Source organism: Eulemur rufifrons, chromosome 13, assembly GCF_041146395.1.
Source record: "Eulemur rufifrons isolate Redbay chromosome 13, OSU_ERuf_1, whole genome shotgun sequence".
Classification (NCBI taxonomy): domain Eukaryota; kingdom Metazoa; phylum Chordata; class Mammalia; order Primates; family Lemuridae; genus Eulemur; species Eulemur rufifrons.
Genome location: NC_090995.1, coordinates 6,676,648 through 6,820,826, shown reverse-complemented (window position 1 = coordinate 6,820,826; position 144,179 = coordinate 6,676,648). Strand labels below are relative to the sequence as shown.

At 36.1% G+C, this 144,179-nt stretch overlaps 2 protein-coding genes across 10 annotated transcripts; one reads left to right on the top strand and one right to left on the bottom strand.

The window, feature by feature from the left end:
- Positions 1–59,863: 59,863 nt before the first annotated feature.
- SMARCAD1 (SNF2 related chromatin remodeling ATPase with DExD box 1) lies at positions 59,864–121,906 on the top strand. 9 transcript variants are annotated; one of them, XM_069485502.1, is made up of 24 exons: positions 59,864–59,991; positions 60,597–60,836; positions 73,753–73,930; positions 78,444–78,615; positions 80,461–80,527; positions 84,209–84,309; positions 86,971–87,072; positions 88,073–88,154; positions 90,002–90,393; positions 96,955–97,154; positions 102,596–102,686; positions 105,862–105,961; positions 106,640–106,699; positions 106,803–106,878; positions 108,648–108,762; positions 109,257–109,394; positions 110,623–110,718; positions 110,816–110,933; positions 111,140–111,261; positions 112,569–112,757; positions 113,480–113,598; positions 114,460–114,642; positions 115,569–115,678; positions 120,069–121,906. In XM_069485502.1, exons 2-24 carry the CDS (start codon positions 60,647–60,649, stop codon positions 120,128–120,130), a joined length of 3,063 nt encoding a protein of 1,020 aa, XP_069341603.1. In that variant the 5' UTR covers positions 59,864–59,991; positions 60,597–60,646; the 3' UTR covers positions 120,131–121,906. The 9 variants fall into 9 exon arrangements, with proteins under 9 accessions (XP_069341603.1, XP_069341600.1, XP_069341601.1 ...); XM_069485499.1 differs by having other exon boundaries at positions 108,627–108,762; XM_069485500.1 differs by lacking the exon at positions 59,864–59,991 and adding an exon at positions 60,122–60,220 and having other exon boundaries at positions 108,627–108,762.
- Positions 121,907–126,353: 4,447 nt separating this feature from the next.
- HPGDS (hematopoietic prostaglandin D synthase) lies at positions 126,354–141,609 on the bottom strand. Its single transcript, XM_069485589.1, has 5 exons — positions 141,477–141,609; positions 137,578–137,670; positions 134,464–134,573; positions 128,822–128,920; positions 126,354–126,518 (listed from the first exon to the last, which is right to left on the bottom strand). The coding sequence occupies exons 1-5, from the start codon at positions 141,607–141,609 to the stop codon at positions 126,354–126,356; spliced, it is 600 nt and encodes a 199-aa protein (XP_069341690.1).
- Positions 141,610–144,179: the final 2,570 nt, after the last annotated feature.

The window sequence follows — 144,179 nt, the reverse complement described above, 5'->3', positions numbered from 1 at the left end:
TGTGCACCCTGATCAGTGAACAATCACATCACTTCTTTCAAAGTCTGTTGGTGATCGATCACTGAGCATTTATTATTCAATTCACACACAGACAGTAAAGTATGTAGTCATGTTGTGTCCTTGTCTCCCAGTGACAAACTCAGGTGACATTTTGCAGAAATGAATCATCCAAAGAGGGGATTAGCCAACGAAGATGAAAGTGCAGCAAAGAAAAGAAAAATGATAATGCTGGAAGTGAAATTGGGATCAAACATAAATGGAGTTATAGAAGAAATAGTCAACCATGTGTAAATAATCGCCCTTACAGAGACTTTAGCAAGAGGAACTTAGTGAAGACAAACACAAATGTGAAAAATAGTTACAGTGAAAATGCCCATGGTCCCAGAGGAATTAACTCCAGCAAAAGCTCCACATAAAAGGAATTCTCAGCAATATTTTACAACATTGAAAGTGAATACAATAAAATATTGCAAGCTGATCCAAACTTAAAAAGGAGTATGATAATTTGCCAAGGCATAGAAAGGATATTTACTCCTTACCTATGAATTATGCAACAAGAAGACAAGCACTATTCAAACTATGCTTGATAGGTTTTTTTCAAATGTAACACATTCATTCGCAGTATTTTTAATGTTTTCAATTACAGTGTATTAAATAATAGTTTTATTCTTTTTCGTTTCTGTATACATGTATAACTATGTATATAAAAATGCATATATATAACGTCATACATAACCATATATATATACATGTATAATCAACAGTATGACAGTTTTTAATGTTTTGACAAAAATGTTTAAAGATGACAGAACGATCATTTTTTCCCATTATTAAGACAATTTTGCTAGTTATTTTTGCTGTTCCACACTTGTCTGCAAAGCAAGAACTACCTATATACAAAGCGAATGATCTGCTTGTGGAAAAACTGAGTAAGGAGTTTCCTCCCTTTTGAAAATATGTATTTGTTTCTGACTAGTGAGGCAAGTAACACAAATAGGACTGACTTATGTTTCTACACGGATCCTCAGTGCTGTCATTGAACAATCAAATCCCCTTGTTAATGGTGCTTCACATATTTTTAAGCAATAGAACCTTTGTAGTAAATGAAATCTGAAATGGAACAATTTACAAAACATAAAATAAATATTATCTTTAAATTTACTTTGTTTATAAAGCCAGTTAATGAGAATTTTGATGAATTGGTGACTACACATAAGAGCTGTAGTCATTTCAGCCTCAGCATCTAGGGTTTTTTCCTGCAGTTTATATTCATTATGTAGAGATATACACAAACAGCTGCAAATGCTACCAGTTGAAGTCATCCTTGAAATCCCTGAATACTCTTCAATTAAACTGAGATAGTTAGTCTTCTTATTGGAGCACATGTGTGAAACTTTTCATAATAATTAGAAAAAAAAAAAACCTTGTCTGGCAACTTTATTCCATAAAAGGCAAAAAAAGCTTTACCAAGCAGTCACACATTATAGCCACTAGTGTTTTAAAAAAAATTATAGTATATGTGAATTTGTGTTATTCTAGTGTTTATTTTTTTTCCTTTTGGTAGAGACAGGATCTCACTCTTGCTGAGGCTGGTCTCGAACTCCCGACCTCAAGCGATCCTCCTGCCTCAGCCTCCCAGAGTGTTAGGATTCCAGGCATGAGCCACTGCACCTCTCCTCTAGTGTTTAAATAATCTAAAAAGATTTTCCATTAAATTAAAAGAAAACAGTCTACAAAAAACTGAAGCATTGAAGAATTCCATGGAACAAAATTCAGAAATCACTATCCTTCCTTATGTGTAACTCTGGTAGATGCAGCTGGAACCAAACGTAAATTTTCCCATCATGGTTAAGAAATAGTCTTAATTTTTATTTCACTTGATCATTCTTTCACAAGCTTTAATCTCTGTCTTGCAATATTATTTATTCCTGATTAACTGTATACTATCTAGCCACTGAGAAAAAGTGGGTTTCATCTTGCTGTCAGAGAAATCACAAGTTGTTCTATTTTTTTAGAGGGGATCCACCTATAATTCATTATTAAACTCATTTTAAGTATATAATTTAGGATCCAATTATTGAAATTAATGAAAATGTTATAAAGAAGCTATGTTATGAAAAAAGTAAACTTGTATAACTCTTCCATAAGCAGTTTGACAACATCAATCAGATCTTTACAATCTTCAGTCCAATGGCCAAGAAGTTTTACTATGACGCATTTAACCTGAGGAAATAATCTGATCTATGTAAAGAGATGTACGTAAAAGATTCATTTTTATAGCATAATTTATAAAAATTAGGAACTACCTAAATTATTCAGTATTAAGGAACTGGTGGCCGGGCGCAGTGGCTCACAGCTGTAATCTTAACAGTCTGGGAGGCTGAGGCGGTAGGACTGCTCGAGGTCAGGAGTTCGAGACCAGCCTGAGCAAGAGCGAGACCCCATCTCTACTAAAAATAGAAAGAAATTATCTGACCAGCTAAAAAATACATATAGAAAAAATTAGCTGGGCATGGTGGCGCATGCCTGTAGTTTCAGCTACTCAGGAGGCTGAGGCAGGAGCATCGCTTGAGCCCAGGAGTTGGAGGTTGCTGTGAGCTAGGCTGACGCCATGGCACTCTAGCCTGGGCAACAGAGCGAGACTCTTCTGGCTGAGAACCACTGACATAGATACCTAATACATACATACATACATTTTTATATATGTGTTTATATCTATAACCACACCATTTCAAATGCTCATGACCTTTAATTTTAGTTATTCTAAAATTACTCAACTTTTTTCAAAATTAAAAAGGTAAAGAAAAGAAATAAAATGATAAGCAGAACTATAAATAAGAATTACTGAAGAAAGGAGTCACGGTGGTATTCTTTCTAATGACTAAATTGTTTTAGTGAAATTGACTTAGTATCCAAATTTAGATGAATGGTTATAGAAATTACAGCAAAGTCAGAGTGAAATATTAAGCATCCATGAAAAGATGTGTGTAGGAAAAGTTTTTAACAACCAGAGGGTGTGCATGTGATAGTTTACTTTAAGATATGTGTAATATAGCTATGTTTTAAAAATGCACCAATCCAAAACATGGAGGAACAGACAAGACAAGACAAAAAAAAAAAAAAAAAAAGAAAGAAAGGAAAAATAAATAAATGAAAATAAAAATGCACCAAAATACTGAATGACAATATAATAAAGTATGAACAGTTGTCTCTGGATAGTGAAATTGTGTTTGACTCATTGATGAACAGAAGGATCGATATTTGCCTCTTTGTGCTTTTCAACACTTTCCAAAATATAAATTACAATAAAAGTGTTTTGAAGTACTTTTCCAATAAAAATTTCAGATGACACATAAGTCTCTCCTTCTGAACTAGAAGCAGTTCTCAAAAGACCCATGTAGCTTGGACAACAAAGCAGGACTCTGCTTTGTGAGGAATTTTCCGATAAAGCTTATCGACATCATACTTAGGCTCATCCTCAGAAACCAAGCGCAATATGGAAAGACCTGAGCCCATTATCTCCCCCACCAAGGCAGCTGCCCGCAAATCCTGGGCTAACTCCATCACCTACTCCATCTCCTTGTACTCAAAATGGAGAATTTGCCAGAATGGAATTTGTCTGTGGCTCTTTTGATACTGTTTCGTAACAACTTAACATGATAGAAAAATACTAACCCATTCCTGCTAAATTTGGTTATATGTTATGTAAGATTTCTTTAGTAAAGTAGTATTATTTTCTAAGTAAGGAATCAGAAGAAATGATTGCTCTCTACAAAGAGAAAACTAAGTAAATACTCAAACCAAACCAAATGAAAAGAAATAAAATCAGAATGAACAGAAAGTTATCAAGTATTGGTTTACCTAAGTCATTCCATGGGGGTGGTGTATTTGAGTAATATTAGTATATCAATGAACCTATGTTTCTGTGTTTCTCCATTTTCTCTTTATTAATACATCGGTGGTCTATAAAAATAGCTCAGTTTTTTTCATGTTATTGTTTACCATAATAGAAACATATGCATATGATTTGTTTAAATAAATTCAAGTAGACTGAAGGCAGTAAAATAAAAATAAGTATCTCGCTCCATTCCAACTTCCAGTCTCGCTCTCTGAAGGGAAGATTAATAGTTTCTTGGGTCTCATTGCAGAAATTTTGGGGGCATATACATACACAGACAGACACACAAACATATCATACACTTATTGTTCTGCAACATCTTTTCTACCTTAGAAATATACATTGGAAAATCTTTCATGTTGGCACATAAAACTAAACTTCATCCTGTGAGACAGTAAAATGTTATTTCATGCATGGTTGTACCATAATTTACTTAACAATTCCCTAATGATATACATTTAAGTTGCTTTAAGTTTTTACGTTATAATCTGCTGAAATGAGCACCCATGTACATATATGTATTTCTAGTATTAATCCAAGTAGAATAAAGTTACAGCAATAGAATTACTAGGCCAAAGGTGTATGTATTTTAATTTTTGAGAGATAGTAACAAGTTACTCCCTATATAAGATTACACCAACTGATATTCCCAAAAACAGTATGTAGAAATAACTCTTTTCCCACAACCTCATCTTATAGGATATTCTACGGTGGTAAAGTATACACCCCGAAAGTAAGCACCATTTAATCCATCACACCAGAAGGTTTTTATCATGCATTTTTCCATGTTATTCTTACCATTGGAAGTGTTTGCTTTAGTATTGTTGATATTTAAATATCAAATATTTCCAGCATTATGCCTGGGCATTAAGGTATGGCTTGGGCATTTGCTATGAAATCTAGCAGAACTGGATTTTGTCATTCCCATTGTAATGGAGGTAATAATCATCCAATCTAATTTCTAGAATCTTAGGTGGTGTGTTAAAACTAGATTAGATGGTACATCCAAATGTAGTCATTAAAGAAATGCTTTCCAAAAATAAGAAAGTAGTCTTTCATTTTTAGTGGCATTCTTTGATTTTCATTTATATTCTTTTTTCTAAATATAATTTTTAAATCTTTTTAGCATTTCCTCATGCCTCTCAAAAATAATTTTGAGATGTTAATCAGAACTCCTACTAACAGTTCCTAAAATACATATTTTTCAAACCTTAGTAAGGAAAAATTAGTTGCCTAATTATTAGCAATACAGGAATAAATAATCTCTTACCTGAAATTCTTGGACTTCTCCAATACCTCTCTTTAAAACTCTACAAAGTAGAGCTGTGAAACGTATGCTACGTACAGGAAGGAAATCTTTAAATTTTGGACACAAGTACAAAGTCGTGGCTCTTTTAGAAGAGAATTTTCTCCACTGCCAACCAGCTGTAGGCATAGTCTAGTTATAGACTCAGAAAAGCTGTGCTGTGATATATTAATTTACACCTACTGTGCTATTAAATGAAAAGTCAAAGGCCACGTACTGGGCACATAACTTTTACCCTAACATAAAACAGATTTTACGTTTACTAGCAAAAATATTTAAGGTATGATGCCTGGGAATTTGCAGTGTGACAAAAAGAACCAGAGAATTTATTGTACGATTAGCTAACCCATTATGCCAGAATGCCTATAATAAATAGCGAGCGAAATGATCAACTAGACCTTGAAATTTTAACCAAATAACAGAACAGTTGTTAATTACTAAAATTGGGGCCACAAGTTAATGTTTTCAAACCAAATTATTTTTTTCTTTTTCTTTTCTTTTTTTTTTCTTTTCTTTTTTTGAGACAGTCTCACTCTGTCACCTGGGCTAGAGTACAATGGCATCATGATAGCTCACTGCAACCTCAAACTCTGGGGCTCAAGCAATCGTCTTGCCTCAGCCTACTAAGTAGCTGAGACCACAGGTGTGTACCACCATGCCTGGCTAGTTGTTTTTTTTGGGGGGGAGGGTACAGATAGGGTCTCTCTGTGTTGCCCAGGCTGGTCTTGAACTCCTGGGCTCAAGCAATCCTCCCACCTTGGCCTCCCAAAGGGCTGGGATTACAAGGGTAAGACACCACGCCCAGCCCACACCAAATTTGTGAAGTGTAGTTGACATCAACTAATCAGACTTTATGGCTAAAAAAACCACTACACAGTCTTGATTCTGTACATACTTTTTGAAAAGGTGGAGTCTCATATCTTAGGAGCAAAACAATGATAATTATAGCTTTTTTATTAGAAATATTCCATTTTAATTATGACAATTTTTCTATTTTTACTTGAGAAAACACACTTCCAAGGATAATACCATATTACTCAGACACTCCTGGTGCCACCCATATCCCTGACCACGTCACTTGCAGGTACACATGATGATAGTTTCCGGAATGCTGCCAACTCTGGGGGGTGGGGAGGAGAGATCCTCATCCAATGGGTAGGGGAGTCAGATGATAAATGTCACAGCATTACTTACTGCTGGGTGATTTTAAGGTGAGCTTCCTGGAGGGTCCCCAGTGGGATGTGACCATAGCAATGTACACATCATCGCATCCTTGCCTGTGCTTCCCAGGGTAACTTCCCAGATAAATTAGGCGTATACACGTGCTTGCCCCAGAGTATGTTTTGGGGATAACCCAAGTTGAGAAATGCAGCTTAAATGTGCTAGAAGTTTATTACTCTTTCTTGAAAAAGTTCAGAGGTACATACAGTCAAGGACTGAGAGGGAGGCTCTGCCATCCTCAACAAGTAGCTTTTTTTTTTTTTTTTTTTTGGAGACAGAGTCTCACTCTGTTGCCCAGGCTAGAGTGCCGTGGCGTCAGCCTAGCTCACAGCAACCTCAAACTCTTGGGCTCAAGCAATCCTTCTGCCTCAGCCTCCCGAGTAGCTGGGACTATAGGCATGTGCCGCCATGTCCGGCTAATTTTTTTTCTATAGATTTTTAGTTGTCTAATTAATTTCTTTCTATGTTTTAGTAGAGACGGGGTCTCGCTCTTGCTCAGGCTGGTCTCAAACTCCTGACCTCGAGCAATCCTCCCGCCTTGGCCTCCCAGAGTGCTAGGATTACAGGCATGAGCCACTGCGCCCAGCCAACAAGTAGCTTCTTTTTCCAGCTACAGGATTGTCCAAGTTGGCGACTCCACCTCTCAACATCTCCCAGCCTGTGTAAAAGGGGAAAAAGCAAAGAGTGCATAAGACACTCCTTGCGAGGACACATCCCAGAAGTGGTACCCAACAGTCCTGGATCTTTGGTCCGGACTTAGTCAGATGGCTACGCTTGGCTACAAGGGTAGCTGGGAAATGTAGTCTCTATTTGGCAATCGTGTACACAGGTAAAAAATTCAGGAGCTGTATTTTTTAAGAAAGGGTAAAAGAATATCAGTGACAAATCCCTGCACCTTTAAAATGTCCTATGTTACCTTAGGCCATATAATGTGATACCTTAGCCACTTAATGTGATTCATGGTAGGGTTAGGTTTAAATCTACCAACTCAATATTTGTTTTCTATTTATCCCATTTCTTCTCAGTTCTTTTTTTTTTTTTTCCTCTGATGTCTTTTTGATTCAATATTTTCTATGATTCCATTTTTTCTCTTTTGTGAGATTATTAGCTATACATCTTTATCTTGTTATTTTAGTAATAGTGGGTTTATAGGGCCTATAGTATTCATCTTTATCACTTTCTACCTTCAAGCAATATTATGCCACTTCACATATAGCACCAGAACCTTACAATAGTATGCTTCCATTTTTGTCATACATTTCAGTTCTATAAATGTATAGCACTATAATACATAATTATTTTTTAAGTCAATTAACTTTTTTGGCTAGAGTACAATGGCATCATCATGGCTCACTTCAATCTCAAACTCCTGGGCTCAAGAGATCCTCCTGCCTCAGCCTCCCAAGTAGCTTGGACTACCGTCACAAGCCACTACACCCAGTGAATTTTATCTATTTTTAGTAGAGATGGGGTCTTACTCTTGCTCAGGCTGGTCTTGAACTCCTGAGCTCAAGGGATCCTCCCACATTGGCCTCCCGGAGTAGTAGGTTACAGGTGTGAGCCACTGCGCCCAGCCGAGGATTTTTATATCTATGTTCATCAGGGATATTGTCCTGTATTTTTCTTTTTTTGTTCTTTCCCTGTCTGGTTTTGGTATCAAGGTGATGCTGTCCTCATAGAATGAATTTTGAGGAATTACTTCATCTTCAATTTTTGGAATAGTTCACAAAAGATTGGTATTAGTTTTTCATTAAGTGTTTGGTAGAATTCAGCAGTGAAGGCTTCTGGTCCTGGAGTTTTCTTTGGTGGGAGACTTTTTATTACTGATTCAATCTTGTTATTCATTATTGTTCTGTTCAGACTTTCTATTTCTTCATGATTCAGTTTTGGAAGGTTGTATGTTTCCAGGAATTTATCCATTACTTCTAGGTTTTCCAATTTGTTGGTTTTTAGTTGCTCAAAATAGTCTTTTATGGTCCTTTCTATTATCTGTTTTATCAGTTGTAATGTCTCCTTTTTCATCTCTGACTTTGTTTATTTGACTCTTCTCTCTTCTGAGTCTAGCTAAAGGTTTGTTTATTTTGTTTATCTTTTCAAAACACCAACTCTTCATTTTCTTGGTCTTTTGTATTGTTTATTTAGTCTCAATTTGATTTTTTTTTGCTCTGATCTTTATTGTTTCTTTCCTTTTACTACTTTTGGGTTAATTTGTTCTTGTTTTTCTAATTCCTTGAAGTGCAAGTTTAGGTTGCTTATTTGAGACCTTTCTACACTTTGATAGAGGCATTTATTTTTATAAACTTCCCTCACAGGACAGCTTTTGCTGTATAGGTTTAGGTATGTTGTGTTTCCATTTTCATTTGTCTCAAGAAATTTTTTTTAATGCCCTTTTTAACTTCTTCATTGGTACATTCATTGCTCAGGAGTATGTTGTTTAATTTCCATGTATCTGTATATTTCCAAAGTTATTCTTGTTATGGATTTCTAGTTTTATTCCATTTTGGTCAGAAAAGACACTTCATAGGATTTCTATTTTTGTAAATTTCTTGAGACTTGTGTTGTAGCCTAACATATGATCTATCCTGGAGAAAGTTCCAGGTGCTGAAGAGAAGAATATGTATTCATTCTTCAGCTGTTGGGTGGAATGTTCTGTAAATGTCTGTTAGGTCCATTTGATCTAGGGTGCAGTTGAAATCCGATGTTTCTTTGCTGATTTTCTGTCTAGATGGTCTGTCTATTGCTGAAAGTGGGGTGGTTAAGTCCCCTACTATTATTATATTGGATTCTTGTCTCCCTTTAGATCTAGTAACATTTGCTTTACATATTTGGGTGCTCCAGTATAGCTATATTGGCAATTGATATATCCTCTTTTTCAATTGATCTTTTTATTACTATACAATGACCATCTTTGTATCTTTTTACAGTTTTTAACTTAAAGTTTATTTTATTGGATATAAATATAGCTACTCCTCCTCTCCTTTGACTTTCATTTGCATGGAATACCGTTTTCCATCCCTTTACTTTCAGTCTCTGTCCTTACAGATGAAGTGAGTCTCTTGTAGGCAACATATAATTAGGTCTTGGTTTTTATCCATTCAGCCACTCTGTATCTTTTAATTGGAGAATGTAATCCATTTACATTCAAGGTTATTATTAGTAGGTAAGGATTCACTCCTGCCATTCTATTAATTGTTTTCTGGTTATTTTGTAGCTCTTTTGTTCTATTCTTCCTCTCTTGCTGCTTACCTTTAGGGTTTGGTGGTTTTCCATAGTGATGAGCTTTGATTTCTTTCTCTTTTATATGTGTGTATCTGCTATAATTTTTTTCTTAGTGGCTTCTCTGGGGTTTACCAAAAAAAATCTTATATTTATAAAAGACTATTTTAAACTAATAGCAAATATTCTAGAGACTTTCCTCTCTCCCACAACTTGTAATTTAGTTGCCTTAATTTATACTTTCAATATTGTGTATTCCTTAACAATTTATTGTAGCTATGGTTAACAATGACCATTTTGAATTTTAATCTTCATAGTAGAGATCTGAAAGATTATATGCCATCATTAAAGTAATGGATTATTCCAAATTTGATTATGAGCTTACCTATAAATATAAATGTAACAATGCCTTTTATATTTTCATATGATGTTATGGTAGTAATTAACATCTTTTCACTTCTGGTTGAAGTTATTCTGCAGTATCTATCTGCCATTGTTCCCTGAAGTATATTTTTTTTTTTTTTTTTGAGACAGAGTCTCACTCTGTTGCCCAGGCTAGAGTGAGTGCCGTGGCGTCAGCCTAGCTCACAGCAACCTCAAACTCCTGGGCTCAAGCGATCCTTCTGCCTCAGCCTCCCGAGTAGGTGGGACTACAGGCATGCACCACCATGCCCGGCTAATTTTTTCTATATATATTTTTAGCTGTCCATATAATTTCTTTCTATTTTTAGTAGAGATGGGGTCTCGCTCTTGCTCAGGCTGGTCTCGAACTCCTGAGCTCAAACGATCCGCCCACCTCGGCCTCCCAGAGTGCTAGGATTACAGGCGTGAGCCACCGCGCCCGGCCTGAAGTATATTTTTTATCTTAGATATTGTAGGTTTTTTCCTCGGATAAAAACCAAGACCTAATTTGTGTTTCTTAAATCAATTTTATGTCACAATACAGTCTATCTTTCCTTTATCTTTTTAAATTTATGGCATACATAAATAATAATTGTTTTAATGTCCTTGTCTGCTAATGATAACAGCTGTGTCAGTTCTGGGTTGGTTTTGATTGATTTCTCTTTATTTTTTTTTAATATACTTTTTTTAGAGATGGGATCTCACTATGTTGCCCAGGCTGGTATTGAACTTCAGGCCTCAAATGATCCTCCCATCTTGGCCTCCCAAAGTTCTGGGATTACAGAAATGAGCCACCATGTCCAGTTGATTCCTCTTCTTATTATGCATCATATTTTGCCGCTTCGTTGTGTACCTGGTAATTTTTTATTGTGCCCAGACATTATGAATTGTATATTATTGGGTACTGGATATTTTTGTATTCCTATAAACATTTTTTAGTTTTATTTAATTCTCTGGGTCTTGCTTTTAAGATTTGTTAGGAGAGACCAAAGCTGTAAATTATGAGCTCTTCTATTCTGGCTGAGGGGAGCAGGCCCTATTTTGACTCTATGTGAGCAGTGGTTACTGTTCCCTGTCTATTTGAGAGGTGCTTGCCCTGGCTTCAGGAAGTTTCCTCACATGCATGTGCTGATCAATACACAGCTGAGTATTCTAGAATGACCCTCTGCAGATCTCTATGTAGTTCTAACCTTCTCAGAGTACTGTTCTGTGCCTTTGGTCTCTCTGACATCTCAGTTTCATCTCCTTAATCCAGGGAACCTGCCAGGCTCCACCTGGGTTCTCCCTTCCTGTACTACAGCCTGAAAACTCTCTCAAAGCAGTGAGCTGAGGCAACCTTAGGGCTCATCTCTCTTTTTATATCCCTCAGGGATCATTGTCCTTTGTTGCCTGATGTCCAATATATTGAAGATCATTGTTTCATATATTTTTCCATTTGGTTTTTTATTTTATAATTTCAGGTAAAAGCATATATCCAGTCCTTGTTAGTACATCTTAATAAAAAGTTGAGGAGGAAACCTACACATTATCTTAAAACTCTATAATTTAACTGACACATACAGTATGTTTACATACAGTATGTAGTATGAAACACACTGTATGTTTCAGTTAAATTGTAGAGTTAAAATCACTAATGGGATCTTAAACATACGATTCATTACCCGTCAAAAAGGAAGGAGACTAATCTCTAGAAAGGAGCATCCTAAACCCTATATAGTCCTAAACTTATGAAAGGAAAGAAAAATGTCTATTTTAATTGCATGGAAAAGTAGTTACATTGTCTCAATCAAGTAGTATGCCCTGCTAGTGAGAGGAGGAATATATTGTTTGTCCTTAACATCTACACAAAAAAGATAGCAATGAATGCCTGTTTTTATGATAATGGTAGATAAGACCGAAGAGATTTCTTTTCAGTTATATAGTACTCTTGCCAAAAATGATTAAGCTGAAACTAATTATGAGAAAATAATCAGAAAAATCCAAATTGTGTAACATTACACAAGACAAGTGACTTGGACTCTTCAAAAATACAAAGGTCATGATGAAACAAAAAACAGTGGGAGCAGGAATATTCTAGACTGAAGAAGACTAAGTAGTCTCCTTCAATGATAACTATATGCAACACATAGTCCTTGGTTGGACGGTGGATTGAAAGGCAAGGAAGGAAAAAGAGAGAAGTAAGGAAGAGAGGAGAGGAAGGGAAAAAAGAAGAAGGGAAGAATGGAAATTTATAGCAATATAAAGGGCATTTTCGGGACAATTGAGGAAATTCGGATATGCACTATATTTTAGAAACTGTTATATTAATGTTAAGTTCTTGGAAAAATAGTATTCAGGTTTTCTAGGAGAGGATCCATGCTTTTAGAAGACACATGCCTAAACAGTTAAGAATAAAATATCATGATGTCCCCACTTAATTTCAAAGGGTTCGACAGCAACATCAACAACAACATGAGATTCTAATATAAGGCATTAATCACAATGCAATTTATAATAGAAAAATAATGATTACAGTCCAAATGTCCTTACTGGAAATGTCTACGTAATGAAATTGTAGGCACTAAAATATTCTTATGCTTTTGGTTATTTTTCCTCCGAGGAACATGTGTTATTTAAGGGGATCTTTCCCAGAAAGAAATAATTTTTAATATGATTTCTTTGAAATTAAGGAGTACCAAAGAATCACCAAACCTAATGCAAAGACCAGTACGTTTCAGAAGTAGCATTCCAATTTCTTATTGATCAACCTCTTCAGATTCAAGGATTCCATACAAAGAAACTCATTGGCAAGACTGAGACTAAGAAAAAAAAAAAAAACTTAGATGGTTTCTTCTAACTTTGGTTCCCATAGTCAACATAAGGACTTAGTAGGAAAGACAGAAATGAGAGAATAAACAGTTATGTACTGTTCCGTTTAAGAAGGCTGAAATAATAGATTCCAAGATACTTTCAGATATTTTGGGATAGGCCAGACGCTAAGCATTTACCAGCTAATGCCTTCCCCCAAAAGCAAGAAATATTCAAGAAGAGTAATCATTATAGAAGGAAAAACTAAGCGCTGAGGCACAAAAAGTAATAAAGACAAACTTTACCTGCCACTCTTTTTTCTAGGTTCAGTCTTGACACCCATATAAAACTTTCTCTGACTCCTTTCCATGGTGGACTAAACAATGATCTCATGTCATCTCTGGCATATGTGCATAGGTTACTGATTTGCTTTATCTCACTGTTGCCAAACAATAGGAAGAGGAGAGAGTTGAGTAGCAATGTCTTAGGTCTACAAATGGGACCATTTGGAAAGGCATTTTTCCTGTGGATCCTGTCTTCTCTGACTGAAACCTATTCAATAAGACTGTTCATTCCTGACCTCCTGGCCCCTTGACACTGATCTGTCCTAAAGAAGATGCCAATATATTGTCTGTCAAATTTATATGAGAAAGCCATAGCATAAGGTCCCTATTTCTATATTGCACACAATGCTTTATGTCAAAGTTTGATCAACATGAAATCACATTTTCAAAGGTTAAAAAACAAGTGTCAGTCAGTCAAAAGTAGTTGACCACTGTCAGCGTCTCACTGGCTGACCTTGAACTCCTCCATGACTCTGAGGTCAATGATATGTCATTAGAGGAGGAATTTCTTATAGATTTATGATAAGTTCATTTCTTTGACTATGATCTTGACATTAGAAATAATTTTAAGGTGTTCATCTTTAAACACCTACCTAGCAAATTAAAACATACAGCTATAAAAGGATCAATCTTCCTTTTCATCATGTAACAACCTAACAATTTTCATGCAATGAAGTTGATGTTAATAGGAGTTAAACATGCATATCTACTAGACAAAGAACACTAAGATTTCAATAGAGGGCTAAGATCCAATAAAAGAGACAGGAAGGTAGAAGAAAAACAAAGAAATGTGCAGTATTTACCATAGGTTCCATTTCTACCTCTATTTTATTTATATATAATAAAAGAAAATTAGCAGGTAGTATTATGCAAGCATCTTCAAAGGTCTGAAAGAATTTTGAAGTTTATCTTTTATAGTATTATGGCTGTTGCATACCATTTAAATATTGCTCTTAGGTTTATAATATGTCACACAAATATATTAATTAATGTTATTCAAAGATTGTCAGGGTCAGTTTTTAATACCAAACACTAGGAGATTAAATTTAACTCAAGCGAGCCCTATTCTGTTTAGATAGTAGAAAAGAGCACATAAAAATTCTTAATTACTTTCAAAATGCAATTCTTTCCCAGAAATAATGAATTTTGTTTGCTAGTTTTTGTTTGTTTGGTTGGTTGGTTTTGCCTACCTGAGAAAGAGAGATGGAAGAAATTAATTTGCATTTCCCTTTTTCAGTGTTTCCAAACATCAAAGTTATGAACAGAGCGATTTTAAACAAATGGCACAGATCTGTTACAGACATTCACAGATAATTATAGTGAACATCCTTTTGTTTTTTTTCATCTTTTGAAGGTTAAAAGTTAGCTTACCATCCTCCCAGGTAGGCACAATGGACATAAAATAAATCTTATAATTTCTCAGCCATGATTTAAAAGAAAGTGGCATCCACCTGAATATTTTGCAGACATATAAATTGCTGTACCTAAATATATTTAAGTATGATTTTCAAATGTTTTCACAGCCATGTGATATTCTGTACTGTGTCTTCCGCGTCAGAAGAAGGGAGACTGAAAATGCTAGGCAGCTTTATTATTATTTAGCAATCACAATTCTTTAACCCATTTGACTTTCTAACTCAGATGATGAAGTTCACTATACTTTAGTGTCTATGTACATTTTCTCACCGTCATTTGTTAAGACTTAAGTAAAGGCAGTAACTGAGGGAAACACAGCTCTTAAACCTTATACTTAATATCTTTAGACTCACATCCACTTGCAAGAGAAATACATGACAGATCTATTGTTCTGTATTAGCAGGACATTGTCCCAGTATATGAACACATGCAAACTACTCAGGAAGGCCTTTGAATATTTAAGGCAAGACACTAGTGGCTCATCCCAGTGGGAACCACAGAAAAGGGGAACCTGATTAAATTTAATGTCATTGTCACTTTTTTTTTTTCATTGCGAAGAATTATATAGGTAGCCATAGCTACCACCCTGTTCAGACAGCATGACCACAATATTCCCCCTCAGAGGTTGGCGTCAAGGACTGAATTATTCACTCCAAGAATGTGATTCATTGCTGGATGTGGTTCTTACAAGATTAAAAGAGTCATCGGTAAATAAAATGTACGCACAAACTCTAGAAGCAAAAGTAAGACACAGACCACTGCAATCTTTTGATCACTGATTGGGCATGGTAAGAATAATATGTTAAAAATTATAAAATTTCTTTAGTATAATTTAGACTGTGAGCCCAGGTTTCTCTTTTTTCCCCATTTAAAAATCAACTTAAAAAGTTTTAATATAAACTGCTGGAGTTTAGAGTAAGATCTTCTTCTTACCCTATTACCTTTAAATAGGAAGCCTTTGACTCAATGTTTAGTTATGCTCGTCTATGGTAGGCAGCAACTCTGTTTAAAACCTAATTCATAAAAGTTTGTTCAGCAACAGCGAATAAGCATTGTAATAACTTAAACTTAGTGTTTACCATATATGTTATCCTTTATTGAAATGCAATTTCTCTTTTGTCTCTAAATTTACAATTTATCTTTTCTTGGGTATTTCTAAGTGTGCAAAGCCATTTCTAAACAGGTATTTCACCTGGTTAAATCAAATAAATTTTTTTAAGTAAGATTGTTAAAAATTAAAATGTCAGGGGGTTTTCACTTGTTCATCTTATCTAATCAAATATCTCTTAAAGAAGAAAACATCTTTATTATTTATAGCCATCTATGTTAAATTTCTTAGGTGTTGTATCAGACTGATTATCTTTTTTATTTTTCCAAATATCAGACCCTGCTCTTTAAAAGGTGACATAAAAGTGAACGCTAGCTGCCACATAAGCCAGTCCACCAAAGAAGTCACTGGTGGCTTTAAATAAACTCCGGGGACTAGTAACAAGCTTCAAGTGCAGAATGGCAGTTCATTGGTTTAAACCCATGCTGGCCTGGCTGAAAGCTACACCATGTGAGTGTCACTCGCAGGAGTTTATAATCAGACTCAGGATTAATCGTGGACACAAGTCTACAACTCAGCACCCACCATCGTAACTGGTTCCCTCGTTTGAAGTCTCAGGAGACTGAATGGGCAATGGAATTTGAACTACCGACTCATTCTGGTCTCCCCAGGAATAGATGAAGGCTCCCCAGTCGGGGGTACTTGGAGAAGCTAGTAATGCTGCTATTGTCCCTTAAACCTGCCCTGTGGATAAACAGAAAACTTTCCTCTGTACAAGTATACATCAATGCACCTTTAAAACACCAAATAATTCACTCTGCATTCATAGGGTTAAAGCAATGTTCTTTTATGATTCCCTAAATAAAAATGTACCTGAGCTTCTTTATTTGTTCTTATCTGCTTGGCAATAATTTTTTAAGAATATTAAAGAACATATTCCTAAGAACTTTATGAAGAACTTAACTTGTACTCTGAAACCTAATCACGTTATCTTTTAGTAAAATTTTATTTATTGAGATTGAGATCTCATCTAGAATTTTCTTAAATTTTATTCCATATTATGAAAACATGCTAATGCCAAATTCAGAGATCATAATTGCTCTCCACTTTTAAAAAAAAATCTCTATGTAAATTCTATATATTGATTATTTAAATTAGACGCTTACAGAGACATCACCTTTTGGGTTGATTGGGTGGATTACCGTGGAATTTCTGAGAAGATGCAGCTTGGCCCCTGAAATACCAAGGGATATTTTCCTCGGTGAAATGTGAAACAATGTGCCTTCCACAATGAACTGACAATGCCTTTCCTGAGGCTTGTGGTGTGGTCACGGTGTTGATCTCGTCTTTTCTTCTGAATGTGCTCCCATACCAGAGACGTTACAATGGTCATTCACAAAAACTACAGTACGGGGAAGTTTAAGATGTGTTTTCTGTAATGTTTCTTTCTTCCATCTGCAGCTGGGGGGTTGCAGCTGGGGGTTTACATCTGGTGTCTTTTTTCCTTTTTTTTTTTTTTTTCTGGTTACCTGAATGGATTTCTGCTTCTTAACTGTACCAGCTTGCCATTCAGTATGGATATAGGTCCACTCAGAATATTTTAGTGTCTTTTGGCTTCTGAGTTACCTTTTACTCTCCAAACGATTTTCAGGCTAGTTTTGCTAATGCTAACTATTTTCTTCTTTAATGGCCTTAGTTATATTCCTTTAGAATTATCTGGAACTCATGTAACAAAATAACTAATAGTTGCAAACAAAAATGATTTAAAAAATTTTAACTAATGTCTATGGGTAAGGGATTTTTCTTTTCGAATTGGCTATCATCTAAAAAAAGGTTACTAAAAATGGAATTACTTAACCACAGAGAGTTTCCTGATATTACAGCTATAAATGTTTATGATATTTACAGAAATTAGAAAAAATGAGACATAAAATCACTAAAATTAGGCTCTCTGAGTCTTAATCTGTGTTCTGAGACTAGCAAAGGAAACAACTCAATCTAAGTCACTACTAGGATGTCCAAAACCAGGTATTGAGACACCATAAACTTGAGTGTTTTTAATGACTCTATGACCTGCATATTTATAGTAATAATAGCTACCATTTATGAAGTCCTTACTGTGTGCCAGGCATTGCATATATTATTATATAATAATAATTATTATCATATTAATACTAATTATCATATAATGCTAATTATTATATTAAATTAGTTCTCACATTTTGAAAACTATAAGGTATGTACAAATACACCCATTTCACAACTGAGGAAAGCAGTGATTAGGGGAGCTAGGTGAACTGCCTAAGGTCCCAGGTGATCAAGAAGAATTTTAACTCATGTCTGCCTGACTTCAAAAGCCTTGCTCCTACATGCTGCATTATACAGACTCGCCATATTTGTGTATATAACTGGATATTCATCAGTTGTAGATTTTTTATATATTATTATTCAAACATTATCCCTTGGAGGATATCCCCTAGCATTTTTTTTCCTTTTTTTGGGGGGGCGGGGACATGATCTCCCTCTGTTGCCCGGGCTAGAGTGCCCTGGCATCAGCCTAGCTCACAGCAACCTCCAACTCCTGGGTTCTAGCAACAAAAAGTTATTTCTCACAGTTCTAGAGGCTGGAAAATCCAAGATTATGGTGTCAGTATGGTCAGGTTCAGGGGAGGGTCCTCCACCTGGTTTGCAAATGGCCTTATTCTTGCGGAATCTTCACATGGTAGAGAACAGAGAGGGGGCAAGCATTCCTGTTGCTTCTTCTAAGGGCACTAATACCATTCATAAGGGCTCCATCCTCATGGTGTAATTACCTCCCAAAATGCCCCACCTCCTAATCCCATCACATTGGGGGAGAATCTCAACATATTTCAACAAATTAATCAAGGGGCGGGGGACACAATCATTTAGTCCATAACATAATCTATCTGTGGTTACACTGCCCTAAACAATAAGTAAACAATATGGGTAATTAACTTGTCCCAGGACCGCTTGTTCCACTTGATGAGTTTGCTTGGACCCCTTATGTGGGAACCAGACAAAGGTTAAATTTGCAATGATGATCTTCATGTAATGTTTCTTCTCTGGACTTTGGCTAAGTATGAAAAGATATTCGAACTGAGATCATGTGCACTGAGTAGCATTTTTATGTAGGTTCAGCTGTGCACTTAAAGGGGTCCCAAGAGGCTCAGTGATCCAAAACTGCCTAAACTGAGAGGAACCTAACAACAATTGCTTTCCAAATTAGAAAGTTCTTTGCAAAATAAAAGGAAAAAATAAGAAAAAGGGAGTTTTTCATAAAGCAAAATATGTTGGATTGTTTTTATAAATAATGTATACATATACAAATACCATATATCTACACATACGTAACTTATGTATATCGCATATACGACATATATCTTCTTATATCATACCTTATCTTATAATTTATCTTATTTGTAATAGTGCAGTCATACAGATAATACAAATGAGTGAAACGAGAAAAGTATCTTGGTATAATAAAAAAGAGTGCAAGGTTTCTCACTGGAGTTCAAAAAGGAAAAAAAAAAAAAAGAAAAAAGAATGCAAGGAAATATAGCAAAATGGAAGCAGAAGTTCCAGTTAGAGGAAGAAACTATTACTAAATTCTCAGTCTAGATGCTTGTTTTTCAGCTAGAATTAGGGCCCAATGTTCCTTTTCATTATAAAGAGAAGCCAACGTAAACAATTTCTCAATTTTAAAATATTGAAACTGAATTTTTAAAAAATGTTTTTAACAGCACAAGTTAAACAATACACATCCAGTACTGAACTCAGGCCATGGCCACTGGTTTTCAACTTCTATAACAACTGACTGTGAATTATTTCCTTACTTGTCAAAATATGAAGTTGGGATAAGTATTTGCGGGAGATTTACTGGTCTGTAAGTTTTCCAAACACGGTGCATTTGTTATTGATTGCTATATCATGTATTACTACAAATTTAGCAGCTTAAAACAACACCCATTTATTATTACCTGTAGTTTAGAAGTCCAGCATGGAGTGGCTGGTTCCCTGGTCAGGGTCTCACAAGGCTGAAATCAAGGCAATGGTGGGGCTACACGCTCATCTAAGTCTCAGGGTCCTTTTCTAGGCTCACTGGTTACTAGCAGAAGTGAGTTCCTTGCAGTTCCTTGCAGTTGTGGGACCGAGGTCCTACTTTCTTGCTGGCTGCAAAGGGTGGGTCATTCTCAGCCCTTAAAGGCATCCCACAGTTGCCTGCCACAACATGTGCCTCCACAAAACACGGCGGTTTGCTCCTGCAAATCCAGGACAATCTCTCCACCTGTTTAGGAGCTCACTTGATTGGGTCAGGCCTACCCCCAATCAACCAGGGACCCTGATTGCATCTGCAAAATCCCTTTTGCCATGTAACGGAACATAATCACAGGAGTGACACCCCGTCGTATCCGCAAGTGCCCATCACAGGCAAGGGAAGGGATTATTCAGAAGGCGTGCATCGGGGGGTGGGAATCTGGAGGGCCAGTTTCAGAATTGTGCCTACCAAATATGGGGAACAGTAGTTCAGAGAATTATAAAGGATTGCATAATTCTTTTGTATAAATAATTTCTATTCTTCCGGAGTGTCATTACCTTTTAGTGAAAAATGATGTAAGACACAGTCTTTCAAAAACTGTTGCTTTATGTTTTGTAGCAATAATAAAAAGATTATCCAGACTATCTATATTCGATAGTCCCTTTAAGGAGCTCTTTGTGAGAAATTTCTTTTGAAACTTACTAGGAGATATTTTGCTTTCCCTGAAAATGTAAGAATTTTTTTTTTTTTCCTCTTACATTAGAAATGCATAATGGACTTTCTCTCTCTTTTTCCTTTGGCTGTCATCAAGCTTAAAGCCAGATTTAAAGGTATCTTTACTGTCTGTATATGATGGATGAATATCCTTCCATTTTTAAATTCTTATTCAAATTTTTCCAGTGCTGGTTTTAATTCTTGATTTTATATATAAAATAAAATGTTGTCATGTTCACCTCTAATCCAAGAGAAGACATAAGAACAAATATTAATATATAGATTAGGTAGATGAGAGGGGGAAAGAGTAAAAATAGATTAAAGGTAAATAAAATAAATAAATAGTCATGAGAAAAAGAGACAAAGTAATGACTATGTATTCTTTCCATTTTATAGACTACCTATTCAATTCCATAAATATATATACCTGTACTTGGACCAATAACTCATCATTTTTATTTTAACAGCTTTATAAGACTTTATGGTCTAGCAGGGTCTTGTTTTCACATGGCAAATTTCTTTTGCAAAAAAATTCAGTGATAAAATCAATAATCAATAATTTTAATATTAATTTTAGCATTGAATATCTCCTAATAAGTTCCCTTTTTTTACTTTAAGCTCTCAATCAATTCTCTACTTTCTTTGTTTTGTTTTTGTTTGTTTGTTTAAGAGACAGAGTCTCACTAGCTTTATTGCCCAGGCTGGAATTCCTGGGCTCAAGCAATCCTTCCACCTCAGCCTCCCAAAGCACTGGGATTACAGGTGTGAGCCACTACACCTGGCCTTTTCTACTGTCTTTGAACACATTGGGTCTGATGCCTTACACATGTGACTTAACCAAAGTTCTAGAGAGATGGTCCCATTCTCACTACATTCATCTCTCTCTAGATGCATTAGATCAATTTTAAAGCCACAGAGCTTATATCTTTTATAGACTATTTCTACCTTGCATTTATATAAACATGTTCATTTGGCACTAGACTCCATCTTTTTATCATACATACACTATCCATCTCATACAAGGAATCAGAAGAAATTAAGTATTAGATCTGTGAGGGGAAGAGAACAGAAAGGACTTGAAAGAAATAATGGTGATTCCATAAGGAAAACGAGCATTTCATGCAAAATCTACGTTCATCTACACATTTCTTGGAGAAGCTGGCGAGAACACTGACTCGCAACAAGGAATTGTTTGGGATAAACAGGTTATAGTTCTGGGAGACAACTAAGCTACAACCTGTTTGCTGTCAGTTTAGTGATGGTCTTGGGAAGGAAGAGTAATTTTTCTTTTAGGGTAACTTTGAGAACCAGCCAAATCTTAAACTTAAGTAGTTACCTGCTGAAGATTTAACTTCTGTTTTATCTTTACAGGCAGTTGGTTGATTCTATAATATTGACTGGTGGGGGGCGAGGGCAGTGAAGCAGGGTCGTCGGGGAAGAGAGGATGCAGAGAAAGCTAAACCCTGACCCAGGGAAACCAAAAGGACACGTGAACACCCAAGATCTAGGCCCTTCCTGTCTCCAAGAAAGATATAAAGAACTTTATGGTATTCTATGGTACTCAAAGGCCTAAGAAGGCATGTGCATACGTAGTAAGAAGTTAATATTACATTATGATTATAATAATTATAATTATTCAAATAATTCTATAAATACATCTATAGAAAAATTACACTTATTGTATTCCAACTTGAGTCCTTTTATTTAAATATCCTATTAATACTTCCGTATGGTTGGAGGATTTGAACAATTACGTATTCTACTGTTAGAGTTTAAAATTTTTAAGATCTAATTGATTGCTTAAGCAGAGCATCCTACCCCAAGACAAATACTGCTACCCTTCACCCTTGACCTAATTTCTTAGCAGGATCCAGATCTAAACACAATCTAATCTTCATCCACATGCATTCATTTATCTCAACCCTCACTTAGAAAAAGAATTCTGAGGACTTCATTTACTCTTCTCCTCAGCACCTAGAATGATGCAAGCCATTTTCTTGATGCTCAAGTATGTTGACTGTCAGCAATTTTTTTCTAGGTGATTTCTAACACAGGTACAATTTCGTTGAAAATTAGACGGTTAAAGGTAAAGTCTGTCATTAAGGCAGAGTCTACTTACTCTTAAAATTCGATGGCAATAAGTTACAGTACAAATTATATATCTTTACCATAGTAACATCTTTCAGATGAGGGAAAAAATATTTTTTTGAAGATTCAAGTTTCTGTGTTTCCTTCACTTATGAATAGCCCTTTGGGCTTTTGGTGTACACTGTTAAAGACACTCATAAAGACATTAGAATTAACAGATAAAATCTGTTCTTAGATCAGCTTTCAGGAGGTGTCAGACATTATCTTGCTTTATTTACAAAAACCCTTTTTACAAAGCCACATTTTGGTTGATAGTTTCTTCTAGTCTCTTTTGGAAAGTTATCACAAATTGTTTAAGGTACCTAGTTAATAGAGTCTTTAACAATAGATGTTATATTTGCGGGAAAAAATATTAAACAACAGGGATTTATTCTGGTAACCTCCAGTTGTGGATATATAGATACGTAGATTGATCAATCAAAGTAATTTCATTGATTTGTTTGTTTGACATTTTTTGTTTTTGTTTTTTTAGATTGGAGACCTGAGGCTGAGGTGAGAGGTCAGGAGTTTGAGACCAGCCTGAGCAAAAGCCCATCTCTACCAAAAATAAAAAAATTTAGCCAGGCATGGTGGCTGGTGCCTGTAGTCTCAGCTACTTGGGAGGCTGAGGCAAGAGGATGGCTTGAGCCCAGTAGTTTGAGGTTGCTGTGAGCTATGATGATGCCACAGCACTCTACCTGGGGCAATGAAGCTAGATTGTATCACACACACACAAAAAATTAGATGGGAGACCTGTTTGCTATTTTCCCTCCTCTATAGTATTTTATTATTTTTCTTCAACAAATTGTCCAATAAGTTTAGTTTATTTAAGTCAGTTAGAAAGAGAAAGAAAGGAGGGGGGAAGGTGACAGAGGGTCTTTGATAGAGATTACAATGAAAGAGATTTATCCGAAAATCAATCCTCAAAACACATTTAGAAAAAAATTATATACCAAGTGGTAAAAAATTCACTAGTTAGTCTAGCAACCAAGGTCAGATTAAGTGCAATAGCAAAAATTCACTGCAGATTCCTTGGTGATACAGTGATCAGATACTAAAAAAAAAAATTTGGAAATAGGGAAAATACAATGCCATAAAGTTGTAATTGTCCTAGGGAAGAATTGCCCAGGTGACAGGTAATCTAGAGGAAGACAGAGGGCTGGCCTCATATGATTAAGATATGTTATTTATTTTATATCACTTATACTAATCTCAGACTACATTCCCATGTCATAACTGACAATTCACAGGTATATCAAATATTTGTGACTCAAGCTCAATATAAATATTCTGAGTATTTACTAGTACTATTAGCCTTGTCTTATAACAAGTGGTGGGAGCTTGTAAGATACTGCCTTGTATTTCATTACTAAACTGAGTTCTATTCATTTTATTATTGAATTCAACTCACCAAAATATCAAAGAAATATGAAAGATCTTTATTATTTTCAGTTTTAATAATCTTCGAAAGCAACATATATGTCAGTGCCTCTAAAGACATTTCAATCTCAGTTTCATTCAACATAGTTTTCTAAAAAATTAAATTACTTCTCCCTATTATATTTTTAGGAGGTTGGCTTTTTTATGGTTTTCTTGAGAGAGGAAACAGAGAATAAATATATAAAATGAAAAAAAGAACATGTAATTTTAAAAAATCATGGAAAATTAAGAAAAAAAATCTGTAGCTTCCATCACACACACACACACACACAAAAAGTGCTCCAAAATAAGGACTGTTAACTTTGACTAGATCTTTAACGTCAGCAAATATCATCTCCTTGTACTCATGCGTAAGGATCTCAGCAGAACTTTACAAGGTAGCACGACTTCGCAAATCTTTGGAGGATTGGGCATATCATTGTGGGAGGGCAGCAGAGAAAGACTGTCAGGGAAAAGACAATTGAGCTGGCGTCCCAATGCCAGATACAGTAGCATCTGCATAAAGCTCTCCAAAAGTCCAAGTACTGCTTAACTCAGCAACGGAAGTGTGGCATCTAGTGGACATTTAGTTTCTGCAATACTTTCTTGTATTTTGCAGAGAAATAGCTGTGACGAAGTACAGATCTTTGCGGTTTAACTGTTTTGCTGCTGTTGTTTTAAACAAGCCCTGTTTTCATCTTCCATGTTAAGCCTGACTTTTTTTTTTTACTGATTTGGCAGGAAAATTCAAGCTGCCCATATGACAACATATTGTTTAGAATCTAGAGTTCTACAAAGTGATTCTTATCTGTGTGCTTACTTCTTATCTTGAAAAATATCGGAACATAAGATTCTTAAATTATATTTACATGAAATAAAATTGTTTTGATATTCTTAGAATATTAAGTTTCACAAAATGTGAAAATGTTTTCAAATTTGTTAGAACAAAAAAAGTATGCAAAATGTATTGCTTCATATCATGAAACTCTTTTACAAATCAGAGATTTCAAGAAACAACAGAGATATTGAACTTGAAATTCATAGAGTACCAAAGTATATATACATGGACAATATTTTGGAAAACAATATTTTCAAACTATGGTATTTTAAATTTTAAAATTACAAACAAGTTTCAGGCTTTATTGGCTTTAAGTTACTCACTGATAAATTAAAACAGTTGTACATTATTTCAACAAAATCCAACTTCTAAATAATTATCATGACCCCAAATACGTTAGCTTACTACAATATGGAGTCGTCATTCAAAATTTACCTTTGTCTTCTTGTCAAATCAGTCAAGTGTTTTAAAAAAACTTAAAAATGTGACTTGGTATTTACTAAAAGTTAAGTAATTTCAAAACAGTTTAGCATTTTTCTATGAATTGATAAACTTTCAATTTATCAAAGACTTCTTGGCAAGCTTTTGCTTTACTCTAAAATATTGTTTGTCTAATATTGAATCCCCAGTATTTTCATAGATATGCTTGTGTGTCCTGATAGAGTTAGCATTTTAGAGATAGGAAACACTGAAGAATAAGTGGTGAATTTCAGGTCGCCAGCCTGAAATGGCTCGGGTTTTTCACTACTTGGGGGAAGAACAGAAGTGTGTAGTCTGTTCGTGATTTGGTCCCCCCTAGTGGACACTGAGTAACACTGTAAACCAAAATTCTTACATAATAATCCATTGGTCAGTCAAAGTATCATAATAGAGACTACTTGTGGGTTTAACTGAGAAACTAAAGTGGTCGTGTTCCTGTAGTATCTGTGAATCTTACAGTTCCCACATAACTTGGTATCTAACCATTCCTTCTTCAAAATGTGGGTGAAAGACCTTTAAGTAATCTATAAATCCAGGAAGAAAATGATATACCCCCAAAGTTAAATGTATTCATAATTTGGTAAAATGTGAAATGAGACATTTAGTTGTAAATTCACACCTAGGGGGTACAATGCACACTATCTAGGTGATGGACACACAACTTTGACTCAAACAGTACCGAAGCAATTTATGTAACCAAAACATTTGTTAATCCCCATAATATTCTGAAATTTAAAAATACGTTAAAAAACAAACAAAAAAATGATAAATTAAACATCATCAACTTTTACAATTTTACATTTCAAAAGACACCATTAAGAAAATAATAAGGTTGGGTGTGGTGGCTCCTGCCTATAATCCCAGCACTTTGGGAGGCCAAGGCAGGAGGATTGTTTGAGGCCAGGAATTCAAGACCAGCCTGGGTAACGTACTGAAATCCTGTTTCCACAAAAATATTAAAAAATCAGTCTATGTGGTGGTGCATGACTGTAGTCCCAGCTACTTGGGAGGCCGTGGTGGGAGGATCACCTAAGCCCAGGAATTCAAGGATGCAGTGAGCTATGATAGTACCACTGCACTCAGCCTGGGCAAGGAAGACCCCGTCTCCAAAAAAAGAAAAAAAAAAAAAAAAGGGAAATAATGAAACAAATCACAATTGGGAAAAAAAATCTTTGTCAATCATATATCTGATAAAGGATTCCTATCCATTAAAAAAAAAGCACTTTTGTAACCCAAATAAAAAAGACAAATAACTCACTTAAAAAATAGGCAAAAGACTTGAATAGACATTCACCAAAGAATATATATGACTGGCCAATAAACACATGAAGAAATCGTTAACATCATTAGCCATTAGGGAAAAACCATTAAAATCACTTGACCCCTACTAGGATGGCTATAAATAAAACGACAAATATTAAGTATTGGAGAGCATGTGGAGAAACTAGAGCCCTTAAACTGCAGCCACTTTGGAAAACGGTTTGGTGGTTTTTCCCAAAAATTAAGCATAAACCTACCTTATAACCTCATATTTCCACTTCATGGTGTGTATTCTAGAGAATTGAAAACATATATCCATACAAAGACTTGAATATTATGTTTGTAACAGCAATATTCATAATTGCCCAAAGTGGAAAATTCCAAATGGGCATCAGCTGATGAATGGATAAATGAAATGTGTGGTATTTGTATGTTGGAATTCTATTCTGCAATAAAAAGGAACAAACTACTGAAAACCGATGAACTTCAAAATATCATGCTAAATGAAGGAAGGTAGCCATAAAAGACCACATATTGTATGATTCTATTTATATGCAATGCCCAGAAAAGGCAAATCTATACAAACAAAAAAAGTAGATTAGTGCTTCCCTGGGCCTGGGATTGGGACTGAGAATGGAAATTGAATGCAAATGGGGTGATGGAAATGTTGTAAATTGGGTGCTGGTAATGGTTTCACAACTCTGTAAATTTACTAAAAAAAAAACTCTGAACTGTACATCTAAAATGGGTAGATTATGGTATATAAAGTATAGCTCAGTCAACCTGTTGGACGTGCTTGAAGCTCTGACTCTGGTGGGGCAAAAGCAATATACGTAACCTAAACATTTGTACCCCCGTAATATGCTGAAATAAAAAAAATTAAAAAATAAAAATCCTAATGATTTCACAGTAAGTGATGGGCCTGGGATTTAAATTTAGGCCTAACTTGCCTTCAAATTTGTGTTCTCTTTTATGATGACTTATAACCATAAAAATAGACCTTTTGAATTTGGAAGTAGCTAGAAAGTGAAATATTTTAGCAAAGGTGCCCTCTGTAAGTTTTAGATAACTGTGATAGCAAAGTGAAATAATTCTAGTCTATACACATGCAAACGAATTATGTCTAATAGAGGAAAAACTCTCCCCCTACCATCCCTCTCCCCCACAGAAAAACAGTTTGTCTCTGTTTGTGCATCCATTTCAATATTCCTGATTAATAAATGTATCTATTCTTTAGATTGTAAAAAAAAAATATTTTGATTAGTCAGTCAATTATTATTTGCAGGTTATTATTTTTAATTTGTTAACAACTTTGCTAACAAAAAAGTCACAGAAAAAATTCTGGAATTCAAAACATAATATACTTTAAAATGATTTGTGTTCCTTTATTCAACGAAAGTAACAGATTATATCAGCAGCCCACTCAACCTGATTTCCAAACTCTCCATTCTCTGTAACTTCTTGGAGCCAGAACATCAAGGCTGGGAGTGAGTCACCTTATCCAACACCAACACCTGCGTATAACACGATCACCCCAATACTAATTCCATTGAGATTTTTATCTAGCTTACTTTTCTACACCTCTAATGACCCTGGCTTAATAAGCAAATATGGCAATCTATCAGAAAGACACAATTTCTTTACAAAAAAAAAAAAAAATAGAAATTTTCCTGTCTTGCACAAAGCAAAGAAGAGCAAATTTTTAATCTAAATGATCTCAGGAGTTCCAGATCAGCCTGAGCAAGAGCGAAGCCCCCTCTCTACTAAAAAAAATAGAAAGACATTAGCTGGACAACTAAAAATATATAGAAAAAATTAGCCGGGCATGGTGGCGCATGCCTGTAGTCCCAACTACTCGGGAGGCTGAGGCAGGAGGATCGCTTGAGCCCAGGAGTTTGAGGTTGCTGTGAGCTAGGCTGACATCACAGTACTCTAGCCCGGGCAACAGAGTGAGACTCTGTCTCAAACAAACAAACAAAAAGTAATGTAAAATGTGCGTATGTTCTGATGTATCATCAAACTTAGCCTACATAAAAAACATTAATACTTATTTAAAAAGATGTTCACTCTACTACCATATTATGGAAACATAAATCCACATTAAGTAGACCAATAGTAAATAAGATAAACAAATACTATACTCATCTTTTTTTATGAGATAAACTTAGAGGTATTAATCTAGAAAATGGTCTATATTACATTATTAAATGATTTTTTAAATTGGAAACCAAATTATTGGCATTATGTGTGTGTCCCCTATACACTGATATGTATAACTTCAGGAAAAGTTGAGAATGATACAATTAAATGTACAATGGGTGATGAAGTATAGGTTTCCTTTCATCTCTTACTGTAAATACTTTGTATTTCCTTAAGTTGCGGGATTATAGGTGGTTTTTATGTGTTGTACTCAAGATCACACACTTAGTGGCAAAGCTAAGCCACAAACCCAAGCAGTCTAGCTCCAGAGGTCCTGCTTTTTAACTACTCACTAAACTGCCTTTGTCTAGAGCAGTATATAAAGTAGGAACTAACAAATTTAGGATTTGTTTTTATTTAGTTCTTACCTATCATACTCAGAGTGACCATATATTCTTAATTCCAAATATCCCTTACCATCCCGGCATCAAGAGTGCCTATTGGCCGGGCACTGTGATAGTTCCTGTAGTCCCAGCTATTGTTGTTGGTTTGGGTTTTTTTTTGTTTTTGTTTTTTTTTTTTTGAGACAGAGTCTCCTTCTGTTGCTCGGGCTAGAGCGTCATGGCATCAACCCAGCTCACAGCAACCTCAAACTCCTGGGCTCAAGTGAGCCTCCTGCCTCAGCCTCCCAAGTAGCTGGGACTACAGGCATGCGCCACCATGCCCGGCTAATTTTTTTTCTGTATATATTTTTAGTTGTCCAGATAATTTCTTTCTATTTTTAGTAGAGACGGGGTCTTGCTCTTGCTCAGGCTGGTCTTGAACTCCTGACCTCGAGCCATCCACCCGCTTTGGCCTCCCAGAGTGCTAGGATTACAGGTGTGAGCCACTGTGCCCAGCCTGTCCCAGCTACTGGGAGGCTAAGGTGGGAGGATCCGTGGAGCCCAGGAGTTTGAGGCTGCAGGGAGCTATGATCCTGCCACCGCACTCCAGCCTGGGCAGCAGAGGGAGACCCTGTCTCTAAAAAAAAAAAAAAAAAGAAAAGAGAGAGAGAGTACCTTTTGTTTCATGAAGTATTGACCCATAACATTTAGGCCCTGGTTATGTCCCTCAGATATCTATTTACAAGAAAGAAAGAAAGAAAGAAAGAACAAAGAACTATTTACAGGACTTTAACATAAATCACTGTTAATTGTGGTGTCCTTGAAATTACAACTTAGTTTGGGCATGTGGTTAAGCCAATTATTTTGAAAATGCTACTGAAATGTTCAGTAAGCAACCACCCCTCTGGCCCCCTTTGCCTGGCTTCGCTGTCATTGTTTGGAGCTTCTGTTTGGAAGCACAATGGCCTCTTTGTGGCAGAGCCACAGGTAAAAAAAAAAACTACTCCTGCTCCAAGGTGACAGGTTCCCTTCATCATTAATCCCAGGATGACCCCACCCCACCCTCCAGAAGTTCTTAGACTATAAAGGTTCTCATGTGTCTGCCTGTTAAAGCCAAGATCTTTTAGTCCTGTTCTTGCCTTTTTTCCTACCTCCTCTGCAATTTCTTTTTCCTTGAGGCATTTTATTTAAGCGGAGGCACTAAGTTACATAAACAAGGCAAGGAACATTTTCTTGCCTAGCCAACGAAAGGAATCTTCTTGAAATAAACTGAGATGGGATTAGTAAAAAAGAGAAAAGCTTCTGCCAAAAAAAGCAAGAAAATTTTTGTTGATAGTGCCCGGAATTAATTAGATGGGCAGTTTAGCAGCAACATTACATTACTAATTTTTTCCTTTATCTCCAGCAGCTTATAGAACACTTTGATTTTTCAGGCATATTTTGGGTCCAAGATTTCTTTTATGAAAAAAATTTGCTTTACTTAGACAAAGCACATGAAAGCCATTTAAAGCACATATAAGATTAAGGAGCTACCAGTTTTTTCCAAAGCGTATTTTTAAATTGCCCTGGTCTTGTATAATATATTTGTTCAGAAGCTTGTGCACTGGGCCTGTGTATTAACTTGAATCGGAAAATATTTTTGCTTTTAAATATCTATGTAGGCCGGGCGAGGTGGCTCACGCCTGTAATCCTAGCACTCTGGGAGGCCGAGGCGGGTGGATCGCTCAAGGTCAGGAGTTCGAGACCAGCCTGAGCAAGAGCGAGACCCCGTCTCTACTAAAAATAGAAAGAAATTATATGGACAACTAAAAATATATATATAGAAAAATTAGCCGGGCATAGTGGCTCATGCCTGTAGTCCCAGCTACTCGGGAGGCTGAGGCAGTAGGATCACTTGAGCACAGGAGTTTGAGGTTGCTGTGAGCTAGGCTGACGCCACGGCACTCACTCTAGCCTGGGCGACAAAGTGAGACTCTGTCTCAAAAAAAAAAAAAAAAAAAAAAAAAATCTATGTAAAATTCCACAGCAGTTATAACGTGTTATTTAAGGTTGATACAGGTCTTACTTATAATATGGAGAATTAACTCTGTAGCATTACGTAAGTCCCACGCACATCTGTCTGCAGATGAAAATGGTGGCTATCTTAAAATCTTCCCTAAAAGAAATATTCCATGAGTTAGCACATACATGATAGATACCACAATGCTCAAAAATACTTATCAGATTCTTTTATCTACTGAAGTCTTTGAGAATTTTTCCCCAGAGTGAAATGAATGAATACATTTTATCTGATCTTCATATTAAATAATGGATAAAAATTATCTGTCATGGTAGTTATTCTCCATAGGACTATCATGACAATTTGATCTCAGAAAAGTACCCCATCAGCCAGGCACGGTGGCTCACGCCTGTAATACTGGCACTCTGGGAGGCCGAGGTGGGAGGATCGCTTGAGGTCAGGAGTTCCAGACCAGCCTGAGCAAGAGCGAGATCCAGTCTCTACTAAAAATAGAAAAAAGATTAGCTGGGCATGGTGGCTCATGCCTGTAGTCCCAGCTACTTGGGAGGCTGAGGCAGGAGGCTCACTTGAGCCCAGGAATTTGAGGCTGCTATGAGCTAGGCTGACCCTATGGCACTTTAGCCTAGACAACAGAGTGAGACTCTGTCTCAAAAAAAAAAAAAAAAAAAAAAAAGTACCCCATCAACCCTAGTTGTTCTAAGAATGGCCAGCCATGGAAAACTTCCCATCCCCAGCAATGAACAATTCTTCATTTTCTAAAATGACCCCAACTGCCTGTTCCTTTATGGCCAACCAACAACGGCTAAATAAATGTACCTAATGACCACTTAGAAAGTCTCCCTTCCTTCCAGAACTCCTACCTTAATAAATGCTTGCCACTCAGAGACCGTCTTAGTATTTTCTTTTCATGCTATAAACTTATGCCTGCCCAATACCATTGAAAACCTGCTGATCACTATTAAATTGGAACTAACTGAACAACACTTATGTGCACATATGGAAATAAAAGTCATCAGAAATCAAGCAGGTTGTGGGGGAGAAAGGGATGAGTAAATTCACACCTAACAGGCACAATGCACACTATCTGGGTGATGGACACACTTGTAACTTTGACTCAAACTGTACAAAAGCAATTTATGTAACCAAAATGTTTGTACCCCATAATAACTCCGAAATAATAAAATAAAATAAGAAAATGTGTTGAAATGAAAAATTGCCAAGGGTACCCTTCCTGCAAGTTTATGAATAGTCTTCGTTAATTCTGCCTCATGCTTAGTTTTGTTTTTAACATAATTGTACATAATATGTTAAACTATCTCCTAAATACCTCGGGATCCATCTTTTTCTCCCCATCCCCATTCTCATTACTAATATTCTCATCATGCATCATCTACAGTGAGAAACAGTCCAAGAGGTGATCTCTTTGTTTCCAATGTCCTCAGACTCATCCTTCTGCTGACAAAGTAGTCTTGGCAGATGGCAAATATGTTCACTCTTCTCCTATTTTAATGGTATCCCAAGAGCTAACTAAGGTAATAAAGCCCAAAGGCTTTCCATGAAAAGGATTTGTATTAGTAGTAGAATATTATCATTAAAATAAATTAACCTGTGTTAATTTATAATAAGAGTTTCTGGCCGGGCGCGGTGGCTCACGCCTGTAATCCTAGCACTCTGGGAGGCCGAGGCGGGTGGATTGCTCAAGGTCAGGAGTTCGAGACCAGCCTGAGCGAGACCCCGTCTCTACTAAAAATAGAAAGACATTATATGGACACCTAAAAATCTATACAGAAAAAATTAGCCGGGCATAGTGGCGCATGCCTGTAGTCCCAGCTACTCGGGAGGCTGAGGCAGTAGGATCGCTTGAGCCCAGGAGTTTGAGGTTGCTGTGAGCTAAGCTGACGCCACGGCACTCACTCTAGCCTGGGCAACAAAGTGAGACTCTGTCTCAACAAAAAAAAAAAAAAAAAAGAGTTTCTATTAACCTTGACAAGTATTCTGAAAGGTAAAGAGGTTTTTGTTATCCTAGCTGAGAAGGATAAACTCAAGGAAGCTAAGCAAATTTGCCAGAGGTCACTTAGCTAGCTAGTCTGTGGCAGATCCAGAATTTAAAGCTGTTTGTTATACTCCAAAGCACATGCTTTCCACTAAATGCCCTACCAACAGCCACATGGAACTTCTGTATTCATTCAACATGCTATGCTGATTCATACTTCCTCGCCTCTGTACATACTTATACCCTCCCAACTTTCTATGACGCTTCCCCTCACACCTCCACTTTTTCCAAGCAGACACTACTGTTAGCTCCCTACCCCTACTTTAGCTGAAACCTGCCTCTTTCTTGGTCCTTATCACACTTTAATACAAATAATTCTTTACACTGGTATTTCACTAGACTCTATAGCTCTATAAAAACAAAGAATTCTGTTCCCTTTCCTAGCCAAAAATTTGTTATTCTGGCATACCAATGACATGGAATTTTCAGAGAAGAAAAAACATAATTTTCTAAAACCCATTAAGGCTCTTTAGCAAAGGAAAAAAATAGAAATGCTAATGAGTGATTACTTCACGGGGTTACTTTGAAGACTGAATCAGTGGTTCTAAAACCTGACTATATATTGGAATTCCCTCAGGAGATTAGGATAATGAAAATATCTGGAACATATGCTACATCTTGTGATTCATAATTTATAAATGGGGAGCTCATGATTCTGTGTGTCTAGCTATTCAGGGGAGCTACACTGGGCAACTAGATTTTGCAACCACAGAATTTAATGTTATAAACTATACAAATGTTCAGTGATATGCCTAGCATGTGGTAAATTCCCAATAAATGTTGGACTTTAAATGATGACACCTGACAAATGTCATACCATTTTATAATTTGCAAAGTAATCACATAAGATTTATTCCATTTGATCTTCAGAACAATACAAGGATCAATATTAATCTCTGTTGTCCCAAACTATTCAGTAAATTATAATCACTTAAATGCTGTCTCCTTCCAATGGAATGGAACAAAGAGGATAGAGGCCTCTTAAAAAGTAAGGTCTTCCTTAGCCTGCAAAATATCCATCTACTCTTCCAATGGCAGGCTGTATATGACGACTCCCAGCTTTGGGTAGTAAGATCTCACCGGTCATCAGGAGGATAAAATAAAGAGTGCTGGTTAGGCAACCAATGTTGTTGTAAGAGTTATCTTCATGGAAGGTACAAATGCACACCTCACCAAGAGAGCACTAAATCTGTACTTTGTAAGAAAAGAGAGCATCAAAAACGAATGAGAAGGCCGGGCGCGGTGGCTCACGCCTGTAATCCTAGCACTCTGGGAGGCCGAGGCGGGTGGATCGCTCAAGGTCAGGAGTTCGAGACCAGCCTGAGCAAGAGCGAGACCCCGTCTCTACTAAAAATAGAAAGAAATTATATGGACAACTAAAAAAATATATATACAAAAAATTAGCCGGGCATAGTGGCGCATGCCTGTAGTCCCAGCTACTCGGGAGGCTGAGGCAGTAGGACCGCTTAAGCCCAGGAGTTTGAGGTTGCTGTGAGCTAGACTGACGCCACGGCACTCACTCTAGCCCGGGCAACAGAGTGAGACTCTGTCTCAAAAAAAAAAAGAAAAAAAACCGAATGAGAAAAGATGCTGCTGTAAATCTGATACCAGATTGTGCAATTCCTGCTCACTTACTGATGCAACTTCAGAAAGCATTGAACAAATCCTTCTAAATCTTTCCTTCCAGAAGGCCCAGCAGGGCGGTTTAGAGGTGCTACTGAGAAATTAATAAATGTGCACATCTGATATATTAAGTGATCTGTCAATAAGTGACTGTATTTAATGTGTCAGTGAGACACATTAAAAAGCCAGATACATAATAGGTTCGGTGTCAAACGAGGTGTAAAGAAATCCATTGTAATTCTGATAGGGGTACAGAATCCCAACAATTTAAATATGGCAATTAAAAGGCATGAAGAAAACTACCAAGGCAATACACATAGCTGCAAGAAAAATGGCATGGGTATAAAAGGTACATTACAGTAAAAATGAATTTTAACCAGGGGCTTGAAGGAAAAACATCCTGTAAGTAGAGTCCAGGTGTGTGTGGAATCTGAAACTGTATAAAGTTCCCAAGTCTTAACCAGTGCTCTCAGGCATGGGAATAGGTGGGCATGCAATATTGCTTCCCTGCTGATCCAACAAATTAAATTTGTGATTTTATATGAAATGTTTAAGTAAATAAATTTAAATGCTGTTAGACTTATGAATCTAATTTGAAATGCGTGAGTCTGACTGATATTAGACTTGTGATTTTAATTCAAAAATCGTAAAATGCTTGAACTTGGTTTTGAACATTATTTCCAATTTTAGGAGAATCCAGTTTTAAACCTCTGAACTTCTCAGATTTGTACGTAGTAGTCAAATGCCTGCATAGATTTGTTGGATTTGTAAGCCTTCCTTGATTCGTTGTTTAAAATACTCGTGAAAATGGAAATGTGAAATTTGTGATTATATTGAAATTTATAACTTGAGTAAATTGAAAATTAATTTAAGCACAATTAAGTGTGAGTGTTCTCCCGTTAGACATTAAAAAATCTCAACAGAGAAGCATGTATTCAGGGCAACTTGAACCTCCTGGGGATAGGGTTGGTGGGGGGACTCAGCTGAGCTCTCTCTTCACACTGCCCACTCCCCCTTTGACCTTCCCCACCAAGTTTTCACTTAGCACAGACACCCTCATCAGAAGCCGAGCAGATACCAGCACCATGCTTCTTGCATTGCCTATAGAACCATAAGCTAAATAAACCTCTTTTCTTTATAAATTACCCAGCCTTGGGTATTCCTTTATAGCAACACAAAATGGGGAAAAAAAAACCCTCAATTGACTATTTTCCCACTAGATGGTAGGAATCCATCAGAGATGGGGGGAAAGAGAAAATTACTGTGCACTGGTTTTGGGAATGTGTCTACCAATTTGCTCTGTATGGAATGACTTGTTTTTCTTAAAAGTTTCGGATTCTACCAATATTGAGTGGCATGCCTAAAATTTTCTGATTTTTGCCAGGTAACGTGCAAATCTAGTCAAAGTTTATAATTAGGTGGACAGCAGGAATTCCATTCACAAAATTATTTTCATTTTATTCCTGATCATCTAATATATATTCCTTTAGAAAAGAAAAAGAAAGGAAAGAAGGAAGAAGGGAAGGATAGAAGAAAAGGAAGGGAAAGGTGGAAGGGAGGGGCAAGATCCCAAGATCCCTGTCTTCCAGTGTGCTATAATCTCTTTTTTTTGTTTGTTTTGAGACAGAGTCTCACTCTGTTGCCCTGGGTAGAGTGCAGTGGCATCGTTATAGCTCACTGCAACCTCAAACTCCTGGGCTCAGACTCCCGAGTAGCTGGGACTACAGGCGTGAGCCACAGCACCCGGCCCCAGAGTGTTATAATCTGAATGTGTCCAGTAAATTTATACGTTGAAACTTAATCAACAATGCGATAGTAGTAAGAGGTGGGGCCTTTGAGAGGTGAGTAAGTCAAGAAGACAGAGCCCTCATGAATGATTAGTGACCTGTATATAAAACAGGTGTGAGGGAGTTGTTTGTCCTTTCTGCCCTCTTTTTGCTCTTCCACCGCCTTCTGCCATGTGAAGACGCAGCAACAAGCAGCCCTCACCAGACACCAAACCTGCCAGCACCTTGACTTTGATCTTTCACTTCCCAATCTCCAGAATACTGTGAGAAATAAATTTCTATTATATATAAATTACCCAGTCTGTGCTATTTTGTTATAGCAGCACAAACACAGACACAGAGGCCTTCAAAATGTAATCTTTTTACCCTTTCCTGTTTTGGAAATATTCATTCACAAAATATTTTTCTTTTTTCTTTTTTTTTTTTTTTTTCATAGAAAGTATGACTCAAATTCATCATATATTTTGTAGGTGCCCAAGTGCCACGTCCTGTGTTACATGCTAAAAATACAGCCCTGAGCAATGCAGGCATGGCCCATACCTGTGCAGAATTTAAAGAGGACTTAATAAGTTACAGTAGAACAGACTAAAGATGTACAAAAGACAAGTAGATATTAATTTTTCTAATTAAAATATCTCTAAGGTATGTTTTTTTTCTTTTTGAAGAAGCAAGTGTCAATCTGATCTAAAGTATTTTTAATGTCTCACTTCACCAAGCTTCACTATTATCTAATGGATATACTGAATTTAAAGGTTAGGTAAAGAAAAAAATAATACTCTTTTACAACAAATGCCTTCTAGGCAGATATTTAAGATAAGTAATTCCATATTTCAGTCTTACAGACTAGTTATTGTTATTGAACATAAGCACAAATATAACAGACTAATTATGCTGTTTGGGGAAGTAGTTTTAAAATGGTCACAATTACTGTAGTTGATTAATTTTTTAATAAGCTTGGATAGTGCCAAAGGACAAAAATTCTTACTTCTAATCTATAGAAATTAAGTCTAAAATTATTATTAGTCTATTAAATGCAATTTTAAAATGTCTTCTAAAGGAATTATTGCATGTAACAGATATAGACAGAAATATTTGAAATCTAAGTTACTTAAAATTTCTTCTACAATAAAAAAATTCTCCTATAGTCCATAAGGTTTGAAAGAAAATAAGTACAGATAAGAAAACCATCTCAATATGAATTCTTCTGGCTCATGAGAACATATTTTAATTTTAAAAACCACTTGGTAGACTTGTTCTTTTCAAAGTGCTTCACCTATTGCCACAAACTGAAAAGTATAATTCAGATATAAGTCTTCTTTGCAAGATTTGGTTAGAAACATTCCTAATACACAAAATTCAGAGGGTGAACACGAAAGGCTAATTCCACTGTCTGAGGTAGAAGAAAGAATTACTGTTATAGAACAAACAGGCTAACTTCCTCCCAGTCTTAGAGTCTTCTCTGATGTCTTCATTCTTATCTAATTGCTTCTTCTACCTTAATCTCTTAACACTGCCCCTTTCCTACTCTTTAAACACTACGTAGCACACCAAAGGTGTACGGATTCACTTATATCTTTTAACATCATAGTTTGGTGTTTTTCATATTGTGCTATCCATTTCCTTATACTTTGTTCAAGCAATAGAAATGCTTTTCCCATAAATTCCGACCCCAGCGCTTGTTCAAGAATGGGCAGGCACATTAAACATTTGTGCTTACCTTTTAGATGAAATAATCCTCAAATAATCCTGTTGTTTCACTCAAATCCAAAGATCCAGTTTAGTTTCTGTCGAGCTGAAATGTTTACTGGCTCTCCAATCTCCAAGCTGCCTCTTACTTTTCAAATCATTCCTTAATCTTGGAGTTAAGACGACAATGGCAGTAGTGACTGTCAGCTGGTGATAACATTTGGGGCACTCCAGGTCCCAGTAGTTCATGTCCCACCCTCTGGAACACATGCATGAGTAACTCCAACCTCACCCTCTCTCTGGGTTTCCCACTGCTTGGTGAGGTATCGGTGCTTCTCAAGTTCTTGCTTTACGCTTGGAGAGCATCTAAAGGAGCTTGGAGAAGGTTATCTATCTTCCTGGAATTAGGCATTAAATAGTGCCAGTATTTGTGATCCCCACAATCACAAACCCAGCACCTGCACCTGGCTCTGATTCACAACGGTTGTCTACTATCTAGCTCAAAATCATACAGGTTTTTTCCATTAATGGCCACATAATCAGAAAGCCAAAGAAAAGCAGGCAGCACGGATTATTTTATTGATTTATCACAATGAGGAGGCAGGAAGGTCTGTATGGCAACTCCCAGGGGTGATCACATGCACGAGGAGGAACTTGTTTTCCACCTCTTGGTGGTTCTTCAAGATGCTCCACTTCAAAGTGGACTTGTAGTGGAATTTAATTTGAACACCTCAAAATTGATTAATTCAGCTTCAATTGAGAGTTTCTAGTATAACATATTATAGCAGGCAATTATCCAACATGGCACAGAATTGGTTAGGACATACTGGCACCTGGTTTATATATGGTTAAGTAGAGCTATAATTTTCCTGCTCTTTAAAGCCACATTATAGCTCTAACACAACTATGATCCCAAATTCATACAATCAGCCCTCGTGTGAAAGACAAAAGGTACTGCCAATTGAAAAGATTATTTTATTCATGCTACCTAGGGAGAACATTCATTAATGAGGAACATCTCATGGAAAAGAAGTGGAGCTAGGCCGGGCGTGGTGGCTCACGCCTGTAATCCTAGCACTCTGGGAGGCTAAGGCGGGAGAATAGCTCGAGGTCAGGAGTTCGAGACCAGCCTGAGCAAGAGCAAGACCCCCGTCTCTACTAAAAAAAAAAATAGAAAGAAATGATCTGGACAACTAAAAATATATAGAAAAAATTAGCCGGGCATGATGGCACGTGCCTGTAGTCCCAGCTACTCAGGAGGCTGAGGCAGGAGGATCGCTTGAGCCCAGGAGTTTGAGGTTGCTGTGAGCTGGGCTGACACCACGGCACTCACTCTAGCCTGGGCAACAGAGTGAGACTCTGTCTCAAGAAAAACAAAAAATAAAAATAAATAAAAGTTGGCAAGGATTGACCATTTCAGCAAAGTAACTGAATTCAGTCCAATCTACACATTTTTTACCAAAATGGGTTTTTCCACAGGGTGGGGGTAGAAGTCATTTATGTCTTCCAGATAAGACAGAGTTTGCATATCATCAGTTAACTGACATTTACAAAGAGCTCAGAGACCATGAACCAGGCCAGAATCTGATAACCAGAAAGAGTGTGCTAAAAATGATGCACAATTTTCCGCTGAAACACAAAAGTTCTCCCTATGCATCCCCCTTTTGATCAAAAATAATCCCAAAGAAAGATTATTCTTGATTATAGACTAAAACTAGTCTAATTAGATTTGATCTGATTATTTACATGTATCTAGTAATAACGGTAGTTTACCATCTAGACCTTCCTAAATTTGCTTTGCTGGACATTTTTGTAAGGATTCTCAGACTAGACTTTTAAAAGCTTTTTAAAGTTAAGAAGCCAAGCCAAGAATCTGGCATTAGATTTCACCAACAGAAGCTATAAATTTGAAGGAATTCTCTTCTTGAGGTCTCCAAATTGTCCTCCGGTTCCCAGGCTTGTTTCCATCCCCCCACCCTTCTGAGTCTCCACTGTCCATCATTCCACACTCTGCTTCCACGTGGACACATCATTTAGCTCCCACTTACGAGTGAGAACATGCACTCTTTGTCCTTTTGTGTCTGGGTTGTTTCACTTAGGATAACAGCCTCCAGTTCCATGTTGCTGCAAAAGATATGGTCTCATTCTTTTTTGTGGCCGAAGAGTATTCCATTGTGTAAATATATCCTCTTTTCTTCTTTGTTTCTTTCTTTTTTTTTTCTTTTTTGTAGAGACGGGGGTCTCGCTCTTGCTCAGGCTGGTCTCAAACTCCTGACCTCGAGCGATCCTCCCGCCTCGGCCTCCCAGAGTGCTAGGATTACAGGCGTGAGCCACTGCACCTGACCAATATACTATATTTTCTTTATCCAATCCTCTGTTGATGGACACTTAGGTTGATTTCATGTCTTTGCTACTGTGCATAGTTCTGCGATAAACATACATGCACAGGTATCTTTGTAATATATTGATTTCTTTTCCTTTGGGTAGATGATACCCAACAGTAGGATTACTGGGTCATTTGGTAGTTCTAGTTTTAGTTCTTTGAGAAACCCCAAGAAGGCTTTTTAAGCCTTGGTTCCACAAAGTCAATCTTAGTTCCTTAAAAGTGCCTGGTGATATTGATTAAATGAGCATCATTCTCAAATATGATGGTTCAGGCAAGATCGTGGTTCGATAACCAATGCTTCTAATTATGTCCTGGTAACAGCAAGATTCTTTTTAAATCTATACAAGTAACTATATTGCCATTAAAATAAGAATACAGGCAGTCCCCGGGTTACAAATGACCCGACTTAATGGCATTCTGTACTTACAAACAGGCTCCCCGTAAAGATAATTTATAATTAAATTAATAATTCAGGAACTAGTTTCTTCCATGCATGTCAACAAACCCACATGGCATAAGTGGTTCATTGGCACAGCATCTCAATGCTAGCGGCTAGTCTCATAGATAGAGAAGCAGCTGATAGAAACACACAAAAAATCAGAAGATCCAGAGCCAAGAAAGTTTATGACAAAAGAATTAGCTGGAGCCTTTGTCTCACTGAAGCAGGGTTTGCTACGCTTGAGGAGCAAGACCCTAACACTGAGCGGTTTACAAAAGTTTACCGTGCAGTGAGTGAGAACAGCAGCTGCTACAAGGCCATTGATGAAGAAAAAAAGAAAATGCTGTGCAAACAACCCTAGATACCTTTTTAAAGAAACCCACTTCAGTGGTAAACTCCCCTCCTCCCGCAAGAGACCCAAATCCTGATTCTCCAGCACCCACTCCATCCTCCCCAGCACCATCTCCATCATCATCTTCTGATTAATGTCACCTACCTTCTTGCCTCAAAAATGTCCCCTCTGGTGAGCAAGACATTGATGCAACATTAGGCAAGTGGTTTTTTTTTTATTATTATTTTTTTGAGACCGAGTCTCACTCTGTTGCCCAGGCTAGAGTGAGTGCCGTGGCGTCAGCCTAGCTCACAGCAACCTCAAACTCCTGGGCTCAAGCGATCCTCCTGTCTCAGCCTCCCGAGTAGCTGGGACTACAGGCATGTGCCACCATGCCCGGCTAATTTTTTCTATATATATTTTTAGCTGTCCATATAATTTCTTTCTATTTTTAGTAGAGATGGGGTCTCGCTCTTGCTCAGGCTGGTCTCGAACTCCTGAGCTCAAACGATCCGCCCACCTCGGCCTCCCAGAGTGCTAGGATTACAGGCGTGAGCCACCGCGCCCGGCCGGCAAGTGTTAACTTTTAGCATTCTTTTTTCAAATTTCTCCTATCGCCTATCTAAACTTTTTATATGAGTTAGTTTTTATGTTCTGTTAGAATTAAAAGAAACGGCACAATAGTTTCTGTAACTTATTATAGTACAGGTGTATTATTATTTTTACAGTATGATGCTATACTATTATTATCACATATGAGCTGTTATAGTATTGCTATTATCATTGTTACTGTATATGCGCTGTTCAGCTGGTTCATCAGGGATCCAAGTTGCATACAAATCCGACCTAAAGACATTCTCAGGAACGTTATCTCACGCATAAGCCCGGGATTCCCTGTACTCAGTAACAGTTTCTGAATTTTGGAGTGGTTGAACAGGGGAAAAGGTCATTTAGAAATGTTTCATTTCTGTTTTAAAAGGAAAGTCTACTAAATTGTTATGAGTTAAGGATAGCTTAAAAGAGCAAGTGGTTCCTTGTATTTCCAAAAAGTAGAACATGAAAACATCAACCATATTCCAAACAAAAACCACAATCATCTCCCATCAGTTCATTCCTTCCTATGTAATTAATTCTTATACTGTTTGATCTTAGCTTAGCTTATACTGTTAGATCTTAGCTCATGAGTCCATCTGCTTCTTGACTGGAGTTCCGGAAATCTTGACTCAGTGCACTGATGTGGTCGCAAAGCTCAAAGCTGTTCAAGCAATGCCATCAGAAGCCTGTACCCAAAATACCTGGCATCATCCTTTTCCACAGCAAACTGAGACAGTTCTTTTTTGAAGATGAAGTATTCTAGCCTATAGGTGACTGCAAGAGCTTTTAAGGGAGCCTTGCAGAAAAACAAAAAGCTATCAGTAGATGTCCAAAGACTTAAAATGATTGTGGTTAAACTACATCGAATTTATAAAAATTAATGCACATGATCTTTACAAAGAAAAAACTTCAGATACAATAATCCTGAGTCACAATATATTAATACCATGAATATGCCAAGTATATAATTAAGATATACAAAGAATATATCAAGAATATCAAGTTCAAATATTCTGTAAGTCTGGAGTAGGTCTTGATCAGAAGATGCTTGATTCAAGTTAGAGAAGTAAAGCTGTAGCCAATATTTTTAAAAATATTTTTTAAACTGAAATTATGACTAATACCATGACACTGTTGATCTCGAATATCAGGCAAAGCATCACTGAGACTTTGACGAGTTGAAAGATATAGACAGAGAAGGCTCTGACAATTCTCTAGGCACTTCCCATACAGTTGACAATTTCTGAAATGTTTATATTAGGAACATTTTAACATCTAATCTAGGGAAGGCTAAGAATCTCTTCTGATTTAGCAACTTCCCCTCCCCCACCCCAAGTTATATTCAGCAACTAAGTGCCAAGAAGGAATACAGACTCTGAGGACTCAAGATGACGAAGACACAATTCCTGTCTCCAGAGATCCTTGTCTTACAGTGTAGTGGAGAAAACACACTAATTAGAGTTACAGAAGCACAAACTAGTCGCTCTGTGCCCAATCTTGGGAGGAGTGAAGAGAGTGAGAAAAGGAAAAGGAATGAAGGTGGGTTATGCATGGCTTTTGGAGAAATGATCCCTAAATGATTTCAGTCATTTGAAGAGTGAACAGGAGAAAAAGAAACAGAATCTATATAAACTTCTTTTACAAGAGCTTAAGGGAGTAAATAGGAAGATGAAGGAGGTATAGATAAGAGAAGGATAAAATGCTTAAAGAGATTAGAAATCAAAAGCACAGATCAAGAACACGGAAATACAAAAGTGGATTTAATTGTAGATAAAGTGGTAGGGAAATTCTTCCCTAATCAGTAGAATTTTCTCAATAGTGATGCCCTCTGCTAAGTGTGATTCATATGGGAATCTGAACACTTGAAGACTGGCTACAAATGTTTGAAATAGATGCCAAAGAAAAGACAAAAGAAATGTGTCCAAAGACTGTAAAATCACTTTCCATTGGCACTGATCCCCACCGTATATTAAAGATAAAATATCGCTGGAGGTACCAATGAGCACAATGTGGAACCTTCTACAGCAGGGGCAAACAGCCATTGTGTTAGGTGGAGAAGGCAGGTGTAGCTGACTATAAAAATATGTGAGACCCAGAGTGGAGTAAAGGGACACTAAACTAAAGAAGAATCAAAGTCCTAATTTTTTAATGAATACACAAACATGTCCCAGATCATCAAATGACTCTATTACCTTATTAATCTCTACTGATTTTTCTTTTTTTTTTTTTAATAGGGTCTCACTCTGTCATCCAGGCTGCGGGGGGGGCGGGGCAGGTATGAGCCACTGCACCCAGCCCACGTGTGGTTTTCCTATCTCTAAGTATTTAAGATATTTTTGGTGACTTTATTTGTTTGTAATTTTATTGGTTTATGATCAGAAATGTGACCTGTGCATTCTCTGAGTTTTTAGTTTATTAAAATTTCCTTTGTGACTAAATATATGATCAACCTTTAAAAATGTTTCATAGATATAAGGTAAGGTATATATTCGTTATTGTGTTAAGTGGATATGAGTGTATATGTGTGTTTATTCATTATTTTATTCAAATTCTCTAATTCTCTATGCCTTTAATTTTTGTCTGAAAGTTGTCCAATTATGAATAAGGAGTATAGATGTAAGTGTATTTTCTACCAAGCTCTTACAATTTTTTTGTTAGTTTTAGCTTTTTGTTGCTTTGTGCATAATTTCATGATTGTTTTATCTTCTTTACAAATAGTAATTTATCATGGTTTAATGTACTTATCCTATTTAGTGTTTTTATCTTAAATTCCAACTTGTTTCACATTGATATTTATTATTATTACATTATTATTAGTAAGATTCAGGTCATTTTATAGATGACCTAATAGTTAAATATTAATATGTATTGTGGTGGTCAGTCTCCACGATGGCCCCCAATGATCTCTGTCTTCTGGTTCTCTTATCCACATACAGTTAGTTCTCTTCCATATTATGCTAGGATTAGTCTTTGCGACCAGTGGAACACAGCAGAAGGAATGGCATGTCAGTAATAAGAATCAGTTATAAAAGACACTGAGCAGCTGGGCTTGGTGGCTCACACTTGTAATCCTAGTACTCTGGGAGGCCGAGGCAGGTCGATCGTTTGGGCTCAGGAGTTCGAGACCAGCCTGAGCAAGAGCAAGACCCCATCTCTACTAAAAATAGAAAGAAATTATATGGACAACTAAAAATGTATATAGAAAAAATTAGCTGGGCATGGCGGCACATGCCTGTAGTCCCAGCTACTTGGGAGGCTGAGGCAGGAGGATTACTTGAGCCCAGGAGTTTGAGGTTGTTGTGAGCTAGACTGATGCCACGGCACTCTAGCCTGGGCAACAGAGTGAGACTCTGTCTCAAAAAAAAAAAAAAAAAAAAAAGACACTGAGGCTTCTACCACCCTGTTTTTGGATCACTTGTTCCGGGGGAAGCTAGCTACCATAACCAGGTTCACAGGTGAAGATCTCAGGCCTGCAAATAACCACATTTATGCTTTGGAAGTAGAACTTCCAGTCCTACTTGAGTCTTGAGATGACTGCAGCCTCAGCTAGAAACTTGAGAGGCTTATCCAGAACCACCTGGCTAAGTCACTCCCAGATTCCTGATCCTCAGAAATAGTGTAAAATAATAAACATTTTTTGTTTTAACTGGCTAAATTTGGGGGGTGATTTGTTATGTGGCAATAGATAACTAACACATATACATTTTGAATTACGGAAATTTTTCTACCAAATTTCTAGAACCCATAAAAGTATAATTTAAACCTGCTAAAATAAAAAGAGGATAAAGAAGGGAAGATTATTAGAATATTAGAACATTTAGGACCATTGTACATTTTACTTTGCTAGACTCCAAATACTTGTGCAGGCAAAGGAAGAGTAAGATTGCTACAGAAAACAACATACATTATATACTCTTTCTTGTGTCCTTTATTAATACAAGATGATTAAGCTGGTTTAAACATATGAGGATTTGTATTTTTTTTCTTTCATTTTAAAAAAATTAATATTCATGTAGAAACTCACCTGGGGCTGACTATCTTCTTGTTTATAATTTATAGCAACACAGAACATCTACGTTTAATGATGCTCAATCGTCTTTGGGGATAGGTTTTCACAGGTGTGCTGCAAATGTCTATTTCCAAGACAACAACAGTAACAATGTCAATTTCAAACAGGAATATGTTAGAATGGGGCTGTCTGCCAGTATTTGTTGAAAACTTAAAATAATCATGAATCAATGACCAAAAAGATAAAGGTTAAAAGAAACAGGCCTGACACACACTATCTCTATTATGTTTTTTCTTAAATACACTAAAATTCTGAGTTTGTCATTTTAAACAAATTAATGTATTTGTTAAATTATTTGATAACTCTTACATCATTAGAAGACAGTTTCATAGAAATCACAAGGAAGATGAAAACAAAAAAATTTTAAGGAACAAATAAAAGTATAGTAACTGTATAAAACTTGGAATAATTACGAGGAGTTTGCAACAGAGCACACTAGCCACAAAATCCTAAATTGGAACACAGATTTTTTTCAAATTCTAGACATCATTGAACCTAATGTTTTTATTTACAGATGAGAAAGTCAAAGCACTAATGAAGATAATATTTTACTGAGGGCTCACATATGTCAAGCATATACACCTGCCAAAGCATGCACACCTACTCCTAATCTCAAGCTTGCTTTATCTTTTTTCCAAAAGCAATTATCACAAATATACCACCTAAATTGCATATTTATTAGTTTAGTGTTAGGTTAAGTGATTTACCTACTCCCAAAGAGCTTGAGCTAGGATTAGAATCTAGATTTCCTTCATACCAGTTTGAGCCAAATGATCCAGTCAATAAATTTATGGGCTGACTAAGCACCACAACAAAATTCAGCCATGGGTCCATTCACTTCTTATCTTATTGGAAAAATAAACTATTTTAAGGAGAAAAAACCTTTAGAAATAATTCTGAATTTTTTTATTTCCTTAGAGCTCATTTAGAATATGAATCCGGATTAATTGTAAACTATTTACATTATTTGAACACATCTGTTATGACTCTTTTTCTTAGGTATATAGAAATGTGTAAAATAAAATGTCCCTTGCAGAATCAGTGCTTTTATTTTTAAATGTTGTCATATTCGTAGTCAACTTTGTGATTAGGAACTGGAATTCAGGCAGAGTAAGGACCTGTCTGCTTTGTGACTCACGCTATACAGATTTTGGGTGGCTTAGTGCCTGTGGCAGTTCAGGCCTGTAATGGCAAATCATTGCTGGAATAATGATTTTTCCTCTCACTTCTGAAATCCTTCGTCAGATGGATAAGTACACTTAAATAGCTTAACTTCTATAGGCTGAAAAATTGCAAAAACAGGTATGGGATTATGCTGTTAATACGCCTTTCCCAGGATTTTCACCAAGAGCTCACATTTAACCAATTATATTTTGATTTCTATTTTTCCCCATAATTTAATCCCAAAACTCAAGTCTAGATACCAAAGGTGGTTTTTGTTTTTGTTTTTGTTTTGAGACAGGGTCTCACTCTACTGCCCAGGCTGGAGAACATTGTCCTGATCACATAGCTCACTGCAGCTGCAAACTTCTGGGCTCAGGTGATCCTCCTACCTCTGCCTCCTGAGTAGCTGGGACTACAGGGATGTGCCACTGTGCCCCTGGCTGATTTTTTTTTTTTTTTGGGTAGAGACGGGGGTCTTGCTATGTTGCCCAGGCTGGTCTTGAACTTCTGGCCTCAAGCGATCCTCCTTCCAGCCTTGGTGTCTCAAAGTGTTGAGATTACAGGTGTGAACCATCACGCCCAGTTCCCAAATTGTTAAAAGTACATTTATACCTTTCCAAATTATTTCTCATTTAATCTAGTTAAGTTTGGTGAGTTTCAGTCTGAGCTCCATTCATTCCTTCATTCTCAGAATATTTACCAAGTGCCTATTTCAAGAGCATTTCCATAGGCTGTCACATAGCTTAGAGTCTACAAGGGGTGACAGAGAACTGTATAAGCAATTGTGACACATAATGATAATGGGATATGATAGGAAAATACTGTATGCTCCAAGAACACTGAGAATGGTTGAGGAAGGGCGTGAAAGATAGCTAGGTGAAACGGGTAGAGACATCACCAGAATGCAAGGAAAAGTTCCAGGGCAAGAGAACAGTACATGTAAAGTCTAGGAAGGGGGAGAGAGAACGGTGTGCGGAAGAGAAAAAAATTCAATATGGCTGCATTAGGGTACGAGGATCATGATCAAAGAGAGACTAGAGAGGAACCAAGAAATTTTCTCCAATGTAAAAGCTGTCTCTTTCTCTATTTGTTGATGCTTCAAATTCAATGAACCTCTTCACTGATGATTCAAACTCAAGCCTTTCATTACATAATTAAAAATCAAATTTAAACTGCAAAAGTATATGGCAGAAATAGCCACTGAAGTATTAACGACAGATTATTTCGTTAGCTCAGGCATACAGGAAATGAGTTTTAGATGCTTAAGTTGGGGTGCAAATTCATGAGGACCAGAATGTTAATCTTTATTACTTATACCTTGGACAGATAGATTTCATCCACACTCATCTTCACCTCCTATTCAGAAGACATAGACACACTCATAACTTAACGCCTACGTGATGATATTGCTTCCAGCCGGAAAGTCTTATCCCACCTGTTTGCCCTATTCCAACTCCCCCTTTCAGAACCCAACTCAATTGCTATCTCCTTAATGAAGCATTTCTCAATACAAGGGCTGTCTGGTAAGTATCCAGCCATGCAAATGTTCTCATTATATTAACAATGGCTGGATACTTTCTGGACAGCTCGCCTATATACCAAATTAGCTGCATGCCTTCTGTGTACCCAAAGTATGTCATTTGTATCTTTGTAATAGCATTTACCCTTGGTAATATTCTGCTGACAAATCTGTCTCCATCACTTGTAGGGAGTATAAACTCCTTCCCTATAGGGACTAGATCTTATTGTAGCTGTATTCCTAGCACCAAGCATCGTAACTAGCCTATAAAACATAAAACTATTGGGATAGAAATCAAATCAGTGGCTAGCAGAGAAGACTAATAACAAGAGGACAAGAGCGAACTTTTTTGAGGTGATAGATATCAGCAGTGGTGGCAGTTACACAACCATGTATATTTTTCAAAACACATCAAACTGTACTCCCAAAAGGGGGTGAATTTTACTACATGTAAATTATACCTCAATAAATATATATTGTAAAAAAAACTATACAGGGATAAGGGAATGCACATGAATAAATGAAAGATGCAATAAAACATTTATCTGAGTCAAAATTTCCTTCCTACGAGTGCTTACTCTTTTAAAGCAACATCTGAAACCAGAGCCATTCTTAGCAAAAATAGTACCTTAATGGTTGGTGGGCATTTTGGTAAGCCAGTGAGATTTCTCAACAGAGGTACTTCTAAGAATTCCTGAAATTATTCTATCTAATTTGCCTAAGTAGAAAAGTTACTGGTCAACTCCTACCATTCTTTTTTTTTTTTTGGAGATAGAGTCTCATTCCGTTGCCCAGGCTAGAGTGCCGTGGCGTCAGCCTAGCTCACAGCAACCTCAAACTCCTGGGCTGAAGCAATCCTCCTGCCTCAGCCTCCCGAGGAGCTGGGACTACAGGCATGCACCACCATGCCCGGCTAATTTTTTCTATATATATTTTTGGTTGTCCAGATAATTTCTTTCTATTTTTAGTAGAGACAGGGTCTCACTCTTGCTCAGGCTGGTCTCGAACTCCTGACCTCGAGTGATCCGCCTGCCTCGGCCTCCCAGAGTGCTAGGATTACAGGCGTGATCCACCACGCCTGGCCTTCTTTTCCAATCTTAGTTCTGCTTCTTATTAGCTAAAACATGGGCTAAGCCACTGTCATTTAATCTTTTCAAGAGTCAATTTCTTCATTTATAACATGTATAAATAACATCTTCATGATTACAGTCATTATAGCTTTGTCGATCCAAAAATCCTCATTGGTGGCTATTGTCCAAAGTTGGTTTCCTCATCCCTCACTGCCAGCCCCCCACTCCCACCCCCAGGCAAATTAGCTCTTCTACCTCTTCCTCCTCCTTTATTCCCTATTTCAGGAGAACTGTCATCAATCTACATCATTGTCTGTTCCAGAATTCTCTTCTTCTCCTGGCCAACACCCCCTACCACATCTCAACTATCAACAAATCCTACCAATTCTATTTCATAAATTTGTTTCAAAATCCATCTTTTTTTTTTTAAATGAGTCTCACTCTGTCACCTGGGCTAGAATGCAGTGGTATCATCATAGCTCACTTCAACCTCTAACTCCTAGGCTCAAGAGATCTTCCTGCCTCAGGCTCCTGAGTAACTGGGACTACAGGCATGTGCCACCACACTCAGATAATGTTTTCTATTTTTAGTAGAGATGGAGTCTCACTCTTGCTGAGGCTAGTCTCAAACTCCTGACCTCAAGTGATCCTCCTCCCTTGGCCTCCCAGCATGCTAGGATGACAGGCATGAGCCACCTAAAATTCATCTTTTTTCCATCTCCACTACCACTACTCTGGTGTAGAAAACTGTCATTGTCTCCCTTAGAATATTACAACAGCATTCCACCTGAACTTCAGGCGGCCTTGGGTCTTTTGGGTTTGGTGGTTTTTTTTTTTTTTTTTTCAGAAAAAATTTCTTTGAAAAGTTTAAAAATGATTAGCTCCCACATATTTCCCAGATTCACCATTTAACATTTTGCTAAATATCTGGGAGTTTATTGTTATTGTTTTTGTTTTTTGTAGAAATAGGGTCTCACTCTGTTGCCCAGGCTGAAAAGCAATGGCCTGATCATAGCTCACTGTAATTTAGAACTCCTGGGCTCAAGGGATCCTGCTGCCTGGGCCTCCCAAAGTCTGGGATTATAGGAGTGAGCCAGTGTCTGGCTCTAAATGTGCTTTATGTCTTTTTCTCTATCTATACATCTGCAAAGTGTTAACCCTACACTTTAAAAGTAACTTGTTTACATCTTTACCAGTAAACGTTTCAGCATGAATATCCTGATAAGGACATTCTCTTTTATAAACAGAGCACCATCATCATACATAAGAAAATTGACAATATTTCCATAATATCATCTATAATACAATCTATATTTAAATTTGCCCAATTGTCTCCAAAATGTCGTTTACATTACAAAAACGTCTTCCTTCTCCCGTATAGAATCCAATCCATGTTTACACATTGCATTTGGTTATTAGATTTCTTTAATCTCTTTTCATTTAGAATAGCCACTACCTGACATTTTTTGCTTTTGTTTTTCTAACTTTGCCTTGTTTGACAAGTCCAGGTTAGCTGTCATAGAATGTTTCACACTCTGATTTTGTCTGATTGTTTCTTTATGATGTTATTTAACTTATTCCTGTATTTCTTGTAGTCTAGAAGTAAGATAGAGACCTAATTAGATTTTTAAAAACATTTTCATCAAGAGCATCTACTAAAGTTTGCACTTCAGTATTAGTTTGCTAGGGCTGCCATGACAAAGTTCCACAGACTGGGTGGCTTAAGCAGCAGAAATTATTTTCTCGAAATTCTGGAGGGTAGAAGTCTAAGATCAAGGTGTCATCTGAGTTGCTATCCTCTGCGGGCTTTCTCCTTGGACATCTCTATGTGGCTTCACATGGCCTTTCTTCTGAGTGAGTGTGTGCCCTGATCTCCTCCTCTTATAAGGACACGAGTCATATTGGATTAGTGTGCACCCATATGACCTCATCTTACCTTAATCACCTCTTTAAAGGCTCTATCTCCAAACATAGTCACACTATGACGTGCTGTGGGTTAGGACTTCAACATATTTTATTGTATCAGGAGGTATAAAATATCAAGTTTGTGAGATCGCTCCACTGTAAGGACACATAATTCCTTTTATAATTCATAAATCATCCTTTCACAGGTATCTGAAAAAAAGAAGAAAAATATATAATTTGCAAATCATCTGTGGGATGAAAACTTGATGATCTTCTTGTGACTATGCTGTTCTCCAGCATCCTTTTACCCATTCATTTTACCATCCATTACTTATTCTTGCCCAAATTATTACTTTAAAGCTACAAGTAGTGGTTTTCCAATTTTGTTATTCCTCTCTACTTTTGCTGTCATTTTTCTGTAAAAAGAGGCCTTCCGCCTTGCGCCATTCTTACTCAATGTTTATATAACACAAGTCAACTTTTTTAACTATAACTGCCTAAAAACACTACTGATATTTTCCCCTGCCCTGAGGATTAAGTACAAATGCTTCTACATTACCTCTTAAGGACTTTAGCCTCTTCTGGCCTCCTCTGCATTTTGCCTCCTTCCCTGGTTCACTTCAACTCATCCTTCATGACCCAGGTGTTACTTTCTCCCTGGCTTTTTCCTGCCAAAATCAGAAGAGCCCTAGACCACCCTACACTTTCACTATCATAGCATATTTTGTGCCATTTTGTAATTCATGATTGTCTCATTGACAAGCCACCTAAGGAAAGTAATCACATCTATTTTGTTCATTTCTATATGGCTCAGTTCTCTTAGTCCTTAGTACAGAGTAGACCCACAATAAAGATTAGTTAAGCCGGGTGTGGTGGCTCACACCTGTAATCCTAGCATGCTGGGAGGCCGAGGCGGGAGGATTGCTTGAGCTCAGGAGTTCGATACTAGCCTGAGCAAGAGTAAGACCCCGTCTCTCCCAAAAAGAAAGAAAAAAACCCAGCCAGGCATTGCGGCTTGCGCCTATAGTCCCAACTACCCAGGAAGCTGAGGCAGAAGGGTCTCCTAGAGCCCAGGAGTTGGTGCAGGGAGCTACAGTAACACCCTGCACTCTACCCAGGGCGACAGAGAGAGACTCTGCCTCAATACCAAAAAAAGAAACCAAGGCAACTGAACAAAAAAAATCATCATAATAAAAATTAAAAAATAAGACATGAATGAATGAACAAAAGAAGGGAAAATTTTCGATTAAAAAAATCAAGTAAGGAAAATATACAACATGGAATTTGTTCTTTAATGTTAAGTTATTGAAAAATGAAGCATCATGTACTTTATTTAGAATTTAAATCCTGGCCAGGCGCGGTGGCTCACACCTGTAATCCTAGCACTCTGGGAGGCCGAGGTGGGTGGATGGTTCGAGCTCAGGAGTTCGAGACCAGCCTGAGCAAGAGCCAGACCCCGTCTCTACTAAAAAAATAGAAAGAAATTATATGGACATCTAAAAATATATATAGAAAAATTAGCCGGGCATGGTGGCACATGCCTGTAGTCCCAGCTACTCAGGGGGCTGAGGCAGGAGGATTGCTTGAGCCCAGGAGTTTGAGGTTGCTGTGAGCTAGGCTGATGCCATGGCACTCTAGCCTGGGCAACAGAGTAAGACTCTGTCTCAAAAAAAAAAAAGAATTTAAATCCTACCTTCTTTCCTAAAATAGGAATTCTGGTAGCTTGCAAAATATGGCAGATAGTTATCAAAAGGGTGAAAAATAGCCATTACTTTTTAGATCCCTAAATTGGTAATGGTAGTTGCTGCAGGTTTTAAGTTTTAAAAGGCACATACAGGGATGGAATCACCATGAATTCTACCAGTTATGAGGATTGAGGACCTCTTTGTCAGAATTTCTTAATGTGAAGTTCACAGAGCACTAGGGGTTCCATGAACACCCTGAAATGTGCATATACAGTTTTTTGAAAGCTGTTCCATGTCTATATCAAAAAGCAAAAACCACTCACAACACGCCATTGCTTTTTAAAAATCAGATTCCTAACAGAGGTTTACAACCATGCTTTTCACCTTCCCAAATTAAGAACCATTGCTCTAATAGAAGAAGTATTTGCTTACAAATTGGTAATATTTGGCTTAATTTCTTGTTACTAGGGAAGATAGATTTATTTAGTTTTATGATTCGGTATCTTGTCTCTACCATTTCATATTTGTGTGTGGGAGGTAAGATTAGTTTATACAAGTTTCCATTACCACAAGGTGTGGTTTACACTTCTAAGATACCAAGTTTAGGAGGGATTCCAGGTTTGCAAATTTCATTTTTAATGTCTGTTGCTATTTACTTTTTGTTTGGTTTCTTAATAAATTCAGTTCAAATTTGGAAGAGCTGTTCCTTCCTCATATTGCTTTATGGTTTTATTTTGGTAAATATAAAGCAAAAAGAAATAAAATTCCTATGGTCTTTTCTTCTATTTAATGAAGAAATTTGAGGATTCTATCAAACATTTTTACTAAGCCCATTTCAAAACTAACAGGTAATTGAAAGGATTTTGGCAATAATTTCTTTCTGAAATCTTAGTGACCACATTGGAGTTGTCTTGCTGACAAAATTATTTTTTATGGTCTATGTATATTCTACAACCTTTTTTTTTTTTTCTTTTGAGACAGAGTCTCACTCTGTCACCCTGAGTAGAGTGCAGTGGCATCATCATAGCTGACCGCAGCCTCAAACTCCTGGGCTCAAGTGATCCTCCTGCCTCAGCCTTCTGAGTAGCTAGGACTACAGGCGTACTCCAGAATGCCGGCTAATTTTTCTATTTTTAGTAGAGACAGGGGTCTCACTCTTGCTCAGGTTGGTCTCGAACTCCTGAGCTCAAGCGATCCTCCCATTTCTGCCTCCCAGAGTGCTAGGATTATAGGCGTAAGCCACCTCGCCTGGCCTGAACTTTATCTTAATGACAGTGTTGAATCACATAAAACACTTTAACACAAAACAGAAATAATGATGCTTTTCTACAATTAAATAGCTATATCTAGAGAAGAGCTATATCTAGAGAAGAGCTATATCTAGTTTCATTTATACTCCCGAGAAAGAGAAAATTAGACATTATTGTGAGATGTGAGAAATTATTCCTCTGGCAAAAAAGGCAGAGAGAAAGTGTGAGGATACATAAACAGAGGCTATTAAAAGGTTATTTTTGGACTCAGCTACTCAAAACTTGAGGTAAAGAGGCAAAGGGCCTAAGATTCCCAGGTAGTTTCTGAGTAGGGGGATTTTAAGATAGAAAAAAAAAAAAAGCCAAAAAGTAATAATTAGAATACCTTATAATTATTCATTTTCATTTGTTTTATCCAACAAGATAACATACATCAGTCTAACAATACTAAATACTCTTAATCAAATACAATTACTAAAAACAGTTAATTTTTTGGCCTATGTTCCTACTATTCTCTCCCCATTTTAAGAGAAACATTGTACATTTACAGATCATGTAGCCATTATATGCTGTACTCTATTCTTTTTAAAGTTCACATTGCCTTTGTTCTCTAAGTAATTATATAGCTATGCTCAATACTTACCCTTATATCATTTCCTCTACAGATATTTTGGTTTTATGAAGTTCATTCTCTGATAGATACTTCAGTAGAACTCATGGGAACAATACTCACACAATTCTTACCTGATATTAGTAGTGTGTTTGCGCCTTTATATTTGAAAGGCACTTTTGTGTGATATAAAAGCCAATATTTTCTTCCCTTGAGTATTTTAAATATAATACTCTGTTGTCTTCTGGCACAAAGATTCGCTGTTGAAAGATCTGGTGATAATATAATTTTCTTTTCCTTATAAATCACTTGCTTATTTTTGTCTAGATCTCCAAGGAACGTTTTTATTTTCCTTTAAATTCTAAACTTTAATAAAATAATAAAATATGTCTTAATGTTGGGTTGATATTCTTAGGTAAATGATGTGCTCTTTCAATGTATTTTCAAATCTTTGTAATTATCAAGATTTTTTTTTTTTTTTTTTGAGAGAGGCTCTCACTCTGTTCCCCAGGCTAGAGTGCAATGGCCCAATCAGAGCTCACTATAACTTCAAACTCCTGCGATCAAACAATCCTTCTGCCTCACCCTCCCAAGTAACTACAACTACAGGCACATGCCACTGTGCCCAGCCAATTTTTTTTTTTTTTTTTTTGTAGAGACAGGGTCTTGCTATGTTACTCAGGCTGGTCTTGAACTCCTGCCTCAGCTTCCCAAGTGTGGGATTAGGAAGTTTCTTGAATTATGATTTTTAGTTATTTCTTCCACTTGTTTGGTTTCCTTCTGTAACAGCTCCTATTATAATTATGTTGTATCTTCTTTATCTTCAATATTTATTATTTTCTCTTGAAATCTATTTGCCTTCTATTTTTATTTTTAAAGATTTTTTTCCCCTTTTCATTCTATATTTCTCATAAGGCATTATCTGTTATGTTTGTTTATCTTTCTGTTATGCCTACTTTCATTTTGACTTCTAAAATTTTTTTCTTTTACTTCTTTTCTGGAGTTCTATCTCCTCTTTTCTAAGATTTTTAAACTCTGATTTATGTTGTTCTTTCATGGCATGTATCATTTGGAAGATATTCAGCTTACTTTATATTTGTGGTTATCTGTATGCTTAGACAATTTATCTAGCTATTATATCATTCATTCGCCTAACATATATTTATTGAGCATCTACTATGTGGAGGCATTGTAGCCTGAAGTTGAGCCACACTAGCCAATCATTAGATGCATGAAAGAGAGTTAAAAGCTTATTGTTTTATGCAACTAAAACTTTATAGTTGTTTGTTATGCAACATCTAATACAACATACTTACAATCACTAAGTCATGTGTTTAGTTTCAACACAATACTTGTACACCATAAATTCTCCATTCTTGAAATTTTCATTTTGACCTTCTCAGCTGTATTTATGTCTTTAGGAACACTTTAAGGAAGATATATTTTCAAAAAATTAAAAGTTTGAATTTTTTTCCACAAATGAATGACATATTTGTGACCTAGAAAATTATTGCATCACAATCCTTTCCCTCAAATCCTTGTAAATGTTATATCATTACCTTCCAGCATTTAGTTCAACAAAAAAAAAATTTCCTGATTTTTTTCCCCTTTATAGGCTGTAGGTTTTTTTTCTGAAAAATGCTTGTAAGACAATTTTGTAAATTATTAAAATTAAAAAGAAAAATTTCCAGGATATTTTTACTGTAGTCTTTTTAAATTGATTTCTATCTTGAATTCAGTGAGCTCTTTTACCTGCAGACTAATGAATGCCCATGAACATTTTCAATTATATTTTTCATTATTTCTTCTGTATTTTGTATGTGTGTGTAACACTGATTATGCCAATTACTCAAAGGTTGCTTCTCAGCCCTCTGACTCCTGTATGTATTATTTCTTTAAATCCTGTTGATTTCATCTTTTTGCCTTTTTTCTCTCCATTCTGAGGTGAGAGATGGTTTTTCAATTTTTTTCCCATATCAATAATTTTTTATAGTCACTTTAGTCAGTTTTACTGAATTGTAATTTATAAACAGAGGAGTCACTGTTTTTAATTCTATAGTTTAGTAAGATTTGACAAATATATCTAGTCACCACCATAATCAGTTTATTCTGGGAAATAGCAGAGTGAGACAGGCAGAAGACCAAGGACTGAACTTAGGAGAATCATCACATTTAGCATCATAAGGAAGAAGAATCAGAGGACTGATTTTCAGTTCCAACTCCTGCTACCATTCTAGATTCAGGGTCCGTATAGAGAATGCTTCCCACATAGTTCTCTCACTCTCTGGCCACTTGTTACAGGCTGAATTGTGTTGCCCAAAAAGTTTATATGTTGAAGTCCTAACCCCCAGTACCTCAGAATGTGGAGGGAGGGTCTTTAGAGAGATAATTCAGTTAAATGAGTTCATTGACATGGCCCCTAATCCAAAATGAGTTATGTCCTTAGAAAAAAAGGAAATCTGGATACAGATATGTACAGAGGGAAAGTAATGTGAAGCCACAAGGAGAAGATGGCTAGCTATAAACCAAGAAAAGAGACCTGGAACATATCCTTCCCTCATGGTCTGTGGAGCCAAGAAAACAAGTTCACTCAGACCCTGTGCCTTCTTTCTTATGTATGTATGTATGTATTTATAGAGATGGGGTCTCGCTCTGTCACCCAGGCTGGACTACAGTGACCAGTCAGAGCTCAATGGAGCCTCAAAATCCTAGGCTCAGCAATCCTCCTGCCTCAGCCTCCTAAGTAGCTAGGACTACAAGCACACACCACCATGCCTGGCTACTTTTATTTATTTTTCGTAAAGACAGGGTCTCACTATGTTGCCCAGGCTGGTCTCTTACTCTTGGCCTTAAATGATCCTCTGGCCTTAGCCTCCCAAAGTCCTGGGATTACAGGCATGAGCCACTGCACTGGCTCACTTTCACTTTTAGACAATGCTTTGAGTGCCTGATCCTTAACATTCTTTGTTCACACAGCCCCAAGAAATCTAACAGTGACTTTTTCCCAGATCCGTCCTACTGAGGGCCAATAGCCCTTCCAGTATCTATATCCCTAAGCCAAAAATGTAGCGAAAAGGCCCCTAAGCCCAAGAGGTGACCAAAGGGCAGGGTAACGGTAAGTTTGTCAAATAAAATACAGGCTACCTTGTTAAATGTGAATTTCAGATAAACAATAAATAACGTCTTAGTATAAGTTCCAAATATTGTATCAGATAAACTTAAATTTAAAAAAATTCACTGTTTATTTAAAATTCAAATTTAACTGTGCATCCTTTTTCTTTTTAACAAATATGGCAACCCCAGTTGGGGGTCAGAGTTGGACATTTGAGTTGCCTGTTTGTCCACATATGCATGAACACAAGGCCCCTAATGGTAACAAACTGAGCAGGAGAAGGTGACACAAGGAAGGCAGTATACATGGCCCAACTAATTCTCTTTGATTCACCCACATTCTGGCACAACAGGAATGCCAAATTCAACCTGGCTTCCCTGGTCATTTTCAAAATAGGAAGAACATATTTTACTTTTACGTTTTGTTAGGTTATTTTACTTCATTTTTTAGGCTAGTCAAGTGAAGCAGTGGGAGTGGAGAAGGAACAAAGGAATCCATAGCTGGTTGTGATCAATTAGTTGTAAACACCACTGCACTCAGACCAGACTGTTAGGGGTATTCATAATTAACTATTTAGACAAAAGGTATGTGGGTCTCCATTTTCACTCTTGAGCCAACCGTACAAATGTCAAAGGGCGGTACTGGTGCAGAAAATCGCCCTAAAAGGTCAACATCATTGTTAGGCTGCGTGTGGTGGCTCACCCCGGTAATCCTAGCACTTGGGGAGGCAGAGGCGGGAAAATCCCCTGAAGCCAGGAGTTACATAATGATACATATTATACAATTCAATTGTATACACAATATACAATTCACAGCAATGATTTATAAAACAATGCTAATCTAAGTTTACAGTGGCTAATATCTCTGGCAGAATAATTTGTAGCAATTCCTCTTTAAGGGAAAGGCCTCCAGAAGATCAAATTACAACTCAGAAAATTTCCTGTTTGGCCTTAAATTGGAACAAAAAGAGTAAATATTCTTAAGGTAATAAATATTTAGGTGAATTATCATATTCTACACTAAGAACAATCTGGCCAACAGCGAGGTTGGCAGTTCAAACGCTTTGAAGTTCTACAACCCAGGGGGTTTTTTGCCCCTTACTAATGAACTATTTAACATTTGCAGATCTCAGTTTCCTTATTTTGTAAACACAGATTTCTTGTAAGGATTGAGGTTATACACTGAAAACATTTAGCACAATATCATTATTATGCTATCTATAATATATATTTAATGTCGATGATAATTTAAAATATATGCTAATTACGTTATATATTATTGCGTTATTTACTGTCATTGTGCAGTTTACTATTGTTCTACTTCACAACAATCTAGCTAACCTGGAGAAACAGGACAAAGGTGCAGAACAATCTCAATCATCCTCACAACCGAGCTGAGTCGGGTACGGATTACCATGGCAACCGCTCGCGCCCAGACATTTTCCGCTCGCGCGTCGCTGGGGAAGAAAAAAAAAAAAAAAAAAAGCCTAGGCTGCGTATTGCGTCATCACTACGCGCTCGCTGGGTTTCTCCGTGCTCTTTTGGAAGGTCCCGGCCCGGCTCCCGTCGCACCACGCCAGGAATTATTTCTTTTCTTTGCAACCTTTGTTACAGAGCACCGAGGCTCCAAGACCGTAAGTTCTGAGAGAAGAAAGAAGGCGGGCGAGGGAGTGAGGGTTGAAAGGGATGCCCCAGCGTAGTCTCCACCTCTGAACCTTCCTGGGTTCTTAATCCTATCAGCTTCCTCTCAGCTGGGATCGCGCCGCGTCTACTTCCGGGCGGGTGCCCGCCAGCACGGCGTCCGCCGCTCCCCTTCTTTGGCCCCTTTGTGTCCCCGCAGTGTCGAGGCGCGGGCCCTGGCAGGTCTTTTTTCGAGGCAGGGGGCACCGTAGCGCAGGGAACCTCTCTCTGTAGGCAGGCGTGAGGCCTGCTGGGGGGTTAGACTGGGGAACGTGTCCGCGCGTGCTGGGGTAAGAGGAGGTTTGCACGAGGGTCAGCTCGTGGTTTGAGTAAGGAGGGGTGGGAGGGGGAGGCGGACGAAAGGGAATGAAAAGCAATGGAAAATGTAAAAAGATGCCCCTGTCCACCTTCCTGTCGGTGTGGCCTAACAATGAAGCGCAGCCATAGTAGTCCTGAGCCACTGGCATGTTTGCGGGCCCATTGCCGTGAGAATGAACTGCTGTGGCTTTGTATTTTTGTGTTGTTTTCATGGCCTTTCCTTTTTATCTTTTCCCTTCAGATAGTTTATGTAAAAGCCCCCAGCCCCCTAGGGTGGTGGTTTCTACCAGTATGAATCTTTTCAACCTGGACCGTTTTCGCTTTGAGAAAAGGAATAAGATTGAGGAGGCGCCCGAAGCAACCCCTCAACCCTCCCAGCCTGGCCCTTCTTCACCAATTTCTCTTAGTGCTGAAGAGGAGAATGCTGAAGGGGAAGTTAGCAGGGCAAACACTCCTGATTCAGATATAACTGAAAAAACAGGTGAGTTACAATGTTGCAAATTGATGTAGCATCGAGGAGTATTTTTTAAAAGTTGCAAGGCAGAAGGGATTCTAATTTTTATTCTTGATGTCATACATATCGATGTATTGTCCTCCAGTGTGCCCTTTAGAATACAGCTTTGGGACTATCACAGGCACCACGTACCTTCAAGTGAGCACCTATCTATTTTTGCTTCATTTTTATATGAGTTCTTGGAATATGGCCCAATGATGGAAGTTGAAATCAGAGTTTAGGTCATCCTTAGGTCAGAATTGTTGCTACTGGAAGAGAAATGTTGGTGATTCAGTCCTATGGTAGATTTTGAAGCCATTTTCATTTCATTCCAAAAAGTATTGATCACGTACAAGGTGCCTGAAGACCACCTCTTATGCACAAGTGAAGACCAGATCTTATATTGTCTCCACCTGACTTCCTGGATATATCCAGAATGCGAATGAATAATTGGTATTCTTGTGGTGCATTAACCATTTTTATCCTAATCAGCAGATTGTCACAGACAGCAGCATTTGAGAATAAGCCAAAACTTAAGATTTCCATTCTAATCTGTGTTCATTGAGCAGTTAACAATTACAGGAATATATTTGAACTCTCACTGTGTTTTCAGCAGAGTGCTAAGTGCTTCAGGTTCTGTCATTTAACTTGCACAATAATCCTACAAGATAGGTAATAATAATTCACATTTTGCAGAAATGAAACTCAGAGGTTATTAAGAACTTGGTAGAGCCTGAGCTTAAGTCCAGCCAGTCTGATTCCTGTGCATAAACTCTTAATAATTATATTATACACTTTCTTTTTTTTTTCTGACCACTCATTGATCAGTCATACATAATACAGTTTCTTATGAAAGGTGAAAGGAATGTTGGAAGCTCTGTTCTAATGTTTACTTCAGTGATACCTTTTTTATACAAAACTCAGTATTTCACAAGCAGCTTTTAAATTAACGTAGCCTAAAAGATTGGTAACATACATGTCTTGGTGTCTTTTTGTTTGCCACTCTTAAATGTAACATCATCAGAATAACATTTTTAAATACTTTGGTGTAATTGGAATTTGGTAGGATGATTGGTAGATTGGATTAAAAGATAATTAGGACTCAGATTTCCAAAGGCTTTGATTATCTAAGGAGTTTTGAACTTGTCTAAATGCTGTAGGGAATAATTGAAGGATTTTTTTCATATAAAAATGAAGCAAAAAGACTCTGTCTCAGAAAAAAAAAAAGATTTTTAGTGTAGGTAATTGAAAACAAAAAGTGGTAGTGCTATGCATCAGAATAGATAGTAAGTATAAGCCATTGGGCAGGCCTTTAAGAATTCAAATAAGAATCAAAGGTCTTGCCCCCAACTGCTCAGGTAATTTAGCCTGGTGGGGGAGGGAAGGTGGGAGGGAAACAAGTGTTGACCTGTGGTGAGGACAAGATGCTGCAGTTAGATTTAAGGTCAGGACTGGAGGTAGAGATTGGTGAATCATCAGTAGAATGTGACTATTGACCTTTCTTGCTTTGTCATCATATGGCAACTTTTCATACTGCCATTGTGGGATAATGCTATATTAGTTTATTTACAGTAGAATGTTAGGATCTAAGTTATCTTATAGGACAGAAATTGTAGTCAAAATTACCTGTGATCGCTCTTTTTTCAACTAGTCCTGATTATTTTACCTAATATGATTTAAGACTTCATTTCCTACCACTCTCCTTCATTTACGGTGCCAAAGTCACATTGTTTCTTGAATGTGCCAAGCAAGGTTCCAGATTTGCTTCTTCCCATTTGCTCTTCCTTTTGCCTGGAAGACCTGTCATGTTTATATTTGCATATGACTCAGTTCCTTTATTTCTTTATTTTTTCCCCCCTTCATTTCTTTAGGTCTTAGTGAAGTATCACCTTTTATAGGAGGCCTTCCTTGATCACTCTGAAATAGCAGCCCACCATGCCCTGTCCCACCCCAGCTTTACACTACTATACTTTTCTTCATAATATTTATCACTGTCTGCCATTACATTGTGTATTTGTATCTCCATGTGAGAGCAGAGACCTTATCTGTCTCTTTCATCTGTTCACCTCCATTGCTCAGAACAGAGACTGGCACATAGTAGGCCCTCAGTAAGTGTGTTAAAGTAAGGATTATTGCACGATGAGTGGGTGATATTAGTACTTTTTACGTATTTTTAAATATCCCTCCTCCTCTTTATGGCCTTGAAACAGTTCCCTTAGGCATCAGGCATTCCTTAGCCATGGATACTTGAATCTCATTTTGGTACAGGATCCCCAATGCTCAAACCAGCCTTTGAATTTGAAGGCAGACACTTAATCTGTGCCCCCTGACCTATTTTACTCTCATGGTGCCCAAAGTTGTCAATTATTGTTATTTACACATCGTTTCTCTTGTTTTCTTTGGCTTTGGGGAGCACAGTGAATTGGGGGAGATTGAAATAATGGCAGATGAGTGAGAGAGGAGAGAGCCTGCTATATTTTTTTTACTCATGAAGAATAAAAATACGAGTGAAGCATGATCCTCAAAGAGCACCAGGAGAAAATGATGTGTAAATATATAGTTAAAATATTGCGATATGATAAACCATATAATGGGGCAAAATATTAAGCAAAGTAGGATCCCAGTATGTGATTCACAGATGACTATCTGTTCTTCCTTGAGAGGATCACAAAAAGTCACAGATGATCTTTGGAGTGGACTCTAAACAATAGAATCATTTTTTTATTGGAGGAACCAATGATGGAAGGGTTGAAAGTATGTGTTTCCTTGAAGAGTCTCACATGTGTTATGGAGGATGGGGGGAGTAGATATGGAAGAAGGGGTTTTGGACAATAGAGAGATGAAGCCGAAAAGATAGAAATACAAACTGCTGGGTTTTACGTTGTCTTTATATCCTATGCCAGGGTGGATGGATCTTATTTCGTACACACTGTAGAGCATTTCAGTATGGAAAACCCATTAATGAAGCTATTGTATTAATTGAAGCCTCAATGTAGGGAAATGACTGAAGTAGGGATGACAGAGGAGGCAGTTTGAGGGAGTTTTATGAGACATGTATTTGATAATATTAGTATTTGGTGATCAGTTGAATGTAGAGGATTTAAAGATAACTCAAATGTTCCTTGCTTGGACAGATGGGTGATTGCCACCATCAACTGAATTAGAAGGTTGGTTTAGGAGAAAGATGCTAAAACATGTTGAATTTGCATTAGTTGACATATTTCAGCAGCAAGGTGGTAAATGGTTGAACATTAGAGTTTGGAGCTCAGAGAGTGGTATAAAGCTTAGAAGTTAACTTAAGAGTCATCACTGTGGTAGTTAAAAAACATGTCCTAAGCAGGGTGTCCAGTAAAAAACATCATCATTTGATGATGCACAAAGGCAGGGAAACCAATGAAACATACAAAGGCTGACTAGAATAGTGCCCCAGAAACCCAAGAACAAAGAGTTTCCAGTTTGTATATAGAGATGAGTAACAAATGCTGTAGAGAAGTCAGGTTGGATGGAGACTAATCAGGGACCACATTCTTGTAAATTAAAAAGTCACTGTTAACCTTTAACAGACAGCTTCAGTAGAATGGTGATGAGATGGAGACTATCAAGAAGAGAAAGAGAGAAACTTGATGAGGAAGCAGTGTCAGGAAAAGATGTTTCAGGATTGTTGAAAATTGAGGACATTTGTTAGCTAAGGGGAAGAAGTTAGTGGAGAGGGAAAGACTAAAGGGTGGGAGGTATTTGAGGAGAGGCATCAAGGGATAAGAACTGAAGTACAGGTGGATTGTTTAGCGTGGAAAAGGAATAGAGACACATTTTACCTGGGGGAGAAATTGAAGGAGATAACAATAGATGGGTTTATAGATTATTTTGAAGTTGGAATGGAGGAAAGCATTAGTGTATGCTTGATGAATTTATTGTCCTGGTGTAACAGGTTCAGTCCTCTCAAGTGGTTGCCGCTTCAAGGTGGTTGTCATGTTGAAAGTAACAGTTGCTAATAGGCGAGAGGCATTTAAAAAAAACTATACCAGTTATACAAAGCTTTCCTGAGAGCATTGCTCTGCCACATAAAGACTGTATGATCTTGGCTAAGACATCGAGTTTTTGGACTTCACTCTTCTTTGCCTAGCTTTACCTAGTTCACTGCGCTCTTTGCTAGCATTAAAAGTGGATAGATATGATCCTTTGAGTGACAGAGCCGAATGTATCATTTTAACTTCACAATTCTGTAACCATTGGGCAATACCCCTTTTGTAGGTGTGTGTGGCCAAATATGAGCCATCGCTATATCTGGAGATAGTCACTCTGATTCCTTACCGTGTTAGTTGAAAAGTACTTGTGAAAAAAGGGTTAGTGCTCAGTTGTTCTGAATAGAAAGTTCAGTAAGTACTTACACTTACATAAAAATCTTAAGTGCATTTTAAATGTACATTTGTTTGATCTGTTTTCTTTGCCTTTTTTACTTTCCTTGCTTAGCTATTGTTTTCTTTATAACAAAAGGTTATATAAAAAGTTAACTGATACAGCATTGTGTAATGCAGAGTCTCTGATCCTTATTTAATTTCAGTGTTTATTCTTTCATATTTTTTTCCTCTGTGTATATAGTTCAGGTTTTTGATTCTTGAACAAAAATAGCATTAGATTACATATATGTTGCAGTGCAACTTGCTGTTAATTAAAAAGTAGATTTTTTTGAGAGACAGAGGAGATAGAGCATAAAGTAGATTTTTTTTACACTTTATATGTTAGTCCATATAAAATATACTATACCTCAATTTTTTAAATGACTTCAGAATGTCCCATATATATGTGTTATAATTCATACATCTTCCTATTGAAGCTATATGCCAAATATAGCATTGAAGCTATATTAGTAATTTTGAGTTTTTTCTTCAGTCTTTTTTTTTTCTTTTGATATCAAAAGAATAGTGGCTATCCTTTGACACAGATATTTTTTTTACACATGTGGATAGAATCTTTGGGGAAATGCCTGCAAATGGAATTGTCAGATTAAAGGAAATGTAAATACTATTTTAAACCACAGTTTTACTAGTTTATACCAGGCTACAGCTTGCTACAGCTTGGTTTTGTTTTCTTTCCTCTTCTTCTTCTTTTTTTTTTTTTTTTAATTGAGACAAGGTCTTGCTCTATTGTCCAGCCTCGAATGCAGTGCTGTGATTGAGCTCACTACAACTTCAAACTCTTGGGTTGGAGCGATCCTCCTACCTCAGCCTGCCAAGTAGCTGGGACTACAGGCATGCGCCACCACACCCAGCTAATTTTTTTTTATGTTTTGTAGAGGTGGAGTCTTGCTGTGTTGCCCAAACTGGTCTCAAACTCCTGGGCTCAAGCAGTCCTCCCACCTGGGCCTCCCAAGTGCTGTGATTACAGGTGTAAGTCACTGTGCCCGGCTATTTTCTGTGTTTTTGAATAATAGCCAACCTAATCAGCATGAGCTGGTATCTCGTTGTGGGTTTTGTGTTAATTTTTTTTTTTTTTTTTTTTTATTTGAGACAGAGTCTCACTCTGTTGCCCGGGCTAGAGTGAGTGCCGTGGCGTCAGCCTAGCTCACAGCAACCTCAAACTCCTGGGCTTAAGCGATCCTACTGCCTCAGCCTCCCGAGTAGCTGGGACTACAGGCATGCGCCACCATGCCCGGCTAATTTTTTGTATATATATATTTTAGTTGTCCATATAATTTCTTTCTATTTTTAGTAGAGACGGGGTCTCACTCTTGCTCAGGCTGGTCTGGAACTCCTGACCTCGAACGATCCACCCGCCTCGGCCTCCCAGAGTGCTAGGATTACAGGCGTGAGCCACCGCGCCCGGCCTTTTGTGTTAATTTTTAACTTTAAATTTCATCTGAAACTTATTTTGTTATAATGACTAAAGAAAGGGTGGTACAGTTTTCTCCTTTGTTCATTATTTACCAGTTACTAGTCAGTTGTCCCAGAACCATTTATTGAAAAATCCTTTTTCTTACATTAAGATACTGTCATTACAATCTAAATTCTCATGTATATTTGCATCTTTGGGACCGTTAATCTGTTTCTTAAATCTTAATTTTTCAGATTATTTAAATTCTTACAGTGTTGTGACATGTATGTAATGTATTCTAGATGTTGATGTGTTTTTGATGTTTTTTTCGTCCTCTTTGACCAGAAAGTTGTTTGGAAGTGGTTTTTACAGATTTTTTTCTCTTTTTTAAAATTTCCAAGTGGCAGAAATTTGCTTACATGTTTTTATTAACATTTGCTTCTAATGTCACTGTTTCGTGACCAGAGAATGTGGTCTGTAGTATTTCTTCTTTGGGGAGTTTACTGAGATTTTCTTTGTGGTCTAATATAGAAATAATTTCTGCAAAAGTTCCAAGGGTGCTTGAAAAGAGTACATAATCTAAGTATAGATTTAATTATATGTCAAATAATAGATGAGTTCTATTATTTATATCATTTTTCAAATTATAGATCATAAGCATTTGTTATAAAATCAATTTCTTGAGTCTTGACTAAATATAACTGTAATTTTTAATGGAGTAGAATAAATAGAAAATTATCAAAGTGTATCACTTTTAGTAGGAGCTTCTGAAATTTTTGTTTCAGTTATACCTATCTAACAAAAACTGTCTGTTGTAATCTAAAATATGTCTCTTACAGTAGGTCCCAGTCAAAACATTTGAAAAGTACTTTTCTGGATCTTAATTATTTCTTATTTTTGCTCTTTGTTAAGGCCTTAGAGAAGAGAGTTAAAGTTTCATATTTGTCTCTGTTGACTCTTTGCTTTATATATCCTGCAGTATTTATGCATTTTATTTTTAGTATGCAGGTAAGATGTGTCAGTTATATTTTTATTATAAATTCTGTTATTAAAAAGTGCCTCTCAAAAGTTTAATGCCTTTGCCTTATCTCATATTAATAGCATAACTTTCTTTTCCTTTACATTTTTAAAATTTATTTTTACCCTTTCTTTTAGCTTTAATCTGAAATTTTTCTTCTTTCTCGTTTCATTTTAGAATGATGTGTTAGAAACTACTCTTCAGTCTTGTATTTGGTGTATTCTTTGTCTTTTCTAGGGCTTTCATCAGAAAGTCTGATTTATCTTTTATAAGATGCTAAAGATATTTCCCTATCTACTGTGACATTGAAGTTAAGACTATACAGAGTTTATAATCTATCGTTTTGGTAAATAACCCTTTTAAAAGAACAAATATATGATGTGTTTTAGTTGGTATTCAGAGGAACTGCCTTAAAAATCAGTTGCCATGTTAGAGAATTAAACTATAGAGCAATACATGATTTGAATATAAAAATGGCAGGTGTTTGTAAGTCCACAGGACAGGTAGAAGGGTTTATGTGTTTTTATTTTCCTTTGGGAGACTGTCTTTATTTATGGATTATCAAATTGATTTATATTATTTCTGTGTGACTTTATAATCTCCCACTAGTGATTTTTTTTTTTTTTTTTGTTTGTGAGTGAACCTTGATCTTGCACCACCTGAAAAGGTGAAATCATTGGCGAGCTTGAAATGGTTACTTTGTTTCATGGTAGACTTAGATATGAGATTGAGGAAAGGGTACTAGATAAACCTAGGGTATGTCTTCTCTTGTGCATACCACTAATGGGTAATTTCATTTGGAATGACTCCCTGGAGTCTTGGAGTCGTCTTGCATATGCTAACAATGTATGTTCCCATTCCCTTTGATAATGAGAAAATACTACCTATAAAATAAGATAGCTTTTCTGATTGTTTTTATGTGGAAAAACAGGTTGTTTTCCTCTTGTTCATTATTTATCATTTTGTTTATTCTTCTCTCAAGGTACAAATTATGCTTCTATAACATAGTTTGTGTAGGTGGCTACTTGGCTACTATTGGTTTCTTTAGGACAAGTTGAACTGCAACTTGGCCTTTTTTTTCTTTAATAACCCCCACCTCCTGGAACCATGCCTTAAACCCAGAAAACATTCAGCATGTGTCAGAATTGAATAGTAGCAGATGTCTTTTCTTCATAATTTTTCACTTTTTTGCTCCTTTATTTTTCTTTTTTGCTTCCTGTCATCTTTATGATAGTGCTTAAAAGTGTTTGTGTACTTTGGGTCAAAAAACATCATTGCGGCAGGAATACCATTTTAGCCATGGGCTCCTAGCTATTTTTGCTGTTGCTTGCTTTTAAAAATAGTCCTAACAGACAAATCTAATAGACAAATTTCTAAATATTCAGCACTATTCGAATTCTAGGTGATTGACTACATTGGAAGGTTGATTTTTTTTTTTTTTTTTTTTTTTTTAAATAAGCTTTTACTGTGTCCATCAGTTTTCAGTGTGGTCTTTGAACCTTTGGAGAGTCCCTGAGACTATGTCAGGGTATCCATAAGGTCAAAACTATTGCCATAATAATACTAGGACATTACTTGCCTTTTCACTGTATTGATAATTTGCACTGATGGTACAAAAGCAGTGGTAGGTAAGATTGCTGGTGCCTTAGCGTGAATCAAAGCCAGGGCTTCAAACTATTCTAGTAGTCACTGTAGTCTTAAAATTTTGTAAATTCCAGTTTCACTTAAAGAGTCGTTGATGAAACAATAAAAATCATTAATTTTGTTAAAACTCAACTTATGGGTAGATGTCTTTTTAATATTTTGTGAAACAAAATGTAAAATGCCCTTTATTTCATATCATACTACAGCAGTCTTCTCAAGGGAAAGCATTTCAGCAATTGCTTTGAGTTAACTGGTCGTTTTTTCACAGAATTTGATTTTGCTTGAAAGAATGACTGACAAACTATGGTTACACAGACTTAGGGATTTGGCAGACATTTCTCAAAATGAACAAATTGGTATCAAAGAAACACACAGTATTTATTGCCAGTGGTAAAAGTCCAGTTTTCAAAGGAAAGTTTGAATTTTTGAAAACCCGTGTCCATGACTGTGAGTTTGACAGGACATTTCTGATGAGATCAGTGATGATATTAACAAATGTAATATTTTGATATAATATCATGAAATGTATCAGCATTTGGAAGATATGCATTACTCAGCGAACCAGTATTTTCCAAATGACCAAAGCACAGTGTTACAAAATAATGCATGGGTTAAAGGTCCATTAAAAGGCAAAATAGACCAGTGGGTTTTAATGTAACAGAATGCAAAATGTTTTTTCATATCATTTTAGATTCTACATGGCAACTAACCTAAAAAATTACCACCTGTCTAGTTTGGGTTCAATATCAAAGAAAATGTCCACTGTAATCTCAAAAGTCTATAAAAATACTCCTCCCTTCTCCAACTACAGAACTATGTGAGGTATGATTTTTTTCATAAATCTAAATGAAGACAATATACAGCAACAGATTAAATGCAGAAACGGATATGAAAATCCCTCTGTCTTCTGTTAAACCAGAGATTTTCACAAATGTAAAACAATGCCACTCACCTCAGTAAATTATTTGGGTGGGGGAGTATATCTAGTCATGAAGACATTTTGGGGGAGCCAGAGATCACTTCCAACCCCTCTTTAGCTCTTATGTGGACTTTCCAGCTGGCTCTAGAAAACAAGTTAACATCGGGCAGATTAACAAGAGAAAAGCACACAAACCTTATTAGTTTGTTATGTACGTAGCGATCTTCACAAGAGAGTGAAGTCCAAAAAAGTGGCCAAAGCAAGATGCTTTCCTACTTTTGAGACAGAGGATGATAAAGTTGAGAAGAAATGACAGGACGAAGGGGATCTGGCCCTGGGCAGTAAATTCCTAAGGGAATCACTAAGAGATATTTGAAGGGTATAAAACTAGTGGAAGGAAAGGGTTACTTTGGTCAGTATGTTTATTCAGGTTGATGGCAGCCCCCAGTTCCCTGTCTCTAGTGATAAGGACTATTTTCTCTCCCAGGTATGGGGAGGGTACTACTTCCAGAGGAATCTATGGCTTGCTGCCTGCAGGAATAGACAGATCATACAGCCCTTTCTGAAATTAGAATTTCTCCAGTGTTTTTAACTCAAAATGATCACCAATTTGGCATATTTTGGGATGGCATGTCATTCATTCCTTCAATATATTTATGTTAATATGTAAAGAGTTTGACTTTTTCATAAATATTTAAACATTTTCTCAGTTTTTATTTAATTTTTAATATGGTGAGTATTATAGATATAACTGACATAAGCAAAAGTTCTTAGGGGCCCTCAATTTTAAGAGTACAAAGGGGCCCTGAGTTTGAAAAATGTATCATAACTTTTCTTTACCCCCATATCATACTGACCATTTCTTCTGTTAATCACTTGGTAATCAAGCTTTGAGGATGTTTAAATCCCCAACACTTAGTCATTTAAATGGCTAGTTTTAAAAAAGATTATCCTTTATTTTGAACAAAGAGACTTTTTAAAGAAAATTGGATTATTCAAGTGGGTTTTTTTCCATAGCCTCCCTAAAGTGTCAGAAAGCAGAGTATTATCGTTAGTTAAGGGTTCAACGGATATTCATTAGCTTAGGTCCACTTTTTGATACAGTAAAGATCTGAATTTTTAGTTTTATGTATGATTTGTGGTATATCAGGAATATTTTGTAAAATCAGAGTCCAAAGTACCTTTATACATATTTTACGGAAGTTTGGACTGTAATCTTATTACTTTACATAACTATTAGAATTAGTGTGTTCATATTTATGGCAGTTAACATAGTTGTGATTTATTACAACACAGTTCTTCACCCAGCCTGCACTTAACATTTATAAAATTGTTCTTTTGGAAAACATGTGATTTCCTTTTCAGTATTGTTGCTAGGACCGAATCTTAGAAAAAAAGAAGTTTTTGTTTTGGAGACAGAGTCTCGCTCTGTCACCCGGGCTGGAGTGCCATGGTGTCAGCCTCGCTCACAGCAACCTCAAACTCCTGGGCTCAATCGATCCTCCTGCCCTCAGTCTCCTGAGTAGCTGGGACTACAGGTGTGCACCTCTGCACAGGCTAATTCTTTTTTCTAGTTTTAGTAGAGGCAGGGTCTCGCTCTTGCTAAGACTGGTCTCAAACTCCTGAGCTCAAGCAATCCTTCTGCATCAGCCTCCCAGAGTGCTAGGATTATAGGCACGAGCCACCATACCTGGCCAATGTTTGTGTTTTGATGCTGTCCAGAGCAAATAGTAGGTTGAGTATCCCTTATCTGAAATGCTTGGGACCAGAGAGTTTCTGATTTCAGATTTTGGAGTATTTGCATATACGTAATGAGATATCTTGAGGGTAGGACCCAAGTCTGAACACAAAATCCATTTATATTTCATATTTACCTATACACATAGCCTGAAGGTAATTTTATACAACATTTTAAATAATTTTGTGCATGAAAAGTTTTGACTGCATTTTTGACCAGAATGAGGACAGATACGGAATTTTATGCTTGTGGTGTCATATTGGCACTCAGAAAGTTTCAGATTTTGTAGCATCACGAATTACAGATTAAGAATGTTCAACCTGTATTTACACATACTGACTGATGAGCCTCAATAATGATTGTTCTAATTTTTTGACAATTACTGGGGGAGGCTAAGAGTTTTAGAGTGTAACAGTTTAAACTTTGGGCTTGGATTTCGGATCTGCTACTTTCTCCTACATGATTTTGTTGCCTTTTCTCTTTTAACCTTAGTTTATCAATAAAATGGTGATATAATATTATGTGTCTCTCAAGGTTATTGTGAGGATTAAATATTTATTATACTTAAGGACTGGATAATGACCTTGAAAAGAATGGCAGCCATATTTTTTACCTTTGAACTGAAGATTCATTTGGTCATTGCTTTTTAAAATTAGTTCACTAGACTGATTTTTGCTTTATTATGACTTCCTTAGGCCTCATCTTTTCCGAAAATATATGAGGGGAAATGGTAGTTTTATTGGGAGAAGGGAGAAAAATTTTGGAATTTACCCTTTGGAGGGAAGAAATCCTATTATGATACATTACTGACCTGTTTTGCACAGATGATACTGTTCAGTTTTCTAGGACTGCCATAACAAAATACCACATCCTGGCTGACATAAGCAACAGAAATTTATTTGCTCACAATTCTGGAGGCTAGAAGCCCAAGATCAAGTATTTTTGGTCTCTTGTTGAAAGCCTTTCTCCTTGGCTTATAAAGTGACCTCTTTCCTGCCTTGTCCTGGCGTAGCCTTTCCTCCTTTTTATAAGGACACCAGCCATATTGGACTAAGAGCCCACCCTGTAGGCCTCCTTTTAATCACTTTGAAAGCCCTATCTCTAAGTACAGTCTCATTAGAATAGGGCCCACCCATATGACCTCATTTAACCTTAATTACCTCTTTAGAGGCCTGTCTCCAAATACATTTTGAGATATTGGTGGTTGGGACTTTAAGACATGAATAATGGGGAGGGGACACAGTTGAGCCCATGCACCAACAGTTGTGCAAGAACTAATGTTTATGGGATGTGGCTGTGTGCCAATTACTGAACTAAATGTTTTACATATATCATCTGATTTTATATGCATATTAGCTCTTGATTATTAGCATCTGTGTTTTACAGATGAGGAGACTGACGTTTAGAGAGATTAAGTAACAAAACAAAGAGATAAGATTGGAATCTTTTGGGCTCTGGTGTCCTTGCTCTTAGACAGGAACGGAATACTAGCAAATAAAAACGCAGGGAAAAGGATTAGCACATAAAACACAAACTTATATCTGTTTTGTAGTTTCAACCAAGGTCTTCCTAGTAAGTAAACTATGAAACAAAATCATTTTACTACCAGCCCTGGTTGACTACTAATTTTTTTCTTTAAAAAATGGTAGAAATTTTGGGTTTTAGATTGGAAACAATGAGTAAAGTTTGAGATTTTTAGCACGATCGTGATTTTCAAAAACAAATTTATTTTCAGGTTGCTCAACATGTCTTTCTCCTTTTTATTCTTTTGCAGAAGATTCTAGTGTTCCAGAAACTCCAGATAATGAAAGAAAAGCAAGTATATCATATTTCAAGAATCAAAGAGGAATACAGTATATTGATTTGTCTTCTGATAGTGAAGATGTTGTTTCCCCAAATTGCTCCAGTACAGTTCAAGAGAAAAAATTTAACAAGGACACAGTTATTATACTGTAAGCCACTTAATTAGGTTCATTGTATTTGCATGTATAATAGATTTTTCCAGAAAAAAATTGCTTAATTTAAAATATTTTCGTGATTTCCCATTCCCCCCTGCCTTTTTTTTACTTTCTTGACCACATCTTGATTTTTTTCCCCTAATTTATAGACATGGAGAGGGGTACAGTGTGTGAGCGTGTTTATATATGTGTGTATTTTCAGGATAGCGATTTTCAATAAAGACAAAAAGCATATATTAGTGAGAGCAAATATTTAAATTTTTTAACCCTCCATAGATAGGGAAATTATTTTAACTAGTACTTTTGATCATGTATAACTGCTTTATGATTTGTTCTTCAGTCTATGAATCAGATCATTTTAACATATTTATTGGGCATTTTCTATGAGCTAGACACTGTTTTATGATTAGGAATATAGCAATGAACAAACCAGCCCCAACTTCCCTCACAGAGCCTATATTCTAGTTGGGTAGAAAGATTAATAAACTAAAACATGTAGCATGTCAAAGGATAAGTATTACGGGCAAAAGGAAAGGGGGAGATCATGAGTTCAGGGCCAGGACATGGTTTCCATAGAGCAAGGTCAGAAAAGGGAAGGGGGCAAGAAAGTGAACCATGTAGATGTGGGAATCTTTTCAGAAATGAAACCTTTCAGCAGAAGGAGGGTGGAGGATGGGAGAGGGGGAGAAAGGGAGAGATGGAGGGAAAATGGGTTTTTTGTTTGTTTTTTAAAATTTATTTATTTATCATGGAGTCTCAATTGGTTAAAAAAAATTATTTATTTATAATGATGTTGTTAAATCCATCACTACAGGGCTTTTCCTTGTCTCATTCTGTATTTTGTGACTTATAGTAAGAACCCCACCTTCCACCAATAGCAATGTATTTATACTAATTTGCTCAGTCATCAAGTATGCATAAAATAGTTTTATTTTTTTAGTTTTAAATTTTTTATTAGAGACAGGGTCTCACTCTGTTGCCCAAGGTGGAATGCAGTAATGTAATCAAAGCTCACTGCAGCCTCAAACTCTGGGCTTAGGGGACCCTCCTGCTTCAGCCTCTTGAGTAGTAGGGAGTACAGGCATGTGCCACCATGCCCAGCTAATTTTTTGAAATGTTTTTGTAGAGATGGCGTCTTGCTCTATTGCCCAGGCTAGTCTTGAATTTCTGGCTTTAAGCAGTCTTCCTTCCTCAGCCTCCCAAAGTGCTGGACTTCACAGGTGTGAGCCACCATGCCCAGCCATAAAATAGTTTTGGAATTGCTATACCCCTACCACTTGACTATTAAGCCCACTAAGTTTTTCCCTTGCCCCTTTAAAAAAATATTTTACTTTCAAATATTTAAAATATTAACAAGGTTCCAAAAATCAAAACTCTACAAAGGATGTACTCAGAAAAGTATCTGTCACTCCCTCTCCTATCCCTTCTCCATTCAAATTCTACCTCAGAACTAACTAGTTTGTTTAGTTTCTAGTTATACTTTTTTTCATGTATCTTTTTTCTTCTTGTTTCTTACACAAAGGATAGCACACAGTGTGTCTATGTATGTGTAGTCGTTTGTTCTTTGTTTTGTTCACTTAACATTATATATATATCCTGGGAATCATATCAGTTCCTAGAAATGCTTATTCCTTTTTATAACTACATAGTGCTACATTGTGTGAATGTTCTATAGTTTTATTCGTTCAGTCCCCATGTATGGGCATTTTGGTTACCAGAATTTCTTAACCTTGACATTATTGACATTTGGGGGCCAATGATTTTTTGTTATGAGGGGCTGTCCTATACATTGCAGGATGGTTAGTTTAGCATCATCTCCTACCTCTGTCCACTACATGCTAGTAGCGCCTCCCTAGTCAAGACAATCAAAAATATCTCCAGACATTGACAAACGGCCTCTGGTGGCAAAATTACCCCCATTTTGAGAACCATGGGTGCAGATATTAGAAACTCTGGCAGTGGATGAAATCTCCAAGGATGCATTTATAAACAAGAAGGAACTGAAGGTAAGATCCTAGGTCACTCTAGTAATTAGAGAAGGTGAACAGAGGAAGAGGAGCCTGTTAAAGAGATTAAGAAGGACAGGCTGAGAGGTAAAAGGAAAATCAGAAGGAATGTTGCAGAACCCATGGGCTGGGGGTGGGGTAGATTTCAGGGGTAGATTTGTCAACAATCTATGGGACCATAGAGGAAAACTTAGATTAGCAATGACAAGTTTTTATCACATACAGCAATGTAAAGCACATTCTTGTCCTTATGGAGAGCAGTTTCACTGAGAGATGGTATAAAAGATGTAAAAACAGTGTTTGAGGACTACATAGGAAATGAAGTAGAGAACAGTCCAATAAAATTTGTGAAATAGAGGAGAGTTTGCTTTTTCTTGGTGCCGTGTCCACAGTGCCTGAAACCCCTGGCACACATTGAATTAAGTCATGAGTGTCATCTTGAGCACATTGTAGGCTTGGAAGGAAGAGCTTATGGAGAGAGAAAAAATTCAGGAGATAGTAGATAGTTAAAGCAGAATCCTGTAGACGTAGAAAGGGCTAGAATCCCTTAGCACTGAGAGGGGGAATTTGTCTTTTTGTCTTCTTTTTTTTTTTTTTTTGAGACAAGTTTCACTCTGTAGCCCAGGTTAGAGTACAGTGGGGTGATCATAGCTCACTGCAGCCTCAAACTCCTGGACTCTAGTGATCATCCCATCTCGGCCTCCCGAGCAGCTGGGATTACAGGCATGCACCACTATGCCCAGCTAATTTTTAATTTTTTGTTTGTTTGTTTGTTTTTAGAGATGGGGTCTTGCTATGTTGCCCACATTGGTCTTGAACCCCTAGACTCAAGCAGTCCTCCTGCCTGGGCTTTCCAAAGTAGTGGGATTACAGGCCTGAGCCACTCACCTGGCTTACACTTTTTTTTTTTTTCTTTTAGATTTTAACTTATTAAAGAGATCAAGTTTTTTCTTAGAGAAAACAGATTTTTCCGTTTCTTCCTTATGTTATTTATTCCTCTATTGTCTGTATTTCCTGTAAACTTAGGTATGTGGTAAGTATGAATATTTTTTTACATCAAGAGGCACATGAATTTGTCTCATTATGAATCATCATGAGTCTTATCACTAGGAAAAGGTTGTGACAGCCAGAAGAGTGGAAATCTTTGAAAATCGGTATCTAGGGCAGGAATTGTAAAAGGGTTCCAACTCAAATGCTTTCATTTTCTTGAAGGAAAAAGTTCCTTCAAAGAAGGACTAAAGGACTTTGAACTAAGGTAAAGTCAAGTAGGGAACAGGGCACATAGTGAGACAGAATGAGAATTCCGAGTTGAGTACATCAGTAATGACAAGTCTGGATATAATAATATAAAGAAGACACATGTAATTGCCTTCAAGTATTTGTACGACAGGCATAGTGATAATGGAGATTTATTTACCTTGTTGCTTTAGAGCAGTCTCTTGGAACAAAGTTCAAGAAGTCAATCTCGAAGCTTGTTAAAATACATTTTCTCCTGGTCCTTGGGAATTTGCTTTTAAACATTCGGAGTGAATCTTAGGCATCACCAATGCCCTAAAGGATACAATAGAGCTAACATGAATAGAGAAATTACCAAAATGAATATTCTGGATATGTGTCTAAGTGAGCTGTCCAAAAATAGAAGCTGCTTAGCAAAGTCTGCGTGTGCTGACATTAGGAATGCACTTAAGTATTTTCTCACCCTTTTCCCTCTGATCTTTGTAACTTCTATTCATTTGTTATTCTAGTGCTGATTTCTACAATGCCTACTATGTTAAAAACCAAAATTTCAGAATGAGATTTTTTTGTTTGGAGTTTAAATGGGCAAAATGAGACTCCAAATGTCTTGTTATATAGGATAAACATACAAAATAAAATAGAACAGGAATAAAGTTAGTTGTTGGAGTATAAACACTCATGTGAAGTAAATGTTCCCTTTTCTACTGCCGTACTAACCTGACCGTACTTGAACTTAGGTGAAATAAATGCTCCCCGTTTTCTGAGGAAATGTATGGTTTCTGGCAGATTCTTATATTGAGTTGGGACCATTTCAATTTTAACACTTAGATCCTGATCACCTGGGTAGGCTGCGAAACTTCTTTTATCTTTGTGTTAGTGTAATTTCTCAGGAGTAGCATGACAACATCACCTGATATGCAGAGCGTTGGCAAAAGAAGATTAGGAAAGAGAAAGTAGGCATGCATTGGGCATGCGTGTATGTCTTAACAAAATAAATGCCAGGTAGTTGCCTTTCTTGTTTTCCATCCCTGCCCAGATTTGAGATTTTTTTAAAAAAATATGCTGACTTTGGTAATGTAGATTTATATACATGACTATACTGAAATTTAAAAAGTTTTTTTACTCTTTGGCAAGTATAGATTGCATTTACTGTTGAAAAGAACTTTCGATGTGCTTGTGTCTTACGTATATTTATATAGACAATATAATGAAATAATATCAGCAATACACTAAAAGTGTTTTTTCTTCTCTGAAAATATTTTTAGTTCTGAGCTATCTGAAGATGAAGAGTCCCAAGGCCTTCCAACCATGGCACGTAGAAATAATGATGATATTTCAGAATTGGAAGACCTTTCAGAATTGGAAGATCTTAAAGATGCTAAACTTCAGACTTTGAAGGAACTTTTTCCACAAAGAAGTGACAGTGATTTACTTAAGGTTATACTCTTTTACAATAATTGGTTGTTGTAGCTGTAATGGTGATAAAATCTCTCCTCTATCAAGTGGTATAATTAGTGGTGGATAGTCATTTTTCTAAAATTATCCTATGTTTGAAGATTATTATTTTATGTAATAATAAAGGTAAATGCCAGAAATTTACTTGTTGAGCGTCTTAACTCATTGATGGGTGAGATTATTCAGCTGTAAATAATAATTTAAACCTTAATAGCCCACATAGATTGTGAGTTGTTTGGTGCTTGAGTGGCTCTAAAATGGGGAACCTCCCCATAGTCTGGACACCACCCCCCTCATTCCCCAACTCCCACCCCATGTCAAGGGTTACTGTTGTCATTTAGTGCCCTGGAGCCAGTGAACACCCTGCACTTCTGAGGACAGTCCTGCATAACAAAGGACTGTCTTGCTAATAGCATCCTTACTGAGAAATATTGATTTATAGTAACTGCAGAAAGAAACAAAGTAAGTGGCTGTAGTTGGACTGTAAAATTTGATCTATGATGAGTATGTCTTATTGTAAGAGCAAATAAAAATTGAGCATTCAGTTAAGTTTTATATAGAGAATAAATCTCTGAGGATTAGTGAATAGTTTAGTCCTAGTTCTGCCGCTTATTAGTTGAGTAAACCATTTAATTGCAGACGCTTAGTTTTTTCATCTTTGTATCATCACCACCGCCACCAGTTCTGCCCACAACTTTGAGACTAAGGGGTTACCATATCTGTGAGTTAGGCAGGTAACTTGGAAGTGGTGGACAAATATTATAGAGTACAGGATCTTTCTAAAAGGGGTAGCTGCTACCTAGCTCCAGCAGGTTATGGCCAGGGGAGCTGTCAGTAATAGCCCATTGTTACTGGATATTTAGATTTTTCAAGTAGTCTAAAGGCTGGATTTTTATTTAGTGTTGGTCACCAATTTTAACAACTTCGTTGAATTCATATGCATAAAGATAACCCATTCAGTGTTCAATTTAGTGAGATTCAAGAAGTTGTGAAATATAAGCTTAGTCCGGGCTTGATAAGAATATGCTTTGGCTATTTGGAAAATAAAGAGGGGCTTACAGAATATCTCAGGATCCAAGATTAGGAAAAACTAGTTTGGAAGAGAGCACTCTCATCATTGATTTGAGACTATTTGATTTAATACAAAAATAGCTTATTGTTAAAAAGTAAGATCTTTTTAAAACAAGTAACTCATTTGAAATGTGATAATATAACAAGAAAAATACGGGATTTTAGTTTCTTCTGAAATGTAAAATTACTGAACAGTATAAAAATAGTATGTATATGTTCTTGAAAAAATTCAGGCAATTCAGAAATAGAATAAAAATCAAAAGCCTTTCATCCTGTTCATCTTAAGAAGTATTAGATTTAAAAAAGAGAGAATTGTGCTTTTTCCCCCAGAAATAATGGAATGTAAATAAGCATCTGCCAGGCTCCTGTCTCTCTCTCTCTCTCTCTCTCTCGCTCTCTCGCTCTCTCGCTCTCACACAGTGTCTAGACACATAATTAGGAAGTTTTTAAGGCTTTGGTGTAAAGCCTTGTAATTAAAATAACACTGGAATATACTATATATAGGTGATTATGCTTTAATTTTCCTTTATAGTGATAAGTAAATCTGATATATTTTGAAATACGCTTAGATAAGTTCATACTTTTACAATAAACCAGATTTTCTGAAAAGCTGTCATAGGATGTAATGAACTTTAACTATGGTAGACACACTTTCCCACCTTGTATATATTTAGTGTATGTCTTCTTGAATCTATCAGTAACTGAAATAACTTTTAAAGTGTTATTTTTAAAGCATTAATCTTTTCTCCCTGTTAGTTGATTGAATCAACAAGCACTATGGACGGAGCAATTGCCGCTGCCTTGCTGATGTTTGGTGATGCAGGTATGCCTAACTTAGTTTTAAGCCATGTTGATGTATTCTCATTAATAATGTTCTACAATTTACCAAGCATCTTTATGAATCTTACAAGAACCTACTAGGTATTAATAGCTTCAGTTTTTTTAGATAAAGAAATTGAAGCTTAAGAAGGCTAAGTAACTTGCCTGAGCTATTTGGGAATCAAATTTCTAGGTTGATATTTACCCCTGCCTGCAAAAAAAGGGAAGAATTTTCTCACTGATAATTTTGCTTCTTTTCTACAGATCAAATTTGGTAACAGTGACGTTTCAGAAGGTGTATTTTCTTTCTTTCTTAAGTATGCTAGTATGCTTTCTTCTATTTATTTTTTTTCCATCCCTGTGATTTCCTGAAGATTAAATATTCTTCCTAATTGCATTGTGGTTTTATTTACAGGTCTACAAATCTGAGTCAGTAGGAACATAATGTCTTGTGGAAAATCTTGGATAATCAGCATTCCTTGATTTAATAAATATTTAAGCTATGTTTCAGTCTTGATATATAAAATAAAGGCATTTGAAGGAGCTTCCAATAGAAAATCATCTCCATTTTTTTAGTAAATGCTATCTCAATTTTTTTAAATTGGCACATACCAAAAAAAATAACAAGTAAAAATCATCTATAATCCTACTACTAAAAAAGTATTTAATGAAAGCATACTCACACTCTGTTAACCTCTCATAAATTTGCTTTGTGTCATTCTCAACTTTTCACTTTGTTTATGTATACCAGGATACAACACATACGTATGTTAGGTTACAAAATGTAAAATATTGGCTTGCATTTTTGAAAAAATCATTTAATGATTTATCATGGTTAGCTCGTCAGTATAATAAAATTTATCTCATTTTAAAAAATGACTATCACATTCCCCTGTGACTACCCATAGGATTAATTTATTAACTATCTAATTAGCATTTATGTTTTCATTATTTCATTATAATGCAAAATTAAATATTCTTATACATAAACCTTTGTTATTTCTATAGGGTAAATTTCAAACTATGTACTAAATCAAAGGATTTGCATGTTTTAAATTTTAATATGTACTTCCATGTTATTTTTGTTAAAGGTTGTGCCAGTTTATTGAGTGAATGCCCATTTTCCTAAGTGGATTTTTCTACTTTTTAAATTTTTCTGAAACTTAATGTAATGTGTTCCCATGGCTTTGTCATCCCTCTTCAATAATTATCTACGTCATTTTTCTCCCACTCACTGGAGTGGATTGAGTGGATTTTAAACATGATTTTATTTCATCCATGTGAAATATTTTAAATCTTTAATTTCTTCCAGTTTGTGCAAGGGGACAGTATTGTGTGCGTGCTGTCTACACAGAATGTCAAGATTCTTTTTTGTCTTACACTTAACTAGCTGTGGGATCTGGGGCAGTGTTGCTTAACTGTTCTGTGTCTCTGTTTCCTTAGCAGTAAAATAGTGCCAAACTTACAGGTTGTTGTGAAGAAAAACTGATAAAGTTAATGTACGTGTCTTACTGTGGTGCCTGGTACTTGGTACATAGTAAATGTTAGCTATCTGTTCATAAGGGCCATCTGATGATAGAAAATGTTATGAGAGAAGGTTGACCGTGTCTTCTTCATTACTGCATTCCTAGGGCTTATTGTAAAAGCTCCTGAAGAATGATAGGCTCAATGAACATTTGTTGGGTTGCCAAATAGCTTGGGAAATTTTACGTATTCTTTCTTGCTCTCATAATATCTCAATATTCCATAATCTTTACATTGAAAATTGGTTGTAGAATAACGTTGCTTCATGTAATGTCTAATCTTTTTTTTCCCTTGAGCAATTCATGTTACTCAGCTTACTCATTAATGTAACAAATGTATTATTCTCCTCCTAGTAGGTAGCAGATGCTGTTTTAGGTACTGAGGTTACGTAAGGAAACAGTGGAGTTTACAATTTCCATTAAATTGAAACTTCAGCCGAGTTTTTTTTTTTTTCTTCTCATTCATTCTAGCACTGTGCTTCATATTATTTCATTTTTTAAAAATGTTAAGTGGCAAATTACAAGGGAATAAGACATCCGTGTTTTCTTGTTTTTGTAAGTAAACTTCTGTGCTGCATCTTGGAATGACAGGACAGTCATATCAGACATCTATCTTTTGTATAGTACGTTTTGAGGTAATGTATAGAATGACAGCTTTGTCTAACCTTGAGGATAAGATGAATTTTCAATATACAGTGTCATTAAGATAAGAAACTATTTTTGACATCTTAGGACAATTTTTAACAAAAGGCGTTCATATATACCTGTGAGTGATCTTGAATAGGTCACAAATTATGGCATTGCACATTGGTTTTAACACAAATTGTAGTCTCTTATAGATAGTATCACCCATCATATTAAACAATAGGGTATTTTTATGCAGTACGTTTTGAAAGTTTTCATTTATGAATACTAAATTACAAAAATCTAAAGTTTTTGCCTTACTTTAGAGGTTAAAAGTATGAATTTATTGATGTTGTCGGGAGTAGCCTATTGTTTCCTTTTTTTAGGATGTCTAGGTGATATGACAAAATTATCTAGTTTGAAGTTTTTTTCCAAACATCAAATATTACTAAAAGTGCTCACTTACCCCAAACAAATATATCAGTGATGGCGAAGTGGTTGCCCCCTTTTGAGAGTAGATGCTAGAAATTAGTTGGTATGTGCAAAATGCCCATTTATGTTAAGAAATGAATAAGGAAAAGTCATTTACATGTTTGTACCAACACGATTACTATACTTTAAAATGTTAATGGTATTCAGTTTTATTTCGTAATAGCCATGTTATGAAATTTTTAAGCTGACAACTTAAAAGCTGTCATGTATGTATTTGAGTATTGTATTTCTAGAAATTTTATTTCTAACTGCATATTAGGGTTCTGATACAACTAATGCTTAAATCTTAAACTTTTGTAGCTTTAGCAAATATTTTCACATTAGAACAGCAGTTATATCTTGAGGAATTTGCTCTCTAAAAGTGAAAGTATTTAAGAAATAGATAAATGTGTACAAAATATATACGAAGTATAAATAAATAGCATGGCTCCTAAGATCATGTTGGTAGCCTGAGTTTGTTTTTCTTTCAGTCATGACAGAATATGCAGATTTCCTGTTACTGCTATGGTCTGTGTTATACTCTTTTGTTTTTAGGTTAAAAGCATTCAATGCTTAAGCTCTCTATATCACAGTTCCTCTTCATTTGTAAAATAAAAATGTTACCTACTTTTAAGTTTGTTGTGAAAGTAAATGAAACGATAGTTTACAGACATAATAGACACTCAAAAATTATTGGTGTCTTTAAATGGTATTCAGATAACTGTCACTTGATAGAGCTTAACTTTTTTTCACTGCTGAGCACTCAGCCACTTGGGAGAACCCCTATTACTCTGTAGAATTACTTGTCAATTTAGTGATGCATATTTTTAGCATTAAATAATAATATGGTTTACAAATACGGTGTTACAATGATTTCTACTTTTGACAGACTGCAAAGAGTGTTCACTTTTTCTTTGATTCCGTCATAATTTAGAAGAAGGAACATCGGGCCTTATGTCAAGGGAACTGTCTAGTATTCATTATAATACTTTTTTGCCTTTGTTTAACATTAAATTGATTCTTAGTATTTCTGTTCAAAGTTTGAGTGTGCTGCTTTGCTTTAAAAGGTGGTGGGCCCCGGAAAAGAAAATTATCTTCTTCTTCAGAGCCATATGAGGAAGATGAATTTAATGATGATCAATCTATGAAAAAGACAAGACTGGACCATGTAAGTTACATTTGAATTGCATTATCAAAATTGGTCACTTAAGCGCAGGATATGTTTGTAGATATCAAAGCTGAAAATCCACATAAATGAATTCTTTTCTTTCACAACTAAGTCTGGCAAATTATGTTTGCATTTAATTTGTGACCGTTTCTGCTTTCTTTTAAATAATAACTTATCCAATATTATGGCTGCTTAAGCACAGAATATTTTGAGTCTGTAGATATCAAATCTGAAAAATTTACCTAAATGAATAACTCTTTCTTTTCTTTTACAACTAAGCTAGGGAATTTATGTTTGCATTTAATTTTTGACTGTGTTTGCTCTCTTTTTAATTTATCCAGTATTAATTACTTATCTTTGACTTATAAATTAATGTTTTTTGGGTTTGAGCGGGTTATTTTGTTTGTTTGTTTGTCTGTTTGTTTGTTTTGAGACAGGGTCTCAGTCTGTCTCCCAGGCTAGAGTGCAGTGGCATCATCACAGCTCACTGCAACCTCTAACTCCTGGGCTCATCCTCCCACCTTAGCCCCCCAAGTAGCTAGGACTACAGGTGTGCACTACCATGCTTGGCTAATTTTTCTATTTTTTGAGACAGGGTTTTGCTCTGTTGCTCAGGCTATAGTGCAGTGGCATCATCATAGCTCACTGCACCCTCAAACTCCTGGGCTCAAGCGATGATCCTCCTGCCGAGTAGCTGCGACTACAGGCGAGCACCACTATGCCCAGCTAATTTTTCTATTTTTAGTAGAGATGGGGTCTCGCTCTTGCTCAGGCTGGTCTCAAACTCCTGAGTTCAAGTGATCCTCTCACCTGGGCCTCCCAGAGTGTTAGGATTACAGGTATGAGCCACTGCACCCAGCCTGGGTATTTTATATAAATGGAATCGTATAATATGTGACCTTTTATGCCTAGCCTCTTTTATTTAGCATAGTGTTTTCAAGATTCATTCACAATGTAGCATGTATCAGTACTTCATTCTTTTTATGGCTGAATAATATTCCATTTTATGTATATGCCACAATTTGTCTATTTGTTTATTGATAGACATTTGATATGTTAAAAAATGAACTACTAAAATTTAGGAAATGTGTAGTAGAAAAACACTGATCTAGAGTTAGACAACTGTTTTTATTCCCACCTCAGCTGGTTATTTTCCATCTGTGACCTTTAAAACGCTGTTCTTAGAGTTTCAGTGTCCTCAGCTGTAAAGTGAAAATGGCAGTATAAATTTCTGAGAGTTTTGAAATGCTTTCTCCAAATATTAGTGTTTTATTATTCCCCTGCTCAAAATCCTGTTGCTTCTGAAAAAAGACTAACCCTAGGCCCTTTGCAATATTAGCTGTGGTTTAATTCTTCAACCTCTGTGTTCTCTGTGCCCACGTGGACCCCTTAACTGTTATAAAACACATGCAATTTTCTTCTTCCTATTGCAGATATCCATAGTATTTTATTGATCTCTGTGTTAGGGAACTTCATCTTATTCCTGTGTGCTGGAGAGGTGTCACTCATGATTTAGTTATTTCTACTTTAGACATTGAAAGAAAAAAATAGCAGTTCACTTGTTGGATAATAAAGGAAGTGGAATAGAAAGCAGAAGACTGTTTTTCTCTGTCTTATTTATATGGCATGTGGTACAGTTTTAATCAGAGTAGATAAATGCTTTTTGATTGACTAGAATGCAAGATTTTTCCTATCCATGGACATAAGGAATCTTTTCTTTTTGCCTAAATGTAGAATTTAACCAGTTTCTTCAAGTAGAAAGCTTAGACTGTGTATATGTGTGGCCACGGTTTCCAGATTAATCTGTTCAGTTTATATCTTAAATATTATATAGTTTCACTTAAGTTCCTTTTGTCATTGTGTCATTTTTATGCTGTGACTGAGCAGTTAATATTTTAAGCCATTCTGTGAATCAAGACTGAAATAAAAGTAAACTTCCCTCTCAGAATTTGAAATTTATAGGTAGGTAGATAATTGTGAGCATAGATGAGATATTTGTGTCAGTTTTTTTAATTAGCCATTATCTTGGTGAAGACTTTAATATACACGAATTAAATATTGAGTTAATTTGAGGGACATTCTAGTTTTTTTTAGCAGATTTATCTCATTTTAAACACCATGTGAATAAACTTTGAATTATTGGATATGTAATCAATCTTTCAGTGATCTTAAGTCAGCAATATTTTTTATCCTTAAGGACATAAATTTTTTGGCTGGACGAGGTAGCTCACACCTGCAGTCCTAGCACTCTGGGAGGCCGAGGCAGGAGGATTGCTTGAGGTCAGGAGTTCAACACCAGCCTGAGCAAGAGTGAGATCCCATCTCTACTAAAAGTAGAAAAAATTAGCCAGGCATGGTGGCGCATGCCTGTAGTCCCAGCTACTCCGGAGGCTGAGGCAGGAGGATTGCTTGAGCCCAGGAGTTTGAGGTTGCTGTGAGCTAAACTGGCACCTAGCCTGGGCGACAGAGCAAGACTCTGTCTCAAAAAAAATAAATAAAAAGGCATAAATTTTTCAGTGTTGACATGAACAAAAAGAAACATTTTGGATTCTGCTGATCAATTGTGATAATTTTCAAATCAAGTCAAAACACAGATGTCATTGCCTTAAGATCATTGTTATTGATGATCTCTTAAATTGGTTCTTTTTTTTTTTTCGTTAGGGAGAAGAATCAAATGAGTCTGAAGAATCTAGCAGTAATTGGGAAAAGCAAGAAAGTATTGTATTGAAATTGCAAAAGGAATTTCCCAATTTTGATAAACAGGTGAGTAGTTGTGTATGGAAATTTCATTGGTATATGCTAAATGTTTGTATTACAAAATAGTGTTTGGGTTCAACCATGTAAAAGTATAGGGTAAGTTTTGCATTTTTCTAATCAAATGTTCTCCTTTTATCAATGTTGTAAAGTATTTTTGTATTGCATGTTAATTCTTTACATTGTTTATTTACCTTGTCTACTAATTCTAGTATCAGTGTTAGAATCATAACAAACATAACCATAATATAAATTGTGAGTTCATTTATAAAATGTAAATTAGAAAGCCACCTGTAACCCTGCCCTCTATCAAGTAATTGGTTAATTTTTTTTCATGTTCTTATCCTTGAAATTGTTATAAGAATTTTAAAGTGTAATACTGTATGTCAATGTCTTGATACTTCATAAGCTTTGTTCTACTTCCCAGGTAGTAAGAATACTTTCAGAGTCATTAAAGACCCATGCCGAGCATGCCAGTGCTAAAAGAGCATCTGTTTAATCCTGTGATCGTATATAGAATCTCATTATTTGTTTAACATTTAGAATACATTTATACTTCTATTGATTTACTGCAGTATATGTTCAGATAGTACATCTGCTGAATTCTGATGAGCTGAATGCAAAATCTTGTTGCCATACTGGTTCTTTATGTATGTTGAAACTACATGTTTTAAAGTCGGCAGTTTTTAAAAGCCTAATTGGATGTTGAAATTTCATTTTTAATTGACCAAGCATTTCTTGATCCTCGGGGTCTAGAGCCCTTCATAGGGAGAGTTAGGAATGCTGAAAAATTCAAGCTTCCTTCCCTTTGAAGACTATTGTGTATTTGCAGAGGTGAAATTATACAGAAAGCATTTGTAAAGCAACATCAAAAGAAGTGTAAAATAATCAGATATGACTATTCTGTGTTTTCAGGTGATTAACTCATTTTTAAGAGAGCATAACAGTTTTATTTTCTACAAATTGCTAATTTGAGATTTTAAAAAAAAGATCAATGACTTATTTCTAGGAACTAAGAGATGTACTCAAGGAACATGAATGGATGTATACAGAAGCTTTAGAATCTCTAAAAGTGTTTGCAGAAGACCAAGGTAATTATTTATTCTGTGTCATAGAAAATACATGCTTTCCTTGATATTCTGTATTTTAGTATATAAAAAAATAGTAAATCTCAATCAATGGAGGTTTAAGGAAAAAAAAAAGTAAACCTATTAGCTGTTAATCAGAGGATGTTAGAAGTAATGTTGTAAAAAAAATTTTTAATGACCAATTGCTAAGTGTTTTGCATTGTTCTTTATGATAGCGTAAAACAAAATGATAAATAAGTATCTTTTTCTATTTGGCCAATCTTTCTTCTTGATAATTAAGGCTACTCTTTTTTGAGACAGGATCTCCTTTGTCAACCGGGCTGGAGTGCAGTATACAATCATAGCTCACTGTAACCTCAAACTTCTGGGCTCAAGCGATCCTCCTGCCTCAGCTTCCCAAGTAGCTAAGACTACAGGACACCCAGCTAATTTTTTTTGTTTTTGTTTTTGTTTTAGAGATGGAGTCTCGCTGTGTTGCCAAGGCTAGTCTCGAACTCCTGGCTTCAAGCGATCTTTCTGCCTCTGCCTCCCAAAGTGCTGGGATTATAGGTGTGAGCCACCACACTCAGCCAGTTAAGGCTACTTTTAAACTGCCATTTTTTATTGAATGTAAAAGAAACTTTTACATTTTAACGACTCTCAGGATGGATCTTGTGATTGGTGTTATCTTATAATCACTGTAATGTAGATGTTTTAGCCTGCACTGTTATGAATATCAAAAGCACTAGCATCAAAGACTTAAGGGTATCATAGGCATGGAAGGAACTTTCAGAACCCATTATGGGACACTCTTAACTCTAGGAACCAAGTGGTAGAGGAGAGGTGGTGAGGCAGAGTTGAATTACATGTTTGGTAACATACCTAACCAAGAATCAAGTAAACTAGCTCTTCATAATTGCAAAGCCAACTATAAAAGCCCAGCACAGTGGCATAAGGGTGTTTTTAGGGTTTTTTTAAAATGCATTTTTAATGAATTCTTTTAAGAAATGCTATACTACCAGTACTCTTGGTGGCATAGAGAATAATATTTTGTGGAAAGAAGGAAGCCACCAATTCAGAGTCAAAAAAAATGAGATCAGAAGAGCCAGCTTATGAATGTGAAAAAATTTGAGGAATACCTTATCCAATTTATTTTGCTTCTTTTTTTTACATATGCACAAGAATGAATGCCTGATAATCTGTAAGTCTGAAAGCTCTTTGAATAAGTAAAAAAGTAAACACTTTAAATAAAATATTGTATTAGAGATTAATTGGTGCATATTTTCTTACTGGTACATAATAAAAATAACTGTACCTTCATTCACAGACATCTTAGGATTCCATGAAATATGATAGTGATATAGTAGTGGTGCTTTTTCATAATATTATATTTGAATAATTTTTTAAGTAATGGTGAACTGAGAATAATGGAGATAGTGATGGAAAATATAATTATATGGATAGTTGAAACATAAACACTTTTATTAGTAAGTTTCATAGTAGCATGAGCATTGTTTTGCTCTCTCCATTAGTGTTGGCATAGCAGGTGGGGCCGCTCAGTAGCATCTGGGACATCTTAGGGATATGCAGGTGCCGTTTATGTTCTCAGGACCTTTAATAGAAAAATGGAAATTTATATTTAATTTATTTTAAAAAACAAGGTATCACTTGCTTTTGAAACTAGTTATTTTACCTTGTATAACTTCAAATTCTAAGTGTTATCAAGATTTGACAATAAATTACAGTTGAATTCTTCTGTATTCAAAAAGAACAATAGACATTTAAGTATTTTTTATTTGAAGTCTTACATCTTTATATTTAATTTATATATTTTTAATTTAGCCACTGATTTTGTCTTTCTTTGTACACAGATACGCAATATGCATCACAAAGTGAAGTCCCTAATGGAAAGGAGGTTTCTTCAAGGAGTCAAAATGATCCTAAAAATGCAGCTAAAACAAAACTAAAACAGAAATTTTCCATGAAACCACAAAATGGTTTTAACAAGAAACGTAAAAAAAATTTATTTAACCCAAAGAGAGTCATCGAAGACTCTGAGTATGATTCAGGTTCCGATGCCGGTAGCTCGCTAGATGAGGACTATAGCAGTGGGGAAGAAGTGATGGAGGATGGCTATAAAGGTAAAATTCTTCACTTCCTTCAAGATGCTTCAATTGGTGAACTTACTTTGATTCCTCAGTGTTCTCAGAAAAAGGCTCAGAAGATAACAGAACTCCGGCCCTTTAATTGTTGGGAAGCTCTGGTAAGGCTGCATTCTTTTTTCTCCCCCTGTGTATATGTGTGTGTGTGTGTGTGTGTGTGTGTGTGTGTGTGTTTAATTCACAGTACCGGTTATAGTCAAGTTGTCTTCAGCCCAGGGAAGCATAGATGGGTGGCCTTATCCTGTGTAGAGTCAAACATTACTCTCATTGTAAGCCAATAGTATTTCAAATAGTGTCATATGACCTAATTTTGAATGAATTAAGGGGTGATTTTCCTGAAAAAACCCAAGCTGATTGGCTGGGAATACTGTCACTCATTCTTTTGCACAGAAACTTGGTTCATTTCACTGCAGAAGAAGAAATTAGAGCTTACATTTAGGAAGGAGTTGTTTGCTAGCCTGTTCTGATCTGTTACTGCTGAGACACCATGCAGAAAGCAAGAACGTGGCAGAAATTTTACTACAACCACTTGAAGAGCAATAGCAACGTCCAGGGGAGCTCCATGGTTCAAAATGCCAGCCTAAGTGTTTTATGCTTCACCACAAAAGAAGCAATTGTTTATTTTCTTTTTTTCTTCTAAAAGTGACAGCTCAATCTCTAACATGTTTTTCTTGGTTAAACAACGCGGCCATTTTATGGAGTGTAGCAGGCTGCAGCGTTTTTAATTGGAAAGATAGAAAAGTTTCTGGAAGCCTAGAATTCAAGCGTTAGGTGAAGGGAAAGCATAAGCACTGGTAAGTACACTTTGCATGATCGTTTTCTGGAATTTGATTTTCTGTAAACCAGTCTTATCCAAAATGACTGCGTTTTGAGTTTTATAAATGTCAAGTCATCAAATCTTATTCATAGAGAGGATATAAGAACTCTTTTATATTTTCCTTTGACTCTTGTGGGAATGTGAGCTTTTAAAGCATGAATTGTATATAGGCCCTGCTGCAATATGGATGATTTTTTACAGCTTAAGAAGATGAAGTGACTCTTGATGCTTTATAAAACTTTTTAGGAAGTTTTATTCCCTAAATTAGGAAACAGAGTTGCTTTGGTGATTAATTATATACTTTTGACAAATCTAAATGAACGTAAGTGCCCTTGGTGAGTGTCTTGAACTCACCCTGAACAATGGTTGTGAAAAGCAATTTTTAAAAATTAAAATATTTGAAAAATACAGAAGCAACATTACTAGTATTTCGTAGCTTTAAAAAAAAAAATAAAACTATTCGTTTTGCCTGAAGCCTTTGCTTTTCCAGAGAACATCTGTCAAAGCAGGCCCTTTCAAAACTTGTTTGGCTTTGCGTGAGTGATTTATTTGTTAAAGTATTTGCTGAAGGGCTTTCTTGTTCTTCTTTTCTTCCTTTTCTTCTTTCTTTTAATCTTTAATGGTCTCCTATGTTATTGTAGAGTTGGGTTGCTCAGGCTTGTTGGGATTCTAATTTATTTAATAAGGAATGCAATTATCTGCACTAGTTTGTTTAGTCACTGTAACTACTTGCCCAAATATCTTACAGTAAAAGTAAATTATACAGTTTTACCAGAGATATATGTGCCAGATGTTTTTAAAAAGACTCAGCAACTTAACATGTAGAAAACCTGTTTCTCCTAATTAATCGGCGTAGTTTAAATTAGTCTTGACATGACTTTAGAGATTGTGCATTACTTATTTAAACCTCTTAACATCTTGCCCCTTTCTAAAAGTTGAACATAAAGACTATATTGTTTGTTCTAACCATCCATCCAAATACTGAGGATTTTATGTAACACTTAAAAAAGCACCTTAAAAGTAAAGTGCATTCTACTTGAGTCCAGTGAATACAGTGATTTGCTGTGCTGAGCAAAACCGGGAAAGGAGTTTTTGCAAATTAATAGCTGAAATTAGCAAGTAAATATATATAAGCTTTAAATTTTAATTTGCTTAGAACTTTTAGCTTCTCCTTTAAAAAAAATTTAAAGTTTTGAGTATGACTGGTTTATAGAGCAATATAGTATCTTAATAAAATCATCAAAGGTAAAGTCAATATTATGCACGTTTTGATTAAAAACTATATGATTAGCTCCTTCCCTATTAATCGGTGAGGTTTGATAATGTACCTCTAAACAACTTCAAAAAGAAACAAGTGGGAAAAAAAACACATTTTTGTTTTGGTAGCTGCTGCAGTTAGAAATTTCTGTGGGAATTAGTTGAAGTTTTAATCATGCCACTCAGTAATACTTCAGTGAAAAAGGTGTTATATATTAAGAACAGCCTGAAACTATCTAGTCAATTCTTTAAAATTATTGTTGAAGCTTTTTCAATCTTAAGACTTGGGGAATATCACAGAACTGTAAAATTCATAAATATTTCATCAAACAATGCTTACTGAGTCCATGAATCAAGTATATACATTCATTTTGTGATTTTTGTTAAAAATGAAGTTTCTTTATCATTAGTAATTATTCAATGATTAAATGTAATCAGTATTTTATTGTCTTTTTATAAAAGTAATTTGAATATAAAAATTACATTAGCAGTGCCTTTTAAAACAAAATTCGAAGTTATAGATCATTGAGTTTTTTCCAAAGTATTAGACATACAATGTAATATAAGTATAATATTGGATATATAAAATTAAATATAAAATCCTTGCATAATATCAGTCTGTACTCTAATCACAATAATTTTAATTCTGAAGATTACGCACTTTTTGTTATTATGACTTTTTTGTCAGGGAATTATACTTTTTTTAAAACTAAAAAGATTTCAGAAATTCTAGTCACACTCATTTACATGAGGAAAATTTGGTTATTTCAAAATAAGTACATTACCTGAGAGAGTATTTATATTTGCAGCATTATACTCATTTTTTTTCTTTTAGTCAAAATTTAAACATTGTTTTTTAGATTTTCTTCATTTTTCTATTTTACCTACAGTTTTTCTGCATGTTAGCAGTAGGTGCTCGTTGTAAGAAAACCACATTATTAAATCAAGTAGATTTTGGAAATGTAGTAAGCCAACAATGTCATTAGTTTAAAAACCTATACTGTTAATGTGGTGAAATTGAAATTTTTATTGCCAAATGTCACACATTTGATGGCATCAGTTCATCAACCACTTACTGAATTTTTGTCTACCCTTATGCAAAGTAAAGGATACTATTATGTCTGTGATAACTCTTACTATGTTGCATCTGTATACATTAATCAGAAGAGTAATGTATTTATACTGACCAGTGCAGCATTCATTCATCAATAACTCAATTCATGAATAGCTTAACCTGGAAACCTCTCCTTTATGCATCTACTTCGTTCACATTTAAATCAGTGTAGGTGCAGTTTTCCTTGACTCTTAACCAAGCATCCCAGGTTTAGTCCATGTAAACACTGTTCTTCATGGTGCTTTCATCTACTAGACCACAGATTCTCTTTTTTGCTTTGTTTTCCCAGTCATTTATGTAAAATATCTGTCTGAATTTGTCACTTGAAGCGTTGTAATTCGTGTTTCTGCCTTCCAGATTGGATGGCTTCAGTAAATTTCTTTGTAAGATTACTTTATTCAGGCTTCGTTTTAATTTGTATAAGTTTGATAAACTTTTATTTAAAAAATCGTAAATGTATTCTGAGTACTTTATAGGCTACCGCCAGGTATGTACAATAACAAATAAGATTAAAACTGTCCTGAGGGACTGTTACTTGTTAAATGGGGATTCAATAATTTGAGAATTAAATCTACTTTTAAACAATTTTCAAGAATATTTGTACAGTAAGAGTGACACACCGTGGCAAGAGAGGGGTACTTCAGCTGCTGACTCTGTTTTTGAAAGAGCTATACTTTGAAAAAGTCCATAGAGCTATACTTGAGTTTTTAATGGCAAAGATAATGATCAGGACCATATGGATGGTTTTCCCATGTAAATTATCCAGCAAATAGTAATTACATTTTTAACTTTTCTTTCCCCTGAAAAATAGCTTTATATTTTTTTGAAAATGATTTGTTTTGTCTAAAATTGAAACAGTACATGCAGGAACAAAGAAGAAAGTAAAGTTTACCCCAAATTCTATCAAAGATAGCCACCATCTAAGATGTTTTGAGCATCGTCTATTTATGTAAACATTTGTATATTTCATACTATATAAACAGGATCAAATTTTCTATCCTTACTGATAATTTTAGATTTGCTAACAGATCCTCCATTTACAGGGTACTTAAATCCTTTTTTGGTGAAGTTAAGTAACCTAAATGATTATTAAATGCTTTTTGTGTTCAGAAAACAGTAACATGGGGGCAGTAGAGTGTTCTTGCACCTTTCCTGAAGTGCCAACCCCCCTGTCCCTTCATCTCCCCAACTTAATGAAGCTATTATAGAAGTACTGGGTTTCTGTTACCTTTTTTTTTTTTTTTTTTTCCTTAAAGAGACAGAGGTTCCCCAGGCTGTAGTGCCGTGGCACCATTACAGCTCACTGTACGCTTGAACTCCTGGGCTCAAGTCATCTCCTGCCTCAGCCTCCCATAGCCAGAGCTACGGGCGTGCACCACCATGCCCAGCTCATTTTTGTTTGTTTTGTTTTAAGGTGAGATCTTGCTCTGCTGCCCAGGCTGGTCTCATGAACTCCTGGCCTCTAGCGATCCTCCTCCCTGACCTCCCAAAGTGCTGGGATTCCCGGCATTAGCCACTACGTCTGGCCTTTATGTATTTTCCATTACTTCCACTCTTCACCAGTTGCCTAAATTTCCCCCCTCAGATTTTAGACACCTTGGTTATTCTAACAGTTTCATCATCTTGAGGACATTCCTTCAGCAATGTCACCACCTGCTCCAGTTTGGTCTGGTTGTACTGTAGACCAGCTGATCAATTGTGTGGCCTTAGGATCTCATTTTCCTGGCAATCAGGTGAATCCCTTTGTACAGGTACAAATTACAGTGAAAAGAACATGGACTTTTTCTCTTATCCGGCTGTGTGACCTCGGAAATTGAACCTTAGTATTCATCTAGAGTCAGCAGACTAATACTGCAATTGTTATGAGGATTTAATGAATTACTGAATAAAAAGCATCTAGTAATTCCTAGCACATAAGCAGCACACAGTATATATTGTTTCTTATTTCCTGGTTAATCTTGTTGGTTTTCTCTCCCGTATAGTCACACACTACAGTAAGCGTGAGATTGGCTTTTTGGCCTATAATTTTTTGGTCCTATTTAAAAATAAAAATATTTTAATTAAAAGTTCTAATAGAACCTCCCTAAAACACTGATTATTATCTATCCTTCTGTTTATGTATAGATCTCTTTTTTTTTTGCCTGAAAAACAAAATGAGGTTGTAATTATCAGTGTTGTCCCTGTGAAAAAATGTAAAGTGGCATGTGAATAACTTAGTACTTACAGTGCTATTTTCTGAAGTGCTAAGTTGTTTTTTGTTTTGGGGGTATTTTAAGATCCTTCTGTGTGTTCATAACGTGGCGTTGGAATAGATTGGATATTTTTTATCTTGCCACGGCATTCTAGGGTAAATATGGAAAATGTATATTGTTATAAACTGCACTTTCATGAAATGATCTTAGTATTTCCTGGAAGTACTGAATTTCTGTTGGTAGAGCTTCTCTCTGAATTTAGAAATACTGTGAACACAGGGATTATTTAGAGTTGTTAATGTGATTGTTGTTGTAACTTGGAAGAATATGCTAAATAAGATGACTTGAATCTTGTGTGGTGTTATCCTAACAGATGGTTTTATTTTAGTTTCCTTTATTCAGTTCTGGATTATGGAATTTCTTTTTATTTTGCCCGAAAAACTTTCAAATAGCTTTTGGGCTTTCTTATCTTTTTCACTGAAAATATGTAAGATACATTTTTTCAGCTATCTATAAGAAAAATTCTAATTCTAATGTAGCTTTTACATATGAAATATTCAGCATCTCCTTTTGAAAAATGAATACAAATCCATTTTGAAAGAAATTCTGTGAGTTTTCATGCAAAACTATTTATATAAATCTTATATTGAAATTGGTTAGAAAGTTTTTATCCAATTATTGCATTGGTTGTAGTTAGCTTTTGATTCATGTAATATCTTTCCAAGTAACAGTCTCAGTATAGGAGTAAAATATCAAGTGATGAATAACTGGAGCTTTAAAAACTTTTGAGGGGCTGTACTTTGATAAATATGGGAAAATATGTTTTAGTAATATTAACCTTAATATAGAATGGAAACAAAAGATCAAGTATGCAGTTATTACAGTTGGCACTCTTTGGTAATAGAGAAAGGTGAATTTAAGATTTTGAAGGGAAAAAACTTGATAGGAGATAGTAACAAATACTTGTTTATGTTTCTCCTATAAGAGAACAGCTACCGGGGTCAGAGTAACAAGTTTGAGATTACACATTTTGGGGGAAAGATATATTTTATTTTTACATAATGAGTTTGAGGTGACAGTAGGATATCAAAGTAAAACACGTGGGAATTCAAATGTGGATACTAAAGAATCAGGTTCTCTTAGCACTTGCTTAAGTTCATTAGAAAAAGTTTTAAATTAGTGAACTCCCCCTCGCCCCCTCACCCCGCAAAGAAAGAAATTGAGTTTGTCTTTCTGTTTACTAGATCTGAACTATTAATTATTTTTCTTTTCATGCTCATAGTTCACAAAGATGTCCAAAACTAATGGCTTATCAGAAGATTTGATATGGAACTGTAAAACACTGATCCAGGAAAGGGATGTAGTTATAAGGCTTATGAACAAATGTGAAGACATTTCAAATAAACTGACCAAACAAGTCACCATGCTCACTGGAAATGGAGGTGGATGGAACATAGAACAGCCGTCCATTCTAAACCAAAGGTAATGGCGTTGAACACACTTACTCATTACTTTATCTCAGTTGTATAAAATACCTGTATTTATTTCTCTGTCGTGCCCAGAAAGTGATACAGCAGCTAATGTTAGAAGAGAATCCCCAAGGTTTTCTATAATGGCACATAAATGGTGTATGAATTGTTCTTCATCGATTCCCCTCTCCACACCCACAATCCAGTGTATCTTATTCTTTCATATCCTTAGAAATTAAAGGGGGGAAAATGCACGATCTTATATAACCGTGTCTTCCTTGTTTGATAACAGATAATTTCTTATATAATCACAGAACCTGAAAAGGTGGTTTTAGCTCCCCCAATACATAAATTTGGTGCTTCAAAAAATGCCAGTTGCTTAATTTCATCATCAGCCTAAAAATTTCTGTCTTAGCCCATTTTCTTTTCAATCATAAATAAAATGAAATGATATCCTGTATCTGTGATGGAAAAGCCCAGATTTTTAAAATCTCCTTTTGGGGTAGAAACACATCAGAAAGGGAAAGGACAGATAACTTTTATTAAATAGATAAGTATTTCCCAAAACTGCTACTTTCAGTGAAATACCTTGTCAGGATCCTTGTAAAAAATAAACACTAAAAATTATCCAACAGCCAGTACATGTTAAAATGGCTTTTTGTAATTGTTAACACCCACCTTTTGCATGGTGTTTGGGGGATTGGGGTGGAGGAAATAGTTTTGAACTTCCTTTAAAAGTTTACTTGTTGATTTTTAAGTAGTTCGGAGACTCAGAACTGTTCAAAATACTTCCTTTTTAAAAAAATATATAAAATTGTTAATACTGTGTTATTATTTGCAGTGGCAAAAACATGGAAACAATTCACATCCCTAAAATCAGCGAATAATTGGAATGAATTCTGGCATATCCTGTACTTTACAATGTTATGCAGCCTTAAAAATGAGTTACACCTGTTCAGAATATTTCTGATAGGTATTTTAATAAGATTAGCAGTAGGATCTCATTAAAATTAATTACCTTGGTGATTTTTATTTCTGATTTTTTTCAGTTAATGATCAAAGCATATTTGCTGATCATTGGTTAATAATTGAAAATCAAGGTGTGGGAAAAAAAAAAAAGAAGAAGATATGGTTACTGGCCTTGATAGTAAGCTACAATGTTTTCTGTGCCCTTCTAGGGTGCTATGGGATGGTGTAGGGAAACGTGATGCAGTTCCCACAAAGAAGCTCTTTTCTGTGTTGCATAGAAAGAACTATATCAGCAAATTCATCTCCTAAAAGTGTAGTTGGAGCTGCTGCTTCTTGTTCTCCAGCATTGGATGTGGGGAGTTCTTCATTCTACAAGACTTACCCAGTTGAGTCCACTTTATCATAATTTGGATTTTTAAAAAAAATCAAATGCTTTATTGCATCACTTAAAAAATTTGTCTCTCAGACCCACATTCACAAAGATCTGTTCCTTGTAAATAGTATGATCAGGTAATCAACTGTCCTTTCCATTAGACTGAGGCTTTTCTTTAATGAAATATTTAATAGGTGACCAAATTTTTTTTTAAAGTGCTCTTTGGGTCTAATCTAGAGTACAACTTCTAAAATCTCTATGGATAGTCTCTTTAGAGTTTGTTTAAATGCACTTTTAGGGGGTGGAATTTGTTGTCTTGGTTTTTGCAAGCAATTTTTACTTGGTGTACTGGCCAGACATTGTGGCTGCTTAGTATGCAGACATTTAAAGTTGTTGCCTTGCCTTGGAAAAGGATTTGTGAGCCCAGAGGACAATATTAAGACTATCCTGATGCATAACCTGTCATGTTTGCATCTTTCTCTTAACTGAACAAGTTCTCTGTAGCAGAGTTTACTTTGAAACAAAATTAACATTACCTGTTTAGTTTTGTATTGCAAATTGATGTGGATTGTAGAAGGAAAATTTGCCTTTTAGAAATATACATTCCAGAATTCCTTTTTAAAAATAAAGTCTTTGCAAGGAAAAATGAAATTTCTGATGTGCACTTAAACCATTACATCCATAATCTTTATTTTAAAATGTCAAAATTCAAATTACCTAAAGTTAAAATGTAATACAAGGAAGGAAAAGGAAAAAAAAAACCCTCAATATTTCTCCTGTTTTATTCTTAGTCATAGATAGATCTAGCTCTAAAGCTTTAGCAATTAATCTAAAAAGTTACCAGCTTTAATCTGTTTTAACCGAAAAGATGTCTCACTTGCTCAAAATACAGTAGATTTAATCATGTGTAGCCTGTCTTTTCTGGGCTAAATCTGCCAACGTTTTTCTGATCTTGTTCATGCTGAACTTGACAGGATGGTTTCCTATCCTGTTTCTAAACAGGGGCCAGGTGACTATTTCACAGTTATGTGAATGCAAATTAATATTGCACGTGTGCTTTGACTAACTCAAAGCACTAGGATGTAAATGTTTTAGTTTGAATACTTCTATTAGTACAAACTAATGTGGTAGTGTTTTCAGCAGCCATGTCACAACTTTGGAACTTAAACTTGTGGTCACTTAGCATCCCTAACCTGTTTTGTTGTAGGTACTGCTTCAAACAAGTCTCTCTACCTCTGTATTTCTGCATTTTAAGCTCAAATTTAGCACATTGTCTATACCCCTGTTGTTTCTATTTCAGGCCTTTCTCACTTTTGAAAATAATTTTGAAACTGGTTTCTCTGACAGGAGATTTAAACACAATTTAGGTTTCACACTGTGAAGAAATCATTGTAACTATCTGGAAGGATTTTGTTTATTTTTCCTAACAAAACAAGTCACTTCCAAATAAGCTGCTGCCTCATTTTCTTTCATGATCTCAGAAAATCTTTAAATCGTTTTTTTCTTTTTTTTTTTTTTGCCTTAGTGGGAGGTAAGAAAACCTTCAGTCTGAAGATATTTTAGTATTCTGTCCAGAAGAGAATGCTTAACTAATTGAGAAAACCTGAGCAAATCCCTGCATTCTTAATAGTAAATTGGTGGTTTGGGTTCATATTCAGTCATGAAAATTCTTAGGAAACTGTAGAGTTTCCAAATGGAGAGATAATTACATAGCATCTAAATATTAGAACCTGCTAGAAAAGAATATTAAGCACCCTGTTTTAAAAATTTGTCATAAGAAATAAATTAAGTGAAATTAGATGCAGAGTCTTTATCAAAACTGCATTTTCATTGATCCTTTTACATTCTGAAGAAAGGATCTGTAGTGGGTAGGACTTGCACTAAGCAACAGAAAGCTACTTATAATTTAGACAGATCTAACAGAGGAGCAAATGTATATATTTATACACACACGCATATTAATATAAAACAAATATTTCAATATAATAAAGCCGCTTAAATTCCTGATCAAAACATCTTTAAGCAATTTTATTTAAATGAAAATTTCTGTGTAGTAGATATTTTAAAATTTTCCTCATCACTATTTAAAATTTGATGTATAATGAGAATTTTGGCAGTTAAATAGACTGTTTTCTAAACACGGGTTGGTGATGAAGTTGTTTAGTGATTTTTGTTTATTTCTTGGCTATTTGTGATAGGTTGTATGTTGGGATAGCATGTGGGCCATTGGATTTATTTAAATTGATGTAATATACCTACCTTACTAAGTTTCATTATTAAATTTCCTATTAAGTTCACCTTCTCATGAATTGTGAACCTTACATATATAGGACGACTAAAACAGGGGGAAGGACTCAAAAATAAGGAGAACTCAGTATTGACCGTGCGGGGTGGGGGGAGTCAGAGAGGGAACTTTTCATTTTTGCTGCTTAGTGGTTGAGGGCTGAGCTCTGGATCAGACTCGGATTGGTTATTGACTCTACCACTGCAGATACGGATTTGGTTAACTGTGTGACCTCAGGCAAGTTCCTTAACTTCTCTGAGCCACAGTAAACTTCTCATCTGTAAAATGGGGATAATTATCAACTTTATAATTGAAATATTATAATAATGCTTATTAAACCTATAGCATATTGTCTGGAACGTGGTAAATATTCCAGTGTTAGCATTTACTCTCACCACTACTATAGTAGAAAGAATACTTTTGGAACTAACAATTAAAGTATCTATGATTATATATTCTATTTATTATCACTTGGTAGTATCATAAAAATCATATTGACTAAGAAGGCAAAAGACCTTTTTAAAAATCCAGCAAAAGAACTGTAAAGACCTTAGATACACTGCTGATTTTTCTCCTACCTATATGTTTAATTTTGTTAAACGAGAAATGTTTTATTCATTGCATACCCTAGTTGAAGTTTAGATTCTGATATAACATGGACATCCTTCAATCCCTCCTGCTTTACCCCATTCTAATGGTCTCAATTTCGGGATTTGACCCTTTCACCATTTGTTATACATAGCTATGTCTAGACTCCTTCCCTGTGCAAACAGGATGTTTGAAGAGATTAAGGGGATAGGATAAAAGCTGGAGAATGGGAGGCATGGCCTTCTCTTCTTCACATTAGTATGGGGTATATGCTATTCTAGTGAGTATGAGAAGGCTTTGGAATGAGGTAGAGGTCCTGAATTAAAATCTTAGCCATAACATTTTGTAGCTGTGCAACCTCAGACAAATTACAGCTGTGCAAACTCAGCCTCAGTTGTTTTATCTGTTAAAATGATGATAATAGCTACTTTATGGGATGTTTAAAGGTCTAAATGAGGTGATACTTGAAAAATATCTCTATCTATCTATAATCGGTATTCAGTAAATGATAACTGCTATTAGTTTTTAAACCACTTGAACTTTTAGAAAAAACTGTCGTTTTTATCCATTGTAACTTTCTCATGTTATGCTCCAAACAAGTCATTTCCAGGGATTAGTCTGTTTATGTGTTTTCAAATTAAATAAGATTTTTGACACTTGCATGCTATTTTCTACTCACTGATGTGCATTGATGTGTACCAAGTTTACATTTGTACATAGTGTACACATATATATACACCTACATGCACACTGCAGAATCATACATCCCACTGACATTAGGGGTGATTGGCATGCACAGAAAGTGTTTATTAAACCAACCTGTCCAAAGTAGCAAGTTATGTTTGTTTTTTGTCCTAATACTTTAAGTTCCTTAATGTACTAAAACTCAAATCAGTACAGTTTAATTTTCTAGTGTTAATCTTAGCTTAGTAATATGTTATAGTTGATATTCACATAATTCATGGAGTTAATTTGGTAGCATTAACTTATGACAAATATGGAAATATTTGACAATTATTGCCACAAGAAATAAATGAACAAATACAGAATAAAGTTTGAGAAGGAAAAAAATAATGGTGTTTTGGGTTCATTTTCTGAAGTAGGTGTACATAGTTCATAACAGTAAGTTAAAAGGTAAGGCTAAACCTAGGCATTTCAGTTTTTATATGCATTGTAAACCTGAGCTTTATGTCAGAAAGCTAACAGAAATATAAATCTATAATATTTGTCTCTTTACCAGTCTGTCACTCAAGCCGTATCAGAAGGTTGGTTTGAATTGGCTGGCATTGGTGCATAAACATGGACTCAACGGCATTTTGGCAGATGAAATGGTAAGTGTACTCTATTTCTAGGATTTGCTATTCAAAGTGTCATTAATAGGTATCCTTGCTGTCATTTAAACGTGAAATTTTTCCTTGCCCTGTAGTTAACTACTCTTACTTCAGTATCTTCTATTTTTCTCATCCCTCTCTTTTCGATAGCCTGTTACTTTTAGCCTTCTCACTCCTACCCAAAGGAAAATAGATTTATTATTTTTCTGATTATCAAATTAAGAAATTCATGTGTTAAAAAGTAGACATTACATAAAAATGTACAAAGAAAAAAAATCAAAGTCACCAAAATCCTATCAGTTAGAACCAAGCTCTAGTTTTTTTGTCCATCTTTCTAGAATTTTTCTTCTGCAAGTGTGTGGTGTTTATATGTGTACATGTGTATATACCTACATATATATGTAATACCAAGTGAGATTTTACTCTATGTAATTTTTCTACAGCTGCCTTTTAAGTTTTGTTAATTTTTTTATTTATTCATTTTTTTGGTGTGATAGTTGAGGTACAGAGGATAACTGCGCTTTACCCAACATCACTTACTAACTCTGAAGCTCTGTGCCTCCCGTGAAAAAAGGTGTGTGTGTGTGTGTGTTTGGGAGCCAGCTGTCAACAGCTGTTGTCACCATGTTACTGCGAAGGACTTAATTAGCCCAGACTTAATTAGCCCAGTACCCTCTACTGCCCTCCTTTTTCCACCGTATCAGACATTTCCCTTACAAAAGACCATTTGTCCTTAAGTTTTAATTTACTTAAATACCTGTCCTGGTTCGTAAATAAACCCACACATACATTTCAGCAACATCATTTCAGCCATTTTATTTTTATTAGATGTCTCTCCAAGTCTATTCTTTCCCAAATCATATTTGTTTAAAGCAAGTTTAGGAAGTTGATTACAGCCAGTAGTCCAGGTATTATGTAGAAACTTGACTTTTAATCTAATATTACCTTCAGCTGTACTTTTTAAAAGTATGTATTATATTAAGATAAAAGTGTATACTTTTTAAAAGTGTGTATTCAGCATGAGTCATGTTGAGCAGATAAAATGTTTATGGAATACATAGATATTACACTTTGTGTTGAATTCTCAAAATAAAAATTAACAAAGATAGGATGCTTATTCACTAGTTAGCTACTAGGAAAGTAATCTTTCATACTGCAAGACATATTCCCACACATATTTCATACTGTCATTAAAACAAATATGCTATTTAATGAAAAAGTGAATAATATATATAGAATTTCAAAATATAGAAAGTACATATAGAATACACAGCAATGCAGTTGTAGCATTACAGTTGTGTCACTATAGCTTGGAAATCAGACATCGGTTTCGAGTCCCAGCTTTGCCTTTCATGGACTGTCTGATCCTTGCCAGGTAACCTAATCTCTCAGGACTAATTAATATAGATAATTTCTATATCATAAGATTGTAGTTGGCATCAAATGAGGTGGGTATTATGTTAAATTCTTTTTGTAGCCTGTAGAGCACAGTATTTTAAGTTGGAGGCTTAGTCAACGAGGATTGCCATACTAAAACACCACAGACCGAGTGGCTTAAACAGCAGAAATTTATCTTTCCCAATTCTGGAGGCTGAAAGTCCAAGATCGAGGTATTATCAGGTTGGATTACTCCTGAGGCCTCTTTCTTTGGCTTGCAGACAACCATTTTCTCTTTGTATCCTCACATGGCCTTTTCTCTGTCTGTGCATCCCTGATATCTCTTCATGTCTAACATTGTCTGTCAGTGACACCGGTCATACTGGATTGGGCCCCCACCCTTATGACCTCATTTAATCTTAATTTCCTTCTTAAAACCTCTCTCTCTCTCACTTTGGTTTTGTTTGTTTGTTTGTTTGTTTGTTTTGAGACAGAGTCTTGCTCTGTCACCCAGGCTGGAGTGCAGTGGCATGGTCATAGCTCACTGTAACCTCAAACTCCTGGGCTCAAGCAATCCTCCTGCCTCAGCCTCCCAAGTAGCTGGAACTACCAGGTGTGCACCACCACATCTAGCTATTGTTTGTATTTTTTGTGGAGATGAGGTCCTGCTATGTTGCCCAGGTTGGTCTTGAACTCCTGGGCTGAAGCAATCCTCCCACCTCGGCCTGCTAACGTGCTGGGATTACAAGTGTGAGCCACCATGGGTAGCTTAAAACCCCTATCTCAAAATACAGTCACATTGGGGGTTAGGGCTTGAACATAATATGTTTTAGAGGCAACACAATTCAGTCCATAACAGCTGGGTAATGTTTAGTTCTCCTTAGGAGCTAAACCTCCTTAGTAGCCATTTTTAATACCAATATTTTATTGATGTCTAATTTACTTGGAATAAAATGCACAAATGTACAGCTTAGTGACTTTTTACATATATTTATACCCACATGACCACCACCCAGAGCAACATTTTCCATCATCCCAGAACGTTCCCCATTGTGTTTTCCTGTCGTTATCACCACCACTATTATGATACCATAGATTGATTTTTTTCTGGTTATACTGTATATACTATTTGTTTCTGGTTCATTTGGTGGAACATAATGTTACTGAGATTCATCTGTGTTCTTAAATATATCAGTACTTTGTGTTCTTTTTTATTGCCATGTTGTACGGTAGTACATAGTATAAATATGCTGCAATTTGTTGATCCGTTCTTCTATTGATGAGTATTTAGGTTATTTCTAATGTTTGCCTACTAAAATAAAATTATGAACAGTCTTACTCAAGTCCTTTTGTGGACATACGCTCCGATATCTCTTGATTATATTCCTAAGAGTGAAATTGCTGGATACTAGAGTGGGCATATGTTTACCTCCACTTAGTCATGGGACATCATCCTCATTCCGTCCAGTGTGTAATTAAATATTTGCTATATGTAAGTAGTAACCAAAATTATATTCTTTGTATGCAATGCAGAAAATCTTCCACGTTAATATGTGTTATGTATGAATTAGCAATTAAGATCTCTGCCTCCTGCTAATTAAAGTAAGTTACAACAGCACTTGGAGATGATGATCAATTTGAGAAGAACATAGTTGAAATTCTCTTAGAGTTGCATTATGGAAAATCAAAAATGAATACAGCACAGAAATGTTCCTCTTCCTTTTGTATTTTCAAATACTTACTTGTTCTTTGTTTATTTTTAAATTTCATGTATTATCTTTTAAACTTTTAATTTTAGGGCCTAGGAAAAACTATACAAGCCATTGCATTTCTGGCATATCTCTATCAGGAGGGTAATAATGGTCCTCATTTGATCGTTGTTCCAGCCTCAACTATAGGTTTGTAATACTGGGGGCAACTGTATTTGGCTTTATAGTGTTTATATAGTAGCAGGGAGTGTGTGTAGGAGTGTTGGGGGAGGGGGCGGTTGTGGTTTCTTAGTTTGTGGAGATGAAGATTAATTTTTCATGGTCTCCTTATACTGTTCTCCATCGTGTATATATGTGTGTTTGTATTGTCAGTCTTTTAAAAGAAAACAACTCAAATATAAGTCAGTTCATTTTTTAAAGCATTATAGATCAAGGACCATTTGATAAGATCATTTATTTTGGTACTTTTAAATTTATGATTGGGTATTTATTGAATCAAAACATGTAATTCCTACTCAAATTGCTGTTCTATTCTTTCTCAGTTTACTGGATGTGGAACGTTACAGTAAGAAAATATTTGTCCATATGAATGTAACAAAGAAAACCTTCTCTTCCATTTAAAATTGGAAGTTAATAATCAACCTGTAAATATAGTAGTTGGTCCTCTGCCCTTCATTTTGAAGCCTCGTCAAAACTTCAAGATCATTTTAATCATGAATAATATTGCGAAGGGTCTGTGATTAAAAACAAAATTCTGTTGTTTATATTTTATAAAAATTTGTAAGCATAACTTGTCAAACTTTATCATTAATTGCGCGAACATACCCTCTGGTAGCAGATGCAAGTAACATCTCTTTTGTTTCCTAGATAACTGGTTAAGGGAGGTTAATCTATGGTGCCCCACTTTAAAGGTGCTTTGTTACTATGGTAAGAATGTGCAATTCTGCTTTTAACTTTGGGAATTTCTTCAAAATTGAAATATAGTAAAACACAATAAATAACAATCAATGTATGTATTTTTAAATTCTAGGTTCTCAAGAAGAACGTAAACAAATTAGATTTAACATTCATAGTAGATATGAAGATTACAATGTAATTGTGACCACGTAAGTATTGAGAAATTTGGCGGGGGGGATTCATGCAGCCCTCAAATTTTTAAAAAAGTATTTTGAGGTAGTAATATGTAGGAAAGTTTATGCTACGCACAAGTGCAGCAAAAGGAACAGAATGACTTAGGTTGAGGATTCAGGCATTTTTTAGTTTAGTGTATAATGCCAATATAGGAGGTTTTTGCGAATGCGTCAGCTCACTAACAGTGGGTTTAAAAAGGTTTCATTCATTTAATTGAAAGCATAAGCTTATAATAAAAGATTCTCAGTTAACCTTAATGCAAACTTTGAGATATCCCACCAAAATGATTGATAACTTTTAACTTGCAAGTCAGCGTTAATAATAAATACACTGAAATCTCACTCTCTCAATGAAAATATCTGAGTTAGGACAGAAATAAGGATGAAAAATTTAACTTTGAATAAATTGACCACCACTTGGTAGTAACTGGCATAAATATCTGGCAGAGAACTTAATGTTCTTGTGTTGCCTTTGTTATATAAGTTATTTAAAGCTCTATATTAACTGCTGGATATTACCTCTCACTACTGGCTTCTTTTGTAGGAGTCAGGATTGAAAATAATTCATTTAAAATTTAATCTTTTTTTTTTTTTTTGAGTCTCATCCTGTTCCCCCCGGGTGGAGTGCAGTGGCATCATCATAGCTCACTGCAGTCTCAAACTCCTGGGCTCAAGCAACACTCCTGCCTCAGCCTCCTGAGTAGCTGAGACTACAGGCGCACCCCATGATGCCCATCTAATTTTTCTATTTTTAGTAGAGACGAAGTCTCACTGTTGCTCAGGCTGATCTTGAACTCCTGAGCTCAAGCAATCCTCCCACCTTGGCCTCCCAGAGTGCTAGGATTACAGGCACGAGCCACCGTGCCCAGCCTAAAATTTAATCTTTTCTTAGTCAGATGGAGTCCATATGTAGTCTTGAACTGATGGCTATTAACTATTATTTCTTGGATCTACTTGGATCTACTCTACCAGTTTAATAAATTATGTTTTAAAGAGAAACATGTTATAGCTTCTTGTTCTTTTTTCTGCTTCTTAAAAATAACAATTCATGGAGCAAAGCCCATAACAAGGGCAGATTACTTACAAATTGTACCCAAACTGGCCTCTTCTCGGGCAGGTAGAAGTTGTCTAATTATGTTATGACATTTAAATTTTTTAAAATTACATATTGCAGTTTTTGTGATTTGGTTACATGTACATCAATATTTATTAGATACAAATATATCATTATTATTGGATTACCAACTGCGTCTAGTGCTGTCCTTTAGGAACTGGCTGTTAGAAATGCATAAATAAAAATAATTTTTTTTTTTTTTTTTTTGAGACAGAGTCTCACTTTGTTGCCCAGGCTAGAGTGAGTGCCGTGGCGTCAGCACGGCAACCTCAAACTCCTGAGCTCAAGGGATCCTCCTGTCTCAGCCTCCCGAGTAGTTGGGACTACAGGCATGCACCGCCATGCCCGGCTAATTTTTTCTATATATATTTTTAGCTGTCCATATGATTTCTTTCTATTTTTAGTAGAGATGGGGTCTCGCTCTTGCTCAGGCTGGTCTCGAACTCCTGAGCTCAAACGATCCGCCCACCTCGGCCTCCCAGAGTGCTAGGATTACAGGTGTGAGCCACCGCGCCCGGCCAATAAAAATAATTTTATAAAACATTAAATTTCACTGGCTCCCAAGCTCCTAAAGGCATAACCTTAGAAATTTTTTTTCTTTTGATGACAGGTATAACTGTGCGATCAGCAGTTCTGATGACCGTAGTCTATTTCGACGGCTGAAACTTAATTACGCGATTTTTGATGAGGGCCACATGCTGAAGAATATGGGCTCTATCCGCTACCAGCATCTTATGACAATTAATGTAAGAGAGTCTGCCATACATTTTTCCAAATTATGATAAAATTTTCAATTATGTAATTTAATTTATGTATTATTCTGTATCAGGTATCAGAAAGCTTTTTCTGTAAATGGCCAGATAGTAAATAAATATTTCATGCTTTGCTGTCCATGTGGCCTCTGTCACATATTTTGGGTTTTGTTTTACCTGTTGTATGTGATAAACTTTATAAATATCAAATACAGTTTTATCTTCTTTGATAACCTCATAAAAAGTGATGAGGACACAAGTTACCTAGTTATAAAATAAGACCAGGAGTTTTCACATTCTACCTTAAGTTCCATATATGTAACAGCAGACCCCAATTATTGAAACTGCTAATCTTTCATCATAGAATCTTGAATTATTAATAATGGTTTTAATTTATTTTGCTTCCCCTCCGTTACTCCTCACTGGAGAGGGTAGACAAGAAGGCAGTGGCTTAAAAAAACTAACCTAAATTCTACCTTTATTTACAGGCAAATAACCGTTTGCTGCTCACAGGCACACCCGTGCAGAATAATCTGTTAGAGCTCATGTCGCTGCTGAATTTTGTCATGCCACACATGTTCAGTAGCAGCACCAGTGAAATACGGAGAATGTTTTCTTCTAAAACGGTGAGCAAGCATATTTTATGTTACTTTGTGTTTCATCTAGGCCAGTTTTCTGTTACGTTTTTTTTGTTGTTGTTTTCACAGTGCATGTGCTCGATGAAATAAGTTTAAGTAGGTGATATCCCTAGATTTGGATCAGTTCAGAAATCAGCCAAAATACAATGCAGGAAAAAATTAGTGAATTCCATAATCAATGTCCAAAAGTTTTGGCTTTTAATATCCTAATTTTCTGAAGAATGATCATTTTAAATTGATGGCAAACTCAGATATATAATGTGTGGGCAAAGTTTGATCATTGCATCTTTATCAAAATTGGGCAGGTAAATTAGTAGCATTTCTTTACGGATAAACTATAAAACTGAACAAAGCTAGAATATCCAGAAAATGCCTATATTGGGAAATATGTCTTGAAATAAAAGTCCATAGATACAAAAGTAACAATTTCTGAAATGTACAGTAAATAAATCCTCTTTAGAAGAAAAGTTTGGCTAATTTTCTCCTTTATTGCTTAGGAAAAGTAAGATACAGTCTTCAGGAATTCCCAGGTTTTCATTCTTGGCTCTCTCCCAAATCACACATCTTTTGCAGGAATTTTCTACAGTATTCTTCCACTGTAAATTAACTGCCTTTTAACGTTCACCAATGAACTCTCTCCCCCTTAATACACAGTTCTTGAAATGGCCTTGCAGATTTTATGAACTGCTTTTCTAGGTTTAGTTCATAAGATATGAAGGACTGTTTCACATCTTAGAATAAAATTCCACTTTTTAAGTTTTGACTAGGCAGTATCCTCCATTTTTGGATCACATGATTTGCATCAGCCTGCACTGGCTTGCTTTTGGGGCCATTTCCCACAAAGAAATACGAATTTTCTATCCTCCCTCTACCCCACCACATTATACACTTTTACACACATTTTTATTTTATGGGACTTATCTAGGTAATCAGTTAATGACTTATCAGTTGGTGACATCTGAACACCAACCTAATATAAATTCATCGCCTTAGCAGAGTGGATGATTACGTATCATAAAACTTCAAAATACATTTGGAGCTTCAAAAGGTAGATAACAGTGTAGAATTCAAATCTGAAATTCCATCTAGAATGAATTGAGTTTCTATGGAAGGTAACTCAGATTGCAGTGAGGGCTATTTTGATGTTGTATAATACCGTTATTGTGATAATTTAAATGAATAATAATCTAAAAGAAAATGTTTTTATTTTGTGTAGAAATCAGCAGATGAGCAAAGTATATACGAAAAAGAGAGAATAGCACATGCGAAACAAATTATAAAGCCATTTATTCTCAGAAGAGTAAAAGAAGAGGTAACTCTTATCTGCTTATTTTTGGTTATGATGATTTCTAAAAATTCTGTTTTCTTCTTTATTAGAATGATCATCTTAAACTGTTTTCCTTTCTCAGGTGCTCAAGCAGCTACCCCCCAAGAAAGATCGAATTGAGTTGTGTACGATGTCAGAGAATCAGGAGCAACTCTATTTGGGTCTTTTCAACAGATTGAAAAAATCTATCAATAACATGGGTATAATCCAAGTTTCACAATTTTATGTGAAAAATAACCTTGTACTAGGGGCTGCATTTTGTTTAGTCATATAGTGGGATTTGTTCATTTGTAAAAAATGAGTTGGGATTTGAAGAAATAATTTTAAAACTTTAAGTTGAGATATATTTCAACAAACAGCTATCAGCTTGATTTTTTTTTTTTAATGTGTACTCTTTGGATCACAGAAAAAAACACAGAAATGTGTAATGTCATGATGCAGCTGAGAAAAATGGCCAATCATCCTTTATTACATCGCCAATATTACACAGCTGAAAAACTCAAGGAAATGTCTCAGCTTATGCTAAAGGTAAGGATTTCATATTATGCTAACACTGAGCTTTATAACACTATTGAACAGGAGGTTAATTTGTTAGGCTCAAACCACTGAACCCAATGGGCATATTAATCCTGTAACAACATATAAGATCAAGTTCAAGCTCACTTGGGGGACAGAAGAGCCAAGGACTGATTGATAATCTAGATCAGGGATCAGCAAACGATGGCCTTCGTGCAGTGACTGTTTTTATAAAGTTTTACAGTCATGCCCATTTGTGTTATCTCTGACTACTACTTTCTCACTACAGGGGCAGAGTTGAGTAGTTGTAACAGGGACCATCTTGCCTACAAAGCCTAAAATACTTACTCCTTGGCCCCTTACGGGAAAAGTTTGCCAATTCCTGATCTAGACTTCCATAATGCTCTCCTTAATTTTTTTTTTTTAATAAATAATCCGTCAGATTTTGTGTTCTGTTTAGTGAGTCATTTTTCCCATATATTTTCTTCATTTTATTTGTTCTTTATAGTTTTAGCCATTATTCTTTATTTTTGCCTTATTCTCCCTTAGCATCTTACCCTTATTCATCCTTACTGATCTTGTGTTGCAAGCAACCTGTTTTCTTTTTTTTTTTTTTTTTTTTTTTAGACAGGGTCTTGCTCTGTCGCCCAGGCTAGAGTGCAGAGGCATCATCATAGCTCACTGCAACCTCAAACTCTGGGGCTCAAGCCATCCTCCTTCCTCACCCTCCTGAGTAGCTGGGACTACAGGCCCACACCACCATGCCCAGCTAATTTTTCTGTTCTTTTTAGAGACAGGGTTTTACTATGTTGTTCAGACTCAGTCTCAAAGTGCTAGGATTACAGACATGAACCACTGTGCCTGGCCTCATTTTCCTTTTAAAAGTTTTTTGTATTATTTTAAACTTCCTAGGGAGAATTTCAAACACATAAATATAGAGAGAATTGTATAACAAACTCTCTACCCATGTAACATTACTTCACCCCTTTTCTAGTTATTTGGTAATGACACTACTCTTGTTTCATCTGTACCCCCTAGACCCCTCCTCAGGGTTATTTTGAATCAAATTCTAGATGTTATTTCATCTGTAAATATTCATATATTCATTATGTCATCTCTAAAACGATAAGTACTTTCCCTCTTTTGTTATACCTGAAAAATGAACATTAATTTCCTTTGCTAAATCTGTTGCACTAAAATGTTCTGTGATTTAAGTATTTTATCAGATGTGAAAAATTTTATTAAAATGTTCTAATCATATTATAAAATTTTTTATTTTGAAATATATTGTGTTTTGTTTTGTTTTGTTTTGTTTTAAGGAACCTACACATTGTGAGGCTAACCCTGACCTGATCTTTGAAGATATGGAAGTTATGACAGACTTTGAACTGCACGTACTTTGTAAACAATATCGACACATTAATAACTTCCAGTTAGACATGGATTTAATTTTAGATTCTGGAAAATTTCGAGCTTTAGGGTGCATCTTGTCCGAATTGAAACAGAAGGTATTAAGAAAGAATGATACTCCTCTTGCATTTTCCCAGTTAGTTAAACTTCTTAAAGCAATTCTTGTGTGATTTGACTTTCTTGAAGTTTTAGCCTGTGTCTGTTCTATGTTCTAGAACCTAATGTTTTGAACATTTTCTTGATATGTTTGTACATAACGTTTTCCTGATTACTTCTTTTTCTCCGTGGAACCTCCGAACAGAAGTTCGTAGACTATGTCTGTATTGATGTTTAAAAAAAATAATCTTAATTGTCATTATTTCATAGCTGACAATCTATATGAATGCTTCAAAATTTTTAGAAGATACTATTTGTTAAATAGTTACTTAAGTAACACTGCATTTTATGTGTAAAATAGCTTAATTTTGTAAGATCACAATCTAGTAAATACACGCTATTCACATTTGCTGACATTTTTCTGTTATGAAAAGGAAGTAATATTTAACTGTTCTTAAAACTAAAACTAAGAGTTAAATTTTAGCTCTGAAGTAATAGAAGTTAAGGTAATTTATTCATACATAAGCTAGAAGAAATTTATCTTAGGTATCATTACTTGATTTTTATTAAAGAAGCAATCGGTACTTGTATCATAGAGAATTTTCTGCAAACTTGTCAACATAATGTGGGTACCATTCCTAATTGTTTAGCCCTGCCAAGACTTCGAATACCATGTATGATCACTTTATATTTCCATTTCTGATCCATGTATGTATTTTCACAGGGTGACAGAGTTGTATTATTTAGCCAATTTACCATGATGCTGGATATTTTAGAGGTTCTCTTAAAACATCATCAGCATAGGTACCTCAGATTAGATGGAAAAACTCAGATTTCTGAAAGGTTGGTATATTTCACTTTAGTTTCAGAAAATCACTCATTTATTGTTAGAATTTTAAACTTCTAAAGCATATAGAATTTTGTTGCTTTTAGTCTTATGTTTGATTCTTCAGATCATTACCTTAAAATGAGAGAAATTTTTTTTAATTTTCTGACCAAATTGCATACAAATATATTTTGAAATTGCTATTAGAATTATGTGCATCTTAAGATTTTCTCTGTTTAAAAATCATTCAAAGTCTAAAGCACCCTATCTTTAATCATTTTAAAATCTTAAGGCTTTTCATACGTTAAGGGTAATTAAGTTCTTTTCTAATTCCCAAAGGTTGTAGAGATTACCTTAAACAAAGAACACTTTTTCTAGTTTTTCAAATTGGATTATGTATTTTGACTTATTTTTTTATCAGCCAGAATGATTTTTTCTTCCCTGCCTTAGAATAAGGGTAAAAGTCATGCTAAAAGGGAATGCACTGATACAGTTTGATCTTGAAGTCCTTGGTTCATTAGCTATTTGCTAGTAGCAGCTGACAGACTTTTGAGAAGGTTCAAGATTGAAAAAGCCATGTACAGAATTTAAATAAGCCAGAAGTTATCAAACGAACGACAAAATAGTCCTTTGGGAGTTAATCAAATCTGAGTGGTTGAATTAAAGTAAGAGTGAGTAAGGGAACCAATAGTATAGAAAAGAAGCCGGTGAATTGAGAGGGCTCTTCAATGATACAGCCTTAGGAGAAGTACCCAATGCCTTGCAGAAGCATGCATATATATCTCCAGGTTTCTTTTCCATGCAACGTGATTATTTCCAGTTTTGATTACATTATATACATTTTTAGTGAGATTTAATCTAATATATTTGCCTTATAGGATTCATCTCATTGATGAGTTTAATACCGATATGGATATCTTTGTGTTTTTATTGTCAACAAAAGCTGGTGGATTAGGAATAAATCTGACCTCAGCAAATGTTGTTATACTTCATGATATTGACTGTAATCCTTATAATGACAAACAAGCAGAAGACAGATGCCATAGAGTAGGCCAGACTAAGTAAGTGTTTTTAGTTGAAATTTATTTTTAATTAAATGCACGTTGAATTTGTATAGAATATAGTGTGTTGGATGACCTGCCTTAGTTTTAATTTTGTCAGCAAAGCACGGCAGCTAATGTGTTTTATACCAGCAGTGTGGAGTATGAACTCCACTATGTAACCTATCCATTTTTTAGTAATTAAGGCAAAATAACCACCCACTCTCACCCCAAATAGTTCTGCAGTTCATGAAGAGGAAGTATTATCAAGGGTCTACATAGTTGAAAAAGATTAGTAATTGAAAAGACTTGCTTGTTAGACAGTTTAAGACCCAGGCAGACTTGGTAGTGAACATACCATTGCTATCCTGTTATCTACCCTTTAGGAAATAGATTATTTGAGTAGTAGGTTATTTTAGGTTTAGGTTAATGTTGACATTGGTCACAGGACTATAAACAGGTGAAAGTAACTACAGTTCAACTCTACTTTCATATGTAAACAGCAAACAGTGTCTTCTTTGTGAAGTATATTATATTTCCAAAAGATACTGATATGTTCTTTTTTGGACCAAATGTTTATCCATGCCTACTATGGAGTTTTTAGTTTACTACACTGCCTTACTGTACAGAATTATTTCTTGGAACCTGATAAAGAAAGGATGCCTTACTTGAAAATGTAATTTCTGTCTGAACACAGAACTGTTTGTTGTAATACAGTTTTATCAGCAATTTTTAAAGTACAGATCTCTCTCAGATCAGTAGGAAAGGGTGTCTGAAAGCTAAAAGCTCAGAAAATGTCAATCTCAAGTAGTTTGAATAAAAGAAGAATTTAAATTTAAAGATATACTTGTCACTTTCAAGTTATTTTTGAACTCTTAAATATGGTTTACATGTATCCAACTAACTATATTTAGTAACCAATGGACATGTCTTGTTCTTTCTTTTAGAGAAGTGCTAGTTATAAAATTAATAAGCCAAGGGACTATTGAAGAATCCATGCTAAAAATTAACCAACAGAAATTGAAACTAGAACAAGATATGACCACAGTTGATGAAGGTAAGGTATTGTGAGCAGAAACTTCAATGTTTATTTATATGACCAGGCATCAAATTAGCTGTTGCAGGGGAGTAACAAAGATGGCCTACGTCCTTAACCAGCACTCAGTTTAGGGATGACGGAGGAGGTAAGTTTACTTATTTTGAAAGTACTATAATAACAAGATACATTTGGCCAGAATTAATATAAACCTGTTGATTTTGGAAAATTCTGTCTTTTTCATACCTTATTTTATTTCTGATAAGAACATCCCCCAAATAAATTAAATTTGTATCTATTATTTTACCTACAGTTTTATGATTTGCTTATCATGTAAGTAATATTTATGAACCCAAAGATTTAAAATAGTTGGCATACTATATTTTAGGGCATAGTTGACTTTTATTAAGAACCCTAACATTTACATTAATTTCATTTTGACTAGTAAATATTTATTATATTATGGTGCAATAAATGTACTTTTGGGGGAAATTTGAAACCATTAAATTTCAACTTTTCAGATTGAAGCAGTTGGACCTTAAAGAGAACCCTCAAATAAATAACTCAAACCCACTCCACCCTGTTAAAAAGAATAATTTTTAAAGGTTCCTAAGTTTAAAAATTTTATTTATGTCTATATTTTTGAAAAGATTATATATTCACATAGTTCAAAACTCAGAAGAGGTGAAAGGACAAACAAAAGCCTCCTTCCTGCCCCATCCCCCAGCTTCCCTGTGGTGATGTATGTTAGCCTTTGGTTTTTAGAGTGTGTTACCGGTTATTTTATGCATGTAGAATAAAATATGCATATAGAAACAAGTATATGTATTCTTTTTCCCTTTTTACACAAGTTAGCGTGTACTCTTCCATACCTTGCTTTTCTTATTCAATGTTAAATTTAATTGGAAATAGTTTTTATTATTCTAATAAATAAGGGTATTCCTAATATTGATAATGATTTATTTTCATTCAGCAAACTTCTGTTGAATATTTACTGTGTCCGAGTATTTTGTTCGGCATGCTGTACTATAGAGAGATCAGTACATTTTCATATGTCTTTAAAGAGATAGAGATGTGTATGCTCAAGTTAATACTTGTCTTATATAGCATTTATTTCAGGGTGCTGTGGGATCTTGGGAAGTCAGGCATTAGAGACAGTTGGAGTAAGAAGCGATTGAGTTAGGCCTTGAAGGATGAGGATAAGTAGGATGATCATAACTTAAATAATTAACAGGAATTACTAGGCATTGTGTGGACGTGGCAACTTGCTAGTTTCAGGTATCTAGCAAATACAACAGTGCCAAATGCATAAGGCACATTTTACTTGAGCAATTTTTTTTTCCCGATTTTTTTAAGGCAGCTTTTAGAATTTAATAAAGCGATTAAATTCTCTTTTAGCAATGCTAGTCAATATCCAGATATATGGATTTTATCCTAACAATAAGTTTCTAAATATAACCATGATAGTTAGTTATTCAGGGACTCAGCTTTTGATTGTGGGACTCCTAACTGTCTTTAACAGGAGGTCTTTTCTCGTGGGCTGGTTCATTTCTTCAGAGGGACACTTTCCAGTCTCTTGTGAAGCGAAGATAGTGGGGAGAGGTGGTATGAGCCAACTGACTGTATTCTCAGAGCCGAGAGGAAGTGGGCGAGGGATGTTTGTTCTCATACTCAAACAATTAATTTCCCTATTTTCAGTACAGCCTCTCACATTCTCTACTATCCTAAGTCCAGAGTTCCTCCGATTCCAGTTTTCCAAAGAGTAAATCTTCAGTTTTGTGCATCTGGGGTAAATGGCTGGTTCTGTTGGGCGAGCTTTAGGGGTTTTACCCCTTCAACGCATTCTTAGTTTCCTGTTTTCCATCACCCTCCTTTCCTGAGCTTTGAGTGGGGGAGGTGGCATCTGGGTATGAAATAGCCTTGCACTTCCCGCCTCCAAACACTTGAGGTTTTGCTTTGTCTATTTTGCTAAAGTCAGTTTGCATTCTTCCATATACTTCTTCTTCTGAAAAGTGTTGGGAGCTGTCTCTCTGTTGTTGTCTTTTTCTCCTGTTCTTTCTCTTTAGTTTAATCCCCACCCTCCACTTTTCTCCTCCATGGTATTTTAATGGCATTTCAGATGGGAGCAGTGGTGATGTGTATGTTCAATCATTTTTAGTTGTAATTTATGTAACTTATTTGTACTTAAATAAATTTGGTCAGTGTAAAAGTTTGCCTGTTGATTTTACCTCCAATGTCCGTTAAAATAGCAACATATTTCAGCTCTGCTCCCAGACCATGAACTTTGAAATGTTTAGTCATAAAGAATCACCACCACCACCACCTTCCCTTCTGTAGGAAGTTTTCTTCTTTTGTCTTATTAAAGCTATTTATATATTAGTTTTTCGTAGTGTGTGTTTTATTTGATAGGCTAAGGATACAATGATGTCTTTTATTTAGTCTCTTAACTGCAGTAACTTTGTCTTCAGCTGTGCCCCTGGTTTCACTGAAATAATTTTGACGCTGAACTGATGAGAGTACATGTATGCCCTTCTTTCCGCCTCTCACAGTGTTGTTTACTTCTGTAAACAAAAGGTAAACAACACTGTGATTGTGTATGTGCTTTATGTTAACAATGTGTATGCTCCCTCGTCCATGGAACTGTGGAAGATTAAAGACCATCATTCCTCTCACATATGTTTATCAGATTTTTGTGTTTCTAGAGCTTACCTAAGTGATTCTCAAAGTACACCAGCAGCAAGAGCATTATCACCTGGGAAATCGCCAGTTTGAAATGCAAATTCCAAACTCCTTCCTATACTTAGTCAGAAACTCTGGGGATGCGACTCAATAAACAAGCCTTCCAGGGGATTCTGATACATGCTAAAATCAGAACCACTGCTTTAAAATACAGATTGTGTTCTGGGTTTGGTTTTTTTTTTTTCCCTATCTCCGTTAATATGATTGATGATATTGATAAATTTTCTTCCTCTTAAACTTTTTTATTATAGAAATTTTCATTCAGAAATGTTGAAAGCATAGTATGAATGAAAGTAGAGTGATTTAACAGTTGGGACATTTGTAGCATTTGCTTCATCTACCTTTTTTTCCACTGGACCATTACAAAGTCACTTACAAACGTGGCAACTTATTTTCAGTATTTCACCATGTTTGTCCACGTTGCTGCAGTACCATCATTGGATCCAAGAAAATTAACAGTGATTTCCAGATATTATCGTATATTGTTCATGTCCAGATTTCTCTCACTTGTCCTTTGTAGCTGTTTTTTAAACCAGCACATTTATTGTATTATATGTTTAAGTTTTTCCTTACTCTTTTCTTTCTTTCCTTCTCTCCCTGCATTCTTCCTAATGCGGTGTCAGTTAATTTAGGACAAGTGTCAACTTGGGTTTCATGGACTGTTTTCAAGTCTGTGGATGAGCTTGGAGGCAAGGGTATCAGTGAACTCCCTAAGAGTTTATGCAGTATTTTGTGTTCCTGTGTATATACATGTTTTTTACAGAAAAAAAGAATAGATAACTCTTGTAATTTTAGATTATAACTGGAGTAAATATTTGTGAGAGAGGGTCAGAGAAGTGACTTCTGCTGTATTTTAGCCACATCTAATTTATAAAATTATTCACAGCTACATTTCTGCAACAGGTCAGCAAATATTTGTGAATTGCCAGCCGTGCCGTCGTTACTATCTAGTAAATTACTACATCAGTTCACCTAAAAATATTGAGTGCTGAATTGAATTGATCAGAGATGATAGATTCTATGTCACTGTGCCACAGGGTGTCTTAGAAAAATCTCAAACAACTTCTATAAATGTCTAGATACTGGGGTCCTATTTAATTAAAATATGGGGCAAACATCGGATAAATAAAAGGTAATTTGCAGGGGTTAATTTAATCTTCAACTGGTATACTGTACTCAAAATGTTTTTATGTGTGTAGAGTGGGTCTAAGTCAGTGATTGTATCTTTAGATCAAAAATAAGAGTATAGATTAAATTATTTTTGGTTTGATTGGGATTTGGGGTCTTTGTTGTCTTTGTTTTCCCTACTCAGTTTGTTATATAATGGTTTTTCTTTTAATTAGCAAACTCAAGAAGTGAGTACCATGTACTATATGAATTAGATAGGATTCAAACTATCTATCTCTATGTATCTTTATGTTAATTTATATCTATATAAAATCAGAAACATAACCTTAGATTGCTATGCTGGCAATATGAACAAGAACACAGGAGATAACCCTAATATATGTAGGAATTAAGGAAAGTTTATAACAGAGAGTGACACTGAAATAAACTGGTCGTTGAAAGATAAATAGGAATTTACCAACGAAAGAAAACATTGAGAGAGAAAATATGTTCTATAAAGTAAAATATTTTTATAAAATTCTTAATGCCTCTCTCTGACCTGCAGGTGATGAAGGGACTATGCCAGCGGATATAGCCACGTTACTAAAAACGTCAATGGGCCTGTGAAATAAGAATTGTGAATTCCTAATTGATGAGGAAATATCAACTTGGTGCACTCAAGGACATTTACATTACGATGACCATGGGGTTTATGGACATTTATAACTTTTTATAATTTCCATATTGCATTTCTCATAGTATGGACAACTTTTTTGCCACTAACTGAATTCTCCAGACGCTCACACATGAAATTTCAAAAAAAAAAAAAAAAAAAGCCACAAATATGAAGTCCTGAAGATGTTGAATAATCATTTTACAAAGCAGTTTTCTGAATGGGGATTAGTTGGTGATTGTTTGTAACAAATACGCTAATGCTTTAGAAATGTCAGTATTTTTGTAATTATTTCTACCTCCAAATATATATATATATTGTCTTTCACTGGATAATGTGTGTAGATTTTTACATGTGCCTTATTTGACAATGCTTATGTCTTGTTTTTTGCTTGTCCCATTTGAAGTTCTTTTTTATTACGTTAGTTTAAAACTGCAGCTGTATAGATTATATAGCTTTCATTTTATTGCTATTTGAAGCAGATGTTCACCAATGTCAACAAGAACTCAACCTGAATTTAAAGGTGGCATTCCATATACTGACACCCCCAGGTCCTCTCAAGTAATTCTGTTCAAACACATTTGTTTGGCTAGGCACTAAGTTGTTTTCCAGTGAGTAGTAACTAAAGAAGCCCATACCTTGGTCCATGGAGATTAATTCCTTCTGTTCATTTCCCAACTGCACTAATTGTGCTTATTACTCTGCCTAATCTTGTGCATGTTTTCATTGATTTCCCTCTCCTGGCTTTTGCTTCTCTTGAAACTGTTGCCCAGTCACCTCTGCTCCAGTTCTCTTCCTCTCTAAATGGTAGTTTATTCCTGCCACAACGCCACGCATCAGCAAAATGTCAGTGACATTTTTCTAGCCTGGCACAACCGATTAACTTAAAGCTGTTTCACTTCAAAGCAGACTGAACGTGACTTCGTAGTAAGGCAGCATTAGGTACTGCATGGAAATAGGTCATTGCCTTTAAAACTCTTATCAAAATATAATTTGCCAGTTTCCAGAATTTCCAGTACAGGACCGCCTAAAGAGAGAGCCATTGTTCAATTCCAATTCAGTGTGGGTGACAAAGTGAAAGTTAGAAGAAGTAAAGTTGTCTATTTGATATTTAACTCTTTATTCAATCTTTCTTTAACTTTCTGCCTGTCAGTCTATATTGCTGTTTTTATTATACACCAGTTTCTTTGTATAACTTGTGAGTTTCAAGTGTTTTGTTTTTATTATGTAAATATCATTATAAATAAACTTATTTATAAATGAAAGATTTGTTAATTTTTGCAGATCATACTTTTCAAGGTATCCTAACTTGTGAAGAGGCTAGGTAATACAACCCTCTGCATTTAGAAGGTGAATAAAGTTCTCATAGTGATTATTTAGATACTATAGATTTTGAGAACTCATGGCTTAGTAGACTTAACCCAATCTTGAAGGTATATTGAACAGACTCAATATATTTTAGCGTTACAGGACTAAAAGGACTCAAATGTTAATCCTACCTCCTAGCATATCAGCGTACCCAGGTCACTTAGTCAAATCATTGGGAACATGACTTTTTAAAATCTCACGATGGATTTCTCATAACTTTTTTGTATTAATGTATTTTCAATGATAGGCTATTTCTTTTGTTATTGTTATATCCATATTTTTATCTCTGACGATATGTAGTTGGGTTCTTCGTGTAATGCTCTATTATGTCTTGGGTTTAATAAAAATATTTGTGATCTTAAGTTGTATTTTCACACCCTTTTTAATATTGATAACCCTCCTTCTTACTCTTAAAAATATATACAATTGAGCACAAATGAGATCATCTTATATGCTTACGATTTTTATCAGTAGATTAGAATTTATTAGGTTGTATTTTCATTATTCTCTTCATAGGGCCGATGCCAAGGAATATTGTGATCCATGATCAGTAAGGAGCACACAGTTGGAGTAATATCTTGACGAACTGAAGTGACCTTTTTTTTAATGCAAGTCACACAGGGATAGAAGTGCCTTTGTTTTTATAACTCTTTGGGACCCCATAGACTTACAACTTTATGGCTGTAGATATTTGTATGGAAACATTACTATTGTTCCTAGCACTTAGTGTTATTGTATGGTAGAGAGAGAGAGGTATGAGGAGATTTGGTTTCTATTTGTGTTACCTTATGTGCAACCCTTAAGCAGTCTATAAAACTAAGGAATTGACTCTTCTAACTTTTTTCCCCAAAATGTTTTTTTTTTTCTAATTATACATAATGTAATTTCTGCTCTGATTCCCCCTTCCAGCCACTTCCCTCTTTCTCTGTAAGCAAGAAGACATTTAATTTGGGTACAAGGGGAGACAGGAATGTGTTTTCCTTCATTGCAAAAAGATGACCTAAAGGTTATGATGGTGCTAAATATTTCTTTTTTTTTTTTTTTTTTTTGAGACAGAGTCTCACTCTGTTGCCCAGGCTAGAGTGAGTGCCGTGGCGTCAGCCTAGCTCACAGCAACCTCAAACTCCTGAGCTCAAGCAATCCTCCTGCCTCAGCCTCCCGAGTAGCTGGGACTACAGGCATGCGCCACCATGCCCGGCTAATTTTTTCTATATATATTTTTAGCTGTCCATATAATTTCTTTCTATTTTTAGTAGAGATGGGGTCTCGCTCTTGCTCAGGCTGGTCTCGAACTCCTGAGTTCAAACGATCCGGCCACCTCGGCCTCCCAGAGTGCTAGGATTACAGGCGTGAGCCACCGCGCCCGGCCTAAATATTTCCTTATGAAACTTGGCCATGGTTGCATTTTATATTTGAATTATGATTTGTATAAACACATAGGACTGGTTATCTTACTTTGGATTTTGTTAATTTTGCACAATTGGCTTTCTCACTTTTACTAAATTCTGTTTTCATTAAAGCTTGTCAATTTAATAATGTGGGCTGGGCGTGGTGGCTCATGCCTGTCATCCTACCTAGCACTTTGGGAGGCTGAGGCAGGAGGATCACTTGAGGCCAGAGTTCGAGACCAGCCTGAGCAACATAGTGAGACTTAGTCTCTACAAAACATAGAAAAATTAGCCAGGCATGGTGTCACTTGCCTGCTGTCCCAGCTACTCGGGAGGGTGGGGCAGGAGAATCTCCTGAGCCCTAGAGTTTGAGGTTGCAGTGAGCTGTGGGTAGAGTGCACTGCACTCTACCCAGGGCTACAGAGTGAGGCCCTGTCTCAAAACAAACAAAAAAGAATTCAATAATGAGGAGAAAAATGGTCATGCGTAAGAGGGAAGAAAAGTTATTACCTTCATTATTTAGCGTATTATTTGAATTTTTGTTAAAAGGTAATTTTTTCTTTATATTGCCTTGATTACATGATGGAGAGCACTGTAATGAGATTCTCTTACATCCTATTATCATTTGTTAACAATCACTAATGTCAAGAAAATTCAATGCAAAGAATCAAAGTACTTGGGAAATGTATTTTCTTTTTATGTGTGATCCTTACTAATTTATAAAGCATTTAACATTTTTCTCTAATTTTATAGGACATTGTTGGGAGGAAAGAAACATCTTATGTAAGATCATACCTATCTGGGCCCTCCCTCCCTTTTCTTTCTTTTCCTCTTCTCTCCTCCCCTCTCTCCCCTCCCTCTCCCTTCCTCCCTCCCCCTCCCCTCCCCCTCCCCTCCCTTCCCCTCCCCTCTTTTTTCTTTTCTTTTCTTTCTTTTTTCCTCTCCCACACCCCCTGCTCTTATTTGGCCTCTCCAGTCTGTATTCTCTTTCCTATGCACTGCCTTTCAAGTGTAAGACCATCTATTTCATTAGTGTGTTTCCATATGTGATTTGACATACTAAGAGTAACAGTACAATGTTATATTAACATAAATTAAAATTTGATGTTCCAATATTATATTTTAAAATGGACTTCTGGGGGACAATCTAAATGTTATTTGGAAGATTCTGTTTAAATGACTCGTTTATAGAGGCAGTTCTTGTTTTCCACAGTAGCATGGAATTGTAAAAATGATTGAAGTCGAAATTGTTGAAAACAATAGTCACTGGGGGAAAATGTGATTATCCATGACTTTTGAAAAATCTTGTCAGCACATTAAAAACATTCTTATTGTTGGTTATGAATGTAGAAGTAAATGAAAAAAAATAGTAAAATTAATACACTAGTCCCCCCCTTATCTTCAGTTTCACTTTCCACTGTTTCAGTTAGCTGTGGTCAACCATGGTCCAAAAATATTAAATGGAAAATTCCAGAAATAAGCAATTCATTAGTTTTATTCATTCTGAATAGCGTGATGAAATCTCGTGCCTTCCCACTGCATCCCATCCCACCCAGGACGTGAATCATCCTTTAGTCCAGCGTCCACCCGTTAGTCGCTTAGTGGGCATCTCGCTCATCAGATTGACAAACGTGGTATATGTAGGGTTCCATAGATGCACGACTTCAGGCATCCGCTAGGGGTCTTGGAACACATCCCCCGTGGATAAGGATTTTATTTTTAAAAAATTATCAACAGAACTTTGGTACTGTCTTGCCCAACTTACAAGTGAGCATCTTTTTTATACCCTGGCAAATTTGCATAACTTCTAGGTTTGGATCAGCCTCCAACATTTTAATCTCTGTTCTTTTTTTTTTTTTTTTTTTAATTGGCTTTATTTTTTAGAGCAGTTTTAGGTTCACAGCAAAATTGAGCAGGAAGAACAAAGTTCCCGTACATCCCCTGTCCACGCATGCGCAGCCTCCCCTACCAGCAACATGCGCAGCAGACTGGGAAATTTGTTAGACTTGGGGGGCAACTTCCATTGCCGCATCATTGTCCCCCAAAGCCCGTAATTTACCTTAGGGTTCATGCTTGGTGGGTACATTCTGTGGGTTTTAACAAATGTATAATGACATGTGTCCACCATTGTGATATCATACAGAACGGTTTCGCTGCCCAAACTTCTGCACACCACTTGTTTATCCCTTTCTTTCCCCAATCCTGGCAACCACTGATCTTTTTATTATCTCTATAGTTTTGTCTTTTTCAGAATATCACATTGTTGGAATCAAATGGTAGATAGCCTTTTCACATTGGTGTCTTTCACTTGGTAATACGCATGGAAGCTATTGGCAGTTGTAAATAAAGCTGCTGTAGATATTCACATGCTGGTTTTTGTGTGGACTTGTTTTCAGGTCACTGGGGTTAAATACAAGGAGTGCAACTGCTGGATCTTAGGATAAGAATATGTTTAGTTTTGTAAGAAACTGCCAACTGTCTTCCAAGGTGGCGATAACCATTTGTATTCTCATAAGCAATGAATAGGAGTTCCTGTGGGTCCACATGCTCACCAGCATTTGGTGGTGTCTGTGTTTTGGATTTTCACCATTCTAACTGGTGTATAGTGGTATCGGTATCTCATTTTAATTTGCAATTCTCTAATGGCATATTGGACTCCTCTTCATCTGCTTCTTGCTACCTGTGTATCTTCTTTGGTGAGGTGTCTGTTGAAGTCTACTGCCCATTTTTTTAATCAGGTTGTTTTCTTGTTGAATTTTGAGAGTTCTTTGTGTATTTTGGATAATACCACTCCAGCAGTATCGCTTTTTGTTCTTTTGCTGTACTTTCATCTGTGTTGATGAGTCCCCTCTTTTGATTATTCACTTTTGTAAAATGTCAAACAGATGTATCACTTGGAAACAAGCAGACGGTACAACTACGCACTTCGCTGTCTATGCGTGAATTGCAGATGTGCAGTGACCAGTCATGGGCAGTCCGAAAGAAGTGACAAGATTGGTCATTGGTCGTGACGTGCATCTGTTATTTATGCAGTGATTTGTGGACTGACAAACCAGCAGCAAAGTTTGTATTTCATGCAATTACAGTTAATAGATTGCGGTCGCAGGAGTCCCAACCATTTTTTTTGGTAACTGGTGTTAACCAAACCATTGTGAATAAAAATCATTGCATGCTGGAACCGCTGTAAAGCAAGGTATTATAAACTATTTTTCCTCGATTACAAATGATGTGAAGTTATTCTGAAAAAAAAAAAAAGATAATGAAATGCGGGTTTGTCTGTTTCCTTTTTTAAGCAGAATATGGCTGAAATGAAAGTCTTGTTGGAGCTGGAGAGGGGGGTGTGGGTTATGTAGCAGACTGTAGCTATCTTCCCGGAGAGACGCTGGGAAGAACTACACAGCTTGAAGGCGGTGTGTACCCGCTAGAGTTTGGTTTGGGGCCTCCGTCGTATCCAGTCAGCGATGGCAGGAATGGCTCGCACTTTCTTCTGTAAAGTCACCAGCCTGGGATGGATGTCCAGCAAGTCAGGTTTAAAGACCAGAAGTGTGGTACTGCAAATATCCCAGTAGAAATCTGCCCAGGTTACCTAGAAAAGGTATCGCTTTATCAGCATTCCAAAATTTCAAACTTCTTTTCTTAATCTAAAAGATAGTTTCTTTTAAACTCAAAACAATCCTGTTATTACAAGAGCAAAATGTGTGTATACTAGAGATTTAGATAATTACCGGTAACGTCATACTTCCAACACCCAGAGGTTTCTACTATTAACAGTTTAGTGTATGAGGTATTTTTCCATACAGATGGATAGATGGATTTTTACTAAATCTTTAAGATGGGCCACCGGGTTAGAGGATGACAGCCTGGTCCTATCCTTGTTCCTTTGTGACTAGGAACTAATCCGTATTATGTCACTTTGGTTCCATATGAATATCAAAGGGGTTTAATGTGAACTATTCTTAGTTTTCTTTTCACATGGAATTTAATAAAGCCAATTGCTAGTGTTTCATGAACTTGCTTACTAAACTTGCCAGCCAAGAGGCGGTATTGGTTAGAAGATTCAGAGCAGCCAACAAATACTTATTGAGCACCTACTGTTTGCCACGCCCAGGTCTAGGTGCTGGGGATCGACAGGACAGCAAGATGTGACACAAGCCCCTTCCCTGTTGCAGCTTTTATTTTAAAAGGGGAAAGACACTCAAATATGCAAACTGACAGGGGTGATGAAAAGTAAAGTGACCAGATGGACTATCAGGGGGTCAGAGAAGACCTTCAAGAGGTAACATGAAACCAAGGCTTGAAGGATAAAGAAGGATCCAGAAATGCAGCGCTCTGGGCATTAAGCATCCTGGGCCCCGGAACCCCGAGTGGGAAGGCTCTCAGGTGGGAGTCGGATTTGTGTTTGGGGAACACACACACCGGCGTGTTCGCAGCGCTACGAGGAAGGGAGACGGTGCTCCGAGATGGGGTCGGAAGATGTTTACAAAGGAATTTTAATAGAAAACGGAGGGGGAAAAAAAAAGTCAAGTCTTTAAAAATGATTCGGTCAACAGGAGTGAGTATCTCAGGGTGCTGCAAAAAAAGCACCTTGAGCCTTGTCTCCTAGGACGCCATCTCCTGGAAGGTAGGGACCTCACCTTGATTTGGGGGCAGGGCTACCCATAGGTGGCGCTGTGTGCTCGTCTCTGAGAAAGCCTGGGGGCCGGCGCGGGGGCTCACCCCTGCGATCCTAGCGCTCTGGGAGGCCGAGGCGGGAGGATCGCTCGAGGTCAGGAGTTCGAGACCAGCCTGAGCAAGAGCGAGCCCCTGTCTCTACTAAAAATAGGAAGAAATTAGCTGGACAACTAAAAATATATATATGTAGAAAAAAAAAATTAGCCGGGCATGGTGGCACATGCCTGTAGTCCCAGCTACTCGGGAGGCTGAGGCAGGAGGATCGCTTGAGTCCAGGAGTTTGAGGTTGCTATGAGCGAGGCTGACGCCATGGCACTCTAGCCCGGGCAACAGAGCGAGAGTCTGTCTCAAAAAAAAAAAAAAGAAATAAAGAAAGAAAAGAAAAGAAAGAAAGAAAGCCTGTGGTGTCCAGTTGTCTCAGTTTTTGTGATTATCCATGGTCAGTACATAAGGCACTAATTCTTCCAGGGTTGGAAAGCGCTCATAGCTTATTTCAGTCTTTCCTTCTTGGTTCTTAACTGGAATACTTTTACAAAGAGAAACTTCTTCCAACTGACTGTGGTACAAAACACTTTTTTCTTTGTCCTAAGATGAAGTGCGCCATGAGTGTATACTGTGATCTCTAGGACAAGTTCAGGGATAAGGTGTTTACTTAACCTTTCTGATCTGACATCTCTGTCTCCTTTCTCCCACTCTGAAGATCTCGGTTCTCAATGGCATCAACAGAATTTATTTCTACACCCACGATATAGGTATAATCATGCCAGGAAAACAGTACCAGTAGTGCCTGGTACCCCCGCAATATAGTTACTGAAAATAGAGTATGAGTTTTACTTTTTTGTTCTGAGAGAATGTGTCTTGAGATGTTTAATCAGATTACTGTGTTTTACAAATGATGACGGATATTTCTTGAAATAGTTCTTCACTAACAGAGTACATGTGCATTCTCTGTGTGCTCTATGCATCTCTTTGGCACAGTTAGGTTCATTTTACTTTTGATTTTAAAATTTCTGTTGTTGATATATAATTACATAAAAATATTTTATGGTTCCAAAGTCAAATCTACTAAAACAGGCTTATTTAAAGAAGTTTAGCTCTTGTCCCTGCTATATACTCTATTCTCTCCCTATGGGTAACATGTTTTCAATAAGTTTTTATAAGTTTTCGGCTTATCCTTTTATATTTACTCATCTCTTTTAAGATATAAAACATACTCACAGAATTACCAATAAGCCACTCTTTTTTGTCTAAATATGTGTCCAAATCTTGTAGAAGATGAGGAGCATCAAGTGTGAGCAGCTCATTGAACACCTGATCCTAGAAGAGGGAGAAAATATCATTTTAAGAATAATGAGAAGAAAAATAATATGGTTTGCAGAGGCAGTAGATTTCTCCATTTTTACTTTCCCACTTGATTTCAGAAATGAACAGAAGTGACTACATTTTTTCCCCAAATGTATGATACTATAGAGATTCAGGTCTGATTCTCTATAGATCTTAGTCATATCTTTATCACTCATCAATTAAAAAATAATTTTTTCACCAGTTCTTAGAGTTTCCTTGGAATCATGACTAAATATTTTATAGGTAAATATTTTAATATTTTTTATGATTTTATCTTAATTTTTTATTAATGAAAAATGTATTATGTTTTTAGATTTCTAAAATTCCCCTTTTCCTTAACCTAGCTCCCTTAAAGTTAAATAATATAACTGAAGGTAAAGAAATTCATTTGATTTTATAAGGCTACACTCCTCCAGGTTGGCAGTTAGTCATTTCATCATTGCATTTAACAGGTAGTATCATAATGAATCATTATGATCTTGGGGCTTTATATATTTCCCTCTTTGGCCTGCCACTGTGCCTTAGTATATTTGTCAACCTTGAATATCGTCTATAAAATGTGTCATCCAGTGTACCCCCCTTTGCTATATTATGTAACTAATGTTATAAACCAAATATTAATATCCTTAGAAAGGAAAATATATATAAAACAATATGTAAAGCATCCATTTTTAAAAATTGTTTTTGTACTATTACTTAAAGCTCTGGAGATCAAAGAATTATTCATGTCCTCTTTCTTGATAAGAAGTGTTTCTTTATATATAAAAATTTTGGCTGTTCTGAGTCTTGCTTATGAAATATTAGCCAAACTCAAAAATATAAAGTATTTATATATCATTTATTAATATGTATAAATGGCGTATAATGAAATCCAACCTTTATTAAGATAAGTGAGAGTGGATAACTAACTACCTCACCAATTTGCTGACTTACTTCCCGTTATGATTATGACTTGCTAGATGATTTAGATTACCATAACATAATGCCTTCTATTTGTAGAGTACAGTTTGCAAAAGCATCGTTACATACAGGTTGAGTATCCCTAATCCAAAATCAAAAATGCTTCAAAATAAGAAACTTTTTGAGCTCTTATGTGACACTCAGTGGAAAATGTTCATTGGAGCATTTTGGATTTCGGATTTCTGGCTTTGGAATGTTCAACCCGAAAGTATGATGCAAATATTTCAAAATTTGAAAAAAAAAAAACAAAAAACTAACATCCAAAACACTTGTGATCCCAAACATTTTGGATGAGGGATATTCAACCTGTACTTACATATGTTTGCCAGATCTATAAACTGAAGCTTAGAAAGTTTGTCATTGTTTTGACCTTATGCTCTTTATATAAGGTACTCTATGGTTAATATGCCTATAGTTTGAAATAAAATGTAAGTGTGAATACTGCTGCAGCTTACACGGATTTTGTGAGCTGAATGAAGGGCAGTGGGCCAGAACCACGTGGCACTTTCCACAGCTCAGCTCAGCATGTCAAAGTACGGCAATGGCCAACTTGACTTTCCTGGAAGAGCTAGAAACATGAGGCAGTTGAATAGCTCAGGGTGTGGCTTCTGGCCGGCTTTTCCAAAACTCCTGTGTGCGTGCCTGGGAATGTGCATCTCCACAGCTTCGGGTAGGCCAGTGTTGTGTATGTGCAGTGCCAGATAAAACTATCATAATATCCCATGTTATTGATTTATCCTTTAGCCCAGCTTCTCTTTACAAGGTTGGTGAATTATTTCAGTATAATGAAGTGTAAATTAACAAACAGCGTAATCGTTATTGTTTAAGGTTCATTTTAAAGAACACCAAAATCATATAAAGAAGAGGAAATTTGATTATACAGCATTGTTTTCCAGATGCATATTTTTAAAAATATGTTTCCTGGACTGGGCACGGTGGCTCAGGCCTGTAATCCTAACACTTTAGGAGGCCAAGGCAGGAGGATCACTTGAGATGGGGAGTTCGAGACCAGCCTGAGCAACGTAATGAGACCTTGTCTCTACAAAAAATACAAAAATTAACTGGGTGTGGTGGTGCATGCCTGCAGTCCCAGCTACTTGGGAGGGCAAGGCAGGAGGATCCCTAGAGCCCAGGAGTTTGAGGCTGCAGTGAGCTATGATGATGCCATTGCACCATTGCACTCTAGTCTGGGCAACAAGAGCGAGACCCTATCTCAAAAAACAAAAGAAAAAAAAGTTTCCTGATCATACTTGGTGAACTCAGAAATTTCCTTCCTCCCCTTTCATAGAGTTAATAGGGCAGATTTTTTTGCCCTAAGAAATCGTTGCTATAGTCTTGTAACAAATGACTTCTAGGGCTTAAGGGAGGTTTGTATATATCTCCAAAGCATTATTTTTAAATCCATGCTGCCAAATCATTTCGTATGGGAACCAGAGCATTAGAATCCCCTCAATCCTCATCCTACATCCCCACTCTGTTCTTAAGATGAGGAAGCTGAGACACAGATACATTGAATAACCAAGATAACACTAATGATAAGTTCAGGGATTGTCATGGTGACCAATGTCCAAAAACATATTTTGCCTTTATTTATTTATTTAATTTTTTTTTCCCTTGAGACAGGGTCTCACTCTGTCACCCAAGCTGGAGTGCAGTGGTGTCATCAGAGCTCACTGCAGCCTCCAAATTCTGGGCTCAAGCGATCCTCCCACCTCAGCCTCCCAAGTAGCTGGGACTACAGGTGCACGCCAACCTGCCAGGCTAATTTTTCTTATTTTTTGTAGAGACAGGGTTTCCCTATGTTGGGAAGGCTGGTTTCAAACTCCTGGCCTCAAGCAATCTTCCCACCTCGGCCTCCCAAAGCACTGGGATTACAGGCATGAGCCACTGCTCCCGGCTGCCTTTAAATTTTTTTATTGGAAATGGAATTGTTAGCAACAAATATTGAAACATCTATAATCATTGTCTGTATTTGATGGATTTTTAAAGCACATACAACAAGAATATTTTCGCTGTCCATCTTAACTACATCAATATTCTGCCTTTGAAATTTTTCACCTGACCACAAGGTGGCAGCAACGCAACCCACCACCGAGAGACCTAGGAGCTGAAATGCGCAGTTTTCGTTGCATAGCCAGGTCTTGCTTGTTATTAATAATTAGATAGTCTGTAGCTATCAGCAATGTTTCTGCAACACATTCTCCCTTCATATGATTTATTCATGAACTTGGATTGTTATGTCTTATGAAATTGTTTTTTGAAGTAGGTGGTATGTAAGAGCATTGTTATTCAAATACAAAGGGAGAATGTTAGTCATCATAAATATTCAAAGAATATTTTCCTCCGGGAGGTGGACTCTATTATGGAGTTTCAGCCACTGAAAAGCAGAAACTAGAGAAGTAGAGAAGGGCGAGCTGATAAGTTGATAGACTGCCTTAAAGGATAGTCTCACTCCTGAGAAAAGACAGAGGGAAAAAAGCAATTTTGCACAAACATACGATAAGTAGGGAGATGATATTATACCCATTAAATAAATATAAAGTAACGTTTTAAAAAGAAAACTACCATAAGAAAGAGTTCTGATAAATTTAAAACCATAACGTCAGAAATTTAGAACTCAGTAGAAGGATTGATGAATAAAGTTGGGGAATTGTTACTGAAAGTAATGCAAAAAAGCAAAGAGATAGGAAATAGAAAAAAAGATCTAACATCTGAATTCTAGGAATTCTATTAATAGAATAAGGAAACATGGAAAATAATGGGGGAGGGAATCATCAGCGAAATAAAGGAAGTTTCCTCTAACTAAAGGACAAGAGTCCCAGATTGAATGGGCCCAACAAGAGGGCGACACAATGGATGAAAACAAGATCTATGGTACAATTTTAGAACTCTAAGGGCAAGTGTTCTACCATGTTTTCAGATTGGAAAAGTATAGGTCACATACAATAATTAGATTGGATTCAAACTTCTCAACAGCTAAAAGACCATAGACAATGTCTTCCAAATACTAATGAAAAATTACCTTCAACATAGAATTCTATACCCAACCATGCTATGAAACAAGTATGAGGATGAAATAAAAACATTTGTAGACAAGTATGGCCCCAAACTTTTATTTGCTATGATGGGTAAGCTATTAGAGGATTGTTCCACAAAAAAAAAAAAAAAAAAGGGACAGAAAACAGAATGAACCCAGGAAAGATGAAAAGAAACAACCAGGATGATAATATCCCAGGATGACAATTGTGCACCAAGTGTCTAGGGCAACCAAACCAGAAGGAAGTGGTGTGACTCACAAGGTCGACATATCCACACCATCTGTCATCATCATACCTGCTATCATCAAACCTTAATTCTAACTTTTGGACTACTAGAGGATGTGCCCCAAATAAACAATGGAGTATGTGAAGAAAGGGGACAGCATCCAGGAAACAGGACCGCAACTCCATAGAACAGCATCATTGGAATGACGATGAAGGGAATTGCCATGGTGACAGCTATGTAGAAAACGTGGAAAGTACCACAAAGGAGAATGGAGGTCTCCAAGCCAGAGAGCTCCAAGAATATATTGGAAACAATGGATGATCTGGTGTCATTAACCTTGTGGAAAAGCATATTGGCAAGCTATTGGATAGTGTGGGAAGATTCGGCAATAAAAGTAAAAAGAAAAAGAAAAGGCAACTACTGACTTTGAGGAGGAAGAGTAAAAAAGGAAATATTACTAAAGTATGCTACGATGCAGTCTGTATAATATTTGCATAAGCATAATAATGCAATAACTGAATATGGACTTAACCAAACATTTTAATACCACTATATTGGGAGCTTGGAGAAGGGAAGCAGAGAGGATGACTGTGTAAAAGATAAATTTTATTACAGGTTGAGTATCCTTTATGCGAAATGCTTGGGACCAGAAGTTTTTGCATTTTGAATTTTTTCAGATCTTGGGATATTTGCACATATGTAATGAGATATCTGGGGGATAGGAACTAAGTCGAAACACAAAGCTCATTTATGTTTCACATATACCTTATATGCATGGCCTGAAGGTAATTTTATGCAATATTTTAAATAATTTTTTGCAAGAAACAGATTTTTTTGTTAAGTACGTATATGTGAAATTTTTCACTTGTAGAATCATGTTGGTGCTCAAAAAGTTTTGGGCTTTATTTTGGAACATTTTGGATTTTGGACTTTTGGATTAGGAATGTTCAACTTACACTATCATAAGGAGTCCATAGAAACAGTTCAAAAATGGGTCGAGCAAAGAAAGCCATATTTACATATCCTATAGAAATAAATATAGAAATATGGAGAGGTGTAAATCCTTAAGGAACAGCTAAATGGATTAAAAAGAGGGGTGTATATGGGGAGGGGTTAATGTGAAGGAGTAGAGCAGGGAATTGTACTTTGGTTTTAAACTTTTTAAAAGAATTTGATATTTTAGAACTCTATGTACATATTGCTTTGATAAAAAGGACCTTTTAAAGCACCTAAAACAATGTCTGGCAAGTGGTATATGATTAACACCAGTAACAGCAAATTGATCATATTACCTTTACATCTTGCCTTTTCTCTGCCCAGGGAAAACGTGACATGAAATCGTCCAATGTGTCCACAATGGCATCGACTTGACATTGTTCGATTTCTGTTTTTCCAGCCAAATCTATGGAATAGAGAGAGGCCCACCAACGGGTTCAATTTAATTTACTATGTAAAAACTTCGGTGTTTAACAGGATATTCATCTAACTGAAATGTCAAGCAATATAAAACAATATCCGGGGCAGACTAGCTCACACCCACCTCATTTTGTTCCCTATCTACCTCTCTTATTAGTAACCACTTTTATTAGTTTCTTATGGGTTCTTCCATTGTTTCTTCATGAAAATACAAGCAAATAAGAATATATATCCCTCTAGATCTGCCCCCTCCCCACATGTACGCTGTAGACCTTTCTTTGCAAGTATCTAAAGGGCGTCCTTGCTCTTTTTTTCAGCTACATGGGATTCTTTGAGATAGATGTGCCACAGTTTATTTAACTGGCCTCAACTGATTAGATCTGTTTCCAATCTTTTGCTAATACAAGCAATACTACCAAAATAATCTGTAATTTATAAATTTATAATTTATTTCGTCAAAAGAATTCTTTTTGTTTTTGCAGACAATCTTTTATCAGGAGCATTTGTCTTTTGCCTAGAGACTAAAAGTTTAAAATAATAAAGGTTTTTTTTTTCTTCCCTGTCATTTTTTAATCATTATTTTTGCTAATAAATCATTGGTCTTCCTAAATATTTTCTCACTGATGTCAATTTCAAATGCTTCAATATACATTCTAAAATGGATTGCTTTTGTACAACGGCATACATTTACTAAAAATCAAGGAACTGTATACTGATAATGGGTGAATTGTGTGTAAATTATACCTCAGTAAAGCTGTTAAAAGTGAAAGGAAATGCTTGAATGATTGAGAGTTCCTCTGCAAACTGTATTTTTGCGTGTGTGATATTCAAAAGTTGGTTCTTCCTTCTGACTTTGAAAAGCCTTCAGAATTCTATCACAGGTTCTCCTCACTTTCATTCCTCCTTTGACTTCCACCTCAGGGCTCCAGCTGCCAGTTTATGCAGACGGCTCCTCAGTCAACAATGTTTAGTCCTAAACTGCAGGCTCACCTTTTCAGCCTCACTTTGGAGATCTCTCTGGGTGTTCTTTTGGCTCCTGAACTTCCTTCAACAAATGCCCACATGCCATCATCACACCCCCCCCCCCTCAAACCAGCTCTTCCTTTTTCATTCAACAAGTAATTACTGGCCTCCAACTGTGAGTCAGCCCCCAGCTGGGGCTGCAGCATTGAATAAAAGGTAAATTCCTTGCCTGCATGGCCCTATGGTTGACTAGACAGGGCAGGCATTGGAAAGAGTATTGCAAGTTGGGAAGTTTTTATTAAAAAGAAGAGAAGGAGGAGGAGGGGGAGGGGGAGGGGGAGGGGGGAGGGGAAGGGAAGTAGTGCATGGTGCTATGAAAATGGCAAATCATGTCCAAGCTATGGTCTACCTTGCCCTTTCCCTCCTGGTCAAATGGACTACCTTCCTCCTGACAACAGCTGTCTTCTAGTCCCTAAGAAGATGCTACATCCACAAATTTTCTCCTATTTTTCTCAATCCCTCTTCTTTTCCATTGCAATCTGTCCTTTTTCAATGACCTCCTGCTATGCCTCCCTGCAGTCCTGCCAATCAAATACAAAGCAGGGCCATAATAACCTCAAACTCTAGCTTAGTTATGCTGTTTTCCTAGGTAAAAACCTATAATTGCTTAAGGAATAAAGTCCACACTCTGGATCTTTCTGGCCAGATCCAATCTATTTTTGTAGGCATTTCTCTTTCTAATTCTTTTCCATCCTGATAATTTGAAGTTCATTTCTTTTTCTCATGCCATTTTCTTTCTACCTGGAATGTTCTAGCCCAGTGATTCTCAAACTGAGATCCATGGACCACCTGCATTGGTGTCATCTGGGAAATTGTTACAAATGTAAATTTTGGGGCCCCACCCAAGGTCTACTGAATCAAAGTCTCTGCAGTCAAAGTTGAGCAAAGCGTGTTTTAATGAGTTTCTGGGTGACCGCGAGTTGAAAAACACTGCCCGGCTCCAAGTCTTCCTCTTGAAATTCTAGGTATCCTTTCAGGCTCAACTCAAATGTCATTTTCACCTCAAAGCCTAATTTCCATAGTGAGAAATCATCTCCATTGACTTCCAAACTTCTAAACTTCCAAAAAACTTCATTCGTTGAAACGTGTTAGTGTAACACAAATTTTTGTATTTTTAACATGTTACTTTGTTCCAAAAATGGAGGTCTAGTAATTATGGTGCATTTTATTTATGAGCTAATCATGTGTCTATGGCTTAAATAACAGTGGTGGTGGCGGGGGTGGGGGGGGGTGATAGGGTTGGAAGAATGGTGATCCTACAGATTGATTAGAAAGAAAAGAGCTTTAAAAGAAGCCAAAAGTAGCTTTTGACTCAAAAAGAATGTGAGAGGAGTAAGAAGGGAGAAAGAAGACAATGGGGTATAGGATGGAGAAAAAGCATTGGGCAAAGACAAGAACTTTTTCTATTGTTTCTCTCTATTGTTTTTATTGTCATGGGTACAGGTGCTAACAAAACAATCCAGAAGCCAACTACCTGCACAAAGATGCCTCAGAGGGCACTCAACGGAGACAAAGAAAACTCCCTTTCTATTTTTTTTCAGCATAATTTGAATGAAAGACATCTTTGAGTACGTGATTTTGATAGTCTAAGGAATCTCAACCTCCATATGCCATATGTATTTCCTGCTAATTAATTTTCTCTGATAACTTCTAATACACATACTAGCAAAAGTTTGGGTTGAGACACACCTGTCCAATTTTTCAGTAAAATTCCAAAAAAAGGTCTTGAGGGGCAAAGAGGTTTAGGGCAGAAGGAGCAGGAGGCAATATGAAATAAGATTGTCTAATTGTCCACAGGGTCATGGAAAGTGAAATTGATACAGATAACACATTCATACTTTTCTAGTATTTAATTCCATTCTTATTTGTGCTATAGTGGTCAATAATTAGGTTATTTAATGAGTATTGAATATATATCATGTATTTTTTTCAGTTATCAAAAATCTTAAACACAATAAACATGTTACCCGTGTTTCTGGTCAAGTGTCTTGCTATTGCGAGGCTCTGGTGAAGGATGAGTCCATCGACTTCCAAAATGGGGATCTTGCCAAATGGAAGAGCTTAAAAGAAAATGAGCAAAAAAAGAATCAACTTCGTAACAAAACCAGAAGTTATAATACTTCCATTTTTATGGATAGTTATAGAAACAAAGCATGATTTTGAAGTCATGGAATTCTTAAATATTTATTCTTAGAGGGACACTTGACAATCTCTAGTGGAATCTTTATATTTTCTAAGATTAAAAAAAAAAGTTGTTAGAAAACCTGCTATAAAGTTAGGAACAGAACTGGATCTAAAACCCAGGTTTACAGTGATACTATTTCTACACTGTAGATTACCTCATATACTAACCATTTAACTTTTTAAAAGAATTTTCCTTTTAAAGCTTTGTTAATTGTTGTGGCCTCAATCGCAGATCACAGTAATTATTATTAAAAACCATAGCCTGAGGATTATGAAGAGATTGATTTACATATTGAGTTATGGTAAGGAATTTAGTCATAGTCTTTTTTAAATTGACACATAATTATTGGACATATTTATGGGATACATGTGATATTTTGACACATTCCTACAATGTAGAATGCTCAATCATGATAAGCTAACATTTATCATTTCTTTGTATGGGGAACATTTCAAATCTTCTCTTCTAGCTATTTTGCAATACACAATAGATATTGTTAACTATAGTCACCCTACTGTCTATCAAATACTACAACTGATTCCTCCTATTTAATTGCACGTTTATACTCATTGACTAACCTCTCTTTGTCTCCCCATCCACCTTTCCCAGCTTCTGGTAACCATCATTCGACTCTCTACTTCCATGAGATCAACTTTTTTAGCTCTGACATATGAGTGAGAATGTGACATATTTCTTTCTGTGCCTGGCTTCTTTCACTTAACAGAATGTCCCTCAGTTCCATCCATGTTGCTGCAAATGACATAACTGCATTCTTTTTATGGCTGAATAGTATTCCATTGTGTATACGTACCACATTTTCCTTATCCATTCATCCATTGATAAACACTTAGGTTAATTCCATATCGTGGCCATTGTGAATAGTGCTGAAATAAACATGGCGGTGCAGGTATCTCTTTAATATACTGATTTCTTTTCCTTTGGATAAATGCCCAGTAGTGGGATTGCTGGATTGTATGATAGTTCTATTTTAGTTTCTTGAGAAACCTCCATAATGTTTTCCATAATGGTTGTCTAATTTACATTCTGATCAACAGTGTACAAGAGTACCTTTCTCTCCACATCCTCAACCAGCATTTTCTGTTCTTTCTTCTCAGAATTGCATTTGGAAATTGCACCTGCTAAGCCAATGGAGCCTCAATTTTCCTTATCTTTCTCATTTTATTTTCCATTTCTTGTCCTATTGTATTTTTCTGGGGGATTTCCTTATTTTTTTTAATCACCTTATTGATTTGCTTATATCACATTTTTAATTTTCAAGAAAAATTTGTCTCTAAACATTCCTTTTTATAGCAGCCTGTTCTTGTTTCATTAGAAGAGCTAATATATTCTCTTAGTTCTCTGAGGATTTTGTAATATTTTGAAGGTGTTGAGGTTTTTTTTTTTTTTTTTGCTAAATCGTCTTGGTTTCCTCAGAACTGCTTTTTTTTCTGCTGTTTTATTTAGGTCTATTTCCTATTAGAGACTGCTCTCAAATATCTATTGACTTTTGGCTTGCTATTCCTGTTTTAAAGGCAAAGAACTAAAAGCTAACTGGAAGCTCAGTGCGCATGGGAGGAGTTGGCCCATTTCATTGAGAAACCTCGTCGTTCAGTATCTGTTAGACATTTCTCTTGGGCTAGTCAGCTTCCCCAGACAGAATGTCTCCAATTTTTGCCTGAGGGATATTAACCTGGTTGCAGCATTCTGATTGTAGAGCAGGGGAAAGGGTGTGGGGGTTTCACCGTTTAGTTTCTAGACTTCCATTTAATCTGATCTTTATTATAGCATTGTGTCCTCAGACATGCCTGTTGTTCTAGAATCCTCTGGTCCATCCTCTCCTGAGAGTAACCTCCATGCTTCTTCCAGGGAAGGGTAGGGACCTGGTGTTCATACTACTTCTTCACATTCTTCCAGTCAATCCTCTGTTAGCTCAGCTTTTTGAGTTATCTGCTGCTACTAATTCCTGAGCCTTTTTTAGGATCTCAGCTTGCCTTCTTCTCCAGGCTTATTTGAGCTTACAGGCCTGCAAAGTCACTTTACCATTCTTTGGCCTGCTTTCTATTAATAGCTTCCAGAATTTTGTGCTATCATATTCATACTCAAGCTTTATTTCTTTGTCTTTATGGGCTCTTACCTTGTTTAAAAAGTGCTTTAATGTTATGAAAGAAGAGAAAAAAAGTTTTAGGAAAGAGAAAATGTAAACACATGTGCACAATCTTCCTTTCTCCCAGAAGAACTTATTAATAAAATATCCAATGATGGAATGCATGGAGTGGAGATTTAGTTCTAGGATCAGGCAGAGGAGACGTTATAAAGAATTTCCAACATTAGAGAGCGTTGCTAAACTGGATGGCAGATGAGACCAAGTAACGTCAGTAATGAAATCTTCTTCTTAGTGTCTGATCTTTCCCTTTTTCTGAGAGTAAAAAATCCCTGGATTTTTAGCTGGACAAATCATTATCCACAATAAAGTCAACATTTCCCAGCTTCCTTTGCAGTAGTATGTGACCATGTGAGTAAGTTCTCCCCAAGTGACATATGCAAATTCCCGCTCATGCTGTTAAAAGGAAGGTGTATGCTGTCTCCATCTTTCGCACTTCCCATGAGCTAGAGAGTGGAAGGAGAGTGAACTGTCTTACAGTGTGTAAGTAAGACAACTACGTAGCAGATCAACAAGGAAGAAGGAGCCAAAGCTTTGACAACTTCACGAAGCAAAATCACCATACCAACTTGGGTTCTTATGCAGATGAAATTTCTGTCCACATGAAGACAGTTGTTATGTTGGGTGTCTGTCTATTAAAGCATTTGAAACTATATCGTAACCATCATGAACTTTAAGGTCCCTTTCAACGCTAAGAATCTATGAAAATATTAATAAGATGCAGAAACTCCATTTTCAATAACATTAATGAAAAGTCAAGGTAGACTAGGGTATGAGACACTCGAAGAACTTACATTTAAAAGCTAAAAGGCAAAGCTTGTTATATGTAATATCCCTGCCTGCGCCTTGCAATTCATCTTGGCCTAATAAATTAGTGGACAAAATTAATGTTCACCTATTCTATGTTCACCCTCTTAAAATCCCATGTACAAACTCTGATATCGGAAGAAACATGTGGATATTAATGGTAAAATTTCATGACAGTAGGAAACCAGATATTCTATCCCATCAGAGAAGAGGTCTCTGCTAAGAAAAAGAGTGATTATAGGGGCAATGACTTATAAGAAGCTCATGCTTCCAAAAGGCATATGGCGATTTATTGTTAATATACCGATTATCATAGTAGTATTGCTATTGGCATTGTCTAGTGCATTTAACTTGAGCTTGGTGTTAAATTGACCTGGGTTTGAAACTCATCTCTCCTTGCTAGGGTTGTGAAACTGGAAAAATTACCTAAACTCTATGCACTTCAGCTATCCCAATTATAAAGTTGAGACAATAAATCTTATAAAGCTTTACACTGGTTTATATTCTCTTTCTGTGAGGTTTGTGTTTTCACCTCTAATAGGAAAATTTCTGGGTCACAGAGCATTTATTTAGTCTACCTGAACTGCTGGTTCCCAATTTAAAACCACGTGATGTTCAAAAACATTTATTTTTTTTCATTTCCCTGAAGAAAAACAAAAGCTTCCGAAAGTGTGTTTTCCCTACATTTTCATGCTATTATTGGTGCTACTTACTTGATTTGATTTCAGGCCAATCAGCTTGTTCTATTCTGTGATCTTCATACGCTATGTCCAAATAAGCAAATATGTACCGAATAATTTCTGCTCTCCCCCTCATATTGAAGTAAGTGAGTTTGTAGTTTGGCATGGTGCGATTCTGGAAAGAGAAAAAGGGAGGGATTACTTTAACAGCCCTCTAGAGATGTCTCAATATCTTCCTTTCGGGCTTTTTTGGAAAACTTTGTGGTATCTCTTGAGATAACTGGAGATAATAGAGGATATTTCAAAACCAAAATTATAAATCGCTATCTAGTAACATATGGGAAAGCGATGTAAATAAGATCATGTCTCTCTCTCTCTCTCACTCTCTGTCCCCGATACATTAGTTGGAACATTCCAGTGAAATAACCAAATGATTAAGAGGGTATTACACACAAACCTTCAGAGGATGGAGTGAAAAAAACTTTCCATTTTAAGATGTTTTGCCCTGTTTTTAGTCACTTTACTGTGTGGTGTTTGACATCATGTCTGATTTGTTTGCCCTGGTGACACGGCTCAGAGAGTGTGAGGACAACTGTGGAAGAACTGCCAGGACAAGGCACGTGCAAGAGGGATGGGAACGCCATGTCCAAGTTGACCTGTCTCCCCCTCTCTCTCCTCACCTGTGGCCTTTCCCTCTAGGCATCAAAGGCTGGGGGAGGCTGGGGACAGTGGCTCATGCCTGTAATGCTAGCACTCTGGGAGGCCGAGGTGGGAGGATTGCTTGAGGTCAGGAGTTCGAGACCAGCCTGAGCAAGAGGGAGACCTAAAGACTTTAATCTCCACTAAAAATAGAAAAGATTAGCCGAGTGTGATAGCACACGCCTGTAGTCCCAGCTACTCGGGAGGCTGAGGCAGGAGGATCGCTTGATCCCAGGAGTTTGAGGTTGCTGTGAGCTATGATGATGCCATGGCACTCTAGCCAGGGTGACAGAGTGAGACTCTGTCTCAAAAAAAAAAAAAAAAAAAGCCTTGGGGAAACCTTGCTCTAAGTTTTCTCTTCCTGCATCCATTCCTCGAGAGGAAGGAACTAAACTTCTCTTACATTTCAGAAAGTTTGCTGATACCAGCTATATTAGTTAGGTCATTATAATTTTGTGAGTTTTCGGTGATTTCGCTTTCATTGTTTATAAACAGTTCATGATTTTAAGTATTTACAGTAGAGTGTATTGTAATGTTATTATAATATAATGATCAGGCAACCAAGAAGGAAACATTCTCATTTGAAATTCAATTCTTCCATTTATCACAGCAAAACAGCAGGTGGGGAGTAATAAAAATATAAATAAAAAGGAAAAAATAAAAAAGAAAAACAATTCTTCCACTTAGTTACTGGGCTAGTTAATAAAATCTCCCTTCAAAGCCCACTTTGTATCAAATAGGGATACTGATGTGGATTTGGAGATCAATGGGGTAATGCGTGTAAGGTACATAGTGCAATGCTAAAACTCAATAATTATTAGTATTGATAATGCTTAATAACTAGTGTTAATAACACTGGTAACAATAACTTTGAACTCATATTGTATAGGCAATAATAATAAATGCCGTGAATACCACACACTAAAGATAAATAATAGAATAACTAAATGAATAAAAACACATGACAATTATTCATTTAAAGTGGTGAGTTTAAATCTTTCATTCTTTGTTAAGGCAGTCTTTCCAAGAATATTAATGGAATATTAGATAAAAAGAAAAGCTGAGCTCAAGCCTCAAAACAAAGTTCCATCAGAAATCACATCACACAAAAGGTCAAACATATCATCAATCATAAAATTCTAGGTTGCCAAGTTCTGGCCTCAAGTTCATGTGTTCCTGGAGTCTACCCAGGGAGAGGATGATCCGGAAGTAACTGTCTGATTGCCTATCCAGACCGTCCCAAGTTCAACAGATGACAGTGATGGCAATTCTCAGCAAATCTATTTCTCTGGCCCTGGTTTCCATGTCCAGATGTTGTGGAGTGAAGCTGGCTGTCCTCGTTTGAAACAGACAGCCACCCCCAGTCATTCTGTGCCCTGCCTCAGTCCAGTCCCCCCAAGGGACACGTGGCACACACCACACATATATAAGAAATATGTGGGGAAATGTTTTCTCCAGAGAGAAGAATTGACTACACTAATAAAAATTCCACAATTTATAGCCCCAAATTTCTCTGGGGGAGAAATATACATAGAATGGAGTTCAAATGTGGAGGCCTAAATGAAGTACTCATCAGAACTATGGAACTATTTTCCAAGTTACTTAGAAATGGCCAGCTTGGCCATAAATGGTGGGAAAGATAAGAAAGCATGAAAATCATAAATAAAAACTGTAAACTGAATAAGTTCCTTCTGAAAAAAGAAAATATATGTAATTGTAATTAAGGGATCATTCTTATCTAGGAAATAGAAAACATAATTGTTATAATTTCTTGACATAGTTGTTCTAAATCTCGAAAGAAAAAAAGCCTACTGAGTGGAGAGTGGCATTTTTAGCTGCAGTTTGTGTTTGAAAATCATTTCATATAAATTTTTTATTGATTTTTGGTGTCATAGTCAATGTTCCATAGCACATAATAATTATATATATTTTCCTTATAAACATATGTGTATAGATGCATATACATCCATTATGACCAGCATTCAAAATTAAACACATAACTTTTTCTCATTTCAATACTACATAAATATCAGTGTC

What these genes read in the sequence shown, in the direction of transcription:
- HPGDS (XM_069485589.1), bottom strand. Translation starts at nt 141,609, where the DNA reads ATGCCAAACTACAAACTCACTTACTTCAATATGAGGGGGAGAGCAGAA. An exon ending in AGAAAAGGCAAGATGTAAAG is followed by an intron (nt 128,921 to 134,463) that starts GTAATATGATCA and finishes TCCCTCTTCTAG; the next exon opens with GATCAGGTGTTCAATGAGCT. An exon ending in AGTGGCTTATTGGTAATTCT is followed by an intron (nt 126,519 to 128,821) that starts GTGAGTATGTTT and finishes TACCTTTTCTAG; the next exon opens with GTAACCTGGGCAGATTTCTA.
- SMARCAD1 (XM_069485495.1), top strand. Translation starts at nt 60,566, where the DNA reads ATGGCCTTTCCTTTTTATCTTTTCCCTTCAGATAGTTTATGTAAAAGC. An exon ending in TACAATGTAATTGTGACCAC is followed by an intron (nt 106,879 to 108,626) that starts GTAAGTATTGAG and finishes TTTTGATGACAG; the next exon opens with GTATAACTGTGCGATCAGCA. An exon ending in AAAATCTATCAATAACATGG is followed by an intron (nt 110,934 to 111,139) that starts GTATAATCCAAG and finishes TTTGGATCACAG; the next exon opens with AAAAAAACACAGAAATGTGT.